This window comes from Brachionichthys hirsutus, chromosome 7 (assembly GCF_040956055.1).
Source record: "Brachionichthys hirsutus isolate HB-005 chromosome 7, CSIRO-AGI_Bhir_v1, whole genome shotgun sequence".
Lineage (NCBI taxonomy): Eukaryota > Metazoa > Chordata > Actinopteri > Lophiiformes > Brachionichthyidae > Brachionichthys > Brachionichthys hirsutus.
Genome location: NC_090903.1, coordinates 10,992,555 through 11,114,450, shown reverse-complemented (window position 1 = coordinate 11,114,450; position 121,896 = coordinate 10,992,555). Strand labels below are relative to the sequence as shown.

General features: G+C 42.3%; 7 protein-coding genes and 1 non-coding gene across 9 annotated transcripts; 6 read left to right on the top strand and 2 right to left on the bottom strand.

Moving 5' to 3' along the window:
• The first annotated feature begins 3,004 nt into the window (after nucleotides 1–3,004).
• Nucleotides 3,005–7,200, top strand: ndnfl (neuron-derived neurotrophic factor, like). The gene is made up of 3 exons (XM_068741762.1): nucleotides 3,005–3,183; nucleotides 4,912–5,039; nucleotides 5,756–7,200. Exons 1-3 carry the CDS (start codon nucleotides 3,005–3,007, stop codon nucleotides 7,198–7,200), a joined length of 1,752 nt encoding a protein of 583 aa, XP_068597863.1.
• Nucleotides 7,201–8,940: 1,740 nt separating this feature from the next.
• On the top strand, nucleotides 8,941–10,594 carry dnajc9 (DnaJ (Hsp40) homolog, subfamily C, member 9). Its single transcript, XM_068741233.1, has 5 exons — nucleotides 8,941–9,160; nucleotides 9,549–9,689; nucleotides 9,808–10,062; nucleotides 10,157–10,243; nucleotides 10,332–10,594. Exons 1-5 carry the CDS (start codon nucleotides 8,987–8,989, stop codon nucleotides 10,431–10,433), a joined length of 759 nt encoding a protein of 252 aa, XP_068597334.1. The 5' UTR covers nucleotides 8,941–8,986; the 3' UTR covers nucleotides 10,434–10,594.
• A 12-nt stretch (nucleotides 10,595–10,606) lies between these two features.
• Nucleotides 10,607–18,094, bottom strand: fam149b1 (family with sequence similarity 149 member B1). Its single transcript, XM_068741232.1, has 16 exons — nucleotides 18,048–18,094; nucleotides 17,548–17,664; nucleotides 17,114–17,258; nucleotides 16,271–16,419; nucleotides 15,945–16,088; nucleotides 14,992–15,141; nucleotides 14,731–14,912; nucleotides 14,491–14,636; nucleotides 13,944–14,012; nucleotides 13,415–13,527; nucleotides 13,126–13,323; nucleotides 12,496–12,619; nucleotides 12,143–12,268; nucleotides 11,969–12,050; nucleotides 11,522–11,659; nucleotides 10,607–11,374 (listed from the first exon to the last, which is right to left on the bottom strand). The coding sequence occupies exons 1-16, from the start codon at nucleotides 18,092–18,094 to the stop codon at nucleotides 11,292–11,294; spliced, it is 2,013 nt and encodes a 670-aa protein (XP_068597333.1). The 3' UTR covers nucleotides 10,607–11,291.
• Nucleotides 18,095–19,093: 999 nt separating this feature from the next.
• On the top strand, nucleotides 19,094–23,891 carry ecd (ecdysoneless homolog (Drosophila)). Its single transcript, XM_068741787.1, is given in 14 exon segments — nucleotides 19,094–19,298; nucleotides 19,368–19,485; nucleotides 19,620–19,707; nucleotides 19,832–20,010; nucleotides 20,124–20,316; nucleotides 20,474–20,602; nucleotides 20,714–20,839; nucleotides 21,010–21,107; nucleotides 21,209–21,312; nucleotides 21,658–21,746; nucleotides 21,819–21,916; nucleotides 22,415–22,482; nucleotides 22,571–22,776; nucleotides 23,251–23,891. Coding segments are annotated over 14 exon segments (1,914 nt in total). The 3' UTR covers nucleotides 23,464–23,891.
• An 8,463-nt stretch (nucleotides 23,892–32,354) lies between these two features.
• On the top strand, nucleotides 32,355–43,595 carry LOC137896257 (prolyl 4-hydroxylase subunit alpha-1-like). Of its 2 annotated transcripts, XM_068741799.1 has the most exons (15): nucleotides 32,355–32,489; nucleotides 35,728–35,810; nucleotides 35,998–36,094; nucleotides 36,223–36,374; nucleotides 36,611–36,748; nucleotides 36,882–37,121; nucleotides 37,574–37,791; nucleotides 37,895–38,071; nucleotides 38,753–38,823; nucleotides 41,400–41,499; nucleotides 41,646–41,699; nucleotides 41,773–41,838; nucleotides 42,084–42,152; nucleotides 42,304–42,400; nucleotides 42,552–43,595. In XM_068741799.1, the coding sequence occupies exons 1-15, from the start codon at nucleotides 32,476–32,478 to the stop codon at nucleotides 42,620–42,622; spliced, it is 1,647 nt and encodes a 548-aa protein (XP_068597900.1). In that variant the 5' UTR covers nucleotides 32,355–32,475; the 3' UTR covers nucleotides 42,623–43,595. The 2 variants fall into 2 exon arrangements, with proteins under 2 accessions (XP_068597900.1, XP_068597899.1); XM_068741798.1 differs by lacking the exon at nucleotides 32,355–32,489 and having other exon boundaries at nucleotides 35,675–35,810.
• A 274-nt stretch (nucleotides 43,596–43,869) lies between these two features.
• actn2b (actinin, alpha 2b) lies at nucleotides 43,870–59,721 on the top strand. The gene is made up of 21 exons (XM_068741236.1): nucleotides 43,870–44,002; nucleotides 47,458–47,572; nucleotides 47,655–47,774; nucleotides 47,859–47,945; nucleotides 48,061–48,148; nucleotides 48,504–48,582; nucleotides 50,345–50,426; nucleotides 50,559–50,644; nucleotides 50,768–50,860; nucleotides 50,954–51,184; nucleotides 51,559–51,706; nucleotides 52,026–52,176; nucleotides 54,313–54,421; nucleotides 55,225–55,365; nucleotides 55,595–55,777; nucleotides 56,086–56,220; nucleotides 56,518–56,697; nucleotides 57,012–57,158; nucleotides 57,970–58,035; nucleotides 58,458–58,616; nucleotides 58,823–59,721. The coding sequence occupies exons 1-21, from the start codon at nucleotides 43,874–43,876 to the stop codon at nucleotides 58,979–58,981; spliced, it is 2,688 nt and encodes an 895-aa protein (XP_068597337.1). The 5' UTR covers nucleotides 43,870–43,873; the 3' UTR covers nucleotides 58,982–59,721.
• A 2,744-nt stretch (nucleotides 59,722–62,465) lies between these two features.
• Nucleotides 62,466–109,541, top strand: LOC137896010 (ryanodine receptor 2-like). The gene is made up of 104 exons (XM_068741540.1): nucleotides 62,466–62,513; nucleotides 64,078–64,197; nucleotides 64,560–64,664; nucleotides 64,783–64,857; nucleotides 64,970–65,048; nucleotides 65,160–65,272; nucleotides 65,660–65,783; nucleotides 66,023–66,113; nucleotides 66,201–66,275; nucleotides 66,421–66,574; nucleotides 66,691–66,855; nucleotides 66,962–67,083; nucleotides 67,171–67,354; nucleotides 67,437–67,569; nucleotides 67,748–67,843; nucleotides 67,976–68,094; nucleotides 68,313–68,458; nucleotides 69,992–70,233; nucleotides 70,531–70,723; nucleotides 70,950–71,169; nucleotides 71,288–71,392; nucleotides 71,479–71,582; nucleotides 71,711–71,794; nucleotides 71,919–72,078; nucleotides 72,489–72,636; nucleotides 72,898–73,106; nucleotides 74,152–74,326; nucleotides 74,498–74,706; nucleotides 74,868–75,054; nucleotides 75,269–75,401; nucleotides 75,594–75,708; nucleotides 76,060–76,220; nucleotides 76,372–76,531; nucleotides 76,700–76,786; nucleotides 76,878–77,104; nucleotides 77,576–77,789; nucleotides 77,879–78,490; nucleotides 78,569–78,769; nucleotides 78,914–79,019; nucleotides 79,153–79,293; nucleotides 80,105–80,381; nucleotides 80,493–80,607; nucleotides 80,808–80,940; nucleotides 81,147–81,250; nucleotides 81,405–81,540; nucleotides 82,407–82,593; nucleotides 83,058–83,166; nucleotides 83,836–83,956; nucleotides 84,165–84,334; nucleotides 84,515–84,735; nucleotides 84,962–85,052; nucleotides 85,136–85,276; nucleotides 85,735–85,898; nucleotides 86,109–86,187; nucleotides 86,371–86,460; nucleotides 86,741–86,878; nucleotides 87,031–87,108; nucleotides 87,287–87,362; nucleotides 87,445–87,589; nucleotides 87,789–87,904; nucleotides 88,230–88,306; nucleotides 89,068–89,189; nucleotides 89,335–89,384; nucleotides 89,608–89,668; nucleotides 90,026–90,273; nucleotides 90,665–90,746; nucleotides 91,296–91,426; nucleotides 91,521–91,841; nucleotides 91,932–92,169; nucleotides 92,565–92,652; nucleotides 92,735–92,821; nucleotides 92,958–93,119; nucleotides 93,259–93,321; nucleotides 93,409–93,513; nucleotides 93,777–93,889; nucleotides 94,618–94,714; nucleotides 95,262–95,392; nucleotides 95,866–95,917; nucleotides 96,283–96,336; nucleotides 96,550–96,649; nucleotides 96,846–96,925; nucleotides 97,440–97,516; nucleotides 97,637–97,710; nucleotides 98,027–98,107; nucleotides 98,248–98,336; nucleotides 98,576–98,704; nucleotides 98,888–98,992; nucleotides 99,708–99,789; nucleotides 99,904–101,207; nucleotides 101,366–101,415; nucleotides 101,684–101,828; nucleotides 101,923–102,009; nucleotides 102,428–102,634; nucleotides 102,813–102,943; nucleotides 103,147–103,189; nucleotides 104,433–104,569; nucleotides 104,747–104,807; nucleotides 105,095–105,241; nucleotides 105,387–105,521; nucleotides 106,828–106,984; nucleotides 107,238–107,302; nucleotides 107,990–108,090; nucleotides 108,791–108,842; nucleotides 109,446–109,541. The coding sequence occupies exons 1-104, from the start codon at nucleotides 62,466–62,468 to the stop codon at nucleotides 109,539–109,541; spliced, it is 14,850 nt and encodes a 4,949-aa protein (XP_068597641.1).
• Nucleotides 73,672–73,744, bottom strand: trnar-ccu (transfer RNA arginine (anticodon CCU)). The gene has a single exon. It is a non-coding gene; the product is annotated as a tRNA-Arg (tRNA).
• Nucleotides 109,542–121,896: the final 12,355 nt, after the last annotated feature.

The window sequence follows — 121,896 nt, the reverse complement described above, 5'->3', positions numbered from 1 at the left end:
GAGGATATTTGAATTGCAAGTGAGGTCAGTTCACAACTGGAGGATGTAAAGAGAGGAAACGGGTGCAAACAACAGGAGGGAGGGATAAGAGAGGAAACAAGAAGAGAAGAGGGCGCACAGGTTTCATTCACTGGATGACATTCACACTGTGTTTAGCAGAAGGAATCCCCCCCCCCCCCCCACACACACGGACTGGGGGGGGGGGGTGAGCAGGGTGCCTGGGGAGACCTACACCACACCGGGGCCAACACAGGAGCTGGGACGGCCCTGACGTGGACACCTGAGCCCTGAAGAGACATGACCTGAAGTATAGGAAGCGAGCAGCACCCCACGGGAGAAGGAGTCAGAGGAACACCCGGCAACAACCTGCTGTTGCTCCTCCTCTCCTCACGACCAGCTCTCATCTCCTTCTCCTCCTCCTCCTCCTCCATCCTCACTCCCTCTCTCATTTGATCCCATCTCTCACTCTGTGTACAGCAGAAGGGTGCGCTGGAGGAAGGTAAGAGAGATGCATGCACGTACGTTGTTGTTCTTGCAGAGCGCGTGTGTGTGTGTGGGGGGGGGGGGGGTCAGCGTCTCCTCTTTCAATGAGATGCGTAAGTCAGCAACTTGTTTCTTTGAATCAGTTATATATTTGTGTGTGTGGGGGGGGTTGTAGTCTCTGGAGGATTCTTTTTAACAGGCCAGGCACTTTTAAAATGTTGTTTTATCCTGACAGCACCACATTTCTTTCCATGTTTAAAGACTGTGCTCATCTCTTTATTGTGTATTTTTCATTCTCTCTGACTACCTTTAACTCCATTAATATCGGGCCATGGAGAGCACATGAACAAAGTGTTTAAAGATTATACTGTATTAGTGTGCAAAAGAAACGTACAAGACAGGTGCACGATGCAAGTCAAAAATGAACTGGAAAAATGAAATGCGAAAAAGTCGAAAAGAACCCCTCAAAACAAAATGCTTAAGATCCAGGGTCATTGAATGCTCAGACCCCATGGAAGCCCACCATGAACCACAGGTTATTTGTCTGACCACAGCAGTAGATGGCGTCTACAGGGACCGCCGCATGCCATTTAATCTGTCCCTGCCCACAGATAACAGAAGGCAGATGGTCCTGCCAGAGCGCAGGGAGATGGAGGACACGGCGTGCAGGCAGAGAGCACGGCACTCAACCCGTCCCTCTGAAAGTGAGCCCGAATCAACTAAATGAAAAGGAAAGCAGCTCGAAAGAGACAGGCAGAGAGAGAGAGAGAGAGGGGGGGGGGGGGCAGCTTATCTTTAATTAAAACTGAAACCAGGATAAATGCAGTCCATTGACGGCGCGGGATAAACATAACGGAAAGAGGAAACTCTCTGGAAGGAAAAGAGAGAGAGAGAGAGAGAGAGCAGGACCATCAAAGTCAGGAGCTCCTGTGTTTAAAGGGGAGTGTGCATTTATTTATAGAGGCCGGTAGTTAAGTTTCACCAGGCTTCCTTTCCATGCAAGATCCATCCCGGTTTCGCCTTATGAAAATTCAGCTGGCCATAATTTGCAGAGAATCCATATGCATATTTAATTAGCGGGTGTGTTTTGAAGACACGAGCCCGCCAAGTTTTTTTGTGTGTGTGTGTCTTCATATGTATCAGGATTGAATGAGGGGGTGTCTGAGAGGGGCTGTGAGGTTGTGCAGCCATCTGTTAATATGTGACACATCAGAACCCATTCGACATGGGGGTTTCATAAGTAGCAGTCGGCCTCATGCGGCCGGCTAAAACACAGACGAACAAATAGAATCCGAGCCTAGTAGCAAAGCAACGTTTTCATTCCTCTGATTCCAATGCCAGATTTTATTTTTTAAATCCCCCTAATTATTGCACTTTCTCCTCTTTTCCCCTCTCTGTCTCCCCGCCTCTGATTTCTCCTGGATCCGACATCCTCCTCTTCTTGCACTCCATTTCCACAGCCCTCCCTTCCTCGGCTGCCCCCCCCCCCCCACCTCATTTCAATTTCAATCTGCCTCTCTCCCGCTGCATGTCTCTCCGTTAGAGCTTTATGGGTCGTTCACTCCCCTCTTTCTTTGCCAGGATAATGAGCAGGCGCCTCTGTGTGACTTTGTAGCCCTGCGACGGTTTGTGAGTTTGGATCTCGGAGCATCCCGGGGCCCGAAAGACTCAGATGTACCTTCTGTAGCTCTGCCTTCCTGTTCCCACTGTGATTGTGATCTGATCCACAGGGCGCAGCGATGACATAAAACACCTTGTTAGAGGGAGCCGGGAGTGTGTTTGTGAATCTCGTGTGACTTTGAACAGATGTGTTTTCTCCGAGGGAGAAAGGGGAACACTGAGGGATTTAATCCTCCTATCCACTGTCAATAAATTGCACACAGACACATGCATAAATACACACAAGAAAGAAAGAGGGAAATAAACACAAGAAAAGATTTTTCCACATTTAAGTATGCGGGTTGGTGTGCATCAGGGCACCCCCAGGTGTTGTTTTATTGCCTGTTTCTGGCTTCATTTTCTCCCTAAAATTGCCGAAAATACCCACAATGAAGAAATATTTGGAGAACAGACCCATTTGAAGTCCCAGACTAAGAATAGGCAAGTAGATGTAAAGGTATCGACTTCAGAGTGATACCAGCAACCCACTTCACACTTTGAAAAGTAATGTGGTGGGCGGGTTTTCTTTACAGCGAGTGCCGAGCTGTACCACACACACACTCACACACACACACACACACACACACACACACACACACATCCCAGAGTAATACAGCATGGCAATCTCTTTCCCCCTGCATGAATAATTCTGTCTGACTAGGATAGCAAGTTCCTTCACATCACTGAATCATCAGCCGCTCCAGCTCTTGAGTGTGAATGGAGCAGTCCAAGTGTTTATGTGTTACCAAAGGTCACTTGACCATTGAGCGATGGGTTTGACCTCTCCACTGTGTGTTCCCAGAGCTGGGGAGATATCCGAGACAGCAGAAGGAGTGAAAGAGACCGAGAAAAGGAAGCAACGATGTCACTCGGCTCCCTGTTCTGGTATCTGGGCGCAGCTTCGGCATTGGTTTGCGGATCTTCTTGGGCCCAGGCGCACTCGTCGTTAGTGGCTGAGAACGAGGTGCAGCTCCGTCCGACTATGTGGTTACCAGAAGGGAAGGTCATCTCCATAACACTACACAAAGGAAGAACCCGCAGGTAAGGTATAGGAAGTAGGGGGGGGGGGGGGGGGGGGGGGGGGATGCGTTGTCCTGTTGTTGATTCCTTACAGCTACGGCCATTTTTCTGCCCAGCATCTCTATATTCATGTTGAGCACAAAGATTAGACTAGAAATATGAGTACAGGTTTGTGTGGTGCTGTTTTGTGTTGTTCTGACATCCTTTAAGCTACAATCTCAAATTGACAGACTATTAAAAAAGAAACTGGGGTCAGCAAGTAAAACTCGTGGCCATTTTAATTCTAAAATAAAACCATTAGATGATCTCATTTTAATTAAACTGCTTGATAGCTTGTGAATTGTGAAATATATAAACCTAAGCTAACATTTATTTCTTTGTTCTTTTTTTGGCTTGCTTGTCATCGTTGATTGGTTCAGTTTCAATATATAGTTATTCCACTATCAAATAAAGAAACTGCAGCCATGATATTTTTGTGTTTTGTTTGTTTGATGGATGTTATAAGTAAAATTTATTTACATTAAAAAAAATCGATTAAAGTTAGTCTTTGAAGAAAAATCATCATTTTAAAGACTTAGAATTTTAGAAGTTAATTTTAGTTCGTTTTTATACATTGCAAGGGAATTTATTTCAAATTGAATCATTCAAATAAAAGATTACTTTTGTTTTACCTTGAAACAAGTAAAATTCTTGCTAAAGGCAAATATAGGGCAAAAAAAAAAAAAAAAAAAATTGCTGTTCAAAGAAGGCCAAGAATAAACCAACCATGAGACCTGATCATCAGATCTGTCCATTTCCAGACCAACAGCCAGTCACCAGCCCCATGAACTGATTCTAGCACCAGTACAGAGAGCCCATTTGGACTGAACCTTCCGCAGCAGTGCCAGTGCTCGCTCGCTGCCAAAAACTGGGTGTTTAAACTGCAAAAAGTGCCTCTTAGTGTGCTTAAGTCTGAAAAACCTGGGTGATGCAAATTATAGAGAGTAAACACTGATTCAGAAATGAATCACTATAAATGAGCCCCAAAGCTCCCTGGGGAATGACAACGTCGCACAACTGTTGGAAACAACCACCATCTGCACAGAATCGTGAATAATGACAGAGGGAAAAACAAATATTTATTCAGAATTAACCATGCAGTTGCTTCATTCCATGAAGGGTAACTAACTGTGGCATTAGAACAAGTAACGATGGTGTTTGGCTTCAGAAGAGACAGTAAATGTCACAACGGGTGGTTGATTTCAGAAGAGACACCAAATGTCACAACGGGTGTTTGATTTCAGAAGAGACACCAAATGTCACAACGGGTGTTTGATTTCCCTTAAATTGCTAGTGTCTGATATGTAAACTGGCAAAAGCACAACATGGACATACCGTAATAGTTTCTGCAGTTATCAAGATCCTTGAAGGTTTCAGCGAACGGGCAGAGCTGAAACTGCCAATGCAGCTTTATTATGATTGGCACGCATGCAGGGAACAGCAAATGCAAAGTTTTTTTTGCAGCTGTAACATTGACATTTTCAAGCTTTTGCAAAAGAAAATTACAGCCAGCTGACTAAATCTGCAAATCAACCCCCAAAAAAAGAAGAAAGAATGTTGCACAATCAGCACTGGCAGGCATCTCGTCTTCTTATCCGTGACCTTGCCGCTGAATTGAAGCAGGATGTTATCTTTTTTTCTGCGTTCCCCTTGATGAATCTGACAGGTTTTTTTATTTTTATGTGGTTATCTTCGGCGTTTTCACCACAGGCTGTACTTCACTCTGAAGAAGAAGGCGCCAGCGATGTCGGTGACCGTCAGCCCATGTGACCTCCCCATCGAATGGAGCTTGTCTGCCCGCACGCTGAAGGACAAACCCCTCAAGAGTGAACTGCACTGTGAGTGAGCCGTTAGCAGATACCACATTAGATACCACATTAGCCTGACGACGGTTGCTATGCTGAGCCAAGATGATCAATTAGGTATTATTATCACCAAATAACACGTAGGGATTTCAAAGAGGGCAAATACTCTAATCTCAAAAAAAAACTTTGCACAGCTGTATTACCACAATATATAAAAACGTTGATCAAGTGATCAGACAGCGGGTATATAAATAATAATTATCAGGTATAAATAGCTTATTTTACCACTGCAGTTACATCACATTTATATAAAGATAAACGTGGCTGTATTTTTTTTTCCAACAATTTTCTCCTATCTATTTCTTTCTTAGGGAGCTAAGACATATATTATTTTAACTCTACATCCTCTTATCAGCATAATTTAACAGAACATTAACAGAAGTGTCATTCAAGTGAAGTGTGTCTCCTTGTGACACTTTATATGCGAGTGAAAATAGTGGTGACCGATGGTGAAGTGGCAATTGTCATTTTATGTATTCGTTTTTTTCTTAACTTATGATGTGCTTGGGAGTTTATCTTATGGCAGTCATGTTCTTTGTGCTCAGTTGTTTGTTGTCCTATGCTTTGCAACCATTACGTTCTACAAGTATAGTTACAGACTTTTGCAGTTCAGTCACTTGTTAAAGCAGAGAGTTCGCTGAGATGGACTGAACTCGTGGTTCCTATGGGTTTTTTTTTTGTTGTTGCAGGGAGCAGCAAGAAGAGCATGCCAGAGGTGTGGTGGCAAGGTCCGGGGAGTGAACAGAAAATGCACAGCTTTACAGGCAATGCAGTGGAGACATACGAAGGTCCTTCCTACCCCCGCGCCTCCATCTACATCGTCAGGATGCGCTCCAAACAGCAGAACACTCGCGCTACAGTGCGTCTCCACGAAGGCCTCGGGCCCTCAGGCGCCTTCCCTCTGCTTCCAGCTGACCCTCAAGTTCACACGCTAGGCGTCGGCATGACCAGCGTCACCCTCAGCTGGGCGCCCAGCGACTCCATAACCAGCCACCCGCACACACAGAAGAGTTACGACTACTGCGTGCTTGTCAACCGCCAGCAAAACTACCCCAGTCTGTGTGCCGCGCGAGAGAGCGCGAGGGAGGAGAAAGAGCAGAAAAAAGAAAAGAAGAAGAGGAAAAGGAGGGTGACGGCGTGGCCAATATTGAAAGAGTGGTGGTGGCAGCAGTGGGACTCTGATCCCGAACCCCAGAGCCCTCCTTCGTCCCTCGATGATGAGTATGCTGATCTCCCGTGTGTGTGCAAAGGAACAGAGAGTGTTTGTACTGTTTCGGAGCTCCTACCCGAAACCCACTATTACTTTGACGTCTTTGTGATGGACAGGCTGAATGGGACCAGCATGGCTTATAAGGGGACATTTGCTCGCACACATGAGGAGGCTCGGATGGCAATCACCACGCTCAGAGAAGGGGAGCTCAGGTGGGTGACCTTCAAAGATAGGGACTCCAAATCAGAGCAGTTCTTCGAGTTCTGTCCTCGGGGCTCGCAGCAGAGTGGCCTCCTTACCTTGCAGAGTTGTGGTGGCGCTGAAAAGATCAGGGTTACCGTGTCCAGTAAAGGTCTGGTTTTGACTTCTCAGGCTGTGAGGGGAGATTTGGCACACATTTGGCTTCAGGGAAGTCCGTCTTATCTCATCCACTTGGAGAGAGAAGGGACAGGCCACCTCTCCGCTTCCACAGATCCAGCTCTCCCTGGAGGACTGATGGCTTCAGTCAAGATGCAGACCGCATCAGCTTACCACCGCAGGGGGGTCCCGTCCCTGCCCTCCACCTTACAGATCAAATCCTTCAACCGGTTGCGCGGTTGCAACAGCGTCACCCTGGCTTGGATGGGCACAGAGGAAAGAAGCCTGTATTGCGTGTACCGACGAAAGCTTGAAAACCATGACGGCGAGGTCAGGGGGGCGTCAGATCTAAGTACACCCTGTCTGGGACCAGAGTCCCGCTCTGACACCGAGAGGGTTCTCTGCAAGTATTTCCAGGAGTTGAATCCCCGACGGGCTGTTACTACTTCTGAGATTGGGGGCCTGGAGCCTGGGATGGTCTATGTGTTTGATGTCTATCTAATGAGACGCTGGGGGATCCCCATCAAATATGCCAGCAAGATGGTGAAGACCAGAAAGGAATGCTAAGCTACTACACCATATAGGGGGATTTTTATACTGTCCCAATTAAGGGCAAAATACATTGGCTATGGACATGCTGTAAAAAACTGATCATGAAAACAAAGCCATTTGTCTGCTGGGGAGAGGTGGTTACCATGACAAGGAGCTATAACCTCTGGAGAATCAGTGGTTATGTTCAAACTCATGCAAGAAGGAAAGGTTCATGAGTATGATCTGCACACCAGCAAAATATTTATAGCATTTAGAGTTCAGTTTATGTGCTTTTGTTTTTCATTGTTAATCCTTATAATGATATGGCAGTTGTCCAGGCCTTGTGATAACAGATAGATCAACACTAAAACAACTACAGGGATTGTGCCAAATAAACAACAGAAACAGATGGGACAGTAATTAGATAGCATCAGGGGACAGCGGGATTTGCAATGCATATCTCCGTAGCTGCATAATGTACAGTCTTAGTCCATGTTGTACAGGAAGGTGGGATATACAGATGCTTAGTTCAAAGTCAGCGTGTAACTTGGTGTTCTGCTTTCGCATGAAGCGTTGAAAAATAGTGACTTGCCTCGTTGTATTTGATGTATTCTTGTGCTGCTTCAAACACAACAATAAATACAAGGGTATCGGTACATTCTCGACTAAGAGATGAATGTACAAAAAATTAATTGTTTTCAGGGTAATTTACCCTTTTACTGTTATATATAAGGACTGATTCATTTTGAAATGCTAATATGTTTGTTTGTTTTGGCACAAAAAAGTAGCCTGACTACATTTCAGAGAGCCTGATCTGAAGGGTAATCATGAAAATATAAGAAAATAATGATTTGTATTTGAAGTTGTTGAGCTCTTAAAATGCGTTGTCATACCTTGGAGATGGCATTCAATTAAGAGGAAACTATTAATTTGGTTATTAGAGGAAAGTCTTCACATGTTCCAGGGAAATTTAATATAACAAAAGTATTTGCTGAATGACTTTTTAACTGGTTTGAAGTAGGCCTGTGTGTTAGATTATCATTCTTAAAGAGAGAAATGTAATTTGGTTGCAATTTAATAAAATAAATAAATATGTATTTGGCACGCATGGATAAAATGCCATTACACCACACTATTTTGGTTTTATTGGTCTAATAATTTTCAGCAATGTACTGTGAAATATAATTACCAGTACAGTAATTTCAGATTCAAAACTTATGCTAAATAGAACTAAACCTAGACGCTCAATCGTAGGGTTCAGGTTTAGTGACATTTAATGTGAGCTTTACAATTTAAATTGAACCACTGTCGGTTTAAAATAATATATAATCGAAAACAATTTAGCAATTATTAATGAATAATTATTATTTTTTCACCACAGTATCATATATGACGAATAATACGTAATGTGTCAATGAAATAGTCAAATGCAATGCAATAAAACATCGTACACAGCACAAATTTACCTGTTTACTTAATAAAATATTTAAAACGTGAAAGTTCGATACATAAAATACAAAACTTTATACTTTATATAAAGTAATAATTGTAAAGCTTTCAAAAATAATGTCACGGCAAAATACGTGAATCTGACGAATTCGATCACGCAGACCAATAAGAGCGCGCTAAAGAAGCTACGTCATCACGTTGCTGGACGTACGGATGTACCTGACGTGCCAGCGCGCCAACTTGATATTCCCAACAAAGCGAGGGTGAACAATAGGCTCGCGTTTTACTTCTGCAGACTTGACCCCGACAGGTTTTTCATTAACATTAAAGGAAGTACTTGAACTTCCGGCTGGCGTGACGTCACACGGTGAGGATGGGTTTGCTCGAGCGGTGCCAGGAGCTCTTCAAGACCCCAAACCTGTACGAGGTTCTGGGCGTCAAGAAAGACGCAACCGAGGCAGAGATCCGGAGGAGCTACTACAAAGTGTCTCTGAAAGTCCACCCGGACCGGGCTCCGGAAGACCCGCTGGCCACGGAGAAGTTCCAGGTTACCGCTCTTGGTTCGTTAGCTGTCGAGCTATGTTTGCTAGCTGGCTAACACAGCTAGCTTACGCGTATCTGAGTTTAGCAACCTCGTGTGAGAGAAAGCGTCGCGCTTTTGTGTTATTTGCTGTTAAAGTAGAGACGTTTCGTGACATTGTTATAAAATAACAGCCAAATATATTCGTAGCTAACGATATGTCGGCAGGGCGAGCTGTTTTTCCTGTTGTCTAGAATAAATGCGACACCGTTAGCCCAGTGCTACCTGGTAGAATATGTTTTCTCATTGATTGCTGCATTGCCCGTTATGTTTGAATATAATGTGTATAATATTCATTATAGCGCTGACAGGTGTGCGTAAACCTGCATCTTAACGTCTTTTTATCCTCCTCCAGGTGCTGGGAAAGCTGTATGCGGTGCTGAACGATGAAGAGCAGAGAGCTATTTATGATGAGCAGGGGGTGGTGGACGAAGAGTCCGGCATCCTGAGGCAGGACCGCTGCTGGGAAGACTACTGGAGACTGCTCTTCCCAAAGGTACTGAAACATGGCAGGCTGTGTGTGTGTGTGTGTGTGTGAGGCAATAATTAATTTATTAAGGAATTAAAAAGCTGCAACACAAATGTGATTTCTGTCCCGTCTCAACTCCCATTAGATAACGGTTCAGGACATCCTTGAATTTGAAGTGAAATATAAAGGCTCTGATGAGGAGCGGGAGGATGTGATCCAGCTGTACGTGCAGCACCAGGGAGACATGGACGCCATTACGGCCTCGGCTTTGTGCTGCTCCCAAGAGGATGAGCCCAGGCTCTGCAGCGTGATCCAGGCGGCCATCGACAGCGGGGACGTCAAAGCGTTTCCAGCGTTTACTCGGGAGGGTGAAAAGAAGAAGAAGGCTCGTAGGAAGAGGGTGAGAAACGAGCGTAAAAGCCTCGTGGCTCCTTCGTGTCATCTTTTATCACCTTGCAGCTTTGTCTCGTCTTTATTTGCAACTGATATTCCAGGCTGATAGGGAGCGGCAAGAAGCAGAAGAAATGCAAAAGGAGATGGGGGTCGGCAATCAGGAAGACAGTCTTGTGATGATGCTTCAGGTAACGATTTCAGGCACTCATCTCCGGAATCAAAGAGTTGTTTGTTTGCCTTTTTTTTCCCCTGTAATTATCCTTTCTCCATTTTCAGCAAAGACAGAAGTCCAGAGAGAAGAATTTTAACAGTTTCGTGTCTGACCTGGAAGCAAAATACTCCAAAAAAAGTGGAAAACCCAAAAGAGCAAAGAAGTGATGGATAGAATGGACATCAAACGGCAGCATGTGGTTGATTTAAAAGAACGCCTTTTCACATTACTGACGCTTGGCCTTTTCATTCTGTGTGCCTCTTCTGAAAAATATCCTTTATCTGGCTTTGATTCTGAGTTTGACAAATAAATTCATATTTATATATTCTTTCTACAGCATTTTCATTTATTTTACAAAGAATGAAAGAAAATGACTTGAAGATAAACTTTTCATTTTTGAGCTGAGCCGTTGCAACGTGGCTTTCCAACATCCCCGACATGAATGACGGGACAAAAACGCTTTTGTGCGGAATCTGTTCTAACAAAACTGTGACTTTACTCGGATAATCATGAAAAATGAATCATTAATACGATGAATGAATCTTATTCACACAAGTACCTATTTGGACATGATCTCTTGTATTCCACTCCTTTTTTTTCTTACACTGGTTGAAATTGGTGTCTTTATAAAAGATACAGTAGTGAAGTCTTGTGTAGCTATAAAGAGAGTATGTGGTTCCATTATTCCCTGCAGTCATTTTACAGATCAAAAACACACTGCACAGCATAATACACAGTACATCCAAATTGAAATAAATATACATTCGCATTCATATCACAAATCCGTAGACATTTCCAGACATACATCTCAAACTGTACATGGGGATGGAGTTACCTTTGTGGATGATTATTTATGTTTGGCAGCTACATAAGCTGATTTCAGAAATATAAAAATAGACCTCTAACCAAAAGAAATCCACCAACGTGGTATGATGTGAAATAAAAAGCTGCTACTTCTGTTAAAAAACGTTCCGTGTTTTGCGTGAAGTTGAATGGCTGAAGGTTCCGGAGCTTGAAAGATCATCTTACAAGCCAGGTCTGCTGGCTCTGGATGAGATGCTTCCCCGGTTGTGAGACCGAGGCTGGACTGAAACAGGCACCAACTGAGCTGTGGGAGAGGCAGGATCAAAAATAAATGATTCATAGTCATGAAGGCAGAAGGGAAAGCTTGTCGCAGCTACCGTAGCTAGGTTGGGGTTATTTAAGGGTCTGAATGAATGGCTGAATTTCTTTCAGCCAGTTGTATTCTACCAACCTGGTACAGGAGCTTGTGGGTCTGGCTCTTCTTCATCTTCAATGGGTGAATGCCCCAAGGGGTGGTGGGAAAATGAGTCCAGGAAGGATGAGCTACTGATGCCAAGACTGATGCCAGTCACACCGATTCCAAGAGAGTCTGGTGGAACGAAGGAATCCAATATTAGAATTCCATCTTAAATGGTCACAGGTTAAATAAAACACAAGCAAAAGAGTTGTGTGAAGTCTGTACGATTCTTTAGGATGTCATGAAGAATCTGGGTGTTAAGTGTGCAAGCTGGGCTGAACCAGACGTCGGGGTCGGGGCCTGCAGCCCAAATCAGCGACAGTGCGGCAAAGCCGTCTATATGCGAGGATTATACCGATTATACGAACAGTCGTAGAAATAATGTGGGAGGAAGAACCAATGAGTGAAGGAAAAGAAGAAGCTGTCTCTCGATTTTCTGACCTGTGCCCACAGAGGCTCTGCCTGGCCGCCCCTGCCCAATGTTGTCCAGTACTGTGAAGGAACGTCGGAATGGAGTGTCCGACTGGGAAAGAAAAGGGGTCACACATAGCTTCTTCGATAGCAATTACATTCCACATAGTAAGCAGGATTAAGTGGTGAGGAGGAGCATCTTACCCTGAATGTATGAGTGGTGTTGGGGCGGGAGAATACGTCCAGCAGGTGGAGCCGATCTCTGGGTATCGAACCGCCAGCTTCATCATTTATAGCACTGTGTGCACGGCTGGACGGGCCTTTCTGACGCTGGTTGCATGTAATAAATGGATAAATACACATTTTAAACTTTAATATATATATATTAGTTTGATGACTGACTGGGCATGCTTTTACCTATGCCTCTTTGATATATCCGTTTATTTTATTTTCACAGTAATGACACTTTGTTGGCACCCAAATGCTTTTTTTGAGCCTTTATTTATGTTCAAATGCTGCGTGCAGCTTTTCCGAGCGTCTGCGGTGCTATGCTGTACCTGTGCGGGTCTGGACTGCTGCCCTGGGTGAGGCGATTCAGGGTCTCCAGTACTGATGGGAGGAAGCAGTGTGTTCCTGCTCAGGGGCAGCAGCGGAGGCATCAGGCAGTCGCTGGCGATGGGTCTGTGGATGAAGACACACACCTTTAAAGGGCAGATTTAAAATGATTTTTGAGTGTTTAGTTCTTTTTTTTTAAATATAAAATATTAGAAAAATCAAAACATGACAAGCTTCAAACATAACAGTAACACCATCTCTTGGATGGGGACCACACTCCATCTGGGAGGAAGCCCCCCCCCCCCCCCCCCCCCCCCTTTGCTGCCTGCTGTCATGGACACACAGATAATAGTAAATGATAATAATAATAATAATAAATAAATAATAAATGCAGTAGTTGCTGAATTTACTTTCCAGCCTTAACGGGAACCAAAACTAAGCTAAATTCACGGCACTACACTTTTATGTGGGGTTATGGCAAGTTCATCTGTGAAGTTGGTTTTAAAAATAAACGACTGAGCCACAGGGCATAAGTTAATAGAGGCTATAAGGAGCCAATGAGAGGTTAAAAATCCAGATACTGAAGGGGTTTGGGTGGAGCTGGAAGGGTTTCCTGTGATACCAAAACTCACAGACGTGTCCCACGGATGATCTCATCCATGGATCCTGCAGTGCCAGACTGGCTCAGGCTGGGAACCAGTGGCATGAGTGTTCTGGGAGGAGGATTTCTGCGTCGGGCAGAGTGTCCCGGGCGGGGCAGCAGAGGTCGGTGTTTGTTGGGCGGTACCACGCTGGAGCCTGGTCTGTGACGCGAACGCTCTTCTGGCTCCCTACGTGGGAAAAGACAAATTGTGCATTTCGACTTGCTGCCAACTGAATATAAAGTGCATGCTTCCAATCCAAAGAGCAATGTGTTCCTACTGGTTCCTATCCAGCACAGTCATGTTCCTCTGCTGCAGGGGGATGCCGTGGATCACCATCAGGTCGTTCAGGTTGTGCTGGGTCGTCGCTGTTCCAGCTGGGACCTTCCCAGACTTTAGAATGGGATGAAGGGGAGAAAAATGGAATATGTGAATATCAGCCGCCACGTGGTTGGTCGATTCCATAGTTACAATGGAGCCTATTAAAAATATATTTAAAAAAATCATCATGCAGTGACATGGAGGGGAATCCGAGATCAAATGTTCACCAACAACATTTACAGAAAACAACAAATGAAAAAATAACGAGCAAATAATTCCAACTACGAGAAAAAAAGGAAAGAAAATCAAATCAGTTACGGTAATGTTGAAAGGAGGTCGTTAGACAAGTGATCAGTGATAACGTTTTTTTGTTAACCAATAGGCACAAGCACGTTTATTCAAGAGATAATGAATAGGATAATGAGCCGCTGTGGACAGTGTGCACAACACAAGTCGCCATGTTGGCTCTAAGTGAGGAAGTTACATACACTGGAAGGTCTTTTCTGCTTTTTGGATTTCCGCCTGGACTTTTGCTTTGAGCCCCTTGACTTTGTGTTCTTTATGGAAGGAAAAAAAGGCATGGCCAAAGGGTGGGAGCAAGAGAGAAGGGATAAGAGCACAGAGAAATAAAAACAGGATGGCATAAAGATGGAGGGAAACAAAGAAAAGCAACAGGAACACATTGTTAAGAAGGTCAGAGAGAAAATAGTGATACAAGTTAATGAAATGGAAGCATGGAAAGACCGAAACAGCAACAGGCAAAGTGGAAAAGTGACAATTTAGTGTTGGCTGTTGAAGATGCGTATTTTAAAGAGGTCACAGTTCGGGATGTTAAGGAAATGTTATCTCCTCCCAGGGCTAAAATAAAGATGCTTTTCCTCAACAGTACTTATAAAGTCTAATTATAAATGTTGAATATCTGTTAAAATCCAATATAGAAGAATTATACACAGTATATATAAAAAAACATTTGTAGTTTTGAGGTGACCTCCGCTGACGGTAAAGAAAATGACTGATGACCCCGAGAGCACTAACCTGCAGCTGCAGGCCAGCTGTGAGCGGGGGGGGCACCCTACTATGGCTGACTTTGGGCAGCATCATGGGCGGCATGGAGAACAGCATGAAAGGATGCTGGGACTCCTGCTGCACCGGGCTCAGGCTCCCCGAAATATTTTCGTCAGCTGCCAATCCCACATATAATCCAAATACAGGGCTTTGTTAAGATATGTTACAGTCGGTGTAATGCTGGCTAAAAACCGTTAAATTCAGTCGTACATGGGGCGCAGCACTCCCAGTGTCGTCGAACCAGGTCTTTCGTCCAGCCGACCAACTCTCGCCAAACGTCGTCAAACAGCAGGTCGAGGACGGCTTGGCGGCGACACCGATATGGCGAGACAGGGGGCAGACAGCGACGCCGCCGACCCGACTCCAGGCACTCTTGCTCCAGCTTATCCTCCCTAGTCAAGATAATTATGGTAAATCAGGTGAACAAAACTAGAATGTTTTTGCTTTCTGGAACAAGGAGGCGTTACTCACAAGTCCCTGCTATCAAAAGCCAGGAATTCCTCCACCAAACCCTCCACTTCAATCACTCGAGGCTTGTCTTGACTGGAAGTGCCGAGAACCCCGCCCAAGTCTGACAAGGAGGACTTTATTAGGATCGCTCTCCTGCCCTGCACATTCAACCTTTCCCCAAGACACGGGGGGGGGACAAATAATGAAACATTAATGTGCACCTTGTAAATAGAACACAGACGTGAGCACATAAGAAGGAAATTCTAACACAAATAAACTCAAACATATAAACGCGCAAGTGCAGTATTCCATTATTGCTGATAAGACAGACCTCGGCGATTCTCTGTAACAACTAGTAAACAAATCTATTCACAACTACCCAGCATAACTTTAGCACGCAAGGTTAACAAGCAAGTCAGAGTATCTGGGTCACAAAGCCACAGCCAGCCCCGACTGCTCTATAATTGATGCGCTAACACCGGTCATCTGGAACAGAAGGTTTTATAAAACACTGTCCTGCAATCTCAAACATAAACACTGTAGAATGGCGGGGGGGGGGGGGGGGGGGTCTCTTAATACTCTGGCTCTAAGCTGTTTCAGGTCAGGGCGGGTATAGAGGTTTCTATCATATACAGACATCCATCCATCTATCCATTTTCTTGAAGACGAGGCGGCCGCGATCGACTCGTCTTCAGCCTCTCAACCGACTTGCGGGTAACAGGGGTCTGCTGGAGCCTATCTCAACTGGCTACGGTTGACAGGCAGGCTACACCCTGGATGAGGCGCCAGCTCTTCGCAGGGCCCAGTATACAGACAGAATGTAATTGCCAAGTGCATCTTCTGAAACTGAGATTTCACATCACTACCAACTTATATTTATAAAACCAAATCATATCAGCGTTATATATTTAAAAATACGCTTTATCTTGCGTCATAAACATTTATTTAACAGGTGAGCTTTGACCAGAACTTACTCGCTACTGCCCTTTTCTTTCTCCTGGGCCTTTCCATCGTCCTCTTTGCCTGCTGATGGACTGCAGGCGGCGCTGCCTTTCTTTGAAGCGGCGTACCACTGGAAGCCTTCGTCACTGGGAGGCATCACCTGAGTCCCCAGGATGCTGTGTAACACATGCGCACATACACAAACGCAAAATAAACAAACAAGTCAAATAATGTTTTCAAATCAATAATGAGATGGCTCGTCGGGTATTTCGCATCATTATTCCGACATCGCACGGCTCTGCCGTTTCACTAAGAAGTAAAAGGTCAGGAAGTCGACAGGAAACTGCTGAAAATGTACCGGAGATGTGGGAAACGTGTGGCCCACTGCTGGCATTCATCCTGCAGCCCCTGGAGAATCCCTCCTCCCTTGCCTCCCCCCTCATATAGCGCTTTGTCGATTTCCTCAAACATCTGCTGCACCTGCAGTGACGCTGCCTTATCGAACTCCTGCGGGACAGAAAGGCAGGAAGACAGAAACACAGGAATAAAATCTGCTTTCTTCTTATACAGTGGCTTTCTGCTTTTCCAGCTGCTCGTGGAAGACACGTTCATTTTTTTGAATGTAAAATGTGCATGACAATCCTCTTTTATGGCCTCCTGGGTGTGTGTATGGGTTTGTGGTCAAGATGGATTATTCATGCGCTGTAACCAAAACTTTAATGATGTGCTGTATGTGGGTTCTCGTGACTGACTTTTTCTCTTCTTCACAGAATCAAAAGTCCTACAAAAGTTTTGAGGGACCAGCTAAGCCTAAGAAGCCCAACATAAAAAAAAAAAACTATATCCAATGGAATCAAAACTTCAAACAAGTAGCCGACAAACAAGATATATATAATACAATACAGAGACTGGTTGCATGCTGTTCTGTGGTTTTCCACAGGATTGCAAAAAAGATAGCTATAAGTAACTGTTCAGACATTAAAACATGCATAAAGGTAGTTCTACTTTAATATTTAGAAAGTACTTTCATTGTTGCAATAGCTTGAGAAGAAGTAAAATGCTTGAGCAAAAACAAACCTTCTCTCTCTCTGTGTGTGTGTGTGTGTGTGTGTGTGTGTGTGTGTGTGTGTACACTAAAATGTTTGCAGAGCGAGGCAGGCACCATCACGTCACATTTACATTTCTCCGGCAGTAGCCTTACATCATATCCCCAGGAGAACACGGAGCTCCTCTCTGTGGAGATGCCGGTTCCTGTGGAGCTGTGGATACCCGACCAGGACCGATTGGAGTCGAGTGAGATGACGGTGGGACAGTCGGAGTGACCTGAGGCAGCAGATGTCTCTGTGCTGCGTGCGAACAACGGGGGGGGTTGTGAGACTTACAAATGGTTGGTGACGAAATATTTAATCAAATATGACGTAGATTCAATTAACCCGCTGCTCGTGGGTGTCTCGTTTCACAAACAGAGGACCTTGAGAAGCAGCTATTGACTCGAGACAGCGTGACGTTACACAGAGCCCAGAGCATGCGTGCGTAACGGTTGAAAGTCGTTTGACTTTTCCCGTATTCTATCATTTGTTGTCTCCTTGAAGAGGAAGCCACCACTATAGGTGTGTAGAGCACGAGGACTGTTACCTGTTGTGAGTCGAGACAGCTTCCTGGAGGTCGTGGAGGTAGTGTTGAACAGTTTGGTTGTCATCTGCTTCTTCTGGGAGAGGGTGGTGATCAAGGCTACTTCGGGATAGCCCACGACTGTATAAAAAACAGTCTGAGAGCATTAATATAAAAAGGCATAGAACTGTAATCACACCTCGAGAGGATAATCCGATGGCTCTCGCTGCAGGGCCGGACTGGTGGTTCTGCATTTCTGAGCCTAATAGCTACAAATATGGTTAACTTTACTGTAAAAACATTCAAATTGGAATAACAGGGTGAGTTTGTAGTTTACAAAATGCGTTTTCCACTCCATTAGGAGACATCATGTGATGCCTGTTATGTCTGTTTGAGGGAGGTAGAAGATGATTGGCCATGATAAATGGATCAATAAGATTGAAATTATCGCACCGTGACGTCATTCTCTAGCAAATGGAGGGGGAAAAACATGTTTACAGGACTGCTTCGTGTTCGGTACTCACATCTCAAGTTTATGCGATACGGGTCTTCGGTTGTATCGTGAAATCATTCTCGTTTTGTCTCCGTTTTTAAACGTTCCAGTCCTCGGCCGTCATTCTCGTCACCACGTCCAGGACTCCTTGGGAATAGTTGAGATGGAGGTCAGACATTTCCTCTGACATAGTCTTGCGTTGTAAATATAGCCAGGGCTTTAGCTACAGATAGCAACGTCGTTTCTAAATGTTGCTGCCAAGGCCACGTTCAGTAGCCTAGCCGTAACTCGCGTTATGTTTACGGGCAGATATATGAACAAAGCACGACCGGCCTTATTTTCTCATTTAAGAGGGATTTCATTGTAGGATAAGACTCATACACCATATTGGTAAATTATATCGTCTAAAGGGTTTCTATTATTTTAAGTTCACATCTTTAAAAAACGAGTATAGCACATTCGAACGTTAGCTAAAGCTAGCTATCGGCACCTCAAATGGTTTTCTTTGCCAAACACCACCCCCAACAACAATAACACAGCTGCCATGGATACGCATCTTCGTTTTCCCGTAGCCTCACGGGAAATTGATTTTCGACAACTACAAAAGCTCGTCGTCATTGGCAGCTACTTCACTACATTACCAGGTATGCATAGCGGCCGGTATCCCCAATTGCGCTCTTAAAATATGTCCGCCATTTAATGGTGGAGTGTGTCGGCGTATTGCGTTTATTAAAGCCAAAATTCGACCACTCCGTTGGTTTATTTTAATTTATTAATGATATTTTTATAATAAAATTGCTATGATATGAGTAATTATCATCTGGAGAACACTGAACGTAAATAACATAAAATGTAGGAACTATTCTGTCGTACCCGACCGAGAAAGTCGAGCATAATTCACAGTAGGACCTGAATAATGACGGCGTGATATAAACGTACGATGGAAGTCTCCACCCTTCACGTTAAATATAAAGATAATCCAAACGCTTTCTGTATTACACAGCTCTGCTTATATTACTCATGTGTATCTGTATAACATTGGTCTGTTTTACAAGTATTTGAAAGAAAACTACCGCAATGGACCACCTGCGTAGGAGTGTTATTCCAGAGGACATGGTTCAATACGGGCTCTTCTCGATCCAGCCAGACGGTTCTGATTCACGGCGGGCTGAGGAACATCTCACAAATCTAGCAGAGAAGATTCTGTCAAAGTTTGCCCCACTCTTGATGCAGTACATATGGCAACATCAGCCATTCAACCTCAAGTATCATCCCGAGAAAGGTAGGCAGATCTTAATTTATTTAAATTAACACTCAAGAATGGATTCATGTTTGTTTTTTTAATTGATAGGAGACACCCCTGCTCACATTGGAGGTAGTACTCAGTTTGGGGACAATGTGGAGGATGAATGGTTTATTGTTTACCTCCTGCAACAAATCACAGAGGCTTTCCCAGAGCTTGCAGCCAGGTGAGTCTAAATGTGCTGCTAATGTATGTGTAAAACTGAAGAAAAAATACAAGAAGGTTGATTGCAACATTTATAAATACTTCAGTTGTATGTAATTTGCTTGTTTACCACTACCTCTGTTTTGTTGGATGAAGAGTTGAGGACAATGATGGAGAGTTTCTTCTGATAGAAGCAGCAGATTTTCTCCCCAAGTGGCTAAATCCAGACTCCAGTGAAAACAGAGTGAGTCAGATGTAATGGAACATGTGATTAAAAAAAAACAATCTTAGTTTTGTTGGCACTGAAGCATATCTTCATTTTGTTGCTGTCTGTAAATCCTAATTTATTTGCTCATTATCTTTTGCAGGTCTTCTTTTATAGGGGAAAATTGCATATCCTGCCCCGTCCCTCCAAATCCAGTGCAGTGGGGTTCTCAAAAGATGTGGTACCAAGTGTTGCACAAGCTCTGGAATTGCTCTCCAGCCATCCAGAGGCCTGTCAGGCAAGCCCCAAGATTTGCTCCACCCTGAGCAAGCGAGTAGAGGGGTGAGATATTGTTTAAGTAATGCAAAAAGTATCATACTTCTTTGCTACAAAGTTATTGTATATATAATGTACTCTCAATGCAAATGCATATTAATCTCCTCTTCCTACAATAGGTACCCAGAGAAGATTAAAACCAGCCTCCATCATGCACATTGCTTTTTACCAGCAAGTATTGCCAAGGTGCTCGCACAACGACCAGACCTGGTTGCCCCAGCAGTGTCGGCGTTCTACCTGCGAGATCCAGTAGATCTGCAGGCGTGCCGAAGCTTTAAAACCTTTCCTCCTGATACAGGAGTACTCACCTTGGTAAACACGCTTGACATTTATGATTGTCACAGCTTTGATCTGTTATAAGTAAATATTTAAAAATATTTAAAAATTGCCTCTACACTGTCTTTGTTTTGTGTAATGTTGTAATATGTATTTTTAAACCAAAACCTTGCACTTCTTTGTATATTCCAAGGTTACTTTCACACGTTGCCTGTACGCCCAGCTACAGCAGCAACAATTCACCCCAGACCGAAGGAGTGGCTTTACTCTTCCTCCTCCCTCTCATCCCCAGTACAAAGCCCATGAGCTTGGCATGAAACTGGTAAGCGATCACCTGTGCTACCTCTAGATTGTGGTCTGTGTTGATAACTTGTAATGGCCAGTCAACAGGGTTGCATTTGATTATTTCTCCGTCTATGTGTCCTGCTTCCAGGCCCATGGCTTTGAAATCCTGTGCTCCAAGTGCAGGCTACCGTCGGCAGAGCCTGATGCTCCTGTTAGTTGTAACCCTCAGTGGAAAGCATTTTTGGACAGTCTTAAAAGGAACGACTACTTTCAGGTTAGTCTCACCATTTGAATGGTAAAGTCCAGAGGAAGGGTAGTCACAGTACTTGACCACACGTATGCTAGAATAGATGTGAAGGGAAGCATTATCAAAGATACGGCACACTCGGCATTGCTCTACTGCGCAGAACAATTTAATTGTTGTTTTATTGTTTGCAAACGCAGGGAGAACTGGAAGGATCTGTCCATTATAAAGAACTGACGAGATCTGCAGAAAACTTTTTCAAACAATCTGTTGTCTCAAAGTCGAGGTAGGTACATGAGTATGTGGTGTGATGATTAACACAATATTAATGAATATACATTATTAATGTCCTTGGTGTAGATCAGTCCGAATGTACCTATTGTGTTTTTGTTGTCTTAGTGCCTTGTCCCCAGGCGAAGAGGTTCTGCAGTTGCTGCACAGCTGCAATACATTTAGCCTGGATGAGCTGAAGAAACAAGAGTCACAGCTCCCCCAGGAGGACAGTGAGTAGAAATCTGTCTGTTAATGGATGAGCAATCTTGACAGGAGCAAGAAAATGGCAGTGTCTGACACCATTTTTATGGCATTGTTTATTTGAAAAAAGTGGGCTTTCTCAATGCTTTATACCGCTGCATTTATTTATCAAAGACTTTTAAATGGTTCTGCCTTTCATCTGCTTCACATACTTGCTGTAAAATAAAGCTATATATATATATATATATAATCTGCCAAATTAGATTTGTTTGTCAATCCAATTTCATATTTCTTTTCCCTTTTTATATCGTAAACTCCATTCTTTACCCTGTTTCTCCTTCAACCATGAGTTTTTTCTTTGTGTCCATCTCCAGGCGACAGCTGGCTGGATATCACGGCTCAGGATCTGGAGCATATGTTAAGAGAGAGAAGTCTGGGGACAGGAGATGTTGGCTCCCAAAACGCCACTTCCACCGAAGGGAAACCGGATGTTGAGAGCACAGTGGAAGGGAAAAAGGAGAAGCAGTATGACAAGGAGGAAGAGGAGTACGGTTACAGTATGGTGGCAGTCAGTCGAGGGATGAAGAACTTCCTCAGTGCTATATCATCACATGAGGGTGCTGAACTGCCCTGGTAAGATATATATACCTACCGTACTCTTCCATCCAGTTTCGTGGTATTAAATCAAGTAGTTTAAGCATAATAATAATACATAAAATAGCCTTATCTTTGAATGTTCAAAATAGTGAAAATAAATGGCTGAGTCTGTCCTGAATAGATCTCAGAAAATATATATTTTTCTTACTACTTGCCCAACATGTCCAACCCTCTCAGCTGGTTTTATAAAAAGCCATCAAGTAATCCTACTGAGGCTCAGACACCCAAACCAGATAACCTCATCAAAGGCTGGGGCAATGAACTTTAAAAGCACCCCCAACAAAGTCCAGTCAGTGTAGCCAGTAATTATTTTAATGTGCAGCTGAATTTTCAATACATCATTTTCTCTTTGTGGGCTGTCTTTGTTGCTGTATTTTACAAGTTAGTCTATCTCATTGTATTTGATTCTGCATTACTCCACCAAAAATCTGTCGCATCACTATATTATTTTTGTTATTTTATTTTGTTGTCTAGGAGTAGTTCAACTCAGCCTTTTGATCTTGACCCGGACTCCATGGCAAATGCACTGGACAGACTGCTTGGTATGTCCTGGAATGGTTATGAGGTAAATAAAAAGTAAGTAATCGTATCTTCTACGAACTCAATCGGTCTTTTTCAAATTCTTCTAAGGAAACAAACAGGAAGAGCTTGATTCAGATGATCTAGAGGACGATTATGATGAGGAGGAGGAGGATGAGGAGGAACAGAGCGAGCAGGGATTGCCTGGCCAAGCAGAGATGAATCAAGCAGGGACTTTGGGCGGTCTTACGGGATACATGGAACAAATGGATCAGGAGCTGAAGAGCACGAACATCGGACAAAGCTTCAATCTGACGGTAAATCTATGCCCTGTAGTGCATCATGCATGATACCATGCGTCTTCCTGAAATGGGATGAGGATGAGAAAGTAGTCTTCCCCAATTCTAGATAGTACCGGTAATTTGATTCCACTTTATGTAAAAAAAGAGGGAACTCGGAGAGGAAACTTCTGTCGAGGGAGCTGAGTTTCCCCAATACGCCATTGCAGCTAAAAGCACTGTCCAAGCACTGTAGACATTATCCATGAAGTCAGAAGCTATAATATTGTAGTAGCTCCCATTGTGCATTAAAAGAATATTAATGGTAATACAGTAATCCAAAATCTAATTGATTCCTCCTTGGGACATCCTCAACCTAGAAAGTTCATCAAAATCTATTCAGAACATTTTGAGTAATCCTGTTAGGATCATAAATGTTGTGCACTTTAACAATGCTCATTTAAATTTGAAAACACAGAATGTCAGATGATTTCTTTTTTTTATGTTTTCCAGAATTACAAGCCGAGCCAGGACAATGTCTCCCCTAATTCTGATGCTGCAGACAGTCTCCAAATGCAGGAGGAGATCCAGCCTCTTGATGTTGACCTCAACCTGGTCACAAACCTGCTGGAGTCCCTCAGCTGCCAATCTGGACTAGCTGGTCCAGCTTCTAACCTGCTGCAGAGTCTGGGCATACATCTGCCACCCAACTCTGATCCCTCATGAAGACAGGAAATGAAATATGGAGATATTTGGCAGACTCCAACACACAACATGTGGTATCTCCAGTGGACAGTCCTACTGTCACCAAACATTCTGGGCATGCTGCAAAACTATTCATTAAAATTCAGGAACGCATTTGATGCATTTGCTAAAGATGTTTGGATTGTGGTTAAACCTGCTTTTTTATAGTCAGCGTAAAATTATTCTTCCAGCGCTTTAACATCTTGTGCATCAGGTTTCTGCCGTCTGGTCTCATGATGTCAGCTGAAGTTAAGAATTTAGGTGAGGCGCGTTTGAGCCTCAGAAAAAGTGATCCTCAACATGTTTGAGTCAACATGTTATGACTCATTTCATTAGGCTTACGGGGGATTTTAATACAAGCTACTTTATGTAAAAGTGGTTTCTCACTGCACTTACATGTGTTTGTTTGAATCAATAAAAGTTGTTTGGAAATAAATCCATGAGTCAACATAATTTCAGTTTATTTGAATGTTTACAATATTGCTTTGGGGTACGCAATTCAACGTTCTCGTCACAATAGCCATTTAAAAACATGATATGTTAAAACATTTATTTTTAAATGTAATTACAAGTGCGCTCTAGTTAAGAATTTACCTTCTGATAGTAGCTTACAACAGGCTCAAAGAAATTGCTCTCAGCACTTTTCTCATCATGACCCCTTCTCATATGACCTTAGTGGGCAAATTCATTCAGGGGCGGCTGCTACTCAGCTTCCATCAGGATTTGAAATGACATTTTCAGCTCTTAAATAAATGTAACAATTTAATTCAACAACCTACGTCCTTGTACAAACACCATTCTGCATCTCACATCCCTTCTCATCTGGAAAATCTCGCAGGATCATTCGAGGACAATGTCTGCAGAGCGTTTGTAGAATATTAAACCAGTGAAATGACGATGTCCAAGAACTCTCTTCGTTTAGCTGGTTTGGTCATCAGATACTTTGGCTGTATTTCTGTCCTGTAGAGCTTCTAATATCTGATTTCTCTACTCTTCTGATACCGTGAGATCCTTCCTTCACCAGCAGAAGTTATTAAATCACAGAAGAAATGCATTAAGGACATGCATAATATGCATCCACATATATGACAGATCTGTAACAAATAAGGTGAGCATTTATGTCATTTCATTTTAACACATAGGCCGGTTGACGGCACGCTGGTTAGTAAAATGGACGTGATATCTTGTCCTCATATGGCCTTTATGGCCCAACTGTAAATTATTAACTCTTATTTCAGTGGAATATACTACGCCATGGTAAAAAATAACCCCGTGGATTTAGCTTAGTTTTGCTGACATTCCATTTCTAATCTCGGCCATTCTACATGTCATCTCAATAATAAAGAAAGGGGCCTCAGGAGTGCAGTGACACGTTACTTTGGAAGGAAGAATGGAGGTCAAATTGTGATTCTGCACCAAATAAAATAAAACTGCGGCCAGAGACATGGATTAAATTATAATGATGTAGTATGAAACAATAAAGCCTTGCTCTGATCTACAAAAGATGCATGAATAGCTGTGCTACCTGCCTCGCAGAGTGCAGCGCTGCTGCAGCGACTGGCGAGGCGTACAGAGCGGCCACACTGACTGCAAAGTTTAGCACCATTCCCAGCAGGAGAATAGCTAACAGATATCCATGGAAGAGCAGGGTATGCCAGCTGGTGTGACTCAACACTTGCCAGGGACTGTCCGGGTGTAGCAGCCACAGGAGGCCCAGAATCCAGCTCTGGTTCAGCAGATGGGTGTAGTAGATGTCAAAGACGGACGCTTGAGCAGCAACGGGTTGCTGGCGATCAGCCTCAAACACTTTACCCAGCCAAGTTAAAGAAAGGCTGTGGAGGATTAAAGCCAGCGGCGCATACAAGTACTCCAGAGGCTCGATGTGTTGCAGACCATGGGAGGCTATAGAGAAAGAGGAAGTTGAGGTTCCGAGGCAAAGAATCATCCCTTTAAATCTATATATATATATCTATAATTTTACCTGAGATGACAAAAGACGTCCCGCTCACAATGGAAATCAGAGTCGACATGTAGATAGATCGCAGGGATGCCAGCCTCAGCCAGAAGCTCAAGCCCACAGTTACTGCAGGCAGCAGCGGAAGCGTGAGCGGGTAGAGGCCGCTATACGGGCTGCTGGCCTTGGCCCACATGGCCAGCACATCGTGGATGCTGCTGCAGATAGAAGGCACCAGCAGCCTCTCACCCAGAGACCTGGTGTACTGCTTCAGAGGCAACAGGCCCAGGACATGCAGGAGCTTTAAGAAAAGCAGGGAGACCAGGACCTGGAAGAGACACAGAGATTTATTCGATTCCATTCCGTTTTAGATTCCGTGAAACGATTCGGTTCTTTATCAATTCGCGAGATGCTTCTGATGTTGCCGCCGGTCCAGGAGCAACAACTCTTTGTGAAACTTCACTCAGGTTCTTGAATTGGCTTTGGTTGACAACTAATGTGATCATATTGACATGAAATAGTTTAATATTATACAATACTTTTTGGGGGTTATTTTGACCCGTAAGCTGAAATGATAGATTTTATTTATAAGACAAAAATAAATGTTTGAAGCAATTTACTTTACATATAAAAAAAACGAACAAAAATATTGAGATGCGTTTGTATTGTGGTTTATTGCACAACATTTTATGCAGGCAATAAATCAGAATCATAAAAATGATATCCTGGTTAATCAGTAACTGCTTGTAACTGCTGATACAGTATCTTATCCTACTCTACTATACCTCAGGCAAGAAAATGTAGTTTTAATACATTGAAACTTGACCCCTGTGGGTCCTTTTTTTGACTGTAGTGAATGAGAAAACCCAGCTTGCAAGAAATGTAAATTATGTTCCCATAATTTCTGATTTAAAGCACAATAAACCAAGTCATCTGACTCGTTGATTGCTAGGAACGATATGTCACATGCAAGAAGGTATGTTTGACTTCTGCACTGAAAGCCCGGGTTGACCTCTGGACTAATATAATTCAGGTATGCACTTCAAGTCCTGCAAACCAAAGAATGGTGTCACCTTGTTAAGTTTGTTTAAGAACTTCTTTAGAAAGCAGTGCAATATAAAAGCTATATTAGAAGTCATATATTATCATGCAGTTATTGCTATGGCTATAAAGAATGCACACAAATGCAACCTGCTCACTTGCACATTTTATTGAAAAAACTCCTTAGCCAGGCAATCTTTGGATGGGGTTAGCCATTGGGTTAAACATCTATCTTGTAAGTGCTTGAGAGCACATCTCTCTCTCTCTCTCACACACTCTCTCTCTCTCTCTCTCTCACACACACACACACACACGCTAGCATGTCACTTCACAGCTTAGATGGCAACTCAAAAGTAAGCCAATAAAAAAAGTAAAAAAAAAACATATTTGTCAGTTATCTTTAACACTGACTTTATTATTATTATTATTATTATCATTGCTTCTTATGTTTACATTTTTCACATACATGTATCCTGTGGGACCAGCATGTTAGCTGTTGTGTGATTTTTATCTGTGGGTGTAGTGGTGTTGTAAAGGTAATTGCAGCAAAAGCAAATACCTGCCGTGAGGCTATTTACTAATGTTAAGTAGCGACCAAACAGAGGCTCATACTGCCGTCTAGTCACGGACGCTGGTAGAAAGTGCAGCATTTTTATTCATTCATTCAGAAAAGGGGGAATAAGAACAACAACAGGCACCAACCTGGCCGAAGCAGAGAGCCACTGAATATGGGTAGTGGTACTGAGGGATGAAGATGCTGGCGACAAAGTTTCGGAGTTTGTCACCCAGGCCATAGACCACCAGGACCGCCAGGCAGAAGGTGGGAACCAGCGGCAGCAGCACATGACTCGATGAGAGACTCTTTGTCGCTGAGGTACACCATCCCCTCCTCCATCTGCATGAGCTGCACACAGGAACAAACAATGCTTGTTGGTAAAAACTATAGTTTTACCAGGGCAGGGATCCAAACTGAGCAGAGAGGTGAATTTACTCAATTTAAATCAGTCAGCGATATAAATTTCAAACCATTATTGCAAAACATATTGTTGGATCCATGCATCCATCCATCCGTCCATTCCTCCATCCATCCATCCATCGTTGTCTTCCGCTTTTCCTCCTTGCGGCTCACGGGAGTTGCTGGGGCCTGTTAATATTGCATCACTTTTTAAAATCTGTGATGCAATATTTATGCATCTAGAATTTTTGTCTGTTCAAATTGTGGACCTTGATTTAATGATAATAGATAACACCTTATTACCGGTATCTAAGGTAATGAAAGAATATTAGAATTCTAGTCTAAATCTAACACCAGCATATTCTTTGTGTAAGAAAATTATAAGTGTCTATAAATACATTTGGCCCTCTAATTTTCCTGCATGGTTCCTGCAGCAGCAGGAGTAGCACAAACGGCTTGTAAACATCAGGGACATTACCTTTTACTTAAATGACATGATATCATTCTGGGGAGAGGTTGCTGATTGCAGGTATCTGTTTTCTGCAAGTGTGGAAAGAAGATAAATTGATAGGGCTGTTAAACACCATGACAATCAGGACCTCATTTTGTCATCAAATAACAACAGGGTGGAATAAATAGTTAACGTTTGCCTGTTATAACTTCTTATTACTCTGCTGCAAGCTATTTACAGGCCACCTTTACAATTATTTGAACTTAGAAATGGCTTATTTTCACAACGAGGTTTGCGCCATCATTACCACCGCTTGTCTGATTGTTTAATTCTTCTGATTTATTCAAACACATTTCACTGTTTTTGTTATGCGTTTAACAGCGGAGTATATTTCCACAATTCACTGTACCTTTTTGTACTGACAGGGTATACCAGCACACACTGCAAAGCTACCGTAATCAGTAATGATGTTGAAATTTAAAAATAATTTGGATTTCAGGTACTTTTTAACCACTGTATAACTAAACTGTTAAACATTAGTGAAGGGCAAGCTGCAATCAATGGACATTATGCAAATGTTCTTTATTATAAATGATAATGAATTTCACGTGAGTGAAAGCTGCAACAGATGATGCATCATCGAAAACTCTTCTTCTACTTCCCATTTTCGATGTACAACAGTAAACACCTGTGTGAAACAGCATTAATCCACATCAACGACCTCAGGCTGCTGAAGTCCCTTATAACCCTTTGTTCCTTATTACAAACTGCAGCAGCCCTTACTGATACCAACAGGATTACTTTACATGACATAGTATAACGTAGAAGATACCCCCCCCCCCCCCCCCCCCCCACACACACACACACACACACACACATAAAAAATAAAAAACCCACTTCACACTATGAACCATCAAACATATGTTATTGTGCGGTTTCTTTTTTATTCCTACATTTATTGCTAGTAGATATTTCTCTACTATATATTACCCTTGTAATACATTTTCTAAACAGATGGATACATTAGAGAGAACAAAAAAAACCAACAGGAGTAATGCGCGTCATGCTCATATACTGATCGTCCTCTGATGATCATAATATCGGACATTCATATCGATGATGATGATGATGATGATGAAGTCTTTCCGTTCCGTGACGAGTTTGCGTGTTGCGCGTCTCCGGGTTTCTGGCTTTCTCCCACCACCAAAAACGTGCAACTCTCGTCCAGGTCGTTATTTAGCATGAGAATTAGTTCTCAAATTAACTTACCTATAGTTAAATAAAGGACAACTAACTTTTCTCCCATCCACAGTGAGGCGATATATTTAAGGTCGGCCCGATAGGACATCATGAAAAGCGTGAGAAAAACACTCACCATTTGAAATCTCTCATGAATTTATATTTCATCCCAAATGCGATCATTCCCTGTCGACGTCATCCGCTCGGGCTGCTGCTCTTATACTAATAGAGGCAGATTTATTCTCAGTGTCCGGACGAGCCGCAGCGCGTCCCCGCCAACATTCTGCGCTCTGCGCAGCGCAACGCAGCGGACATTCACCTCATCGGTTTGCGCACTGCATCCAGGTGGACTTTGGTCCCTGTCTGTTTGTCTTCCTATTGGCTCGATCAAAGATTTTATTTTAGGTGGATGGTTATTAAAAGTCCAGAGATAAAAACGGAGCGCACTCCATTAGGGGAATATTTCAGCAGGCGGGATGTGAGAATAAGAAATAATCGCCTCACAGGAGGAGGAATTCCTCCCACTTTGCTGCTTTGCAATCTAACATCGATGTGGAAATCCCGCAACAAGCCCTCTGCTGATAGTGGACTTGGGCTCATCCCATGCTTAATCATATTTCACAAGGAATTTAACACACCCCGTTGTCGATTTTATTATTACCTCCCCAAGGAGGTTATGTTTTTGACACGTTTGTCTGATTGTTAGCAGGAGTACGGAAAAACTACTGGATAGATTTTGATTTAAAAGAATCTGGAGATGAGTCTTGGTATGTTCTGAGAGTGATCCGGATACCCAAATAAATAGCGAAAATCTGGATTTTCCTATTTACTTATAATTGAGGGTTCTTCTTTTTCTTCTTTTTTTAGTTATTTTCGAGGTGTTCCATCCTGTGTAAATGCAGGTTACGGGGGCACCATGATCCTTATAGCTGCCAGAGTCTGAATATAAGAAACAAACAAATAATAATAATAATAATATAATATATTATTCTATAAGCTGCAGAGTTTGCTGTGTTGATATATGATCTCAAAGATACCTTATTTTTTCACAGACCAGAGTATAAATTGAAAATCCCAAAATAGGAACAAGCTGTTTCATAAACAGACACCAACTGGGCTAAGTGGTGGATGATGTGAGATCATGATTGTAAACAGCTGCAGAGGCTAAGAGTACCTTGAATGGTGTTGTAAAAGAGGGTAACAGGGGAGGTGTAAAGAGTCTGTGAGGTGGAAAGGGGACGGTTAAGTGACATGAAGATGGAAAAAGGGTAACCAGGCTGCATTTTTTTTATTTTCTATAATAAGGTCAGTGCTTCCGTTTTACATCAAGGTGTATTCATACAGCCATTAAACACATTTTTCTAAAAGCAAATAGAACTATTCTGTGCACACTTTCATTCTTCCTCGCTTCTCTCTGGTTATTAGATGTTGTCTTAATAATCTTTGTTTTAAGAGACTCTCCTGCATCAACCTGCCACAGCATGAGAGAAATTCACTCCTGGCGCATTTCCAACAGCAAAACATTATAGAATCAAAGCCACCACAGAAACATGTTGGGCTTTTGAGACATTATTCAAGGGTTGTAAGAACAGCTGGTGTCTGTTAATAAGTAAACAGGATGCGAGTATTCCTGTCTGAGTAAAGTATTTAAAAACTGCATGGACAGTGTTTACACTGGACATGACATGGATTTGGGTGGTTCCGATCTGTAGCCACTTGCATTTAAGAGATATTACCATGACGATAAGAGTTTGCTGCTCTCCCCCTCACACACCGAACTCCACCCTGTCAAACTCCAGCTTGCACAAGTATTTCCCTCCCTACAGAAACATCTTTCTTTTGGTTGGGAGGTATTTGGCGTAGTGGTCAGCGCTGTCACCTCACAGCAAGAAGATGCCGGGTTTGATTCTGTGCGATTGCCTCATCTACAAGAAAATGAAGTGAGTTGATGAATGGAAAGCAAATATTAACATTAAAGTCCCAACACACCAAGAGCTTATCCAACTTTAACTCAGAGAACCTTTGAATAAAACGATTGTTGAAATTTGGTGGGTGATAAATACAAATTACAGGACAGGAAACGAGCTGTAGTTCAAAGCTTTAATAATTACGAACGGTAACATGCACAGAACACTAATTATGCATTAAAGGTGACATAATAACAAACATGACTTAAAAAAAATTATAATTCAGTGTTCAAAGGTTAATAAGACAAAAAACATTTGTCCAGTCTTTCAGATCCAGATCGGCTCTCTGTTCCGGACCACAGATCTGCAATGAGCTGAACAACCTCCCGTACCACTTCTTCTTCTTCTTCTTCCTCCATCTTCTTCTTTTAGAGCTGGGCCTCTCAAGTTTCTCCAGCTGGGACTTCGGGGCCTCCTCAACTCCTGCTCCTTCAGCTGCAGAGGGGTCTTCAGAGCGTCTGTCTCTTGTAGAAGAGAGCATTTTTCTTCCTTCCTTTCACTTGCTCCGGTTGATCTCTGACTTCCTGCTCCTTCAGGGTGTGTTGGATCTCCTGCTGGTCCTTGAATAGAGACAGCTTCTCCTCCTGCCAGTTCACCCCACTGGTCTGAAGCCAAAGCTCAGCCTCTTCCAGAGTCCATGCTGTTTTGTCATCACGGGAGGCCCTCTCCTGCTGCAGACCTTTATTCAAGGCGTTGAGCCTGTCCATGTGTTTGGAGGTCAGTGCTGCAGGAAGTCTGCTGCTCCAGCCTGGTCTGGATGTTCAGCTGTGTGACCCCAGAACCTCCACCTCCTCCTGTTTGGTATGAGCCAGCAGGGCTTTCATTCAGGCCATGGATCTCCTTCTCCATCTGCTCCTTCTCCTGGAAGCAGGAGGTGCCTCCTTTCTGCTGTTCAGCATCTCCACATGGATTCTCCCCCATGCAGAGAGCCAGACCGAGCTGCCTGCCTGTGCAGGCAGCTCGCTTTTTTGTCTCGGTCTTTGTAGCTGTCAGTGTGAGTTGCGGTTCTGACGTCAATGGAGAAGTGGGAAAAGTGATTTTTTTTTTCTTTTCAGCTTGGACCAAAAATAATTTCGCAAAGTTATTCTGAATGCCATCACTTAAAAAAAAAAAAAAAACCTAAAAACTTTAACTTCCATTCTATCACCACGGGGTCAAAACAAGCAGACACCTCCCACACCCGGTTACCAACGACGACCCAGAAAGTAGATCCCCTCGAGCAGGAGGATCCGTGCATGTGAGAATCTGCACGTAGCAGTCTTGGAAGGAGAGCCGCGTCCACCAGATGGCCAGGACTTCATCGACGCGTTACGCACAGGACGGGACGGACTGATTACCGGCTTCGCAGTTAAAGGACTCAACCCCGGTCGCGCATTTCTGCTGCAGGATGCTCTCGTTAAGGTAAACATGTCAATAATGAGATATGCAGGCCAGCAGCTAGCCCGATAGCTTGTGTGTGGACCCACATTTCAGTCCCTGTTTTCAGTAGCGACTTCTGAACGCAGCGAGTTTAAACTCGGCTAAAGAGTTTGGACTTAATAATGTGGGACAGCTATAGCTAGCTAACATGGATGAACCCGCTGACGTAAACGAAGCTTCCCCGAATGTGAATAATGTGATACGTTTAAAACATTATGGGGGGGGGGGGGGGGGGGGGGGTGCAGTTTAAAAATAAACCCAATAGTGTAGTCCAAGCTGAAATTAGCATGAGAAGTCAGCCGGGCTGGTGTTTAGCTTGTGGCGCTAGCTAGCATCGTTGCTAGGACATTCCAGAGCGACGCAGCGTGTGATGCTGCTGCTGCTGCGTTCTCTCTGCGCATAAACTTCAACACGCAGACGGCTACTTGTTTTTAAAGAACTTTGCACACTTAAAGTAACCCAGTTTGCCATCTTCTACTCTGCAGTATTTGTAACAGCCAGTATTTGCTGTAATATTTTATATATTTTTTGTATTCTTGTTTCGCAAGTTAGCTAACTATTTAAGCTAGCTTAGGGGGTCAATAAACAGCCGAATCTCCCCCCCCCCCCGGCTCATCCGTGCTGTCTCTTCAGTTTGCTGCACTATTTACCGGCTGTTTAATGCGGGGGGGGGGGGGGGGGGGTGAGTGCGACTCCATTGAGCGACGTTCATTCCTCACATAAGTTTGTCCGCTGGGGAGGGGCGAGGACGTGGCAGTCCTCTCTCCGCATCCACGTCCTGTGTTATCCGACTCCCCCAGCCGAAGCTCGGAGAGAGACTGGAGAGGGACAGCCGGAGTCTGCTCTGAGAAGCTGCTGGAACAAAACCCACTCTGAGATCTGTTCAATAAAACTGTGCTTTTTAAGTCTCTCAAGGTTGATCGGTGTCATTTGGTTGTTGGCTGTGGAAAATACAAATTATCTGCTGGCGAAATGTTCTAAAGCAGATGTGGTGGATGCTCTGGATAAATGTGCAACTTATATATGTGATATATAAGGGGTGCGTTTAGCCGGGTATCAACTGAAAAAACCTGATACAATATGACTTAATGCCTAAAAAAAAAAAAAATCCTAAAATGTACGACTATTCAAAGTCAGAGCAGGCGCTCTTTTATTAGCCGTTACGTGCTCCTGCTATCATCGGGCGTTGTTGAGCTGCCACCAACGCTAGATTACATTCATGAAAATGCACGATAAAATGTGGAGTTATTTCAGGTCAAACTGGAAATAATAATCACCTCCATTGAGCACTGAATAAAAGAACTTATCAGATGACGTACTCTGGTGGTATCGGTACTGGCGTCTTAAGTTTCATAAAGCAGAACGCAGCCCCGATGACGGCTCAGTTACTTTCCGTATGCTCCTTGGTTTTTGTGTCATATCTTCAGAAGAGCTTGGCTTCTTCAAGAAACACCTCCTTTTCTCATCTGTTGCCGCTTCAGGGGCTTGTTTTAAGTCATTTTCAGCAGATACTGTGGTAGAAATGACAATAACTTAATAACGCCTGGAATTCAGCATCTCGCCGTCAACTGGCGGATCCTAAAATAACTTTCTGACAAACCTCAGAAACGCCTGGTAACACTTTCACTACCGCTCATTCCTGTCCGGCATGTCGGACCCAAATGATAACTAACCCTTTGTGTCATTTTCCTATGACATCATCATAACAACAGGGACACAGTAGCAATCACTCTTCATTGTACACATGATATGTTGTCGGCTTTTGTTGTGAACCCACAGGGGCGTATTATAGTCTTACGAACAGAGTTCCACCACTGATTTTTGGATTAAAGGTCTTTATAATTTTGTTTTTTACGTGTAGAATAGATTTGCTTTCTTCCTTTTTTACTTCCTGCTGCTGAGCTGAACAGAAATGTCATATGAAGGAGTTTTCTTTTTATTGCTGAAGGGCCTGCCCGAGCCTGTTTCCAGCTCCTTGTGAAAGGCTTAAGTTTAGTTTGCCACCAGGTGTAAACAAGTCTGAAGGTGCCCGTGAGTTTTTGCATGGCTCCTTGTGTGTGTGTGTGTGTGTGTTGAAGCATGTGTATGTGTATGAGGAGTATTTTTACTACTGTTCAGTGGGTAGCCCTTTATCTGTGTGCCCTCACTATGACTTTAAATGAAGACTATAAATTGAAGGAATTAACAATGTGTAAAATTAATTACTGACATTACTAAGACATGTCTTCAATCCAAGCAGAGTCCTGTTTAGTTCACAAATGAAATAAATGCTGTTCCCACTATGTTTTTAACAAGATATACGCTTGTTTTTTTCTCTTGCTTGTGACGTACATGAAATACACAATCTATTAAGTCACGCGAAGTTCACAGCAGGCTCGTCTCTGACCTGTACTGCGTTTCTTTCACCATTTGTGCTTCATTTGTTGCATGAAGAGCTTTTTTTTCCCCTTCTGAGTTCATCATCAGACCAAGTAATTTTATTTAATGGGAGGTTTGAACATCGGCCAAATGATGAGGTAAATAGAGTTGGTACAGATGTGTGGGTCAAGAAATAGTTTTAAATTAAAGTTCTCATGCAACCATTGATGTCCAGGCGGTGGTTTTATAGATTCAAATCCAGTGTAGTAGAAGTAAAAAAAAAAGTGCATTAAGTTAGCACATGGTGTCGCCTGACATTTAGCAGCATTATTTATACACACATGTAAGACTAAGTGTTAACAGTTGTACTGAGCGCTGTGCCAGAGCAAATGCAGTGAACACCAGCCACAGACTCCCAGACTCTGTGTGGCGCTTGTGTCTGCTTTTAATAGAACAGAGGAACTTCTTTGAGGAGTAATTAGTCATTTTGCATGAATTATTTTCCGAAATATTGCTTTGTCTTATCATTTCATCTAAACAATAAAATTATCTTATCTCTTCTCTTTATAGCTGAGACCTCACTCAACAGTAACATGCCTTTTTTCCTAATCTGCGGAATGAACCGACTCTCCTGCCAAGAAAATGTTAAGCTGTGTATATTAGTTTGACAGAGTGTCCGGTCCTGAGTGGTGTTAAACCCAAGTTTTAAATTCGGTCAGAGCCGAGCAAGATGGAGTAAAGGCAGACGTATCAAGCGAGTCTCTCTGGAGGACAAGGACATTCAGTCGTATGACTGTCGCCCGAGTGTGATGCGTTTCTTTTTCATTGATCATGCAGCATCCTTTTCTCGCTCTTTCCTCAGGATGGAGTTACCGTGTTGGTGTTTGCTCTTGCTGAGCTGCCTGCAGTCGCTCTCCGCTCACAACGACTTCTTCACCTCCATTGGTAAAACCCTCTGGCAACACGAGTCTCGTGCTGAAAAAGAAAAGAAAAAGTCTCTCTGTTTGATTTGCTGATCTTTGCTGTCAAAGTGATCTTGTCCTTACATTGTCCTATTTTACATCGATCTGGTAAGATGGTTTATCATCGCAGTGTTGATGCCCAACGTGTCTGATTTTTTTTTTTTTGTCAGGCCAGATGACCGATCTGTTGTACACGGAAAAAGACCTCGTCACCTCGCTGAAGGACTACATCAGAGCAGAGGAGAACAAACTGGAGCGCGTCAAACAGTGAGAGACAGAGTTTACACTCATGGATTAAACACACACACACGCACACGCAATGTAATTCTTATTTAGTTATGTCTTGTGAATCTGAAGTAAAGGAACTAACATTGGATTACACTTCTCTGTGATAGGTGGGCTGATAAGTTGGAATCATTGTCAGCCACGGCCACGCAGGACCCCGAGGGCTTCCTGGGTCACCCTGTCAACGCCTTCAAATTGATGAAGAGGCTGAACACGGAGTGGGGGGACCTGGAAAGCCTTGTTCTCAGCGATACCACTGACGGTATGGAAAGATTGAGGCTTTACACGACGGTTCGATGTCGGTCTCGTCTAAAGGTGTTGTGTGGAATTTCTTTCCTTCTCATGACTTTTTTTAGCTCTGATCTTGTCACAGAAGATCAAAGTTTTACCGACCACTGTGAGAAGCCATTCACAGTCCCTTTTGTTTGATTGTTATTTATTCTGAGCGAATCCTCAACGCAGTATGTTTCTGGTTCCTTTCCCTTTTGCTTCTCTAAGGATTTATTTCCAACCTGACTATCCAGAGAAAGTACTTCCCCACAGATGACGACCAGACGGGGGCTGCTAAAGCTCTTCTACGGCTCCAAGACACTTACAGACTCGACGCCAACACTATCTCAGTGGGAGACCTACCTGGTAAATGCCCTATATCTCCTTATTTCCAAAGATATTTTGTTAGCACACATAGAAATCAACTGACTTGTGACTATGAGGTTTCTTCTTGTTCCCCCCCCCCCGATGCTTCCCTTCTGCCTCCTCAACATACTAGGAGTGACACACAAGATCCTAATGACAGTGGAGGACTGTTATGAGCTGGCAAAAATCGCCTACTCCGAGTCTGATTACTACCACACAGAGCTGTGGATGGCCCAGGCCATGAAGCAGCTCGACGAGGGAGAGGAGTCCACTATAGATAAGGTGACGGTGCTGGACTACCTGAGTTACGCCATCTACCAGCAGGGGGAGATGGAGCGAGCCCTGGATTACACCAAGCAACTGCTCGAGCTGGGTGAGTTCCTTCACGCAGCGGTACAGGATTTCCTTCAAGAGAGGATTCAAAATACATCAAAGACTAAATTCGACATTCACTTTAATAAAAATGACTTTCTGAACAGAGGCCAAATGTTTAAAGCCACACACACATACAAATTAAAAAGTATTGCAATGGCTCTGACAAACATATTTATTTTTTATGTCTGATTTTCGGGGCCTTTTGTGTCAATGTTCGAGTTTAATTAGTAATGGAATTTGAACATGGAAAGCAGTACCGGTACTCAATATTTTAATTTTTTTTTACATTACAGTGTTGGAACTGGAACACATAATCGAGCACAGCCATAATAATACGTTATCTGTGCGTGAATGTTGGTTCAGCCTCGGAAGTGACGATGTCACGATACATTTTTGTCGTCTCTATTTCTACTCACCATGTTGATTTGTGTTCTTCTTGCATTCCTCCAGACCCAGAACACCAGCGTGCCAAGGGCAACCTGAAGTACTTCCAGTTCCAGTTGGAGAAGCAGAAAAAGGAAGCAGAGAATGAAGTTAAAACGGAGACAAAGACGCAGGAAAGAGAGACAACTGAGCCGAAGAAAAAGACCAAAAAGAAGGCTCCTTTTCAGCTGGTCCCCGAGAGGAAGAAGTACGAGATGCTTTGTCGTGGAGAGGGCAATAAAATGGTGAGGCAGACGGAGAGTTACACAGTTACGCCATCTCCAACCTCTTAAATACACCCTGGCTTCAACTCCCGCTGCTCTCCTGCCGTTCTTTTCTTTCCATCAGACCCCTCGCAGGCAGAGTCGACTCTTCTGTCGATACTACGACAACAACCGCAGCCCCATGTACGTCCTGGCTCCGGTGAAACAGCAGGACGAGTGGGACAGCCCCTACATCGTCCGCTACCTGGACATCATCTCAGACGCAGAAATGGACATGGTCAAGCAGCTGGCGAAGCCACGAGTAAGCGACCGTCGGCGGCCTCAGTGTGTATCGTGACAGACGATGCGATTGTAAAACTTCATCCAGAGGTTCGTCTTGTGTGTTGTTGCGTTAGTCGGGCACGCAGACACACGCGGGGAAGAATGTTGCGAAATCGATGAAAAATGCCATCTCAATATTTTCCGAGTTTTTCAGATTTTATATATATATATTTTTGGCCATTAGTCAAAATATGTTCTAAAATGTTCTATTTTTTTGATAGCTTTTCTTAACAAAACGTTAATTATTGCCTTAATAATATCATCACAACACAAACAACAACACAGGTCCTAAAATCGGTAGCTTTTAAATGAGAACTTTGTCCATTGACATTTGGTTTCTCTTTCCATCTGTTACTTTTTTTTTTTCTCATTGTTCTGGGTCTGGTGTCTCGGTTTGGTCCGTCATGGACAATGCTCTTCATTCTGAACAAAGCTACAAATGCAAACGCATCTTTCTACCACCCCTACTTATCTTCGTGGGGCAGCGACAGCGCGCCAACGTCCACCGCGCTGGGAGTGACGATAACACCCCCCCCCCCCCCTCGAGCGTCGTTTTAAACGGCCGCTATGCTGTCATGGCAGATGATTCGGAACTCGCATCCCTACACACATCTTTGCATGTGTGTCTGTGTGTGAGTAAACCGTGTTCCTGGCTTCACAGCTACGCAGGGCCACCATCTCCAACCCCATCACAGGAGTGCTGGAGACTGCTTCATACCGGATCAGCAAAAGGTAAGGAAGAGCCAGGAACGGAGGAATGAAGAGAGGAAGGAAGTCCCGCTCCGTCTCTTCGCTTAATAACTCCTCATGCCTCCTCTCTGTTCCCGCCCACCTGCGAAACTGGTTTTTAACTGGTTTTTTCCCCCACCCTTGCATACTTGAAGGCTCTTGAGCTGAAGCACGTGATCCAAACTGAGACTGGTGGATGTTTTACAAAGCGTGAACATTAATAGACTGTCACATGCTTATAAATCATTACGGTCAACGCCGTATTGCAATGTTTGTCTGTTCTTTTAAATCATCATTTCTATTGTTTAGAGATGCAGATATAAATGTCAGAGGAATCACAAGAGGGTTTTCTTCTGCATATCATATTGAGCTTAACCTACATCGTATGAGAACCTATTTTGAAGTGTTGCTTTTGAGGATCTGTCTATGTTTCTGCTCAGGAGTCTGCTGCTGAAAGCTGACGCCCGACTGTGCTACTTATTCAGCCGCTCATATTAACATAGTTGTTTTTGCTCAACCAAGATGTGCAAATGTGCAACCGAGGGAGCACTCCTAGGTTGCAAGATGTGCACTCCTTCCACAGCATTGCATTTTCTTACTTGGAAACGTCGTTTGTCTCTCGCAGCCTGTTGTGAAACGCCTTCTTGGGCCTCCTTGAGATAACATTGACGAGTAGTGACCAGTTCTACCTGTCTTCTCTCCCTCTTTCCTCCTGTAACTTCCCACTTGTCCTCTTTTGTGCTTCATCTTCCATCGTCCTTCGTTCCTTTTTCTTTTTGTGTCCTCCTGCTGGGGAAAACTACTGTAGTTAAAGCGAGCCACGGTGCATGACCCTCAAACTGGGAAACTTACCACAGCCCAATACAGAGTCTCCAAGAGGTAAGGGGTCAGAGGTTACTACAGTGCCCTTCCCTCCTGCTCCATTCATCTTTTCATCTTTATCTCTGAGCTCTAGCTGCATTCGGCTGTGTGCGCAGCAAACCGCATGCACATGATTGAACACTACACTGGGAAAGCTAATACGAGATGAGGCTTGAGCTTGGTTTCAGTGGAAACTAAATTTGCATCAAGTGTCGCGTAAACCAAACTCAACCAATCTTCGGTTGGTCTTTTTTTTCAGTGTAACTGAGAAATTCTTTGTTCTTTTAGTTTGCCCAGGATTTCATAGTAGAGATCTGCTTCCTTTTACCCCACCGACCTTTCCAGCTCATCTGAGATCCAGAGCGCCGAATCTTTACTCCCTGCTGCACGTCCCAGCCACTTTGATTTGAATATGCTTGTTTGCGGGAAGCTGTCCCCTTGTAGTTTAACTGATTGTTCCACTTTGAAAGATGCATTGCCTGTCACGAGCTAAATGTGCACCCCACTCTAAAAACATGTGCTTTAACAATCGGCAGGCGACCACAACTTTCTTTGGCTTCACTCTTTCATGGTAATTAATGTTTGGGTGCGCGCTGGTGCGAGGGTGTGGTGCCCCTTGGCTATTTTTGGCTGGTCTGAACGAGCAGCTCAGCAGATGAGGTTTGTCTGTGCCTGAACGAGCAGCTCAAAGGACGCCAACACCGCGTTCATTGGTGCGGCTGTGCAAAAGGTTAATGTCTGCAGCTAGTTGGCATACTCAAAGTACTGTAGGTACTGCATTCTAGTACTACTACTACTACATTACAGATATAGTATCTGGAATGCAAAAGTAAACAAAGCTGAGTGGCACCAGTGCAGTAATTGGTCGGTTTTTATGAGGTTTTAATTTATGATTTTGGTTAGTATTAAATTGGATGACTTCGTTCCTTCTAATTATGAAGTCAGCCTTACGCTTTAATGGTTTATGACAGAATGTGTTTGAAATTATCTTTAAAATTGAATATACGTGTAATTCAGGACATAATTAAAATGGAATAAAATTATTGTAGTTATATTATAATTATAAATCAAAGTCTTTTTTTTTTAATATCCCAACATCTGAGTGTTGGGAAGGATTTGTTCTTGCAACCATTTTTATTTTTAACAAAAATAACCGACCAACACAGCAGAACTCTTTAACAGCAAGAGCAGACAGAAATAAACGCTCAGAAGAATTTGACCACACTTTGAACGGGTTGCGAGGAACAGGATTTATTTTCTTTCACTCGGCCCAGCTCCAGAACTCTTGCTGGCTCATCAGACATCAGCAGTATCACGGACGCTGCTGGATGGCTGAGGGTTATCTGTCTCATTGGTGTAGAGTTTGAATGTGTGTGTGTGTGTGTGTGTGAATGGAGGACAGCGTCAGAAGTTAAATCCATAAAGATACTCATCACAGTCATCATCTTCAACCGGAGATGCACACGGATGTGCTGTATGAGTGTAACCCTCGACCCTGAGCCGATTGGGGATTCTACATCTTGGGCCAGTTTCCTGTGTTTTCACTTCTCTCTCATTTTGTCATGCCTAACTTCACCGTCATTCTGAACATCTAACGTCAAAAGGCGTAGCATGACTGGCCTATTTCAGATGAAATGCTCCCATCTAGTGGGCAAATGTGTGCATCACTGTACAGCGTCGTTCTCCCTTAATTGCTGCTCTTCCTGCCTGTATTCTAGTGCTTGGCTCACCGCCTATGAGCATCCAAATATTGAAAAGATCAACCAGAGGATTGAAGATCTCTCAGGACTGGAAGTGGACACTGCAGAAGAGTTGCAGGTAAAACTTCAATTCTTGAAATGCAGGCTTGTGGACGCTTAACTTCTTTGATATGCTTTTGAATAGATTTTAGCAGGTGCCCCTGCTAAATCGTATTTCTGTGTGAACTTGGAAACCCGAGTAATTTTTTTGTTGTCTCTCCCCAGGTTGCAAATTATGGCGTTGGCGGTCAATATGAACCTCACTTTGACTTTGGAAGGGTAAAGAGCCTTTGTGATTCACACATTTGTACACATGTTCAGCGGTGTTGATGTGACGGAACTCTCTCCACAGAAAGACGAGCCGGATGCCTTTAAAGAGCTGGGCACTGGGAACCGCATAGCGACATGGCTCTTCTACGTGAGTCAAATCTTCTTGATTCTGACTGAAGGAAATGTTTCATTAACTTTTATTACATGAGACGTTTGCATCCTCTGTACACAGTTAACAAGGTCAAAGACCGGTGTAAAGAATAATACCCGGTAGTGTTTTACAACTTGAAATCAAATCATGTCGCCCCCTGAGCTTCCTTGAATGTACTTTGGAAAAGCTTTGATTGATCAGATAAAGACTGAGCTCTCTTTGTCTCTGTGGCTGCTTTGTAGATGAGTGATGTATCGGCTGGCGGAGCCACAGTGTTCCCAGATATCGGTGCAGTCGTTTGGCCCAAAAAGGTAACGATTCACTTTGAAGACTTTGTGCTGAACATTATGGTCACCAGAAACACACAACCTTTTCTTCCTCTGTGTGATAACTTTCTTTTTGGACTGCATCCCATCTGCTCTTCTGTTAACCCTTGTTGCCTGTTGGTTATGTATATTTCAGGGCAGTGCAGTGTTCTGGTACAATCTGTTTCCCAGTGGGGAGGGAGACTACCGCACGCGACATGCAGCATGCCCAGTGTTGGTCGGCAACAAGTGGGGTGAGCGTCTCTTTGTCTGGCTCCTTAGATCTCATCAGATCCTGGTTATCATTTTAACTTGTGACCAAGAATCAGACCACGGGGTTGAGTTTAAAACTGTGTAATAAAGTGGCTGGAATAATTTGTCTTTTTTTTATCATCGTTATTTTAGTGTCAAACAAATGGATCCATGAACGAGGCCAGGAGTGGCGGCGACCTTGTAGCCTAAATGAAACCGACTGATGAGCAAAGCAAACTTCCCGCCCCTCTCTCCACTTCCTTGTGGACCACCCAGGACCAGAAGAACAACTCCTGAAGAGGACAGACGACACACGGGGTCCAGATACCCACTCTCCCTCACGGCAAACACTCCAGTGTCCTCCCAGCCGTTTCACTCTGAGCCCGGCGATTACAGCTCGTGTCAGGTCGAGGGCCTTGGACAGGGTGGGAATCACCACGACAGATAACACTTTTTCAGGTTGTCGGACAGTTTTGAAGAAACACTTTTCACTCCTCCTTTGCATTCTACAAATTCTAGCAGTGTGGTGAGATTATCCTGCCATCAGTTTAAACCTTAAAGCTACATTCTCTGTTTTTCTGAGGCCTTTCTTTTGGTTTTCGTGAGCAGAGCACACTGGCCTGTGGGTGGAGATGAAATCAAAGGATTTGTTTTGTTAACAACTGGACTGCAAACTGTTTCTTTTACAAAATTACAGTTCAATATTTTCTCAAACTGTCCTAATATTCAGAGCAACATGTCTTTGTATGGGATTTTGTTTTTCCACACAAATGGTCTCAGTTTCAGTTACAATGTCTCAGTTTCTGTATTTACAAGTGGTATCATTCTCACCTTCCAGAAATGTTGAAGTAAAAACTCAGACAAGTGCTCTATGGGAGGATTGAATGGATTCATATCATATCAGAGCAAAGGAAACTTGGAAAAACATCCAGTTTTGGGGGAAATATGATGCACAATGAACCAGGCTTCTATCAAAACCAGATCAAAGTGGTGTTAGATGTAACAGATGTGTCTATGTCTGTTTCTAACTGAATGCACAATGTTTTAAGAGACTCATTCTGGTGGGTGACGGTGGAAATAAAAATAAATACAAAAGTCTTCCAAGGAGGAAACATTTTATTTATATGTCCCAAATCACTTTTTTGTGAGATTGTTTTTTTCTTTCTTTCTATAATAAAGATTATTTTATTGAACTCATGCTAATGAAGTGGCTCGTTTCGGTTTGTGTGGGCGGGTGTGTGTTGTGCTTTAGGGGTGTGTGTGTGAATCTATGGTTGGGGGGGGCGATGAATGCGTCACGTGACTCCAGCACTAAATACTGCTGCTCGTTCATTTGTGTGGCAGCCAGGGCCAGACTGACAGTCAGGTCGGGAGGACAAGGGCGAGAGAAGAGAAGTGAAGAAAGTTAGTGAAGTATCCTCATCGTCGCTAAATTCACCGCAGCGCCGCCGTTAAGAACAGAAAAATCCGGTAAAATGATGATGACCCATGTGGAGACCACGGTGCACTATGATAACGGCTACGAGTACGAGTACATGTTACAGGAGGATGAATGGGACAGGGACATGCTGCTGGACCCTGCATGGGAGCAACAGCAGAGGAAAGTAAGTCAAAGGAAAAAGCTTTTTTTTTTTTTAAATACGAGGAACAATTAATTTAATTATTGTTATTAATGTTATTATTGTTATTATTGTCATTCCGGCTATGTTGCTCCGAAATATAAGAAAAACTGCTCAAAATAAAGATAAATGACTTGGACTTTAAGTTGCTTCTACAGTCTCAGAAAATTGTAGAAGCATTGTGAACGTTACTTCTGACTTTAGCTCAAAAATAATCTCCATAAACAATGAAGACGTCTACTCTAAAATAGTCTTCCAGGAATAGTCCGAAGTTGGCGGATCTGATGAATGAGGTTGGGCCCTGCGAGGCATTTTCAAAGACAGTTACGCCAAAGCTAAATTTAACTCCCGGGAATGTGTGTAGCAAAACAGGATAATCTAATAAACGCTTGATTTGAGTAATTTATACTGTTTGTCCCACCAATCGGAAGTTTTGCATTGAAGACGAGCATCATTTCGCCGCACTGTATGTTTAATTCCGAACCCTACTACGGCCAAGGCATTTACCTGCAATACTCTAATATCGTTGGTTAAGGCGAGTCATGTCGGGCTATGATTGGTTATTGTTCGGGCGAACTGAAAATCTGGTTAAACCAATCAGAGGCAGAGTGGGGCGGATCGTGGCGTCGCCGTAGTAGGACTCGTAACCCAGCCGCTGAAGCCCAGGACCCGGATGTTCGACGGCGGTGGGTACCGGCTAACAATAGCTTTGCCTCCCAGCGGCTCTCCAGACTGCTGCCTCGCCACAGACACGCGCGGAATGCGGAGCTGTCAACAGATGCTTCTAACACACGATGACGGTCTTGGGAATAGAATGGACCCCCCCCCCCCCCGCCGACATCTAATTTTAGCCTCCGGACCAAAAGGGCATTATTGTAGGGTTAATCCAGTGTCCTTGGTCCGGAATGCTTTTGTTTATAGAAACCATGCATAAATACTGGAGCAGCACACCAGCTTAACTCATAAAGCCTCAGCCTCCCACACAGTCAGTTGGTTTCAGGACTTTGTAGAGTTGGCCTGAGCCTTAAACTGCACAACCCCCCCCCCCCCCCCCCCATGTTCACCACAGGGATGACATGAGTGTGTATATTTGGTAACACAAGGCAGCAACACTCCATTCAGATCACAACTGTGTTTCCAGTGTATGTTTTTTTTTTTTTAAGCGATTATTTGGATTTGGTTTGTGTCTGGCAGCAGCTGTTCAGGATTGATAAATGATGTTTTCATACAGCAACACTGGTATAATGTTTCTATTCGACACTGCAGAAGGGCCTGAGGTCCACTCTGAGTCTGAAAAGCCTGTTGCATGTCTTGTGCTGCCATCAAGGCTTTTGTTTGGGGGCACTTTTAGTGGAATATTCATGTTTTAGTCTATTACCTGACACAGACAGGCTTATTGGAGAAATTGCTCAAGTGTCTCAAGTGTCTGTTCAGAGACTGACACACTGATTCAAGCCAGGTCTGCGCTGCCGCTGGATTGCAGGTTTATTAATGAGCAGTAAAAGTGGTCGTGTGAATTCTTTCCGTCTCATTTCTCTTCCCAGCTTCCCGAACGTAGTGACCCAGTGACGTCCCAGAGACATCAGCCCGCCCACTGTCTCAGTTGTGTGAATATTTTTAGCTTTCATCATCACTGGTCGGCAGTGGTTGTGAGGGAGACAAGTGTATGTGTGTGTGTGTGTGTGTGTGTGTGTGTGTGTGTTTGTGGTGGGGGCGGGGGAGTGTCTATGGTCGTCAAGTTTTGAAGATGAGCGGGCTGCATTTTTTGAACAGCAGCATTTCAATTTCACATGGAGCCAAGATTTACTCAGCGTGGAGAGCGATGGCCTTTACTACAAAGCCTGGAGGATTCTGCTTTTGTCCCGACACCCAGATACCGCTGGGTATTCACTCACAGCCCCACTGGGGATAAAGATGTGTGAGAGTCAGGTTTTGGGAACATATCTTCTTCATAATAACGTCAGATTTCTGAATTTATAATAAAAAAAAAGATGAAGACTAAATATCTGACAAACTAGAATATCGCTCAGAGAGTACAGACCTCCGCCGAGCAGCTCATTCCCCTCCTAACTGGATTTACACCGTCCACATGGTGATCTGGATCATCACCAAAATGTTCTAAATTGTTCTTGGTATCTTAATACACCAACCATGAAATGTAAACGTGAATCGGAGTTGATGTGTATTTTTAACTGACTTTTGAATCCATAAATGGAGTTTTCAATGTTAAAATTGAAATTTGTTTTTTCCTGACATCATCCTGGATCCGATCCAGACGAAATGCGGTAGTGAGATGCGTGCCCCCCCCCCCCCCCCCCCGATTCCATAAACATTGGTCAATAATCAACCGAGATAATCGATAATTTGATAATTTCAAAATTTCCAAGTGATCCATAATCCAGGATCGCTAAATTATCACCAAAATCTGTTCCTGGTAATATTCCCAACATTTCCTGAAAATGTCCTCAAGATCCGTCTGTAACTTTTTGAGTTACGTTGCTAACAGGAAGACAAACAAACCAACGGCAGCGATTACATCTGCCTCTGCCAGTCCTTGCATTATTACCGTTCTAATATATGGTCTGAATTATCTGTTACTAAGCAAATGTATTTAAGCACTGAGGAGCATTTAAATATTGATTTCAAATTGATAGTCGCGTATTTGAATTTCCCCATTTAGATTATGAGACGGTGCTTTATTCCCTCTTCTGTCAATGCTCGCAGTCTTTATCCATGCCTATCCCAGCATGGTAACCGGGAAGACCAGCGCGCACGTGCCGTGATAAAGCTATCTCCGGCCACATTATCAGTGGCAACATGGTGACGCGAGAGGAAAACTTGTTCTGTATCCACGTGGCATCCTCACCCATATTGACACGGTGAGACATTCTGACGTTTTGCCTCTTATCGTGAACGCAGTCTAAATTTAACGCCTTTTATCGACCGGAATGCGCTCCCCGATTGACCCCTGCCTTTCGTCCACACGGCGCCGAGACAAAGACAAAGACAAAGATCCTTACCTAACCTGCTTTACTTCAGGGCCCCGCATAGACTGCGTTTGTCCTCATGTTTGTTAGCTGTGGGAGCGCAGGAAGAAAAAGGTTTAAATTGGACACTCAGGGGTCACTAAAGGTCAAATCCCAAAATGTAGCTGCGGTCAAGAGGTTGACATTCATTTGGTTTAAAGTTTTTAAGATGCTTGTTAAAATGGTGCCGTCGCAGTGCTTGCAGGGAGTCATATCTATAGTTCTAGTGCGTATAATGAAATGGACATTGAAAAAGAAGGACAAATGGATATATTTAATTAATGCATTCTTATTATTAATGATAGTGTCTGCTTTGGGTTATTAATACGGAAATATATATATTAAAAAAAAAATCCTGCATGAAATAATCTTGAATCAAATCCTGTATTAATTGATTTGGATCTGTCGTGTTAGACCTTCACAGCCTGGTGTAACTCCCACCTGAGGAAAGCTGGTACTCAGATTGAAAATATTGAGGAGGACCTCAGGAATGGATTGAAACTGATGCTTCTTCTGGAGGTTATCTCAGGTTAGTAGACTAAAGGAGAATGTCTTTTTTTCTTAGTTCATTTCAACACTGATTAAATAATTGTATTTTTTTCTACTTGCAGGGGAGAGATTACCAAAACCAGACAGAGGGAAGATGCGGTTTCACAAGATTGCTAATGTCAACAAGGCGCTGGACTTCATCACAAGCAAAGGAGTGAAGCTGGTCTCGATTGGAGCGGAAGGTAAGACGTCTCGTGTTTAATATGAGCGATAATCAGATGTGTTGCGTGGCGGAATGATTTTCACCAGCTTGTTCTCACTTTCAGAGATTGTAGATGGGAACGTAAAGATGACTCTTGGAATGATCTGGACTATCATCCTCCGCTTTGCCATTCAGGACATTTCTGTGGAAGGTGAAGTCATGACGTTGACAGATGCAGAACGTGTGACGGCATGACGTGTCCGTTTGAGAGTTAAATCATCGTACGGGACTGTAGCTCAATATTATTGTGTTCACTTTCTTAACAGAAACATCTGCCAAGGAGGGTCTCCTCCTCTGGTGTCAGAGAAAGACCGCCCCCTACAGGAATGTCAATGTCCAAAACTTCCATGTCAGGTAAGTCAAATAATTTACATCTGCTGTTTGGTTGTTGTTCATGTAATCTTTATTGTCTTCGTGTCAAAGTGAAGGGAAGATAAATGTAAGCACAGATTCCAAAGTTCTAGTAGCATTTTACTTGGAGTGCAAGATAATTTATTGTAGTAGTTTATATCACAATAATATGGACATTATCTATTTAAGTAACTACACTTGATGTCAATATTGAATTCCTCTAGAGGGTGACTTTAACAGAATATCTAGACCTGAACCTTTACTTCTAAAAGGTTAGTTTGTGGAGCGAGACTTCCTCAACGCCGTCTCAAGTGAAGAACGATTTAACTGACGTGTTTGGTTCTCTCTGCTGGTGAAGCTGGAAGGATGGCCTGGCCTTCTGCGCCCTGATTCACAGACACAGACCCGACCTCATCGACTACTCTAAGCTCAACAAGGTGTTGTGTGGCTCCAAGTGTGACAAGGACATTGTGTCCCAGTCCCCAAACGCTAACAGACTGACGTCCGCAAAACTAACCTTCCTATCAAGGTCTGAAGTGATGAGAATAATAATCAAGGCTCTTTGGAATACTTTTTTTTTAATGATGACTTACTGTGAGGGAAGAGCTTTGTGGTAGTTCTATGTTTTACATGGAGATTTCTGAGTGCTTGATGAAGGAACAGTTTTCCAAAATATAGAATTTTGAGATTGAAGTAGTTTATCTGGACTGCTGGTGCTATTTTAGTACTTTTGGATACTGTTAGGAAGGCGTGAATTAATGTAGTGTTTCGCTTCACGTTGTCAGAGGTTGACATCATCGGCGGTGAATTGAGGGGACTATTTCCTGTGGGTGAACGGCGTCTTTCTTGACTAATGGATGTAACGTTAACCAGGATGCGTTTTTGGTCCTAAGTGCCTCCCTTTACTTCCACCTCATGCGGCATTGTTAAGCGAAGCAGTTAGCTTTGCACACCATTAAATGTCAAATTAGCACAAAACAGATCGCTTCATTAGGCCCTTTTCTTTGGGGGCCGTGCCAAATACGACATTTGTTTTAATGATGGGGATGAGGTCTCTGTTTTATAACGCATACATAGAGTAAAAATAATTTAGTCATGGCACTTCTGTAATCGTCAGCTCCTGTGCCAGGCTGGTTAGGGAGTGACATTTTCATTTGCATTGGAAACAGAAGCAGTCACTTTTCAGAGAACAGCTCACTCTCCTGACTCGGAGTTGACCCTGAATAGTCCCAGAAACACGAGCCGAGTCCCTCAGAGCTCCGGCTTAGCTCCACCTCTGCTATTGTCCAGGCCGTTGCGTAGCGTTCCCCAGTTAGAGGCTGTAGAGCCTCATCAAAGGCAGAGATGTATCCGTGATTGTTTTATTTGGGAGTCAAAGCCTTAATAGCTCTTCCTAGAAGGCTGCTGGTGCTTTTTAAAAATAGGAGACAAAAATATACAAACATCTTTATAGCTCCACGTCTCTTTCGTACTCATTCACTCGCTTTGACTTAAGTCACACATCCAGACACACCTTTTCAGTTCTGCTCATGCTGCTTGGAGACAGTTGCATTGTTTGCCAGGCAGCTGTTGAGTCTGGCTGCAGATGTGCAGGTAAACCTCCAGGTTTACAGCCGAGTGGGGCAGCGATGGTCGGGACATCCATGCCATTAAGTTACCACACAATCTCCCCATTTCTCCGCCATTGGATCTGTGAGCAGCTGGTGCTGTCAAGTAGTTTTCCAGCCCCCCTCCGCCGTTGTGGGACAGTGTTACAGAGATAGGAACAATAGCAGCGGCATGATGGCATGATCCTTTTACCCCACTGTACTTACCCTCCTCATTCAGTTCCCTATTAACAGGGTTCACACGTTTTTTTTCGTTGTCAGTCACTTGTGTGAAAAATACACAAATACTTGATTAACATTGTTTTTATAATCTGTTATTAGCTGATTAATTCATGGCAAATTATTATTGTCATTGAGCATCTGCTGCTGATACATTTACATTTTGATCCAGAGTTACAATATGTAAAAAAAAAATGTAATTCCTGATCACCGATATGAGAACTTTTATCATGAATATAAACTGAAGAAGCGTGCATGTGCAGTAAAGTGAGCATAGAGCATGGTGTGTCCACCATAGCAGAGAGGTCAGCGCGGTGGCATTTTAAGTCCGGCATTGCTGCCCACTGATGTAGAATTGTATTTCTTTATTTAGGATGATCCTCTGGGGAACCTGAACCTGGCTTTTGACATAGCAGAGAAACACCTGGACATTCCCAAAATGCTAGACGCGGAAGGTAATGTTTTACAGAATACTTGTACACCTGATTTGAGTTTACACATTAAGGCTTTCTCATATACTGGACCTATAATTGAACAATTTGCAGCTTTCTACTGCATTGACCTTTCCTCCACTCTCAATGTCACAGATATCATTAACACCCCTAAACCGGACGAAAGAGCCATCATGACTTATGTGTCCTGCTTTTACCATGCTTTCGCTGGAGCTGAGCAGGTATGGTGGCCAAATCTTTTTTTTTTTTTTTTTATCATGGACAGAGAATCTGTAGCGAGGAGCATGACTCACTGTGTTACTTTTCTTACAATATCTCTATATTGTCATGCTGTTTGCTCCCAGGCAGAGACGGCCGCCAACAGGATCTGTAAGGTCCTGGGCGTAAACCAGGAGAATGAGAAAATGATGGAGGAGTATGAGAGACTGGCCAGTGAGGTGAGGCAGGCCTTTAACAAAAGGCTTCCTTGACACTGTGCTCTTCGAGTCTAAGAGATTCTCTCATTCCCGCTTTGCCCTTGTGCTTCCCAGCTGCTGGAGTGGATCCGCCGCACCACTCCTTGGCTGGAGAACAGAACGGCGGAGAAGACCATAGCCCTAATGCAGCGGAAGCTGGAGGACTTCAGGGACTACAGACGCCAGCACAAGCCCCCGAAGGTGCAGGAGAAGTGCCAGCTGGAAATTAACTTCAACACCCTGCAGACCAAGTTGCGTATCAGCAATCGCCCGGCCTTCATGCCCTCTGAGGGGAAGATGGTGTCTGTAAGTCACGACTCCACGTTCCTTCTTTTACTCATAATAAAACGGCCAAAGGAGTGTTAAAGGATGGCAAGTTCTGACAGTCATTTTTTAGATTTCTCGTCACGTCTTAAACCTGCAGTGTGGTGTTTCTGTCTCCCCCATCTGGCTGTGAGAGAAATTACAGGAGTGAAGATTGTTAACGCCATACCCCTCTTTCCTGTTAACAGTCTCTGCTGGTTGACATGAAGTGCATCATCACCAGTTTTGCCACCATGTTAAATTCTCTGTATTCTATGTTGCACAGGTAGATTTATCTAGCAAGTGACAGGGAAACCTTTGTGCTTGAACGTAACGTAGGTATATATGGTAAAAAAAAACTGCTGTTGTTCAATTAGGACATAGCCAGTGCATGGCAGGGCCTGGAGCAGGCAGAGAAAGGCTACGAGGAGTGGCTCCTCACAGAGATCCGTAGGCTCGAGAGGCTCGACCACCTGGCTGAGAAGTTTCGCCAAAAAGCCACTAATCATGAGACCTGGGCGAGCGGTGAGTTTTAGTTTTGCACTTTAAGCTGTCTTATTCCATCTGTCCCAGCTGCAGTTTGTGTTTTGGGGATTTATGTGCATTCATCACGACCTGTTATCTGCTTATCGATAGCGCATTTGTATTCCTGTTGCTTCTCTACCTGCTGCTCAGCGTTTCAATCTTAGACTATAACCTCGGGGTGTTTTTTTTCCTTCTTTTTTTGGGATGAGATTTTAAAGGTGGCCTTTTTATTTGTTCATCGTCGTTGACGACACAAGTCATTTTTCCAGCTCCGCCCCCCCCCCCCCCCTTTCTCTGTTTCATTGCATGTGACATTCAGGTAAAGAACTGATCCTGTCACGGAAGGACTATGAATCGGCCACCCTAACAGAAGTCAGAGCACTGCTTCGAAAGCACGAGGCATTCGAGAGTGACTTGGCAGCCCATCAGGACCGAGTCGAGCAAATTGCTGCCATTGCACAGGAACTGAAGTACGCATTCCCTCTGGAAGTCATTTGCCAGTCATGTGTCATGGAGGCCCCGGAGTATATTGTCGTTCCAGCCAAATGCAACATTACAATCACGCAATGCAATTTGGTTTCCTGTTTCTCTCTTTGTATGACCCACAGGGGTGATTGCCTGGACAGATTATAGATAATGAGTAATAATAATAGCAGAGTGGTGCCAAAAGGCATCTGTTCTGTTTCTTCACATTGGAGACGGCAGGAGAAACTGAGAGGCAAACAGATAACTAGGAAAGACATTCGTTCACTCGCTTAAACATAAACCATCATCATCCACTTCTCTGTATCTACGGCTGTATGCTGAACGCCGAACCGTCCTTGCTTTATCTGTCTGGGATTGCTCCCAGTACTTTTCCAGTTTTATATTTACCTGGTGCTTAGCGGGCGGGATGTGACATTTCAGCTGTCAAAGAGGATGACCATGTGGCTTCGTCCAAAGGTAAGACCCGGCTGACTCGCCATGTTTGTTTGTTTGTTTTCTAGAGATGTTTTTTTTTTTTTTTTTGCAACAATTTTCAGCTGCTGTTTTTTCTTACAGTCAGTTTCTCATCATTTCGCTGTTAAGGCTGTTAAGACGGAATTGCATTTGCTTTCCTGCTATAAATGGTAAGGCTGTTGCTTCACAGAGACAGGTGTCATACTCATCACTTCCACACATCTTCCAACATCTTGATCCTTCCAATTTTGCCCCTCCTCCAGGCTGGAGGCTGCGCGATCCTAATGAGGCCAGAGTCACAAACATGGAGGCTTTTCCCATCAAAGTGCTGCTTCTCAGTCTTCCAGCATGAGTCGCCTTGTTGTCTCACTACTGCATGAACCCGTTCTCCAGGTCTGACCCCTCGCACTGACCAAAGAACACCTCAGACCTCGCTTGACGTTGGCTTTCCTCCCTCTTTTCGGGGAGGTGATTTTGAGTACAACAAAAAGATACCTCCAAATGGAAGTTTTATGCTACCTGCCCCTGCTCCACATCCAGGACCTGATCTCTAAGGCTGGACTCCTAAGTCAATATGCATCCATCTGTGAGTGTGGAAATGAAGACATGGAAACAGAAACCAGGTTTCAGATCCTTGCCTTTCAATGTTTCAGCTTCAGAGGGAGCTAAGAAGTTGCCTATCCTGCCCCAAGGTCCGATGCAACTGGTTTCACAAGACCTGGGACCACTTGGACCCGACAAGTACTTCCTCTTCTTGCCTGGTCAGCTTCCTCCGGGCACAATCTTGGACCCCCAGTGAGAATAAGAATAATAAAGACCACTGTGTTGAAGTCCATTAAGGGAGATGCTGCTATTACGTGGTTCAATGGCCGACCGTCCCCAGTCGGACGCAGGAAGTTCCCAGCAGCCCCAGTAATATATCTCGTATGGAAATCGATTTGTATCTGTGATCAAGTTGCTTGCTATGAAATCAAAATAAAATTTGACATGAATACCAAAAGGTTGTGTTTTCTTCTTGCCCAGTTTTGACTTTTATACATTTTACTTGTCAAAACCAAGTTCAGAGGACATCATTTCAGGTCCTGTATACATTGTTTCTAGCAGATTCTCTACAGTGCATGTGCAACATATTGCGGAGTCTTGGACAGAGTTCTGCAACCGAAGTGTATTCTTGGACAATAATCCAAACACATCCCGTGAAGTGCTGTCCAGACTTTCATAACAATGCAGCCTTTCGGCCTGGATCGGTTTTGTTCTCACAGGATCTCTGTTTACCATTTTGACCCAAAGATTTTTGTTTGCTATTACTAGCTGATGTAATTTTTTTTATAGCTCAAAATAAGTCTAAAATGTTTGCACTATAATTTATCTTTGCTTTAATACCAAAATATTCAAGTTTTCATGTAAAAACTGACTTTTTCAGGCTTCTTTTTTTAAAACCGATTCATTGACTGTGCATTCAGTGCAGGCCTCTGCAGCTTGTCAGTCTGACATGGCATGGATCATCCCATTTCATACTTGACTTAGTAGCTGCTTGTATTCTGTGTGTTTTTAACAGTGTCTTTGCACTCAAATTGGCTTTTTGTTTTTGGTTACCAGAATTGCTCGGAACGCTTTAGAGCTCTCTCCTCCACCTCTGTAAGGCAGTGTGTGATTTGTTTTTCCAGTGAGCTGGATTACCACGATGTGGCTGCTGTGAACCTGCGCTGCCAGAGCATCTGTGACTTGTGGGATAAGCTGGGAACCCTGACTCAGAAGAGAAGAGAGGCGCTGGAGGTGAGGGCAATCACATGGATACTATTGCAATGGATCTAAATGTTAATATATTATTAGATGAAGCATTTTTTTCTCTCCAGTGCTTTCTGTTATTTGGTTCTAAAGCACCAGGATTATTTTTTTATTTCCCCAAAATGTTAGGACACATTAAGTCCCCCCCACAAGAGTGTGCTAATGTTCCACATAGAATACAGCTGATGCAGAATTAAGTTGCATCCAAGCCCTACTTAATCAAAATGTCACTGTAAGTATGTGTCGCTGCCTGTCAATGTCATTTGAGCAGTAAAGACAAAACTGATTGATGTTCAAAGCTAATCGGATCCCCTCAAAAAAAAAAAAAAAACCCTGACCCTGATATAGGAGGGTAAACATGGGAGGGCGGAGGGGATAAAGGAGACATAGATGGAGGAGCCCATAAAGTGACTGGCTGAAAGCCCACTTACCACTTCCTCTGATCCATGTTGGCCATTCCAGCCCTGCAAATGTGTGAGGGCCAGGGAAACGGGCCAAGGATTAGGTCTGAATGACAGGGACAGAGGTCTGTTTTCTGTTCATCTTCCACTCCTGTCTGAGGGGGGGGGGGCATGTCAGGGAAAACCAAGCCAGAGTTGGGGGTTAACAAGGCCATTCCATTGTTATACACCCTGGGATTAGGCAACAGGTGAGGGGATGCTTGTTTTGAGGTTTGTATGCGAGGTATGAAGGCGATGGCTCCTAACTTTAGAGTGAAGTTCTAAAACCGAGCAGCAGATTAGATGTATTTTAAAAACACGCAACAAATATGTGTTCTGTAATTATCTCAGCGGGCCGAAAAGCTCCTGGAGACTATCGATCAGTTGTTCTTGGAATTTGCCAAGAGGTCCGCTCCTTTCAACAACTGGATGGAAGGAGCCATGGAGGATCTGCAGGACATGTTCATAGTCCACACTACGGAAGAGGTCCAGGTAGGATTACCACTTTTATCATGCTGATGGCATTGGGATGCTAGTTTCATTTCACAGTGCTGCTGCTGTGAGAGTGTCCAGAAGATTAAACCGCTCACAATTTTATGTTGCACAGTGACTAATGCCGGCAGATCTGTTACACTCGCAAGAAAAACATATAATGCTTTAAGTCTTGTCATAATTGAAATTTTAATAACATTTTTTAGAACTTCCTTTTTCCCCATTCCAGAGTCTCATAGCAGCTCATGAGCAGTTCAAAGCTACTCTACCCGAGGCAGATGCAGAGAGACAGGCCATCCTGGGAATCCACAATGAGGTGCAGAAGATTTCCCAGAGCTATGGGATCAAGGCCAGCATTATCAACCCCTACAGCACTGTCACAATCGAGGAACTCCTTACCAAGTGGGAAAAGGTAGTTGCAGCGTTGAGTTTCGCTTACAGCATATATTGAGGGATAAAGTCGCGACTGAAACAGTGGCCGTCCGGCATTAATTATGAGATAGGAAATAGGAGTGCAGTATCTGCATCTGGGTAGGGATGAAGTGAAGAAGGGCTGCTTTAATGTTTTATCACAAAGTTGAGCCATCCATAAAGCATGTGAAGTATAATATCAATGTTTAATGCTAATGGCTCTGTTTTTTAAGAGAAGCCATCCTCTCTCAATTACAAATAAGCCCTCGCGTGTGTGTGTGTGTGCATGTGCGTGTGTGTGTTTTCTAGGTGAAGAAGCTGGTTCCTCAAAGAGACAGCACTCTGCAGGAGGAGATGGCACGGCAGCATGCCCACGAAAGGCTGAGGAGGCAATTTGCTGCCCAGGCTAATCTCATTGGACCCTGGATGCAAGCCAGGATGCAGGTTAGACGTCCAGGCTTCATAACTAATGTGACAGTTAGCTTCATCTTATCCAATCAAGACCTGAAAGGGAAGATAATTGTATTCCAGTGCATTGTGCATAAAGGAGGTATGATGATGGTGCCTTTCCAGAAAATTGCAACAGCTGAATGATGCTAAACGTTATTAGCGAGCACACACACACATTTCTCTTATTCATGGCCACATGTAAACAACACCCAGCCAGAGTGCAAAGAGCAAACCATCTGAGCTTCAGAGTTGTAGCATGCAAATTGGTTGTTGCTTGTGTTATCCTAACAGGAAATTGGGAACTGCTCCCTGGAGATTAGAGGTGCCCTGGAGGACCAGATGACCCAGCTGAAGCAATTTGAGCATGTCATTGTTGCTTACAAGCCCAACATTGACAAGTTGGAAGGAGACCACCAGCTGATCCAAGAGTCTCTGGTGTTTGACAACAAACACACCAACTATACGATGGAGGTACAGAGCGATGCAACAAATCCTGCTCGCCCAGTGTTTACAGCCACAACAGTTACTCATCGCACTTCTCTATTGATACACTGCAAAAATAAAAATAAAAAATCACAGCTAGCGATAGAGATAATTAATTTTATATTTCCAGATCTAAGATGTTAAATATTGACATACAAAATTTGCACTCTACAGAAATTTGCAAAGGTTTAAATTCATAAATGTGCTTATAGCGCTCAAGACTTTGAACATTCAGCATTCAATATTGCTCAATGATCATGCTTCCCCATGCTGACGTCTCTGCTCTGCCATCACATCAACAGCACATCCGCGTGGGATGGGAGCTTCTCCTCACGACCATCGCCCGAACCATCAATGAGATTGAGACCCAGATTCTTACCCGGGATGCTAAAGGCATCAGCCAGCAGCAGATGAATGAGTTCAGATCTTCTTTCAACCACTTTGACAGGGTAAAGTAAGGATGCTGCAGACAAATGCATTCCCAGGACATGTGCTGGTGCTGAAAATGCTGGAATCTTACCAAACCCAGGAGTGCCATTCGCCCCACATTGGATTCAAAACTTATTCCTGTTCCAGGGTGCAAAATCTTTTATTTTGACAGTCACAGGCTTCTAAGGATACTGCTTTCTAAACAATAGCTGGTAACTTTGAGACAAAATTGTCCACGTTTTATGCCTCAAAATCTTTTCTGTAAATACATTTCTGCTGTGTTATTTAATTCAAGCTCCATCTGCAGGAACTGCAAAAACTTTACTACGCTGGAGTAACAGCATGGATAATACATCTAACACATGCAAACCACAACGTGTCAAAAATACTGCTGTGTCTCACAGAAGAATGCTTTCTGCCGATGTTTATGGCTTCCATGCACGCAGAGTTGTAGGCAGTGAACAGTATGGAGAGCTCAATCCTCCTTTTATCATGAAATCTTCAGCATCCTTCATGTCAGCAAAAAAAAAGAATATTCACCCAATGGCCAAAAGCCATATGATTAGATGCAGCTGAAAACATTTCTCCTTGTAGTTAACTGTTTGGTGTTAGAGGAAAACAAGTGTCAGTTTTGTTGAAAAAAAAAAAAAAAAATGCTGCATCTTGCATGTATCTTTAAGAATTATTCCTGCAACATATAATGATAAGTCATTTTGATCATTTGACCATTCATACTTCTTCTTCTTTTTTTCTGTAATATTCCCAAATATTCCCTGCATCCTTGTGCATTTTCTGAATGTAAACCTGAAATTTTTGCCTTTTGAAACGTAGAAGAAGAATGGAGCGATGGAAACGGATGACTTCAGAGCCTGTCTCATCTCCATGGGTTATGACTTGGTATGGAACTTAAATACTTTATCTCATCAATGTCATATTTTTTTTTGTGAATGTATGCTTATCATGAATTGGACTCTGGCAACACGTTTGTGAAATGCTGGGATGGGATCAACAGAGATGTGGAATGATCTAAAAATGGCTTCCCAGTTTACTTTAATGGGCGAAGGGTGTTGGTACCATGATGATGTGCGTATGAAAGCAGCATCCTGGAAAGGCTTTTTCATTGACAAACAAGGAAGTGCTGATGCTCACCAGTCGACTGTATAAAGGATATCAACACATGACAGCTTTTGCACATGATTGAGCTGCTGTTTTTACATTTTACACAAGGCCTCAGCGTTCTTGTAGTTGTGCTTGTGTCAGTCTTTCCTCTTTATTTGACTTTACAAACCTTTGTCACTATCCGCCCGTGCCTTTCTCAGGGAGAGGTGGAGTTTGCCCGCATCATGATACTGGTGGATCCCAATGGTACTGGAATAGTCTCTTTCCAGTCCTTCATCGACTTCATGACCAGAGAGACGGCTGACACAGACACTGCTGAGCAGGTTGTGGCGTCCTTCCGGATCCTGGCAGCCGACAAGGTGGGTGTTTCTGTGTGTCTGTGTGTGTGTGGGTTGATGGGATTTACTGGAATGGGCACATAAATTCTTAGCCAACACTAACCTACTCTGTATCCAAGTGCAGTATTCGCCGTGGCGTGTTGCTTTGGGGTCCACAGTTTTGTGCATGAGCTTTAAATGGAAAAGAAGGAGCATGTCTAAAGCACATTTTCTCTCCATCATTGCAGCCCTACATACTGGTAGAGGAGCTGAGGAGAGAACTCCCCCCAGAACAAGCCGAGTATTGCATCACGAGGATGCCATCTTACAAGGTGCACGGTGCACCACCAGGGGCTCTGGACTACACCGCCTTCTCCACCGCCCTCTACGGCGAGAGCGACCTTTAACTGACAAGAAGACCTTTTACCTACTTGCTGTTTAGCCAACAGAAACCCGTAACTTCTGATGATTTAAACAATTCTACCAAAAAGTTGAATGAAATATGCCGAATGAATCGTGTTTGTGATCAGGGTTTTTTTTTTTTTTTTTTTGCTTTTCAGAAGCATTTAGAAACGAAGCACATTTGACCTTTTGTGTAGAAGTATTTGTTTAGAAAATAGGTTTCAGTGATGAAGGCAAAGCCAGCAGAGAAATTTAAGACATTAAAAATACAGATCGCTTCATACGACAACTGCATCCTAGTGTTTTCATTCTTTATCTGTGGAAGAAGTTGGATGTGAACATTTTTTTCATCCAGCAGTGGTATGCTTTGTTTTCATATTTTACCCACAGTGCCTTTTGTCTTGGGAATACAGCCTCCTGAGAAGGTATTTGGAGACGTCTGAAATGAATTATGGTTTGCAAAAGCAAGTTTAAACCTGATGCCTTTTAACAATAAACTGTGTGCAATAAACGGTGCAGAAAATGTGTTCCCAAAAGGCCGTTAATATACAATGCCAACGGTGGAAAAGCAGGGAAGGGTGCATGAATGCTATAACAAATGTTTGCTATTGCTCAGTCGTTTATGGGTAGAGCGCATGGAAGGCTGAATTTAAGGTAGCATGCATGAGTAATGAGTTTGGACATTTTCTCATGCAGTAAAAACATTCGCTTGCTTAAAGTTCCTTAGAAATAAATACTGTCATAATACGCAATCAAATGGTGCACAACGAGTCAATTCCTTATTTATTCTGGCTTTGAAGAATCCATGATACAAAAATAAAATGATCCACGGCTCTGGTGAATATAGGAATCTTTTACTTGTTCTGCAAGGGAGGCATTAGGTACAGCTGATCTCATCGGCGTTTGTCTTTTGACCGTCCAAGTCATCATGTTGCATTTTGGGCTTCCTCCAACGGTTTCTAGAGACATTAAAACACCCTTTTGCTTGATTTGGCAAGAAGGCATCTTTTTTGTAAACTATTAAACCATCTTTCTATCCTTTCTTATAAAACTCCAGTATGTGAGCTGACCAAGAAAGGTAACAGTTTTAGTGAAGTAGTTTCCCCGGGTTCCTTTGTGATACTGTATATTTTCTCTCTTTTACTCTACTCCTGCTCTACTACTACTATTGCTGTACTTTCGGCTTGTCCCGTGAGAGCTTGCCATACTAAATCAACTTTCTCCACTTCACCTTGTTCTTTGCATCGTCCCCCTCAACACCAGCCATGTCCTCCTTCACTATGTCCATGTATCTTCTCCTGGATCGACCTCTAGTCCTGTTCCCTGGCAGTTCCATCCTCAGCATCCTTCTACCGATATAGTCCCTGTCTCTCCTCCTGGATCGACCTCTAGTCCTGTTCCCTGGCAGTTCCATCCTCAGCATCCTTCTACCGATATAGTCCCTGTCTCTCCTCCGGACATGTCCAAATCATCGAAGTCAAAAGGCGGAGATGGAGGCAAAGAAACGTTCAAAGTCTTTAATGACGTAAAACACAAAACTCTCAGCAAAAGTATAGAAGGGGGATGGGCTGGATGTCCAAAAATATAACAAAAACATCGCAGCCAAGAAAAAAATCCAACTGAACAAAATGGGAAGTACAAAACCGAAAAAACCAAATCATTCCAGAATAATTATTAGCCAAAAACACAAACATAAATCGTGATGCAACAGACTGGCATCACGCAGCAAGACACTAGGAAGGCACGAGAGACAAAGCAATAATACGGTGAATGTTATCAGGTGAGCAGTCGTTTTAAAGCAGTCGATGATAGGAAGATGGATCACAGGTGTGATCACAGGTGTGTCTGCTCGGCTGTGCCAATCTGTCCTCCACCACGCCCACTGCCGAGAGGGTGAGAACAGAATGAATGGAAAGAAATACCAGGAACAGAAGTGATCAAAATAAACTAACCAAAACCAAAACCTGACACAAGTGATAATAATTCATTCATAATGTGTGGGATACATTCAACCAAATAAGGACGTAAGTACAAGCGTTGATACCAACACATTATTTTCTGTTAAAACAACTTTTGAAAAAAAATAATAATATATCATGTAGTTGCATGATTTCACACCCATGTGTAAAAAAAGAGCACCGAGCAAGGGTGCAAAAAGGCCGCTGAAAATATCAAAGTGGTGTAAAGATTCAGCCAAATGGATCATCGGCCGCTCTACACTGAGCATGCAATTAATTTATTATTCTTTTTAGATGCAAGAAATTGTCTTTAGAAAAATATTTTCTTAGAAATCCCTGATCTGTTCAGATGCAAGAAATCTACTGTTGGTGAAAGCTTTCATTTGGTGTACTTTATTAGGGGAATGAAGATACTCAGGAAGCACTGCCACCTGAAAGAAAATCACTTACTTGAAGGAATATTTAAATAAGCTGCTTGTGACTGTTTCAAAAATGTATATGAACCTGGTAAATCATTGCATGTACTCTGCTTTTCATTTACAATTTGTCACTATGTGACAAAATAGTGTCAAATGTCATTATATATATATATATATATTAAAAAAAGATGCATAGGTACCAGGAAATATATGATAATTCCAGCTAATATTTTAGTGTTTTTCATAATGACTTCAGGATGTCTCCTCAGAGGAAGTTTGATTTAATAGCAATAACTGGAAAAACAGAGAAGCAGTTAAGCTGGTCTACATTTCAATTTAAATCCATCATGTAAATACAAATAAAATGTGATCGGTGCACAAACGTAGAAGTACAACACACAGACAAAAGGTTCCAAAAATAAAGGGGCACAGTGAAATGTGTACTTGAGATATTCTTAGCAACAAAGATGAGCGATTTGTAGGAAACATATAAATAAATTATGAAGAACCCCCCCCCCCCCCCCCCTCTCTCATCCTCTCATAGACTTAGTTTAATATTCATACCATATTTACACCTAGCACAAACCAAAGAATCTCCAGATTATTAAAACAGATTACATGTTTTTCAAGTAGTAGCAAATCTTTAGAAACTGCAGTTCTGAATTTTTTTTGGAATAAATAAAAATGACTCCTGATTGCTGCAGAGATGCCCTTGAGCAAGGCACCGAACCCCAGAAGTCGCTCCATGGGTGCTGCTACATGGCTTGCCGTCCACGCGACCATCTCTCCATTAATTTGTGTGTGTTACAATTATGTTGAGTGGAATAATAATTTCCCCACTCGGGATTAATAAAGGAAACTTTCTTCTTCTTCTTCTTCTTCTTTTTTTGGCTCTCATGTGGGTAAAATATTATTAAATAATATCTCAAATAACAAACAAATATGTGAAACTGGAGTTAAGGAGGCCTGGATTTGAACGGCAGACTCCACCTACACATTTAGGGCTGCACACCTTATTGCTACTCCTACTCTAGTCCTGCTCCTCCAACCTCAGTGGTACCAATATCGTTTCAGCGCTTGGGCTTAAATGGCCTCTTAGTTAAAAAAAGAAAATGACTGATGCCGGAGATGGAGAAGATGAATTCCAATTTTTACGAACGGTGAGTTAAACTGGCATTGATTAGTTAATTGCCTGTGGGCAAAAAAAGAAGCAGATGTATTTAAAATTTAAAGATTAATACACATTTTTATGTTTTGATACTAAACTACAAATTGATTTCAATTACAGCCTGAAGTTTACGTCTGACCGACACAAACCCAACTTGAGCTGAAGCAGGCTTTTATAAGTCTATTACTAATTTTAGCATTGGGCGACGAAGTGACTCCTTGTAGGAGACGAGTGGAGCGACAGTATCATTTAGAAGTATAAGTTACATAATACATAACATAGTAGCAATTTATTTATTTATTTCTACGTGCTTTGGATTTGGTGCACGACTCCCAGCAGCGTGTTTGCTATCCTCGTCACTTTGTGTCCACAAAGACCACAAATAGCTTTCCTGATTCTCGCTGCATGATACCATCAGTGTTACTTAGCTGCTGTTATCCTCGCCCTGTGATAAGGGGTGTGACACTAAGAGAGCGTCTGCTGCAGATATTAAACAAATGCAAGCACTCACAGATGCTGATGCTGACTGAGCTCGGTACCCACATAGAGGCGCGTGCAATGAAGTCAGATTTAGTTACACTGTGGATTTTGGTGTTGTGCATTTTAACACAGAGTCCATGGCTTCCCTCAGAAAACAGATCAGGCGAGGGGTTATGAATAGTCTATTGACCTGTTTAGTTGGTGGGTGATGTGAGGATGGTAAAATACGTGACATTTTATGAATTACTGCAGCACCGACTCTTTATATCTGATTGCCAGTGTAGCGTTTTGTAGTGCGGCTGGTACTTGTTGGAAGTGAGGCAGTCCATCACCATTAAAAAAGGCAAAAGGAGACCCTGAAATATATAGTTTGAAATATAAAACTTTTAAAAAGTGTATTGCCACTGAATGAAATCGCATCCCTCCATCACATTTCCAGTGCACGGCTTTCAAATTTATGGATGAAGTTTTGTGGCTTCTTGAAATTTCACTTGCCAAGTGCACCTTGAAGCTGAACTGGGTCTTCAGTCTGTCTGAGTGCCACGCAGTGCCTCGCCATTTGGCAGTGTGTTTGACAGATTGCAGAGTGCCGCTGATATGAGGAGTGGAGAGAAGGGTGACTCAGGGGTCAGACAAGCTGGTGTCTTCCCAATATGGAGGTACGCTGCTTGGGTCCGAGATGTGTCGGCCGCCGATATCTGCGAGCCCTCTCTACATTTCCTTAAATAGATGTGAAAGGCTGATTTCTTTGACGTTGACCATCGGCATTTAAATGAAGATAAGATAGCCTTCGGGTGACAGTGAGTGACTGTAAACGAATTTACATACTGACATATAAGCAGGGGTTTAAGTATAGATTTTTAGCTGCACAGATATTTATATTTTTATGGAATAACATTGATTTAAAATACTGAAATGAAGGATGTATGATATGTATAACATCTAGCATCATAATAAAAACATAAAAATACATCAGTAATCTAATGGATTGAATGTATTTACATGTAATAAATACCGGAGGATCTACATGGTATGTATACAGATATTGACATTATTTGTGCATGTGTGTTTCTCAGGGAGATGAAGTGGTGTTACAGAGCATCTTCACCTCCCAGGAGGAACATGTGAAGCTCTGTCTTGCTGCAGAGGGCTTTGGCAACAGACTCTGCAGGCTGGAATCTACCTCTAACTGCAAGGTCCTGAGCTCAGCTTTGGAACGGACACGTTTAACATCCTCAATGCCAGTGCAGTCCAGTTGTCATAGTCATAGTGAAGTAATGAAAGAGAAATGTGTTAAATGCATCTTTTTAGCGTGCCTCTTATTTTATCTCATTTTATTATGCCAGCAGTGTGATGAAACCCGACACATATTTAATGCTTTCTATTATTTACGCTCTGATGTTTCTGATATATAATGATGCATGTGAGATCATTGTCTTACACGGTATGCAAGCCTCATTTCCCAAATTGGTCTTCGTCACCATGACATTGATTACGCAAGGTCTACCTCAGCAGCACACACACTCACACACACTCCTGTTGTGTTTGTTTCCTGCAGAACGTTCCTCCTGACTTGTCTGTCTGTGGCTTCCTCCTGGCCCAGTGTCTGTCTGTCCGGGCCCTGGAGGAGATGCTGACCCACAGCGACCACCTGGCTGCAGAAGTCAGAGCTCCTCTTCTCTTCTTTCTTTTTTTTTTTGCTTAATATTCACCTTTTAATCCACTGTTATTATATTTTCACATAGTGTCAGTTTAATAAAGTGGCAAAAACTGTGTTACAGGAGGGAGGTGGAGGCAGCTGTCGCACCCTCCTTTATGGCCAGGCGGTGTTGTTTCTACACTCGTACAGTGGCATGGTGAGTTGTTTTGATGTATAATAATAGTATATCAAAGATGTTCAGTCTCACTTTATCCACTTGCATACAGCAAATAGTTTTATCAACCTTTTAAAATACTTATTTCTCCTAGTGTCTCAGCTGCTTGACTTCATCTCAATCTTCAGCTGACAAACTGGCTTTTGATGTAGGTCTGCAGGAGGATAAAGGAGGTATATTTAATCTTTTTTTAAAAGCTTTGATAACTGCTATATTGGTACGTTAACTTTTGTGTGTCCTCTGCGAAGCAACTTTTGCAAAACACCATTTTGCGTGCGTTTCAGGTGAGGCGTGTTGGTGGATCGTTCAGCCGGCATCCAGGCAGAGGTCAGAGGGTGAGAAAGTTCGTGTTGGAGATGACCTGATACTTATCAACGTGTCCTCAGAGCGATATCTGGTGAGCCACTACAGGAGCTTTTACAATCAGATGAATAACATCTGTTTTGACCACTGTTACAAAAAAACATTTTATTCATAAAAAAGAAAAAAAAGAGGGAATATTCATTACAAATTTGAAGCTGGTAATTTAATGTATTTTCTATTCTACTACATTTTTTCCTCCGTTTTCCTCTGAGTTTTCAAGAATCCAAAATTTTCCATTTACAAAAAAAAGGATATATAATAATAATAATTCCATTTATGCATCAGTTTAATCTCTTTGATTGTTGGCAATCAGTGTCCACTCTGCCGCTGAAGAGTGGTTAGGCTTTTGTGATAACAGCCCTGTGGTTTTCTTCATAGTTAACAAGCCCGTTGTTGGAACAACGATTCTGTTTCTTCCCAGCATCTATCCTTTGGTGCCGTATTTGACAACAAAAGCTTGAGTGACAGTCTGATCGTTAACGCCGCCTTTCAGCAGACTCTCTGGAGTGTCGCTCCCATCTGCGCTGGAGGAGAACTCGCTCAAGGCAAGTTTGACAAAGGGTTTCCTTGTGTCCAAGAAACGTGACCGTTGAAAGATATATTCAATCTATGTGTGCTGTCAAAAACCCGAAAAAAAAAAACAGCTGAGCCTATGATTGCTGTAAATTATACCCTCTTGGGTTTTGGTGCTTGGACCAGTTAACCTTGTGCAAATGGCACAATTAAATGATGCAATAAATCATCTCTTTTAGTGGTAATTACATATGCTGTCCATTAATTCCAGGAGACCTGAAGGGGGGTGACACATTGCGGTTACTCCATATCCACAGTGACGCATGTCTGACTATTCCATCTGCAGAGCACGGAGAGGAGAAGCAAAGGTCAGCCCAGTCTCCTCATATCAAACTGGACAAAACGGCTTCTACCCCTGCAGTTAAATCAGTTTTTTGTTTTTTTCCCAGCATAATGCATTATGAGATTGGATCAGTCTCCAGCCACGCCCGATCCCTCTGGAGGCTTGAGATTCTGCGTGTTGTGTAAGTATGCAGCAATTTGGCGGTCAACTCATTTGTTTTGTTTCATTTTGATGAAATAATCTAATTTTAAGATGTTCAATTTCTTTCAACGGAGAACTCAATAAGCAAAATAAATAAATATCAGCATGCCTTTGCTAATCTGTAGCTGGAGCGGTAGGCACACGTCCTGGGGACAGCCTTTCCGGCTCTGTCACATGACAACCGGGAGGTACCTGGGCCTCACAGAGCAGGGCCTGCAGCTGGTTGATCGGGACGACGCTGACATCAACGCAGCCTCCTTCTGCTTTAGGTCTTCAAAGGTCAGGAAGGTCACATACACATAAGCTGCTTCAACGTTGTGGTGAATAGTTCATCGCAGAAGTTTTTATTTCCATTAACATATAATCGTGATACATTTCACATTGTTCAATTCTAGGAAAAGCTTGATTCTGGCACAAAGGCCACCATTGATGGCATGGGGATCCCAGAGATCAAGTATGGAGACTCCATTTGTTATGTTCAGCATGTAGCCTCTGGACTCTGGCTCACCTACCAAGCACTTGATGGAAAACATGCACATGTGGGAGTAGCTCAGCGAAAGGTAACCCTATAGAGTCAAGAGCGTGATTGTAAGAAAGTCCTTGTGTGTATATATATATATATATAAAGAGGGTATAACTTGAATCAATTGTAAGTTGTCTTTCCAGGCTATTTTGCACAGCGAGGGTCACATGGACGATGGGCTGACACTGTCCCGCTCACAGAGGGAAGAGTTCCACACTGCCAGACTGATCCGCAGTGCTAATCGCCTCTTCACTGGCTTTATCAGGTGCCGGATGCCATGTCTAGACTTTCATTTCTGGATGCCAGACTAAGGGGAGCCATTCACTGATGGAACGAATGCCATTTTCTGCAGAGGACTGGATGATTTCAGTCAACAAGCGAACATGCCTTCCATCAGCCCATCGATAGAGGAAGTCACGAGTAGTCTGCAGGATCTGATTCATTATTTTCGACCTCCAGCGGCGGGGCTAGACCATGTAGTCAAACAGGACAATGTGACGCCGCTGATAAATCGTCAAAACATGTTTCAACAAGAGGTATGCTTGGGTCAGTGAATAAGTCCAACCTACGCCCGATGCGTGTCACGGCTCCGTCAGTGCGCCTGCTGTTTCTTCTCAGGGTGTGATAGATCTGGTCCTAGACTGCATTGACCGTCTTCACCAATACAGTCCCACCTCATTTGCCGAAGCTCGCCTAAGCGACACAGGAGAAGGGTGGGAGGACCTCCTCAACTATTTCTACGACCTACTGGGTGAGAACTTATACGCGTATTCTCAATAGAGATGGCTCAGAGCCACCTTCTGTCTGTTGGTAAGAAGAATACATTTATTTTTGCTTTGGTGTTTGCTGAGCTGTTAATATGCCATTTTACTTTCCTTAAACTATATCTTTAAAATTATGCAAAACGATTGTTCTTTTTACCCCTTCAGCTGCTCTGCTCAGGGGAAACCGTGCAAATTGTGCACATTTCTCAGGGTCTTTCGACTGGCTAATTAGCAGACTGGACCGACTGGAGGCCTCTGCTGGTTGGTTTTATGAACAATCTTTTATTTGCACATCATTAAAGTTTTTTTTCTCTCTCTTTACATCAGTATGCAATGGTATAATCCAGGCATACTTTGTTGATTGTTACGTTGATTGCATGCTGTTGTGCGCAGGAGTCTTGGAGGTTTTACAGTGTGTCCTTGAGGAAAGTCCTGAAGCGCTCAATGTCATCAAAAAGGGGCACATTCATGCCATCATCTCCTTTCTAGACCTGCATGGACGCAATCCCAAGGTAGTGCTTAGAACATTTGCGTATGCTTTAAAGAATAATCATAAAAAAAGAATAACCTGCTGTTTCTGATGCTTGGTTTTTTTTCTATTTGGTTTGGGAATTAGACTAATGACATGAAATTATTTTCTTGGTTTTAATAGCAGTTTATGAGTCATTCCCTAATATGGGATGATTTTCATGTGTTTGTGGAGAAATTGCTGGATGGCGGGGGCTGACAGCCTTTGTTCCAGGTCCTGGAGGTGCTGCGCTCTTTGTGCGTTTGCCATGGTGTTGCGGTGCGGTCCAATCAGAACCTCATCTGTGACAATCTGCTGCCAGACCGAGACTTACTGCTCCAAACACGTCTGGTTAATCGTGTCACCAGGTACAACTGAGATCTCCTAATCCAATGGTTTAGTTTAGTTTAATTTAGTGTTTTTCTCTGGGCTTTCCATCATGATGCACGAGTACTATAGACGGGAAAAGGTTTTAATAAACCCATAAATTTAAAATGAGTCTGCCTCTTGTCTTTCCTTCATCTTCTTTTGACGCTGTTGAATTTGTTTTGCCACTGAATGCCATCTGTCGCTGCTGAGATGGCTCTTTTGCAGTCCTCGGTATCCTTTTATTAGTTTGCCATCATAAGGATGTCCTCATCCCTTACACAAGAGCTATTTCATATTTCTGCCCAGAACTCTCTGTGGGATTCAAATTAAATGAAGCGCTCCTTGCCTTTTCCGTTGCTGTCTCTTCATTTGCTGCAGCAATTATCTTCACATGAGCATGGTCACTGCGTGAGACGTTACGGCTCAGCGGAGATGATTTTGGACTTTTGGAGAGTTATATTTCATGCTTTCTTCCTGTCTCTGAGACAGTTTCCATTTCCTTTTTTTTTTCTTCTTCTTTACTTTGTCTGCTCATCTTTTCTCAGCAGCTGCCTTCATAATCATACTTTATATTGTTCTCTTCTTTTTAGTTCCCGAGGCCCAATAACGTTTTTCATATTTCTTGTGCTTCACACATTCTCTGCCCATTCCCCAGCTTTCCCTTCTTCCTCAAGCTGTTTCTCATTCTGTCACTTTGACTCATGTTCCACTTTTCACATCTCATTCAATTTTACTTTATTACCTCCGCCGAGGCGGGGGTTATGTGATCACAGGCATTTGTTTGTCCGTCAGTCTGTCCATCCGTTTGTTAGTACGATAACGCAAAAAGTTCTGGATGGCTTTTGATCAATTTTTCAGGAAAGGTTTAGAACCAATTTAGAACCATTTGATGATGATCCAGATCACCATGTGGACGGTGTAAATCCAATTATGCAGGGAATGAGCTACTGTTTTTTTCTTCAAATTTTCATTCAACTCTCCTCTCTGTTCTTATCCAATCTTTTATATCACCTTAAGTCAGTCAGAGTATTCTCTGTCTTTTACCCATTCCCTTAATCTTCTCTGGCATTCATCCTCCAGACAATATGTGGACCACACTAAATTTCACACACTACACCTCTGTATCTTTCAGTTTTTCATGTGCCGTTTCCAATCATTTCTGGCGATTCAGTCTCTGCATTGATGCTCAGAGGTCATGAGGATTACGGTGCAGAATTTGCCCATGAATTAATTTATAACAATGCGATGCACTGTGCCTATGAGGTTTGTTGATATGGGCTGCAGAGAATAAGAGACAAGCTGCCATCCAAAAAGAAAATTGCCCATTGTTTTGATGGCTATATATTACATGCAATGCATTTAATTCTCCACATTGTATTTTTCTCTCCAGGATTTCCTCTTCTCATTCGTTATACTTGCAAGCAGGATCATAAAAAAGTTTTCAACAAAGCGAATCTAACAAAGACCGTGATTTTCTTTCTTTTCCTGGCACCTTTTTTGAGTTCTGCACTCTGCACATTTTTCTCCTGCAGCTTAAGACCAAACATCTTCCTCGCTGTGGGGGACGATTCAGCCCAGCATCGAAGATGGTACTACGAGCTGGTTGTGGATCACGTCGATCATTTCCTCACGTCTGAGCCCACACACCTGCGAGTTGGCTGGGCTTCCACTAAGGGCTACCGGCCAAGGCCCACAGGAGGTGAAGGCTGGGGGGGCAACGGGCTCGGCGATGACCTCTGCTCCTACGGGTTCGATGGGCTTCATCTCTGGTCAGGTGACAAGAGATTTTTTTGTATTTAGTGAGACCGAAGAACTCCATGAAATATATATATATCCATCTGTACATTCATATTCCAGTAGTTTAGGTCTTACATCACTTTTTATTTTTACTAACTTCAGAGTTAAATTGTGATAAATTGTGAAAAAATAAAATACCCTTCACCCTTCTACGACAAAAACACACTAGAATTCCATCAAATGGAATATTGGGACGCGCGGTCTCATTTAGACATGAGGAGAAATGAGAAACGAATGATAAGAAAAGATACGTGCTCTGTCTGCTGAATCTCAGGCTGCGTGGGCCGCAGGGTGAGCTCTCCTTTCCCTCACCTGCTGAGAGGTGAGGATGTGGTCAGCTGCTGCCTCGACCTTGGCGCTCTCTGCATCTCTTTCCGAGTCAACGGCCTCCCAGTGCAGGGAATGTTTGAGAACTTCAGTAATGAGGGACTTATCCATCCGGTTGTCAGTTTCTCCGCTGGAGTCAGGTGAGTAGCTGTGATGAACTTTTGTTGAACCGGCCTAAATGACTGTAAAAGTTAATTTTGATGTAGTATTCAGATATAAGTAGAACTTATTTAAAGAGGCTGTGTCTTTCAAAGGTTTATCATTCGTATTTATTTTGTATTTATTGCTATGTGACTGCTAAGTAATGTCAACACTTTCAGTAAATGCCTTCCTTGTCTTTTTATCGTCTTTTTTTTGGAATATTAGAATTCGATTTTTGTTCGGAGGAAGGCATGGAGAGTTCCGCTTCTTACCCCCGCCGCGCTTCGCTCCATGTTCTGATGCTCTGCTCCCGAGAGTAAAGCTTAAGGTAGAGCCATGTACGAAATACATCTGGGATCACGCAGAGGGGAAACAAGAACTCATCGGCCCCGTAGTGCCTGCCACCCCAGTGACATTTGTCCCCATACCAGTAGACCTCAGCAAGGTGCCTTTATTTTTTTTTAAACAGTTTCTTTTAATTACCAATTCTTAGATATGGAAACATTATCATGAATAACATAGAAGCATCCATTTCCCTTACATCACTCATACTACCCTCGTAGGTGGCGTTGCCCCCACAGCTTGAGGATATCCGAGAGAAAATGGCCGAGAACATCCATGAACTCTGGGCAGCGGATAAGATTTGCCTCGGATGGACGTACGGGCCGGTAAGTTGAAAAGTGGTGGCTTAAACTCGTCTTGTTTTGTTCCTTTTCGTTTTACCGGCAGCTAACAGAAAGTGAACGTCAAACAGGTGAGCGATGAAGTGAAGAGGCATGACCCCAGTCTGGTGGCGTTGTCTAAGCTGCCACAGCAGGAGAGGAACAAGAAGTTAATAAAGGCGCAGGACAAACTCAGGTGAGCGCCGCTATTTGCCTCATGTTGCTGAAATGGTTATTTTTGATGCGTTCATCGAAAACATGGAACTGAGCTATTTCTCAGATATTTTTGTGAATACTTGTGTGTGTTTTTCTTTTCTCCTGGAGGACTCTACTTGCCCTTGGTTTCCACATTGGCTTGACTGACGACCACAGTGAGGAGCGAGTAAAATACATACAACTAGCCATTAAGTATGAACATATTAACGTTGTGTTTAAATGCATTTTTTTGTTGAGTCATCACAGATAATGAACATTTGGGAGGGTTCGCTTAACAGAGTTATGAGTTTCTTGTCTTTTTTATTCCCTTCCTCAGGTATGAGCAGCCTGGCGGCTACAGACCCGCACCTGTAGACTTGAGCCAGGTGTGTTTGAGCACCACTCATGAGGAAGCGGTAAACATGCTGGCAGAGAATGAGCACAACTTATGGGCCAAAGAGCGTATCAAACAGGAAAGGACGTATGGACCCCAACAGGTTTGTGTTCTGTACTGTTGCACTGAAGGATGGACACTATTCATTTACCTTTACCCTATTTGATATAATAATGAATGTGAACTCACAGAACTGCATTCACCAGAATTATCCAATATGACAGTGTGTTTCATGGGTTGCTTGTAATAAGCAAGAAAGAATGAAGAAGAAAATGTCTGAAAGAAAAATGCAAAAAAAACATTCCCACTTTGTGTCAAGTTAGATTTTATTGGTGATGAAGATGACAACAATAATTCCTGGGTGCTTTTGACCAGAAAACTGCAGCAGCAGAAACAACATGCACTGTGTTTAATGCACTATCCCTGTATATTTTCTCGTTGTCATAACATAACATAGAATGACTTCCGACACTGCAAACATCAATGTTGTTCTGTTTCCGTTTGTGCTGTTAGGACGTGAAAGCGAAGCAGAGCCCCTACCTCGTTCCCTACAGCCTCCTCGATGAAAGGACCAGGAGAGCGGGCAGGGAGAGTGTCAGTGATGCTGTCTGCACTCTGTTGGCTTACGGTTACAGCCTGGAGCCCCTCAGCCACAAAATGAGTATGTCAAAAATCATTTTGTTACTTAAAGCGCAGTTTCGCTTTCATTTATTCCAACCGCCATGAAAAAAGACTGAAGCTTAATTAGGAACAGTTTTTTTTTATAGGCACAGTATTTTGTCTCACCATTTCAGAGAATAAAACACTGGACTTAAAGCAACACCAGTTTGCAGTTGTATTGCAAATGTGGACACAATCCATAAAGCTTTGAGCTTCTTTTAGCGGATACTTTTTTTCTTCTTCTGTTTTTTTGGGTTCACAGCCGTGTTGTCAAATCCATGTCTCTTCTCTGCTGAGAAGTGTCGCGTGTTCAGACCGGATAAGTCGAATGCTGTAACCCGAGGGAAGTGGTACTTTGAATATGAAATAATGACAACAGGGAGTATGGGAGTGGGCTGGGCCCGGCCAGGCTGTCGCCCCGATAAAGACCTCGGCTCAGATGACCAGGCATTTGTCTTCGATGGATTTGAGGTGAGATACTCAAAATTGACATTTCCTGACATTAATGTTTAGAATCATTCAAACATCAATAAGCCCCAAAATGGATTTTGACATTGTTGAGTTGACCTTTTAAATGTTCTGTCTTCTCTATTTTACTGTACCTCCCACCCAATAACCCTTTCTCAATATCTTCCTTTTAATAGGACTTTCAACGGAAACAAGACCGCAAGGGCTTTTTTGAAATGCTCCTCTTAGACAGGATGTTTGACTTTATTTGTACTGTAATACATGCTACTGTGTGACTGTACTTGTACTCTAACATTCTATCTAATAAATATATTCATCATCATCATCAATAAATAAGTAAATAAATAAAGTTATATTTCTGTCAAAAATGATGTGCTGCACACACATGATCCACAACACACAAAACGGTGTGTTTTGTGCGTTGTGGATCACTCTAGTACAAGGGGCCCCTCTAAACAAATCACACACATATTTTTAAAACCATACAAACCAGTGCATTTTGTTTAACCCTGAAATCAATCAGCAATAAAGGTGAATAGCAGTTTATTGGTTCCAATCTGCTTCTAAACACCCCAGATGGGACTTGAACCCACAATCCCTGGCTTAGGAGGCCAGTGCCTTATCCATTAGGCCACCGAGGCTTCAGAATGGATGACATTTTGCATGACATAATGTGACATATTGAACATATTGATTGATGCATTCTTGCAATTTATAGAGTTGTATATTTTTGCATTCCCCGACAATGACTATTTTTATTATCTTTTCTGGAGCACATTATTTTAAATACACCTACACCAAAGAGCTTGTAGGTTCAGTTTTGCATTAGAGGAAGTATATGATCTCTTAAAAGGTAGCTCTTAACATTGACTTGCTATATGCTGTGTAACAATTGTAACATAGATATGAGAACTATTGAACACAGCCACTATAATCTCTGACGGTGATTCCATGATTTTTTTTTTATTTTATCTCATTCTTGGCTTGTTTTTTTTCTCTCTACCTGTTCTCCTGTTTGTATTTGTGGATGCCTCCCTGTTGCATTCAGGCTCAGTGGTGCCATCGGGGCATTGACCCCCTGGGACGTCGGTGGCAGAAGGGTGACGTGGTGGGTTGCTTGTTGGACATGACCCAACGCACCATGATGGTCACACTCAATGGAGAATTGCTTTTTAATGACAGAGGATCAGAGCTGGCTGCCCGGGACTTTGACGTCAGAGATGGTCAGCGCTTTTGTCCCAATATTGTATATCATTTTTACTAGTCATAAAACTCAAACATACTAAACCAATCCCTTTATATTTAATTTAACAGTATTATCCTTCTCACCAAACTATCTCAAACTTAAATATGCTAATCTAGTTGAAATTTTACCCATTTTGTTTTTCCCCCAGGTCTCTTGCCTGTGGTCAGTGTTGGTGTAAACCAGGTGGGGAGGCTCAACTTGGGCCGCCAAGTGGTCTCTCTGCAGTACTTTGCTGCCTGTGGTCAACAGGAGGGATATCAGCCATTTGCCCTCAACATGTCCAGAAACCCAGTATTGTGGATGAGTTGGAATCAGCCTCAGTTTACCGCCATAATGCCCAATGATCACAATTTGCAGGTTAGTTTACCCCATAGCTTGGACAATATGTCTTACCGGTATTTCGAAAGTACGGTGCAGAATTTTATCATTTAATATAAAATCTAAAGTCCCCAGTGGGATGAAAGGTTGTTTAACTTGCAACACTGATACTGCAAATATTATTTTATACCTCATTCAAGGTGACCAGAGTCAGCGGCCCAGTGGATTCCTTATCCAGCCTGAGGGTCTGCCAGAGGACGTTTGTGCACCACAATGGTGGAGGCGGGATGGGCTTTTACCGGCTTAGCATGCCCATTGAATGTGCTGCCATCCTCATTAACCCAGAGGCAGGGGTGATGCCGGTGGCGTCCAACACGCTCTCTTCAGGTTCAGATTATGTTATTACTCAACATATACAGAGCGTTCAAATGATCATAAGATAAAAAAAAGAACAAGTGGTTGTTACTTTGATGTAACATTAACATTTCCATTTAATCCACTATCCAGTTACTCACGTTCCACCATTATGACCTTGATGAGCTGTTGCTGTGCTTAAGCTCCCAGGGGCCCCAGCTGCAATTAATTCCCATCGTCCTTTCAGGAAGGAAAGAAGAGGAGGAAGTGGACTCTGACTTTGAAGTACTGAGGAAGTCAGCCCACAGTTTCGCTGGTTCAAGAGATGAGCTCAACCAGAAGGATCACTATCAGGAGAAAACATCAAGACTGAAACAACGGTTTGTTTTAGAGAGACTAATGTCGGGATCATAATTCATGTTCTGAATCTCATTTAAGAATATGGAAGGAAACAGAAAAAAACGCTGTGTATTTCATGTTACTTTGGTTATGTTATCATGCGTGCTCCCTATTAAGGTGATTAAATTATTTACATGTATAGGATTTCATAATGTGTGTTTGTGTTCGCTAAGGTTTATGATGAAGAGAGCTAAACCAGGCCTGGTCAGCAGCAACTCGTCTGCACGGCTTCTGGAAGATGTTGTAGTTGACAAGGACAACCATGATCACCTTATCCAGAGCGCCAGAGTAAGGCTTTTCATTTCCTCACCGTCATAGCATGCAGAAGCCCAGCGTTGGTGGTTCACTGGTAGAATTATCACCTGCCATGCGGGAGTCCCAGGGCAATGCAGCTAGTTTATAGATTTTCACTCTGGGATTAATAATATATTCTAATGATTTCATAATGATGTTAAATGTATTTGGATACTTCTGACACTAAATTTCTACAAAAGGGTTTATGTGCATGCTTTAGATTATACTATAGTAGTTTTTTGCAGATGCAATTATCAGCTACAATTAAAGAAGAAGGAATGCAAAATACAAATACTACACGTAACCATCTAATTCTGCAGTATTTTTCTTTCTAATGTTTTTCAGTATTATTACTCAGTGCGGGTTCTTCCAGGCCAGGAACCGTTTAACGTATGGGTAGGCTGGGTCACCTCCAGCTTTCGCCAGCATGGTGAACATTTTGACAATGAAAGCGTCGACACTGTGACCATCACCTTGGGAGACGACAGTGGAAAAGTCCGAGAAAGGTGAGCTCACCAAATTAGTTATATTGACTTCACTATATCCTCCTTATGCAATAGCTGCAGGCTTGACCTGATTCAACGGCGCGCCATTCGATAAGTCGAGATAAAAGATGAGAACCCTGGCGACTGCAAATATTCTGTTCCTTTTTAACAGTGTAAAGCGCAGCAGCTGTTACATGGTGTGTGCCGGAGAGGCAACGGGCCTGTCCCGGAGTCGACGGAGTTCAGGCCTGGAGATTGGCTGTTTGATCGACACAACCACCGGACTGCTCACCTTTACCTCCAGCGGAATGGAGTTGGCCACCTTCTACCAAGTAGGTCACACGGACACAATCAACATTCCTCTTCTCTACGGTTGTTAAACGATTACATTTATATCTTAATTCAATCTTCATTTGACCTCTTATCGACCTCTATATGAGGAGCTCGGAAGAATAACTGATTGAAGTCATTATAGTGACTGAACTGAGTTGTGTCATCAGGTGGAAGCCAGTACGAAGCTGTTTCCTGCTGTTTTTGTCAAACCCACCACCAGCACCATGTTTCAGTTTGAACTGGGTAGCATTAAGGTAGAGGAGCTTTTTATTATTCGTCCTCTCGTTAAAATATTAGTGGAACTCTGTTTTCATGTCTCACTTTTTTGCTCTTGTCTCCATGCAGAATGTGATGCCGCTATCAGCAGGTTTGCTTCGCAGTCAGAGAAAGAATGCCACCTCTCAGTGTCCTCCCAGGCTTCAGGTCCAGCATCTCAGCCCAGTTTCATGGACCAGAGTACCAGACCAGGCTTTAAATGTGATGGTGGATGAGCCGGATGAGCGTCATGGATGGAGAATCCAGTGCTCTGGGGCTTTGCAAGACATGACCCTCCAGATCCCCGATGAAAACAGGTTAAAGATAAATATATGCTTTTAGAACTGGGTTTACAGTAAGTGATGCCTGTGCAATTTATATTGCTGTCATTGTAGATTTTGCATGAATCCATCCAGTGTTTTTTATTTTTAAAAACCAGTGGACAAGTGTGAAAAGACAAGCTCCGAGGTGAATGTAATTTACATCAATATGTCATTAAACACCCATTAGAGTATACTGTGTGGAGGCAAGTAAGACTTTACATTTATAGACTTTGTGTACGAGCAAGACTTGCTTGTCTCAGGGGGATTTATGCTCATGGTTACTGTTGGACGGCAGAATCATTTTATGCATGTAGTTTCTCAGCTTTGTGCTCGTCTCATGTGAAAAGGCTAATCAACTACCACAGATCACACTTCCCAGTAAATAACATCATTGCGACTTTCTTTCCACCTGCTATCAACAAGAGTTTTACAAGAAATCCTGTAACTCTGTTTTTCACTGCCTAGGTGTATCGACATTCTGGAGCTGTCGGAAGTTGGCGATCTCTTGACCTTTCACCATCGCACTCTCCTCCTGTACTGCTCTTTATGCACCCTTGGAAACACCAGAGTTTGCCACGCCCTGTGCAGTCACGTGGACCAATCCCAATTCCTCTACGCCATTCAGAGTCCCCGCCTCCATGGCCTTCTCCGCTCTGTGTTTTATGAGCTGCTTATTCAGGCGAGTGCTTGTTCATTTTATGCTTTTCTTTCTTTTGATTGATTGGCAGTGAGGAACAAATAAATGAAAGGGTCCCTCTTGTTCTTCAGGTTCACCTCAGCAGCCACGCTACAGCACGTCTCATGATGAACCATGAATACATTGTTCCTCTGACTGACCAGACCAGACGAATCAGCCTTTTCCCCAGCCTCAGTGATAACATTAAAGGAGGGAATTGTATTCCCAGCAATAGTATGAGCACGTCCCTTAAACCAGGGATGCATTTCTCATCTCCTTGTTTTGTTAGAAGTGATGGGAAAGATGGAGATTTTGAACTTGAACTAGCATACACATGCAGCCCTGAAATCCCTCTGGATGTACTGAAGAAGCTGACTGTGGAGATGTTGACTGCTGGAATGAGGGCTGTGGGACAGGGTGTGACAGATCCTGTAGGGGGCAGCATTGAGCTCATGCTTGTTCCTTCAATTAGGCTGTTCTGCACCCTTCTGGTTATTGGGGTATTTAGGGATGAGGACCTTGGGAAAGTTCTGAAACTGATAGAGCCGGGGGTCTTCTCTTCAAATCCTGAAAACACAGAGGAGGAAGAGGAAGAAGAGGCAAGCGTTGATGAAAAAGAATGGAATGGTATCAAGCAAGAAGATGAGGACACCCCTAATCAAGGACTCCTTCAAATGAAGCTTCCAGAAGCTGTTAAACTTGAGGTGAATGGGCAGACATTTGAAATAGTCTCAAATCAGTCTAAAACAATAACGTTAAAATTCCTGCATTTCTTTCTCCAGCTCTGCCACTTGCTGTCCTACCTGTGTGATTGTCAGATGCGCCACAGGGTGGAAGCTGTGGCTGCTTTTTCGGAAAAATTTGTGCATCAGCTGCAGGAGAACCAACGCCTTCGCTATAACCAGGTCATGCAAGCGCTCAACATGTCTGCAGCTCTAACTGCTCGCAAAACCAAGGAGTTCCGTTCACCTCCGGAGGAGCAGGTGAAATGGCCTGAAATAGATTTTGAAAAATGTATTCCCTTAAGTAGTTTTTAAGATTGGATGTTGATGGGGCTGTACATGTTGTAATTGTTGCTTTTGCAATAATACAGTCTATTATGGTTGTGCAATCATATCTCGTTGCAGATCAATCAGCTGCTGAGCTTCAGAGAGAATGAACTTAACTGTCCGTGTCCAATGGAAATTCAGCAGCTCCTGCAAGACTTCCACCCCCTCCTCATCACACACTGTGGTTGGAGCTGTTCATCTTTCATTGATTCAGTACTAAGCTTCATTTAGCCACGGGGAACTATAAATGGGGCTTTATGACAGCATTTGGTGTGATTGAAACAATGGAAAGCTAATCTTGTCCTGTAATTGTGTAGGCATTAAGTTGGCCAGTGACACAGAGGATAAAGAGGATGCTGGGATATCTGCAAAAGAGCGTCTTATTCGTTTAGTGACGAGAGTGATTGGACTGAAGAAGAAGCCCACAGGAGTGGAGGAAAATAGACGGCAGAGTGGCAGTAAGATAATCTGCGTTATCAAAGCCCTTCTTTTTGCCTTTTGTCACATTTAAACCCAATAAATTTCCCTGTGTATGGATTCACGTACAATCTGAGGACTATGACTGAGAATATCAAGACTGTAATCCTATTTTAGACTGTGTATATATGTAAATATATTTTTTTCTTCTTGAAATTTGAGACATCGATCACTAATGTGGTGCAGATTTCACATTTTGACAATGTACAAATATTGGACATGTTTTTCCAAATTGTTTAGTTTCAATTTGAAGTGGAACTATGTCGTCAGTCTAACATCTGTTTCTGCAGAATGTGGCGGAGAAACACTTTTGTCAAGGGTTTAAGACAATTACATTTGCTTTTGTGAGATTTATTAGGTGAGCTCAGACAGATTATGTCTTCAGAAAGGTCAAATGCACAGACACAAGTGGCAAAGGAATTATTATTATTTTTTGGACAGTATATTCCCACATGGCAGAAACAGATAACAGAGCCGACGGTTAGCTCACAGTGCGACGGAGAACATGTTGCCTGTTTCAAGGTTGTCAATATAAAGAGTGTTCAGCTGCAAAGCCTACATAAGCTCTTAAGTGGATTTATATCAAGCAGTTGCGTGCATGAAAAGCATGCTAGAAAGTAAATTATAATGGAAAGCGTCATCACACACATAATCTAAGTGGCAAAAGAACATTGTTGCCTCGACTGTTTCTTTCCTGGATTTGTGGGGAGATTTAATATTTTGCACCTCACTGTCCTTGTGCATAGGAAGGCCATTCTTTAATAGTTTTTCCAACTGCTGGTACTTCTTCAGAGTCCCTAAAAACGCTGATCTCTGAAACGATGGTGCGGTGGGCTCAAGAGACTGAGATGCAGAACCCTGAGCTGGTCAGGTCAGTTTTCTCATTGCTGCACCGCCAGTATCAGGGCCTCAGGGGCCAAATGGCAGGACCCCTCTGCAGAGCCTACACCATCAGTCAGGCTTCGGTGCAGGACACCATGGCTCTCCTGTCCTACCTGAGCCAAATCCGTGCCCTCCTCAGTGTCCGCATGGGGAAAGAAGAAGAGAAGCTAATGATAAGGAAGCTCGGGTAGGCGTCTTTTGAAAACTTCTGATTATTATCTTAATTAGTTACAGTTTAATTTTTATATATTCTAACGGTTTCATTTTTTTCCATTATCTTTTTTTTTTTTAATGACAGAGACATCATGAATAATAATGTTTTCTACCAGCACCCCAACCTAATGAGGGTTTTGGGGATGCATGAGACTGTAATGGAGGTGATGGTCAATGTTCTTGGAGAAGGACAATCAAAGGTGAGACAAACAGATGTTTTTTTGTGATGATATGGAGAAAGTGAAGCAAATCTTTAATGTGATGGTTAACATTGCAGAAATAAGGCCCAGTTGATGTTGCAAAAATGCATGGTCAACGATGTCTTTAGCGCAGTCGGTTTATTTTGTTCTATATATGCCCACAGATGTTATTTAACCATGCTTTCATTTCCTGTCATTAGGAGATAACCTTTCCCAAGATGGTAGCCAGTTGCTGCCGATTCCTGTGCTATTTTTGCCGCATTAGCCGTCACAACCAGGGAGCCATGTTTGACCATCTCAGCTACTTACTGGAAAACAGTAATGTCGGGCTCGGTAAATATTATACTCTTACTATTCTATTCCAGTGCACACACTGTTTGCAAAGTAACATACCGGTAGATTGACTTCTGGGACACAACCTGAATTCTGACAAACATTGTCAGGATCTTGTCCAAACAATAAGACACCCCAATCTCCTGACATCCTATGTATAGTACACGAGTTGGCGTTTAGAGGGATTTTATGTCCTTGTCCCTTAGCGTCACCGTCCATGCGTGGGGCTACACCGCTGGATGTAGCAGCAGCCTCAGTTATGGATAATAATGAGCTGGCCTTAGCACTGAGGGAACCTGATTTGGAGAAGGTGAGCTCATCTTCCTTGTCCTCCCCCCTCAGTGCTGCTATTCATAGTGTCTGAGAGAGGCAACATTCTAATAGAGATTCAACCTTTCTCTTTCCCACTTATCAGTCCAATAACTTTAGTAACTCCCAATAAGTAAATTGCCTTTTCTCTACAGGTTGTTCATTACCTTGCTGGCTGTGGTCTCAAGAGCTGTGAACTGCTCGTGGCTAAAGGCTACCCTGATATTGAATGGAACCCCGTAGAGGGCGAGCGCTACCTGGATTTTCTACGTTTTGCTGTCTTCTGTAATGGTAACAAGTTCTTATTATTACCGGTACTCATAAAACTCACATATTGCAGTGCAACTTCACAGAAGTGTTCGGCATGCAGTAAGGACGAATCTGTAAAAACCTGGAGTGGATCTAGATTTTTTTTTCAGCATAATGCTATTTTTGTGATTGATGTCAGTTACACTTAAATTTTGACACAGTTCCAAGAAACTCAGTGGGGCAGAAAATATTGGAGGAGATCCAGATGAAGAGATGAATGTTTATTTTTTTTTTACATTACAAGAACCTTGAGGGCAACCATTCGCTCATTCATTGTCACGAAGACAAGAAAATCAGTAATCCATGATGCGTGTTTATACTTGAGCTATCCCAGGGGACTTTTTTTAAATTACAAGAATGGAAACAGGCGATTAAACTTAAATGCCTACTCTTCTGAAAAATCTGCTCTCCTGACCCATAATTAATTTGATATTGATTCTTTCTGTGTTCGTTCTTTGAATTCAGCAATTCTCAGATATCAGATTGAATTTTGTGCTCCCAACTACTGTAAACTATTTGCATCAGAAGTAATTACCTCCATAGTGCTTCCCATATAGATTTTTTTTTTTTTTTTTTACTCTATGGCTGTGCCCAGAAGCCATCAGATCAAATTGCCCTTTAGGGTGCTGACAGTTTACAAAAAGCATTGGCTTTCTCTTTGATATCCTCTGCACCTGTTTCTGCCACAGCATATGAGCACACACACATACAGCTATTAACTTGAGAATAATTATTCTACTGTTCTTCAATTTCCATTCTGAAAAATTAAATACAATTTAACAAATGCCCTCTCGCACACTCTGCCCACAGATGACTAGTTTGATACTTTGTGTCTTTTCTTACCACAGGTGAGAGTGTAGAGGAGAATGCTTACGAGGTGTTGAGGCTTTTGATTCGTCGGCCGGAGTGTTTTGGGCCCGCCCTGCAAGGCGAGGAGGGAAATGGTCTCCTTGCAGCCATGAAGGAAGCCATCAGGATCTCAGACGATCCTTCTAGAAATGCGACCTGCACTACAAACCAGTCGGATGGAACACTGTCAGTCTTACATGTGGAGTAAGGAGAGTTATTCATGTGTGTGTGTATGCTGACAGTAAAGCTCCATTAGCCCTTAAATAAAATAAAAAACATTTTAAAAATGTATTTTTAAATGAAAATGAAATATGACAAAGCCCATAAATATTCATGCAAATATGATTTAAAAAAGGTGACTAAATATTTCGCACTTTTTCAAGTGGAGATAATTTCTGTCAGTTTCAGGAGTGCCACTTGGCATATGACACTCCATACATGTGACTCTCTTTATGTCTTTATGCTACAGATTGCATGATTTTGGGAACATTTTTCACTTAGTAGTATTAATACAGATTCATAAAATACAAGAATAACCTAATAAGTATGAAATAAGTCCCAGAACGTTAGTTAGCTGGGAAACAACACCATTATATATGTATTTTATTTCACAACAAACTTTTGACTGTTGGGATTGTTCCCTGTAACAGAGATGTCGTCCAGGACAGTGGCGAGGACCTCATTCACATGGGGCATGCCATCATGACCTTTTACTCAGCTCTTATCGACCTGTTGGGCCGATGTGCACCAGAGATGCATGTGAGTGTTTCCCCGACCTTCTGCTGGTGCCTCATGCAATAGTCTGCAAACTGCTGTTGAAAGAAAAGGTCAAAAAGAGACAAAAACCTGTCGCAGACTAACTTGGTTCACGGACTGGAGCCCGTGTTTCGACATAAATTATGAATATTGGAACGTTTGACTGGCTATTTTTTTTCCATAGAGATTCACTGCTTCAATAATAGTTGCCAAATAGTTTTCTAATGGCACTAGTGATGTATGATACCTGCCTTCTACATATGTATAGGAACTGGAAAGACCATGTTTACATGTCAAGTGGTCAACTTAGCTCAAGCTTGTTAGAAATAGTGGACATTCCTCGTCTACAAAGAAAATCAGATTTGCCCATCTTAGAGAGTTAAAATGTAAATACAATAATAATAGCAGATAAAGCAAGCCTTTGGACAGTGGATTTGAAGCATAAATTAGAGACAAATCAACTACAGCAAATTAAGAAAAGAAAGAGTGAGTAATCAGGTTTTAAACTTTGGCACAAATCTCAGACTGAAAAATGAGCTCTTGATCTTTTGGTGGAATTGATGTAACTGTAAATCCCAAACGCTGCAGATATATATATATTAAAATGTCAATTTTGTACACAAGAATACACCATTGACCTCCTGTAACATGTTGCACTGTATTGCTGTCCAGTTGATTCAAGGAGGCAAAAGAGAATCAATCCGCATGAGAGCCATCCTGAGGTCTCTCATCCCCATTCAGGATCTTGAGGGCGTCATCAGCATCTCCCTTCAAATCCCCTCAGTGTCTCCAGGTGAAATGAAAGTTTGTCAGGGAATTTTACCTAACTCCACTGATAAGTACCGGATTATCAGTTGTGGATGTCTATAAATTATAATTGTCTTTATTCTCTTTTGTAATTGAAGCGAAGTGAAGAATTGTACTCACCAACACGTGGTATAGATACACGTACAACACAAATTATGTTGATCTAAATGTACACTTTCACTTGTTTCTGCCAGATGGTCATGTGGTTGACCCTGACCTATCCAAAGTGTTCTGCCCAGACCACAAGGCAGCCATGGTTCTGTTTCTGGACCGGGTGTACGGCATCGAGAACCAGAGCTTTCTTCTCCATCTGCTGGAAGTTGGTTTCCTGCCTGACCTTCAGGCTGCTGTCTCTATTGACAATGTGAGCGGAGCAAATGTAATTTAGTTGACCTGTTCACATGCTTGAGTGACCTAGTGTAATATTGGTATAGTGACCTATGACCTCGCATCAGTTCAAGCTACAATCTGTCACCAATAAGAGGAATGTCCACTTCCATCTGTTGCACTGACCCCCCCCCCCCCTCTCTCTTTTACTTTGCAGGCTGACTTAGGTTCTACTGATATGGCCCTGGCCCTCAATCGATACCTATGCTCAGCTGTTCTTCCCCTGATTACCAAGTGCTCCGATTATTTCTGTTATTTGGATGACCATATTTCATTGGTGGACAGTTTCATCCAGACAATCTACAGTCTATCCAGAGTGCTTAGCTTGACCAAGGCTCAGGGGGACACAATTGAAAATTGTTTGTTGGCTGTGAGCAGGTTAGCTTCTGTCTACTCTCAACTATTGCAAGAACTGCTGATGTTGATGCACGAGTCTGATTTTTTTTTCCAGAAAGGAATTTTGAATTGTTTAATGTACAAGTTGCTGCACAATTAGCTTTTCTGTTTTATGACCGAATAGTAAGAAGAGAACTTCTTCACTGTCACATGTGTTATTATTCTGAAAACTGGTCATGTGACTAAATCTTCACATTGATGTCCTCAGCAAACTCCAGCCATCCATGATGCAGCCTCTCCTTCGACGTCTGGTCTTGGATGTTCCCCAGCTTACACACCACAGCAAGATGTCACTGAAGGTGGACACACATGTTACAGATGATAGCAGATCCTTTCATTAATTTAAATGATTTATTTTTTAACAATGGTCACTATTTACCAGCTCTTGACCAGTCACTACGAGCAGAGGTGTAAGTATTACTCAGTAACTGGAGAGCAGGGTGACCAGGGTTTGGCTTCTGAAGAGGAGCTCCACCTGTCTAGAAAGCTGTTCTGGGGGGTGTTCAAGGCCTTGGAGAAAAAGGTAAACCATATTAAATATCCTTGTCAACCATGCCACTTCAGAGGAAGGACTTGCTTAGAAAAAGTGTAGGTTTTTAATAGTTAAAAGACCTTTCAAAGTACAGAAAAAATATGAGAATTTGTATTTATACTGCATGTATCTGGTAAAGTAAAGACATCACAATGAGAGATTCTTCTGACATCTTTGGCCACGTTAATCCCTGGTTCACGTAGGATTCAGGGAATGTGTTTCTCCAGCAGGGAGACCAACTTTGTAACCATTGTGTTATTGAATTATAACAATATAAGAAATAAAAGGCTTTTTTCCGCACTGAGTGGTGTTCTAAGATTGAGAAATTGAGTCACAGATATAGCGCCACAAAACACTTTGTCTTCTTTTATTGCCCTGCCTGTCAGGACCCAGTCTTATAAGATAAAAACTGTATTGTGTCTTTTGCGTTTCCAAATCCAACTCTACAGGAGTATGAGCCTCAGTTATTTAGGCTGTGTGTCCAGTGCCTGTCTGCAGTGACCAAAGCCCTCCCTCCCGACCATGTCGACTCAAGCTGCACCTCCCATATGGAGAGAAATGTCTCATTGGACTCAGAAGGACACTTTGACCCCCAGCCTGTTGATACTTCAAAGTAATTTTTTATTTTTATTTTTTTCATGAATGTGATGACCTGTTCGGCCTCATAAATATTGTAGACTGCACTTTAACAGAATTGACGTTTTGCCTTCTGTTAGTATAGTTTCATGCTCTTGATAAGTCATTCCATTAACAATGTGTTGCTGTATTAAAACGTGTTACTGCCCCACTAGAGCACCATCCATTATTTATTTCCCTGCACTAGTGTGTCAGTGCCAGAGAGACTGGAGCTTGTAGTAAACAAGTACGCAGAGCATACTCATGAGAAGTGGTCACTGGAAAAGGTAATGACACACTGATTATTTCTCCTAACAGTTGATTAAGTTCTGATGCATGAGGATTGACTCCTTTGAGGACAAATGATGATGTTAGTCATGGTTATCAATAGTGTGATGGAGCGAACATATTGACGCCCACGCATTTCTGAAGGAGTATTTTGTACTGATTTGATGCATTCCCTCTGATAGTTCACTAACGGCTGGGTCCACGGGGAGCAGCTATGTGAAAACACTAAGGTTCACCCTCTCCTCAAGCCATACAGGGCGCTGGCTGAGAAGGTATAACGAGAAGTTTTTTTTTTATGGCTGCTGTCTGTGAAGGGGCTTAAATAAAGAAAGGAGTGAACTGACAAATCCCAGAGGCATCTGCATACCAAATGAGGATGCATGTAAAATATTAAAATCCCTCAGTTCACGATGCTTGGCGTATTGAGCATACAACAAATGTTGTTTCAAGTTTTTGAAATATCAAACTAGTTTAAGGTTGCTCCTATGTCCTTGGCCCATATGCTAATTTCAGTTGTAGTAATTTCTTTATCGAACTGCTTGAGTTTTCCAGGAGAAGGAGGCGTACCGCTGGGCCATCAAAGAGACCATAAAGAGCATGTTGGCCTTTGGGTGGACCGTAGAGAGGACCAAAGAAGGAGAGGCATTCGGCATGCATACCCGTACTCCCACAGTCTCTCAGTCTGGACAGGTATGTCTGCTTCATAGGTCACTTCACTTTGCTGCTGGGCGCCACATCAATAAAGTTAATCTGAACAAATCTAAACAAAGCACCTCCACTACTTTTTCTTTTTTTACATGCTTTCCTTAATGGAGTAATTAGCAGCTTGTTGTTTTCCCCAGTTGTCTTTTGAAGGTGCATCAACATTCAGCCCCAAACCCATGGATGTGAGCAGCATCACTTTATCATGGGACCAGTGTGTAAGTCATCTATTTTCTCTCCGGTCATGTAATCTGCAGGGGCATCTTATCCAGTCTGAGCCGATGTGCTTGCTTGACCATTATTTAAATCTACCTTGCATTTGCACACACCGGACTCATGTGTCAGAGAGCTGTGCGGTACATTTCACTCTTTCGTTCCCCTTTTTCTTATTTCTAGGCAATGGCTGAGCAGTTAGCAGAAAACTACCACAATGCCTGGGCGATGAGGAAGAAATTAGATCTAGAGAGCAAAGGTACATTGTGTAGTACATAGTGTCAGCGCCTCTCCACGCAGGAGATAACAAAACTCAATGTACTGTATCAATGTTTTCACAGGAGGTGTTGGCCATTCAGTGCTAGTACCCTATGATACCCTGACTGCCAAGGAGAAAACCAAATTCAGAGAGAGGGCCAAGGATATCCTTAAGTTCCTTCAGCTAAACGGCTACACTGTGTGGAGGGGAGTACAAAATGAGCCTATGTGACACATCATGTACATCCTGTCGTGGCACTCGTTTAATCCTCTTTAGCAGGTCTTGCAGCATTAAATCCCAGGTACCAGAGAACGATACAATAGTACTTCTTCCAATTCCCCCCAAGCCCATCTTATACTTTCTGACTTGTCAGGTTTATTTTCCATTAGTAGTGTCCGATTATATTTGATTATTTCTCTATTGCAGGGATAGAAAAATGCTGGAAATGGATTTTCCGGTTGTCGACAACTGCTTTGGTCAGATTCTCCTCCAGTCGCTGCTGTGTCACACTGAGGATGTCCAAGAACACATGCTGGAGATGGGTAACCTTATAAATCTTAATAAATGTAAAGACCAAAAAAAAAACCAAAACAATTGTGGATATACAATAAAACACCGGATGGAATGACTCAAGAGAATGATTACTGTATAGCATTAATCTTTGTTTTATGATTCAATAATGACTTTCTCTTGAGTCTAGTTTTTGTCGCTTTAAACTGAGCCAGTTCAAAATATTTCGGCCCAGATCTTTCCTGCATAAAATATGCATAGAACTTTTATTTGCCTCTTTTTCTTTTTTATCTTGGTAGTCTTGGTGTTCGATTGCGTGTACTGTAATTCAGTTCTTCATTGTGCTTTTCTTTCCAGAAGTGATGCAAGCAAGAGGCCAAATGTCTAAAGGAGAGAAATCGCCTCACCAGCAACTGAAACCGTTTTTTCCAAAGGCATGTTTCAGATCAGTTCATATCAAAACATAAAAAAATCTGTGATCTGCATTTCATGTTGTGAGGATTTGATATATAGAATGTCAAAAATGTCTTAGTCATCTTCAAGGTTACTTTTTTTCCACTGCCGTTTTCTTTATTCTCCTTGAGTTTATTTCACTTAAGTCATCTAATTAGTTCTGCTGAATGTTGGTCACCCTTGGCAACCCCTCCAAGTAATGCCATTTGTGGCTTTGTAATTTATTTAACTATTTTCAAAAATCCACGTGGGCGTGCTGATTGTGATCAGAGCATTGATTAAAGCTTCCCACACTGTCCTGCCTCTAAGGAGGCAGCAAATTAAAATGGTTTATTTCTCATTAATGGGAACCAATGAGTCAGACCCATTTAGCCACGTCAGTGAACACTCATGCCTGACATCCTTGCATCCCACACCTCCAATTCAGCAACACACACAATTATGCATGTCTTTCATTGTTTGTGGATGGTTGGTATTTCATCAAAATGAACTAATCTGCACTAAATAATAACTTTTGCCATCAGGTCAGGGTTGTGTCCATTATTTCAAAGAGGCATTCACAGTTTAGACTTTAGACCCACAGACAAAATTCTGTGAGACACAAGTTATGATCTGAATTTTCTAAAATATGTTTCAATTTAAACTAATTACTTTTTTATTGGACTTTGAAGGTTCTCAGGGGATATTTACAGAGATTGTGGCTCAAACACGTTGATGTATGTTCATGCGTTCCACTCAACAGGTTATCCTACATCTACTGGAACAATACGTGAAAAGCCACCATCTTTATTTCCTGTCCACCTCCCTCCGCTCGAGTGCACGCAGAAGCCATGCCTCAAAAAAGGAAAAGGAGATGATTGCAAGGTATTTACCATCTCTAGGATAACACTCGCAGACTGGTTTTTACATAATTCCTTCTCTATTTTAACATTGTTCTGTGCTGCAATTTTCAGGACCCGTAGTTACCTCTTTCTGCTTTCCATTTCTTCTCATTTCTCCTTACATCCAGCCTCTTTTGTAAGCTTGCAGCTCTTGCGAGACACAGGACCTCACTCTTTGGTAAGGGTTGTGTGAAAATGAACTGAGCAGAAATGTTCTTTTTTACTTGTTGCTTCCTTTGCTTTTGCGTTGTTTGGCCGTGATTGTGTCTGCCCATTGTTGTGTCTGATTCATCCCATTCCTTGTGCATTTGTGAATGTTCTGCATTCGCATATCTTTTTATTTGTGCGTGTGAGCTGACATCCTAGATTCATTCTGTGTTTGTATGTTTATTTTTACCCAGGAAATGAAGCCTCCACAATTTCAAGCTGCCTCCAAGTTTTGTCTCAGGCCCTGGATGCCAGGTAGATGTCACTGCTCTCACATTCTGCCTGATCCTGCAATCACATCAATGTCACACTGCTATGAGGATGAGATGACTGGTGTGACTGATACACTGATGCTATCTAATTGTGCTTGACATCACTAACACTCCCTGAGGACAATGCATCTGATGCATGATGCTAAAGATAGACTCCTGGCTCTGCAGAGATTGATGTTATTCAACCTTGTCTGGGGGGTACAGACTAACGGCTTCCCTCATAACTTTCTAAAAACCCCATTTTGGCAGCAACAGCCAAATTCTATACTGTTTTAATATTATGTTCACGTCACCCAGATAATTCATAATTCATCATTTGTTTTACACCCTTTAACCCCAGGACCTTGGTGAAGTCAGCCCCAGAGGCCATCCAAGCATCGCTGCATTCATTTTTTGAGGAGGCTGCAGCTGATCTGGAGACGACTGTGGAAACCCTCTCTGTGCCCTTGGCCTGTCTGCCTCAGAGCAAGAACCAACAATCCAGAGTAGTGGCCAAAGTTCTCAATTACACGACCTCCATTCTTATCCCTACCCTCACTTCCCTCTTCCAGCACCTTGGTCTCCAAGGCTACGGAACGGACCTCCTGGGTAAGGGACAGCGATGCATGATAGTTAAAAAAGGCACTCGTCTTGACAACCGCCACCAAATGTTTTCAGCATGCTCGATCATTAGCCTTGCCTTCCACTGAGCTAGATCAACAGCTGGCACGACACCTCCTGAATTCACAGAGGAACACTCTCCTTCAATTCAACCTTCCACATATCTGAAGTCAGCTCTCATTAAATATCTCGGTTATGACCATAGAGGAGTAGGAACTCTATTGTTTCCCTCAAAAACCTCCCGAACTTACAGGAATTATTCATTATCTGAATCAGTAGCCAGCCAGCCAGCCTGTCTCTCTCCGTGATCATGTGCGATTAGCTTTCGTGCTTAGTGCCCTTGACTACTTCCTCACTAAGCATCACCTTGTCTTTCCAGTTGGGAGCATCCAGATCTCCTGTTACAGGATCCTTAACAGCCTCTACGCTCTTGGCACCAGGAGCACCATCTGCATAGAGGGGTACTGCCCAATGACTTTGACGCCTGATTTGAATTCTGATTTATCTTTATATAATTGCAGTATTTTCTTTCTTCCACATATCACTTCGAAATGAAAATGATTCTTTTATCGATCTCCCTTAAAGATGTTTTGTTTCTGCCAGAGTTTATTTTTCTATCTGTTAGTTTGTCGGCCTCTTTGCAAGATTGTTCATGCGGTTATGCAAATATTTTTAGAAACACTTTTGGAGAAGACCAATCCAATTGATTTGGGTATTGATCTGGATGACCACTAAAATCAAATGACTGAGCTCCCAGTTGCAGAGATGCACAACCTCTGATTGCTTTGTAGTTGTATCTATTAATTACATTTCTAAATCATAGAATTAATGAAATACATGATTATATTCAGCATTATTTGGGCTTGATACGTATGTAATAAATTACACATTTTTAATGCAGCTTTATCTGAGAGATGAATCTGGGTCAGGCATCATTTTCCGAAGACTTTGTTACGGTGTGGACGTTACTCAGTTCTAGGCTCGTGTCCTAACGCCGGTTTTCCATGCAGGCTCAGGCCAGCGGCAGGAGTTTGTCTGGCAGCCCTGAGTGGGACTTTTCCTGTTTGTTTTCTGGAGCCAGCCTTAAACCACAACAACCCGTACTCTATCTACAATGCTGTGAGCGCTCCAGAAAGAGAAGGTGACGAACTCTGACGACCACCAGTTTCCTCCGTTTAATCTTCTATCCCTGGAATAGTTTCACCCTCATTCGGTCTTTGTATCTGTTCTTTTAGAGCTCGGACTTCCTGATCAGGTGCAGGACATGTGTCCCCTTTTGCCTTCCCTGGAGCAGGCCCAGCGGGAAGTGGACGAGCTGGCAGACTCTGGTGCTGGAGCTCGCGAGGCCCACTGTGTTCATGTGATGGAGGTCAGCTTGCCCATGCTGTGCAGCTACATGTCCCTGTGGTGGCACTGGGGCCCCGAGGGCCAGCCAGACAGCCCATCCTGCACTTCCGTCATTCCTCAGCATGCCAGTGACCTACTTGGCCACATCCTCCGCATTATTCATAACCACGTAGGGGATAGCCACGGTAACTGGATAAAAGAGATGGCAGGTATTGTGTTCTTGTCCAATAATAGGGTGGATTACTTTATTCTCCATAAGCCCCCTTTCCCCCGCTCTAAACAGCTGTCATGCCTCTCAGTCTTTTCTCAGCCAATCATATGCAAAGTCCGCTCGGAGCTGTTGAAGAGCCACTTTCTGCCACTGATGGAGAAGTTGACAAAGAGAGCAGCGTGTGTGCTGCTGGAGGAGGAGAAGACGAGAGCAGAGGGGTGCGATACGTCAGAAGCAGAGCTGCAGATACAAGAAAAGTTCACTGTACTAGTCCGAGACCTCTATGCCTTCTACCCCCTCCTCATTCCATTTGTGAATTCTTATCGGTAAGGCATGCTGCCTAGAGCCTGCGATGTGGAAGAGCAAACTGGCTAAGGACAAATTATCATCCAGGAGACTTTTCAAGGATTTATAAACTCATTGGAAAGCAAAACTTATTTCACTTCCTTTGATGATGCTCCCGTTATCACCGGACAGTTTCTGAAGTTCTTAAGAAGCATTTTAGACAATAAATTGAGCATTAATATTTGTTGAAATGGTAAAACATGGCAAAAAAATGTAGTTACTTTCTTTTTGTGCAAATGCCATACAGGTTAGAACGAAACATGTTATGAAGAAAAATGAGTCTAAGTGGCCTTAAGTGGCTATTCTACTTGTTATTTCAGTCATAATTTTAAATTCTGGAATGATAATGCAATATGTGTTGGTGTCTCTGTCTCAGAGCCAGCTGGCTGAAAGAGTCAAACCCCGATGCCCAGCAGCTGTTCAGAATGGTGTCAGAGGTCTTTATATTCTGGGCAAAATCTCATGTGAGGATGACACATAATAATGTCAGTGCTATTGAGATAAATGCTTTACTCTTTAAAACATGTCTTGTGCTTGATATACCAGACATTTAAATGGGAGGAGCAGAACTATGTGGTCCAAAATGATATAAACAACTTGGCATTCCTGGTCAACAATGACAAAATCTCCAAGGTGAGCCATATTAAATTGACCTTTTTGACATTACCTTGAGAAAAACCATCCCCCATCATGCAGTGGATCCTATCAGTATTTATATGGCAGTTCATTCTCAGTGAAATTGATTAACCTTAAACCTTTAAATACTCAGTTTGACCTTGAGGAGAGGAGGATGAAGAGGAAGGGCGATCGGTATTCCACACCTACCTCTCTCATTGTGGCTTCCGTGAAGAGACTGCTCCCCGTGGGGCTTAGAGATTGTTTTGAAAGTGACCAAACCCTGATCACGCTGGCTAAGAACGGCTTCACTCAGGTTGGTTGGAAAAATACCCCGATTGCTGTCGTCCCCACGACGACAGAAGCTTGTCAGATTCAGGTCACAGCGGCACAGTTGTGTTTCCGCAATAACTTGAGAAGCAGAAAATAGCTTATTGTTTGTTTGCTTTCCATAGAAGAACACAGAGGATGAGATCCGAGACCATGTTCTAAGTTGTCTTATACATCTCCAGATTCAGGTAAGATGATTGCACTTTTAAATTCAAATATCTTTAACTGAATTGTTGGTACAAAAATGTCTTTATTAATTTTATTCCCCTGTACAGACATCGGAAAACCTTCATACAGAACATCCAGAGAGAATGAGTCACATCCAAAGGACTGTGGACAGGATTTTGGAGATAGCTCGAGTCCTGTATTACTTGGACCAGGCGAGACTTTAAAGCACCATAAAACCCCAATCAGAAGTATATTCAGATATTTAAACTTGCTTAGCATTGGCACTCTTGCTACAGCAGCACAAAACTGTTTCAGCGCACCAAGAACTCTAACAGGAGATCATTTCTGTTGACCAAAGTTTCAATGTTGGACCTCTGTCTGTCTGCTTTTACTGAATTTATTTCTATACGTTTATTTACGGCTTCAGCTTCAAGGTTGCTTTTCCTTGTAAATCTATAATTGCTTTTGTGTTCAGGTGGAACATCCACCGAGATGTAAAAAGCCTGCTTGGCACAAGGTGCTGTCCAAACAGAGGAAACGAGCAGTGGTGGCTTGCCTCAGGATGGCTCCCCTCTACAACTTACCCAGGTAGCGTCATGTTATAAATATAAATGGAGGCTTTGCACCCGCTGCGCTGCTGTATACGCCGGTGAATTTCATATTAAATGCAGTAAACCATTCAAAGCACTGTTTGTCTCAGGTGGAATGGGACATTGTTGTTCTGCTTCTGAGCCGGGGGTGGAGGTAGCAACTGTGGCGAATCAATGCTCGTAAAAGGGAGCCAGCAATGCCAAGCGAGAGGGTGGATGTCATGTTTTGACAATGTGCTTTTTGTGGCATCCACAAGTGGGGGATTTCAGAAGACGCTATAGGGACAGTTAAAAGCTAACTCAAAGAAAAAAAAAATACTATCACCCAAAACTTTACGCAAGTTCAAGAGACAGTGCAAAGTCCCGGAGGTCCTGAAGTGTTCTAGATCAACCGCCATTTGACAGGATGGTGAATTATTGTTGTTGCCATGCTATTTTGACATCTATCACAAAATCCACTGATTCCACTGGTATACGTGTCACATGTCACGCTTTTTCTGCGAGCAGAATGTCACCCTGCTGCATCTAAAATCATTCAATGGGGAGTTATTATGTCACCATGTTTTTGTTCAGTAGACAAAGGACATGAGAGTTCTTGATAATTGGGTAATCAAAACTCCTTTATAGTTAAGCTGTTGACATTTTAAACTGTCTGCTTTTCAGTTTTGTATTTGAATTCCTCTCCTGGGAAGTGCGACTCACTTGTTGGCTCGTCCTTGCCCTCAGGCACAGAGCCGTCAACCTGTTCCTCCAAGGCTACAAAACATCCTGGATATCAGCCGGGGACCGGAGCTTTGAGGAGAAGCTTGTCAAAGATTTAGCTGTGAGTGCAATATTGAAATCGTTCATTTAGAAATGATTCTGAACTACAAATTAGAATTGATTTTGTTCTGAAATATGATGAGGTGAGAAGCAATTCCCTAATTGCTGCCTTGCACTTAGGTCGCTAGTCTATGCCAATACAACATTATGCTGTTTTGCAGTACTGTATAAACAAAATGAACATGCTTTTCCATTTTGTGCTGAACTACTTTTTTTTTTTTTACGATTGGAAATGGAAAAGTACTCATTGACAGACAGGAATTTAAGAAAAATGATCAATGATTAGTAGGTGAAGGTCTGAAACAGTGGTCATAGAGAGAGAGAGAGATAGAGAGAGATTCTTGAGTAACTGCATCTTTTCAAACATAGACTTTCGAACTTGCAACATGTGCATTTTTTAAGAGGAAAGAAGAAAAAACAAACAATACCACAATTTTAAGACAGTTGTGTTTTAGCAGGAGCTAACCCTCCTTGCATAAACGCAAACCAATGTGAATTGCAAGTTACATTTCCTTAGATTACAGTTTCGCTTTCTCCCTTGACTGCAGAAAGTTGAAGTGATGGAGATGCGTGACGGTGACAGAGGGGAAGAAATGGACAAGGAGGAAGATGGCAAGCTGATTGATCCCCTCCAACAACTCATTACTCTTTTCAGTCGAAGCGCCCTGACAGAAAGGAGGTCTGCATTTGTTAAAAAAGATAATGTGCAGTTAAAACTCCTGTCTACTTGTATTACTGTTCTCATCCATGTGCTCAGGTCTAATTTGGTGTGTGTGTGTGTGTGTGTGTGTGTGGAGGGGGAGGGGGAGGGGGGCGGGTGTCACTATCCAGAATATGTCCCCTGTAGTTCTTGGAGCCTTATCCATGCTGTTCTGAGTACAAGCCGAGCACCAAGCCATTGCATCAAGTGGTCAGTACTTGGTGGAGTAATTGCATGAGCTGGTGTTGCTGATAAGCAAGGGCTCATATATATATAGCAAACACACACACACACACACACACTTACCACTTCTGGAGGAGAGGATGCCACTTTAGAGTTCTGAATGGATTTATTTAGGATCAGCTACATATGTCATCCTGTCACTGAACAGCCTTTTCCATCCATGCTTCGCTCTACCACACATTCTCTCTTTTGTCTTCCAGAATTTACAGCAAGCTTGGAAACGACAGTCTCTATCAGTCATACGCTGCTATTATGGCCAAGGTAACAGAACATGACGGATGAGAGTATCTAAATAATAAATACATACAAATAACAGTATATCACGTTTTTAAAATGGGTGAGTGTACTTATGATGGTTCTGATGGGCAGAGTAATACTAAATACAGGATACTAGTCAAAATACCTAGAAAAGGAATTGTGCAGAGGCTGTTGACGTTGTTGAGAGCAGTAAACACCAATGAGACAAACTGGTTTTAATTCTTGTAAAGGTGCTGACGTTTTTGTCAGGCTTTTTGTGCATGTCACATGCGTTATGTAACAAAATGTACGAGTCAGTGTGTCTGTTCGACACTGATTATTTTCTACCTCAGTTCCATCACCACTAACTGTTATGTTTGCTCTTTCAGAGCTGCCACAGAGAAGATGAAGAAGATGAAGAACAGAAAGTGGAAAGCTTTGAAGTGAGAGACTGAGCTCTTACTAGTGATACTCCTATTCTATACTACTACTACTACTAATAATAATACATAATCAGTATCAGCAGCATATGCTGTTGTTGTTATATTTCATTGAAATTAACATTGTATTTGAAAGCAATTGTGTAAAATGTAACTTGAAAATTAGATAATTATCAAAATCTTATTGGATTAAAAAAAAAGTATTCTGTGGCTCAGGAAAAGGAAATGGAGAAGCAGAGGCTGCTCTACCAGCAGGCCAGGCTGCATCGCCGTGGAGCTGCTGAAATGGTGCTACAAACAATCAGTGCAACCCAAGGTAGGAAAGGGTTAAATGATCAAGTACACGACTTACATCAAGTGTTGCCCGTTGCTTTGTTGTGATGAGCATCCTCCTGGGTAAGGTGAAACGTTTCGGCGCACGTCACCTCCTAAAATGTGCATCAAGTCCTGTGGAGGTTACGCAATATTATTCTGATTGTCCTCTGATTGTGATCATTTTCACATTCCATCAGGGGTGATGGGTGCAATGATTGTCCCTACGCTGAAACTGGGTATTGCTGTTCTGAGCGGAGGGAATGCTACTGTTCAACAGGTATGAAACTGCATTTGTGTAATTCATTTTCCTCAAATTGTATGGAACAACCTGTTCAGGGATGCTCTAAATAGGTTTTCCGTGGGCCATTTCTCGCTTTCAGGCAGGGATGAGAGATTCCAATATCATGAAACAAAAGATAATCAAGACGAAATGAGGAATTCATAATTCTTTATTTCAGAAGATACTTCAGAACTGTAGAAAATGTGTGCTACTGAATTTAAAATGCAATAATAAAAAAATTAATGAGTAGCGATGACCTGCTGGAAGATCATTACACAAAGGAGAGGACCTGAACGCTACTTTTAATACTATATTTATTCTGATGAAGGCTGAATTATGGATGATTAACAAAACATTGTTTACCTAATTAAATTCAATGTATTTCTTTAAACGCTGCAGCAAATCTTACAAAATAAATAAACAATCTTCATGCAATAAATCAGCATCAGATGAGATTCTGCTCCATTTTTCAACACTTCTCTTTGATGCTTGCTTATTTTTTTATTTTTAGAAAATGTTGGATTACCTGACAGAGAAGCAAGACGTCTGCTTCTTTCGCAGCATGGCGGGACTCATGCTGTCATGCAGGTGATTGACAAAAGCAAAATGCTACCAACACATATCACAAAGGCATCATTTACAGAAGGGTAAAAAAAGGGACGAGTGTGAAATCCTTTGTTTGTTTGTGTGTATGTTTCTGACACTCAGCGTTCTGGATCTGAACGCATTTGAGAGGCAGAATAAAGCCGAGGGATTGGGCATGGCCTTGGACAAGAGCTCGGGTGAAGTATTCATATGAAAAAAGTGTAATCAATTGCTATGAAGTCATTTCATGGAGCACAAAGACAAGTGTGCGATCCCTGATGGCCTTGAACATACCAGTGCTCTAAATTCTGTCCAAATCCCTATTTCTTTATTCTCTACCCAAAATAACTGCCTCGGTTCACTCCACTGTGGTCTGACTTTTTTATGCCTTGCCTCTCCTTATTATTCTACACTCTCTCATTCCTTGTGTCGTACATTTACTACTGTAGTACTCCCTGTTTTGCCCTTCATCCTTTTAGTTTTGTTTTACACTTTTCAATCTTTTGTTCTCAGGAGATAAAGTGATGCCAGATAAAGATATAACCTGTGACCTCTTCCGATTTCTACAACTGCTATGCGAGGGACATAACTCAGGTTATTTGCCCATATATACTGTATATATATATATATATATAGATGCTCATGAAAATCACAGGACCGTTCACAATAATGCACATGTAATCTTAAATTATGTCTGTCTGTCTTTCTACTGCTTGTCGCTGTCTATGTGTTAGGCTTCCAGAATTACTTGAGAACACAAACGGGCCACAATACCACTGTGAACATCATAATATCCACTGTGGACTATTTGTTGAGAATACAGGTAAACCCACAGGGACTGATTTATCAAGTGTTACTTTCCAGAAAAATCTTATCATCCAATTCTACTAATTGTATGGATGAATGGATCCATCTTCCTTTTTTTCCCTCCCATTTTTTCCAATCTTCATCTCATGTTCCTTCCCAAACTGTCAGATCATAAGTCAAACACAGCAGCTGTAATTCTATATTTCATGTACAACACGTAATATTTTACATATTTCATTCTGTGCCGCACTGCAGGAATCAATCAGTGACTTCTACTGGTACTACTCAGGGAAGGATATCATTGACGTGCATGGCCAACACAATTTCTCTAAAGCCATCAAAGTGGCCAAGCAGGTCTTCAATACACTTACTGAGTACATACAGGTCAGTCAGCTTCCATTCTGTGGCGCCGTAGTGTGTTCTATGTACAATAGTAATAGTCTGAGCTCCTAAACATAACAGAATTGTCCTTTTGGCTTTTTGCCTGAATATATATTTAGTCGAAAGATGCCTTTCTACTAAATGAGGCATACGCAATTGATGAAGCTCACACATCTTTTCATTCAGGGCCCGTGTGCTGGGAACCAGCAAAGCCTTGCTCATAGTCGTCTGTGGGATGCCGTGGTGGGATTCCTCCATGTCTTTGCCCACATGCAGATGAAGCTTTCTCAGGTATAGCGTATTGATCCCCTGATAGACAATTCTACGACGGTACCAACAGAAACCATTCCTTTCCTTGCTGTTTTTTGCGGTCCCTCTTTTGAAGTGCCAAGTCACACAGTGCCCCCCCCCTCCCCAAGCAATCTTTAGTGCTTCTTGCAGCCTTTTCTCAAACAAAGCTCGTCTCTGCCTAATGAGCAGCCACAAACTGAGAGGAAAAAACAGAAAAAGTGTGTGTGCAGATGGGGAGTGCTGTTGAATGCATGAAAGAGAGCCAAGAAAAAACAGCACAAAAGTTACCAAGAACAACAGCATTGGAAAGCATCAGTGCTTTGTACGTGGTTATTGTGAGTCATAAATTAACTTATAGTAGCGTATGAGCAGCATGACTGTTAATAAATGGTGCAGCTTTTCATCACAAGGGTTATATATGGTCTACAAAGGTTTTCCAAAATCATAATGAAAAGTGATCTGTAGCATCTCACATCAGCTCCGATCACACAGGAGTTGGTACTAAAAAAGTTGTACCAGATACCTTTTCCTTAATGGAAAACCAAAGAGGTTTAGTAGACTTGAGCTGGTGGTGGTTTTATTTTCTTATGTAACAATGTCATTCATATTTGAATTTTATTTAGGTCTGGGCATGCCGTATTTTTTTATGTCTTGCGGGTGAGCATCTGCTGAGGCGGTAGTTTGCTAAACTGTAAAAATGTGCTCTTATACACAGGATTCAAGGCAATTTGTGCTTCTGAAAGAGCTGATGGATTTACAAAAGGACATGGTTGTCTTTTTGCTCTCCATGCTTGAAGGTAAGATTTAGACTTTTTTTTTAGATTTTGTTGTTTTCCACAATTTATGATCATAAATGATTGAAAGTTATCAATACCATTTAATTAAACTTAAACTTCTTCCTGTTCCTGCAGGGAACATTGTGAATGGAACCATTGGAAAACAGATGGTGGACATGCTGGTGGAATCCTCAGGAAATGTGGAGATAATCCTGAAGTTTTTTGACATGTTCCTCAAACTCAAAGACCTCACCTCCTCAGAGGCATTCAAGGAGCATGACCCTGACCGCCAGGGGCTCATCTCCAGGAAGGACTTTCAGAAAGCCATGGAGAATTGCAAACGGTTTTCCCCATCTGAGACTCACTTCCTCCTGTCCTGCACGGAGACCGATGATAGTGAAAATGTTGATTATGAGGCCTTTGTTGATCGCTTCCATGAGCCAGCCAAAGACATCGGTTTCAATATCGCTGTTCTTCTGACTAATTTGTCCGAACACATGCCCAATGATTTAAGGCTGAGGTCATTCTTGGAGCTGGCTGATTGTGTCTTGACTTACTTCCAGCCCTATCTCGGACGCATCGAGATCCTTGGCAGCGGGAAGCGTATCGAACGTGTCTACTTTAAGATCAGTGACTCCAGCCGCACACAATGGCAGAAGCCTCAGGTCAAAGAATCCAAGAGGCAGTTTATTTTCGATGTCGTCAATAAGGGCGGAGACAAGGAGAAAATGGAGATGTTTGTCAATTTCTGCGAGGACACCATCTTTGAGATGCAGCTTGCCGCCCAGATTTCTGGCTCTGATCGGGAAGAGAGATATGCTGAAAAGGGAGGAGGGGAAAAGAGTGAAGATGAAGAAGAAGAAGAAGAAGGGCTGGACAACAAAGGACAGTCTTTCATGTATCATTGGTTGAAATTACTGACATCTTTACTTTCCATCAAACACCTGAAGACATTGATGAAGCTGACCCTGAGGGACACCCTCATGTCAGCAGTGTTCTTCCTAAAATTGATTCTCACAGCTCAGGTTCGGTGTGTTTCTCTCCTAATCTGCGCCATCACGTATGCGCTGTACATCGTCTTCGTAAGCGGTGCGCTCATAGAGGGAGCCAAACGGATGAGGCTATCAGACTTGCTGGGCGGGATTCTAGAGCCAACGCTTGATGAGGTCATGGGTTTGCCAAGTGGCGTGGATGAGCTGAGAAAGTACTCCACCAATTTGCCCTCCCAGAGAGAGATGAGGGAGATCGGGCAGGGGCCGGCGGTGATCTCCCCCAGGGAGCAAGATGTACTGTCGGACATTTTTGGCCTCAGAGTGAAGAAGGAGGGAGGACAATACAAACTAATAACACAAGACCTCACTGGCAGTCTGCCTGACCTGGTCAGCCCAAACGCCAGAACCACGGCCGCTAGTGATGTGTCTGGGAACCATCAGGGGGCGGTATGAATTCAATTGCATCTTAAAACATGGAGCATTTGTCATTATAGTTTCATGCTAGGTAATTCCCAGTTTGTTTCTTATTTTTGCATTGCCTCAATAGCCTATTCAATGATATGTATTTTTGTATTTTCATGGATTTTGCTGGCACCATCTTTAAGAGCCACACTTTCAGAGAGGAGGAAAGAGAGGAGGAAAAGCCTGACAGGACGTGAGTCTTCACTTGAGATCCATTTAAATGCCCAAAGAGTGATTCTTTAACTTCATAACATCCAAAAAGCAGGCACTAATTTAAAATATTATTATTATTATTATTATTATTATTATTAACGTATTTGGGAATGGTACAGTGGATTTAAAAGTAAAATGTGTGCTGTTAGTGGGTAGCAGCGTCGTTTCTATAAAGACCATCGATAAGGTGATTCTATCAAGGTGAAGCTCTTTCACCTTCTCTCTGTTTTTGCTTGGATCATTCGCAGAGGGAAGGAATCGCAGAAGAAAACTGGGCAGCAGAGAGCAGAGGCAGAATGGAGCGCCAAGAGATGTTCCAATAAGTCGGAGGAACCGCAAAGCCAACAGTCAGCCTTCTGGGAGATGATAAGCACTCACAACAAGTGCCTTCTGGTAATAGACAAACACACTAACACATGCTTGCGCACTTGCTTAAAAAGGCAGAACACACTTGAAAGTTGTTCCTTTTTTCTTTCTTTTTTTACAGAATTGCTTTGCCAGGAACTTTTATAATCTGCGCTTGCTGGCTCTGTTTGTTGCATTTGCAATCAACTTCATTCTGCTCTTCTACAAGGTGAGAGTGTGCTAGTGAGTGAAAGCGATCCGAACTAGCAGCCGTGCCTTTCCAAAGTAATTAACTATATTTGCCCAGAATCTGGAGCCTGCCTGCATCACCAGATGAACTCACTCCATTTATTAAAACAAAAAGATGTCCACGGAACATCGACTTTATTTAATTAGTCTTTGCATTTATTAATTGATTTACAGCTACATGACTTTAGATCAATTTAGATACATTTTTGATTATATAACCATGTTGATTAATGGTTCTTCTAAATGAAGATCATTCCTGGAAAAGATCTTAGCCGACAGGGCACTAAAAATGATATGAGAGAGGACCTGAACCAATGCTTTAGTCTTTTGGGTGCTGTAATTTGATGCTGTTTTATTAATATTATATTATATATATATATATATATATATCATCCTAGGTAGCATCCTTGCCTGCTTCACAGGAAGAGGAAAAAGCGGTCACATCTGTTCGTGAGCTGGACTCTACTGCTGAAGATGACGAGAAGGCGACCATTTATTTTGTGCTGGAGGAAAGCAGCGGCTACATGGAGCCATCACTTCGTTTCCTGGCTATTGCGCACACCATCATCTCCTTCTGTTGCATTATCGGTTACTACTGCCTCAAGGTACAGTGTAGCACCTCGTGTACAAACCTCTGCAGATTTATAATGAAGTCATATCAGGTTCTGTCTATCATGCAGACATAAAAACAAAAAAGAGAAAGAACTGCTAATAATGACACTCTTAATTAGATTATAAAGTGACTCATTATATCATTATTACTGAAGTGCATTTGATTGGCAGGTACCACTGGTGATCTTCAAACGTGAGAAAGACGTGGCCCGGAAGCTGGAGTTTGATGGGCTGTATGCGACAGTGCAGCCCCCTGAGGAGGACATCAAAGGCCAGTGGGACAGACTGGTCATTAACACACCGTATGTTCACCGTCACGTGGTTACCTGGGCCGATGTCGCAGTAAAATCAAATTAAAACACGGTTTTATGTAGGTCTTATGAGCTTTCTCTTGTTATACAATACAGACACCCTTCACTCACATGGATGTTACAACCGTCACTGTGGTTTTCAATTCATTAAATGTATATTTTGTTGTATATTTTTATTCTATTTGTCTTTTCAGCTCTTTTCCAAGCAATTACTGGGATAAATTTGTGAAGAGGAAGGTAAGATGGCTGCAGCTGAACTATTATAGACTCTATTTTAAGTTTGCGTATCCCTGTATGAAATTGTGTGTATATTTCACTTAGTGACACTGCATCAAGAAACCAACTGCAATCTAATGAGCCCTTCAATGGCGGATATATTCCCTTGTTAGGTAACAGTGATTTGGATTTGTCACGACACCGTCAGCGTTCTCGTTGCTGATTAACTCTATTGCAACGGAGATGAAATGATTTGGTCTATTGTTATTCATAGTGATATAAAGGTATTTTAATGTGAAGATGTCGTTCACTGTAGGTAAAGAAACATATAAATCTTCAGTCTAATTGGATTACCTGGTTTTACCAGTAGGCAGATATAGTCTGTCAATCTAGTCTAGAGTTTAGCGGCTCAATCAAGTAAATACTTTCTGAAATTGCCCTCTGGCAGGCATAACATATTTTCAAATAAAATAGATTTTATTGCCAGAAAGTAGGAGCACACGAGGCTTTTTAGCAAATCATCTCTTATGAAAGAAATTAAATTTAACTGAAATTGAGCCTAATAAAGATTTTATTGAATCGACGTTCGTATCTGGAGCCAGAAACTAGCGGTAATTAGTGGGACTAAATGTTAAAGCACTTCAGCGCGGGCTTTCAGCCACTCTCAATGGCCACTTGCTCTTCCTCTGTACTGCTTCGCTTTACGAGCATGCTGTAAGAAAAAAAAAAAGATGATGTGATGCCTTTAAGTGCTTAAGTCTGTAATAAAAAAAAATGGCTCAGTAATAAAACTAGATTTTTGTTGTTTCTTGTTTCTGTATAATAAATACAGAAATATGAACTTTCTTATAGCCACAGCAGCACGGTAAAGTAATTATACATCTGTTATATAATAAAGAAAGCATTTATTAGCTGAGTTTTTTTTTTTTTTTATAAATGCTTAATTCATTTTGAAGGCGTTTGTAATGAAGCCTTCACACGATTTTGTTATGTTAGCATAATGATAATAAAACTCTTGAATCTTCAATCTTCAATAACAATATCGAGTGTTACTATTAGCCTCCAATAAATATCGGTAGTGTCACTGGAGGTTTCAGAGAATGTGTGGTTATGCACAGTCAGTGCCATCATCATCATCATCATGTTGTCCACTGCTAATTAATTATGACCAAAGCATCACATGGAATTAAAACCAAACACCTCTTGATGAAGACACTGATTAGGCTTGATTTCATTGCCGCGCTGCCTGCATTTTCCCCATCAGGTGAGGGATAAGTACGGTGACTTTTACGGCTGCGAGAGGATCGGTGAACTCCTCGGTCTGGACCAAGCTGCTTTGGACTTCAGCTCTGAAAGTAAAGACAGGAAGACGTTCAAGAAGAACAATATCTGGAGTAGCCTGTGAGTAGCCGTAACCAACGTCATTATTCCTAGCCATTTAGGCAATGATATGCACTTGCGTAGTAGGATCCCTGTTTCAAAAGAGACACAGTCACTTCTCGGGTCTCATTTTAGACAATGGACATTTTTAATCTGTTTTTCTATTATGTAACTGTGTCGTCATGCTGCCGCTTTCAGGTTTACCTCCATTGACATGAAGTACCTGCTGTGGAAACTGGGGGTTGTCTTCACCGATAATGTAAATTTGATTCTGTTTCGTATTTTATGGCCTTTGCTCATTTTGTCTGTGCATGCCCTCTTGTTCTAATAAAGATAAAACATAAAGGTGCCACTGTGATTTATGTAAACAGATGATATAATATAACCAAGCTTTAACAGCTCATCCCTAATTTGCTTAATCTCTTGCTGTGTCAGGGTATTGTTTGATGCGGTGGTGGGTGATGGTAATATCCTGTGATTCTGCCTTATCTTAAATACACGTCTGTCCTTATGTTCCATATTTCTTCTTTTTCTATGTCCTTGCAGTCCCTCTTGTACTTGGCCTGGTACATGGCCATGTCAGTTCTAGGTCATTACAACAACTTCTTCTTTGCTGCCCATCTTTTGGACATCGCCATGGGCTTTAAGACGCTTCGGACCATCCTTTCCTCTGTCACTCACAATGGGAAACAGGTGTGTGTTTATAGTTGCGCAGTTTGCATGCATGTGATGTTTGCGTTCACTGTCGGGTTACAGTGGGGTTTATCAAGATGCGCAAGCATATTAAAGCCCATCTGCTTCTCTTTTTCCTTTTTTTTTATGACTATGTGTCTGTCAGTTGGTCCTGACTGTGGGCCTCTTGGCGGTTGTCGTTTACCTCTACACCGTCCTGGCCTTCAACTTCTTCAGGAAGTTTTACAAAAAGAGTGACGAAAAGAACATGCACGACATGAAGTGTGATGACATGCTTACTGTGAGTTGTGCCTTCATATTGACATAGCTGCACACACTAATATTAGTCTGTCTCTCCACATACATCTATCATCTATCGACACCCCCCCGTTGGTCCTCTCTATCGCTTAATGTTGATCTTTTGAGTACAAACTCAGCCACACACCTCGTTTTCCTCCACCTCAGATTGAGTGGGATAGAGGAGTTCCCGATGGTGATCCCTAATGCTGGAAAGAGAACAGCCTCCTGTCTTTGTGCCTCTGCTACTTTTCATTAAAGTGATGGACACATGGATACAAAACGGCTTGTCAAGCCTCTGCACAGCTCTTTGTGTGGCACGACATTAACACCCCGCCGCCTGCTTTATTCTAATGAGGCCAGTGTCACTCATTCAAGCAGACGGATAGGTGGCGATAACATAGGAATGGAACCATACAATTAAGGGAGACATGGGATATCGTATTAGCACCGCAACCGTTCACTGTGATATATATGGATGTTCAGCAGCAACAGTGATTTACCATCTCATTCCCATTATTACACCAGATCATAAGAGCAAACGCAATCTGCTATTATGGTTGTGAGCATTTACTGTGAGTGAAGTTTGATTAACTGCAGTCTGTGCTAGGAAAAGGAAAAGCATAATAATTGTAACATAGATGACAAAAAACAAAGTAAATGCAGAGTATTTAAAGCCACCTACTACATATTTGGAAGCTAGGAACATTAACTTAATTCATAGCACTTACCAACTCAGGTGGAAGGTTATTAAGTGCAATTACCTTGTAGACTTAGTTCAAAAATTTAAATATACAAGCTGCAATAAGCAAAAGGAAATGGCGAGGTTGCTGGGGTTCAACCTACTTTTAGTTTTTATATCTTTTCATGAACCTATAGGGGAATAACTAATTGTCATAGTTTCTTATGAAAAATGTTGTCCTTAAATGCACGGGGCCGTCCTTGCAGGACAGCTTTGATGTTCATTTTTCTTGCCTGAACCTCATGCATGAACTCCTTGTGGAAAAATGAAGTGAGGAATTCTGATTATAAAAACATTCTACTGTTATGAAACTGCATGCAAATTCTGCAAATTTAGCATGGAGAAAAGCATGAAATAGCAGTAAATAAATTTAAATGTTTTGTTACTTGCATTTTCACCATACTTTCCTATCCTTGGAGTTTGGAGAATGAATAGAGTTTGTCCCTTTACCTCATGCCCTTGTTGAAGAGACTGTCTGGGATAAATCGTCTGGGGGGGAAACTGTTCTCCTCCTCAAATAGGAATGTATCCTACTGCAATCATGAAATGAAAACACCTTGTGCTGCAGTGCTACATGTTCCACATGTATGTCGGAGTCCGGGCTGGCGGGGGCATCGGCGACGAGATCGAGGACCCGGCTGGAGATGAGTTTGAAGTGGAACGCATCGTCTTTGACATCACTTTCTTTTTCTTTGTCATCGTCATCCTCCTGGCCATCATCCAGGGTGGGTTTTCCTCATTAAAGGTGTATGACAACATAGCTTGAGTAATATATGCCGCAGGGTTTTTTTTTTTTTTTACAACAAACAAAAGCATTTTATTTTCCTTTTTGGGCAGAAGACACAAGATGATTTTTTTCTTTCAAAAATACCTTTATTTTGATGAGTCCTTTAGTCTGACTGAAGACAGCTGTTCTTCAGTGATAAGCACATTCATACCTGCGGACCAGCAGGCTCTCAATCATGATCTTTTCTTCAGGGCTGATAATTGATGCTTTTGGGGAGCTGCGTGACCAGCAGGAGCAGGTAAAAGAGGACATGGAGGTGAGATTCAACATTTACTCTCAAACACACAAATGCTGTCTCTCCTGCTGCTGATATGTACCTCAAAAAACAAGTCTGTGTTCAAAAGTGTAAAACACAATAATACTTCTGTCACATTCAAGTGTGTGTGAAGATATAATCCTCTGCACAAGATAAAGTAGATTACATTTTTGGGGAAACTCATGTCACTATGATCTGACCATTATGACTTTATCTCTTTACGGCTCATCAATTTCATGACTTACTGTTGCAAAACTGGATGTACGTGTTTTTATTGGACCTTGTGGAGTAGCATTACTGTCAGGATGATGACCGTACCATCCATGAAACGGTCATTGCTATGTCCCTGCAACAGCCAAGTATCTGCAGACTAAGGTCAAGACAAACAAGAGGACGCTTGTATCTGTACAGGCAGGCAGGCATTTATCAACAGGTACAGAATTTCAAGTAACCAAAACATATGATGAAGACCAGGTGCAGGAAAGGCAATCAAAAGCTGGACAAAAACAACAAGGCAAAAGTGGTGAGCTACAACTAAAATTAAACGGTGGTCCTGTGGTGTGGTTGAACACGCACACCTGCAAGCACAATCTGCAAATTACCCAAGGCTAAAGAGAAGAGAAGCAGGTTGTGAAACATTTATGACTATAAATAATTATTGTATGCATTTTGTATCTCCTCCTGCAGACCAAATGCTTTATATGTGGAATAGGACGTGACTACTTCGATAAAGTCCCTCACGGCTTTGAGATGCACACTCTACGGGAGCACAACCTGGCCAACTATCTGTGAGTTGGCTCTTTTTTTTTTCTTTTTTTTTCCACTTAGATTTTATTTCAATTTTTTAACAGCAACAGAGCATTTAATATCAGTATTCTTGTCCACATGATACATAATATAACATAGTAAGACAGCATATCCACATTAAGATTTTTAGGTTAAATTTTCCTATATAATGAGAAAAGAAATCTTAATTACAGTGGCGGCACACCCAGGTATACATGACCCCTTATCCTTTTGGTTAGGGTTAGGGTTAGGGTTGGCTCTTTAACGGCAACTTCATACATGGAGTTCCGTCTATCTCAAACTCTGTGTTGTTTCATATTTGCCAATATTTTAGTTATATGTGCATCGGTTGTTGTGATGCTGCAGATATCACAGTCTTCATAAGAGGTTCTCACTTCTAAACAAAGCAATTCTAGGAAAAAGTATACTGTATTGCATTGATATGTAACGAAACGCTCCATCAACACAGAAATAGACATGAGCAGCTGAGATTCCATTCTTGCCACGACCTATGAAACAATTCTTCAGGAAGAAAGTCTTCCCAAAAATGTCCAAGAAAAAGTGAATTGTTTTTTTTCCCAGTGGTTTTGCTTAATGAAGTTCCAACTCAACAGACAGACTACAACCTGCACAGAATTGAAGTTTCTAAGCTAATGAAAAGTCTTCCTGTTTGATGTCAGCCTTTCTTCTATATCCTTACAGATTCTTTCTGATGTACCTCATCAACAAGGATGAAACTGAACACACGGGACAGGTATACTAATTATGTCTTCAAAGTAATAACAAGACATGCACTTTTAAATGACTTAAACAGTTCTACTGTCATCATCAGATTTTGCATGCCATAATGTATTGCTGGTTCTTCCGTGTCCCAGTGACCTTTTAATTCCAGCATTTGTCACAGCGGTGACAGAACTGTGCTGCAACCTTTTCAACTCAGATAGTATCTGTATTCAGATTGTCTTTCAAAATCCCTATCAGTCCCGACACACACATTTTATGATAATGCACGTCAGGCAAACGCCTTAATTCATCCGCCTTCTTTTTTCAAATCTATTGCGAGATGTGCAGCTGCACAAAACGGGACACGTTCAGTTCTAAATTCTTCTCATTATAACAAAAAAACAATAAATCCAGGGATAATTCTTATTTATCTTTGTGCCACTGGCTGACTTTTGAAAAACGTACAGCAGAATTGAGTAAAACTATGTAAAATATATTTCTCCATGGAGCAACAAAAATATTGGAACATAGAATCCAAATGATATTTTCTGTAGACTCTGTTCACACTGTTGTTTTTCCTGACTAATAATAATCAATAATGAAGATAATTTTACCACTTTGTTGCTGTTGCCAGGAATCCTATGTGTGGAAAATGTACCAGGAGCGTTCCTGGGAATTCTTTCCTGTGGGAGACTGCTTCCGCAAGCAATATGAGGATCAACTGGGATGACAAAGGAAAATTGAATAATCGAGAGCCTTCCTACATAATAACGTCACTCAGAAGCCAACTCAATTCATGCCATTGGCCTCTCCTAGCTTGATTTGTGTGTGTGTAGAATAGATTTTTGAGTTTTTGACAGAGTGATTTTTCCCTTAATGTACACACATACATTTATGCATGTTTTTCTAAACTATATTGATTAAACAATTTGGAAACCAAAGAATCGGATGGCTTCTTAATTTTAAGATGCAGAAATAAATATGCTCTTTGTGTTTGGTGTTCTGAGGGCATGACACCACTGAGTGGGCAGACCTTCACCACAGGATAACATGTGTGGGAGGTTCATTATGCAAAGGTCAACCGCTGGCCTTACATAAGCCTGCTGCTGAAATGCATTCATGTTGTTAATGAGTTCTAATCTGAATAATCAGGACAAAAGGATTTCTGGTCATAAATTAGAATCTTGTCTTTCTTTTATTATGTCTTTTCCCTCAACAGAAACTTCAGTAGGGTCAGTGATGTGTACTCAAAATCACATTGCTTATTGTTAATTTAAACAGGCTAAATTCCCAATCTATTGTAGTAACCATGGGAAGAAATTAGGTTACTTATCTGAGGGCTCAATCTGACCAGATCTGCATCTGCATCTTGTTTGAGCAGTCTGTCTTTTTGCTGTCTTCCAATTAAATATTGATAAGAATTGTCCCAGTGGGTTCTCGGGCCATCACGAGCTCAGTCAATGGTCATAAAAGCTTCTAACTATAATAGTCTACCTTCCTCAATGACCGTCCGACTGGTCAATCATAACCTCTCACAACCAATCCCTGGCCCGGGAAAACTATTACACACCTACACACTTTTCTGAGACTCGCATGCACAAAGGAAAGTAATTTCCTTTGCACAATTGTAGCCGTTGATTGGCGTCTTGTTGTATAAAGGAGAGCCCTCCTCTGGTGTTGAAACTCTGTTAGAGATAAGCCCTCGAAACCAGGCCGGTAGACGAAGGCCGAAATTGTCCTTTTGTCAGGGGCTGCTGACAAGGAATTTTCAACTCGCTGAAACACCTTGTAAAAGTTAGAACTGCAATATTTTCTTATTATCAAACACCTTTTTCAAAGAGTTACAACAAGCTCTTTTGTCTTTCTTGCAATACCTCACTAACTTCACTAATGTCATAATGTGACAGAAATAATATAAATGTCTGTAACCTGGTGACACATAAAGGCAATGTATGAGGCAATTCATGGAACAGCCATGATTACACAGAATTCGCTGGGCAATCAATCACTTATGGATCCCCTTTTACGCAGTCCTCATTTTAACATCATTTAATGACAGTCTGGTCATGTGCAGAGGGTGCGTCCAGCAATACCCAATCTAGAAATGATGCATCTGCTGAAAGATTCGGGTGGCATACAGCAGCTGTGTATGCATTGACGGCATTGTAATTATGGATTACAGATAAGGGGGCATGTGGTGGGGTCATGTTGAATATTGCCTCAGATACTTGTGGTTGGTTTGGAGATAATGACTCTGCACGCAAATATATCATGGTAATGTAATCTGAACTGTAAATCAATAAAAGATGACAGCAGGATTGAAAGTCGATGAGTGCAGCTGAGAATATACTGTATATACCCGTGGCCAAGGAATTGTCAATTAAACTCATTTTAGTTTCTGGAGCTGATTTTAGTTTGGGAGATTGTGTATTCCAGAAGTGGACAAGGGGCACAAGTAATTATATGTTGCGGTTCTGTCACTGTTATTTGCTTAAATGCACCACTGTGTTTATTTGCAAATTTCGCTGGTATTTTCACAATAATAACAACCTTTATTTTATTCAATGTCTGCTCTTTTAATCATTATAATTTAATCAGTAAGGGACTAGCGCAACCTTTAGGCGATATCATTCTGGTAGATTGCGGCGCCATCTTCAGCAAGCGTTCCCTGAAGCTGCTGTAGAGTCTGGGATGGATATCATTCCCCTCCAGAAGCTGCACACACACGCACACACACACCTACACACACACACGCTAGTCCAGCGACGGTGCTCCCTAACATTAGAGTGAGGTCAACAGACATCATGGCTCAAAGGATTTCTCCTTTCGGTTTCTACAGACCTGTTTATGAGTATTTGTGGTCTCTTCTGCAGCAGCACTGCCTCGTTGGAACCGTTTTCTGAGACCCGGCAGGCATATTGAAGCCTTTTTAAAATGTAATTTATCCTAAAAGTGTGTTGCTTCTTTTCTGCACATATTAAGGGAGATCCTCCTTTATATACTACATGCCATGCCATTCAAAAATAATGATAGTGCCACGAAATTCTCCGACCTTGTGAGGTCAGACAAGAAGAAATAAAAAGGAAAAAGGAATACTTTTCCTGGCTGTCTATGTTGCAGTATGTTATTTTCAGAATGAAATATTACAATTAGACCTTCTGTTTATTTTTTCTTTATATTACTTCAGCACATTGATTTATTGTCTTTCTGCACGCCATTAATTTGGGTTTAAGGTGGCTGGCTGTTATCTCAGTATGTGTTCTGGAGAAGGCAGAAAGGAACTTCAGACAGTTCTCATCCATCACAGAGAATACATAGAGAATAAAAGCTTAAACTTGTGGACTTACCTAGCAAGTGTTCTGACGTGTGTAAAGGGACCAGAGCTTCTGGAGAAAGCCCAGGCAATCAGAGAGAGTGTGTGTGTGCCTTCTCAGATCGGCATTTGCTAATAAGCTAAAAACAAGATATTTTGATTAAAGCTGTACTTTCATTTTCTGGGATCATAACTGCTGTGCTTAAGGCACTATTTAGTTTTGTCATATAAAATGCTCTCGATAAGATTTTCTTTCTTGACAGGCAGTGTCTCATGATAGTGAGACGGACCACAGCCATCTCATTACAGCTTTAATTTTCATGTCGGGTGACTGTCTTCCAGTAAACAAGCATTGCCACCAATGGTGAATTACCATTTAGATTGGACGACTCAATGCCAAGAGAAAGGCAATTACTCCATGAGGGTCCGGTAAGGAAAAGGCATTGAGAAAGCCTGTATTACAGTAGATGAAGTGTGTGTGTGTGTTTAAATCTTTCCTTTTTGAATCCTGTGTCACACCAATATCGTTTTCATTTTGATGACAATTACTTTAAATCTGAAAACAAAAATAAATTGAGTTGATTTTGACTCTGAAGTTCTGCACACACAATGATCTGATCCTCTGAAATCTGAAAGGCGAGTGGTGCAGCCTTTTGTAATTGAAACCAGTAAATTGGCTAACTGAATAGTGAGCCCTAGCAGCCGGGGGAATAATTAATTTTCCAGACAAGGGGAATTATGTGGGAATTTCAGAAGATGACTTTGAGGAGCACTTTTTTATTGGGAGGAATCATTTTGAATTGTACATCTGTTTGGTACATATTGCCGGAGAACTTGGGCGACAAACTAGAAGCCAAGTGAGATGAATATCAATATTTTTCCATTGCATTTAATTTCATGTCTGAAGACTATAATCTGGAGTCTCAATCGTGGTTTTGGTTAAAAGAAAAGACTTGTCAAAACTGTTCATATTCAGAGCTGTCTCTGTAAAGCCCTCCCCCATCCCCCCATATCGGTCGGATTAACCAACCTGATCAATCTACAAGCCACTTCAGTCCCAGCAGAGTCTTTGGCTGCAGCTCAGGATAGATATCCTGTGAAGGGTTTAAACTAAATACTTTCTGACAGGGTGATTATCACACGTCATCTTCTGCACTTATCTTTTTCTTCAATCTTGTGTCTTCTCTTGACTGAACTATGGCTGTGACACCTGTTTAATGAATAAGCCGACTGGATACCTGGTTTCAATTTGCTATGGAACTAGTGGGAGAAAAAGGAGAGACATGTCTTCTGCAAAGAAAGACAGATTTCTTTCATATCACGCACAGTGTGAAATCATTTTTCTCTTTGATCAATTGGTTTTCATTCTCTACTGTATCTCACGTTGCCCACCTCCTCTGGTTTGAAATTGTATTTGAAGAAAAATGAATCCGGCTCAACTTCCTTCCAAACCTAATCGCCTCATGTGGTTTGGGCTTTTTGAAAATGTATTTAACACTATCCTAGACAAAATGAAGTATTTGTCATTCTAAAATAGACAAAGTGTTAATATATTTGGTTCTGCAATGCAATGGTTTTTACATTTCCAATCAACATAATCCTCACTACAATAACCCCCCCCCCCCCCCCCCCAGACTGTCACTGAAAATAAAAAGGAAAGAAATATACTGTGTATTATAGTTGACACTGGAAAAAGCTTGCTGAAATGGACATCAAGGTTAAGCACACACAAATTCTGCAATACCTGGGCATTGTATGGCGCAGGATTGTTGTGGCTGGCTTTGAAACACAGTCGAATAATAAATGCAATCTGTGAATAGCCTTACTGCCACTGTCATTTTTTGTTTACCAGATGAATACTGTCAAGCATTGAAATATACAACAAGGCATGTGACTAAATAAACACATGGCTCTGCTGCTTATGTCATCTCGTAGGTGATAGGAGCATTTGTTCTGATATAAATACGCTCAAAGCAGTGAAAATCCCCACATATTGTAATTTTCCTCAAACCCTCAGAATTCATTTATTCCAATCTCAACTATTATTGACTCATCTAAGCCAGCATAGTTTCTCACTTTGGGTTCCTTTCATGATGTAGCTGCCGGCTATGAATACCTGCCATGGTTGATTGCTGTAAATCAGAAAGGCAACAGTCGCGCATTCTCCTGCATGCAGTCACAGAAGGGAATAGAACCATGAATAATGCCTGCTCCCCCCAGTCAAGGTCATATAGACATATTATCCCTGCCAATGATAAAAACGCGACTGGACGTTATCGTGGAGATATTATAGCACAAACCACAGGCAGACGTGGCTGATTGAGGCTAATCTCATCCTGGCATCATCAGGAGTTGGAATCCAGTACGGTTCTCATGAGCCGTTGAAGCATGTTTGATTGTTCTATGTCAAGTAAACCTCTGATCCAGAGTTCAGTCTCAATCAGTTTGATCGCTGTCTCTGTTTATTGTTTCTGTAGGATCCGTGTTGGATAACAGGTGGTTAATTATACCGATGTTCGCTGGCATTTTGTTTTTCATGTCGATGTTTTTTTTTGTGTTGGACAGGAAAAAAAAAGAAAAGAAAAGACAATTGTCCACTTGTGGTGTAACTACAGAACAAAAGACTGGTGGAATCACTTCATCACACTGAACGCATCATTATGTTCAATATGAATTCTAAGCCGACGTCCCTCTCGCAGTCATTCTGCAATCAAAAGCTGCCTCTTCATTAGGCTCTGTGCGTGAGAGTGTGACCAACAGCAGTTTCGGAGTATAAAAACAAGCTACGGAAGCAGCTGCTGTTACCCCTTCCTCTAAACTAACTTCATCCCAGACAATGTCACAGCTATTTTCACCTGTATGATGGATTATTTAATCGGTGATGGTACGCTATATATTAATTGTGCCATTATTTGAGTTGAGCTGTGTCTGCCTTTCATGCCATATTCTTATGCTAATCCGCCACCATTATACCACCTGTCAGAGTAATAAACGGTTATTGCAGGTAGATTTAGCATTTCAGTCACTCAGGCGTTTCATAACAGCAGTTAGAGGACGAGCGCCGAAAGCAGCAGGATACCTAGCAGAGACAGCAAGGTCCCTCGTGACATCAACACACAAATGATCACTGTCAAGCAGAAGGTAAAGTGATGAATTCAAATCAATACAACATGATGATATTCACTGCCTGGAGTGCTGCTCAGCCGTGCTGCAATGTGTGGAAGGCGGCGCATTAATGGGATCATCTCCGCTCCATCATAAATCAGAGTACTACCACTGAGGTAAACAATCGGATTTCTACTTTATAAAAAAGGACCAATAGTGGAAATATATAACTTAAAACGTGGAGGAGTCAAAAACCTTGTCAGGCTTTGGCTTGTTGTCATCTGGCCTTCTACAACATCTATTACAGCTAAAGCCTATAAACTGTGATGCATGCAGTAGAAATGATTATCTGGTTTATCAACATAAAGTAATCACATAGTGTATTTGTACTGCAACAAAGCCACAGCTCGAGATCAGGTGATGACAGATAGCGTACAGTGATATTATAGATATATAATTTACAAATTCAGTGGAGACTTAAATTGACAATTAGTTTGCTGCAGTCTCTTCTATCAAAAAGCCTGTAACGGTTTCAAGTCAATACACTGCAGCAGCTCAACATTTTATTAACTGCAGGTGATTTTCAGGGTGATGTACAACTTAGAGAACATTAGAACATTCTAGTGGCTTTGATAAGGTGTAGCATCTACTTTTACACACACACAGACAGGCACACACACACAGCAAAGTGATGAGGAACGAAGCCTTGCCTACAGTCAGACATGGGTTGAGAGAGTGTGTCAGGCAGATAGATAGAGAGTCGTAGTCAGTGAATATGTCAGGTTAAAATGCCAGGACAAAATCCTCTGTAATTCATGTGCCTCAGGAGATCGCGACAGACATGGAGCAGTGCAAGCTGCCTGTTTTTGTATTCTGTTTCTTCCACCTTCGCTCTGCATGAGGTGGCTTTGGGTCATTTTTAGGCCAGTGAGAATGATTTAAATTTCCCTCTTTTGATTCAAAGGTACATTAAGCCAAAGAGACACTTCGCTTGCATGGTGAAAAGGTAGTGCCTTACCTTGAATATGCTTCTGACCACTGGATAAACAGCAGCGGTAAACAAATAAAGGCTTCCTTTATTTACAAAAATCAAGTTTGTTGTAACTCATTCATTCAAACATTGTCAGAATGAGAATAAGAGGAAAAAGTCAGAGAATCACTACATTACAGGATTCAGCTATGTTAATCTCTAAATGAAAGATTATGCAGTAAAAAAAAATACAGCAGTGATTTCTGCAATAGTCCAGTGCTCACTTTGAAAATCCTCACAAATGGTATTTTTAACTTTATCTTGATTCAGTACCTCGACATGCAAAATTGCCACCAAAACCGTGAACATAGTCAGAGCAAGAGAGCAAGGAGTGCCCAGGAGCCCAATAGAGTAAAACAAAGCCACATACACAGCTCCAAAACTGGATACCAAACCAAATAACTAAAGCACGAGCCCCTGATTCAGTCAGAGCACCCAAGAGAACCAGAGTCAGATGTGGAGCCAGAGTACCCAAGAAGAGTCAAAGCCTGTGCCTGCGCCAGAGCCAGTATCAGTGCTTGTGCCAGAGCATGAGCCGGTGCTCCAGACAGAGTTAGCACTAGTGCCAGAGTCGGTGCCAGAGCCAATGGTGAAGCCAGTGGAAGGCAATCCCTCGAGAGTGATCTACAGTCAGAGTCAAAACCCCCGGGAAAGCCAGAGTGCCAGAGCCGCAGAGAAACCACGAGCCAGTATCTGAGCTGCAGAGGCAATTAAAGTTTTGCAAAGTGTAAAAGAGTCCCATTTTCGAATTTAATATGGTTTTGTTAGTTTGGCTGAAATTCTATTATGATTGACACCGGAGCAGATAAGAATTTTAAATGTCGTATGCAGCGCTAATAGGCTCAATTTACAGGGCGCCGCAAGCATGTCGCCAGCCTTCATCTTTCTAATGAAGGAACACAATCAACTTACCCTATTTGCTTATGGTATAATTTTTTTCTGCCACACACATTCAACTCTTCTTTCTCAATGGAGAGGCTTAGGGTTTGAAATTTGGATGTGTCTTATTAATGAATTGGATTGTTTAAAGGGCAAACATTTAGATTTATTCAGAGGTCAACTTTGTAAAAAATAAAAAATCGTGAAAATAACACCACCTAAAATAACACTAGATCTTATGTAATTATTGTTTAAATGTTTTGTCTTTGTTTAACTTTGGGATACAATAGTACAATTACCTGGAGGAGTTAAGGCAAATAGCTGGTTCAGTCGAGAAAAACTCTGAGTCTCTGGTTGTGTTTTATTGGATTCCAGGAAATTGTAAAGTCAAAATGAGCAATGATCAAATTAAATTGGGGCAGCACGGTGGCGCAGTTGGTCACGCTTTTGCCTCACAGGAACAAGGTCCTTGGTCAATTCCACCTAGAGCCTTTATGTGCTTGTATTTCCTTCCCGTGTATGCGTGGGTCCTCTTTGGGTCCTCCTGCTTCCTCCCACCACCAAAAACATGCAGTTTAGGTCACTCTAAATGGACCGTAGATACGACTGTGTGCGTGAATTGGCGGCAGTGACACACTCAACCCAACTTTATTTATAAAGCACTTTAAAACAACTGTACAGCTGACAAAAAGTGCTGTGCATGCACAGATCAAAACATAAATAAGTGGAACGTAAGAATAACAAATAAAAACAGGAAACATAAATATAGAACAAATAAAGGACGCTCCTAAGGCCACTGTCTCACGCTGTCTCAAATGCCAAAGTGGGGTTTGCAGTCTCTTTTTAAAGGTAAATATAGAGTGATATCCACATGTATAAAATGCAAAGTGGTGAACAGTGATTGTGAAATAAAATGTTTCTGCTTTTATTCAGAAATGATTTTCCTCAATCTGATTTTAAATGCACTCCTGCAATGCATGCATCTATCTGCCCACTCACTCATCGGGGCGGTGCAGGGGATGCTGCGGCGGGGGGGGGCTGATTACAGGAGCATGAATGAAATACGTTCTTGAGAGAATCACATTTTAAGACAGCACAATGATGATAGCCAAACAATGGAGGTGTGTCGCTCTGCTGTTGGAAGGACGAGACTGGCTCAACTGACAGGCCAGAATCGCACAGCAGAAAATGACAACTCATCATGCATGCCGTATGAAAGACAGACTGGCAAGCAAAACCAATGTGGCCCCATGTGTGGAAAGTAATAACCTTCCTCACTGAACTTTGCTTAAATGTTATGCTTGCTGGATTTGTCTTTTAATTCCAGTCGTCATGTACGCATAAATATGCTTGTATGTTTTCTAATTAAATCCCTGAAGCATGGTTGCTGGTGGAGGAATTATTTAAGGAAGAACCTCAAATATTTTCCCTGCACTTTGTAGCAAGAAACTTACTTTTGAGATACGGGAGGAAAGACGCGCCCTTTGTTTATTTTGCTTACTTAAATTTCTTTAATCTCCACCTTAGTGATGAATAAAGAGAAAGCGACACTTGTGTCACTTATATTGGATTTGAAAGCATCTCCGTAATATACAAAAATGGAAATGAAGAGACTGAATATAATGTAGAGTGAGATAATTGTGCTTCTCCTTTGTTTTCCTCCATCTAACTTTGCCACTCGCCCAGAGGGATATGATAAATAGCCTGTCAATTCTAATAAACTCAAATTATGTGCATTGGTTAGTGGAATAGATGTCTCAGCCCAGCTATGAGATGCATTTCTATTTCTATTTTATTTTTTCCACTGTATGAAGCATGCATTTTTCATTTTGAAAAACACAAAGAAAACCAAACAGATTGATTTATCTATAAAATGTCAAGGAGACCGTTCAGCGTTATCTGGTGACGATACTTCTGCTTGGTGTTAAGGCCTTGATTCAGATTTCGACCCAGAGAGGGGTGATAAGATATAGGAATAGGTTTTTAGTCCTTATCATGATAGAGGAGGTGGGGGAGGGCAACTATGGGGGGTTTCAGAAAGTGGCTTTGTCGCGCTGCACCTTTAATTCTGTGAAGTCTGAGGTCAATGAAGTGTGTGTGTGATAGCCAAGTTTTCGGTAAACGGGGGTATCAACACCGTTAAAACCAGCGTAGCTGACACAAAGTGCTGTACGTGCTATAATAAACAATTATAACTTAAAACAGGAAACTGTTTGAATAAATGCCGAAGAATAGTCAGTCTCTTTTTAAAGGCGGATAGATGTGAGGTGGGTAAGGGAGGACCGCCTGTAATCTGGTGATGTGTTTATTTGAGATTTAATGAGGAGCAAAGGCAAGAGCACGGTGGGGAGGAGCCACAAGAGGCACGGGAGGCGGAGACACAGGGGAGACGGTGAACAGGAAATACACAACGGAGGTTCGGAGTCATAGCTGAGCCTTGACTCTGGGTGTTGAAATGACATATTGCTTCAAAGAAATCCAATCGCCAGCCAGGCAGAAAAGTATTTTATGTTCCTGAGTTAGGAAATGTGAGCATTTGGGGTTAATGAGCATCCTTTCAGTAAAAAAGTGAACAAACCTGAAAATGGGTTCTCAAAAAAGTATGCAGTGCACTTCTAAAAGTACATCAAAAACTTTTTTCTTTCTTCATAGTCTTTAGACTCCCAAGGCTAGTCAATAAAGAACCTCACTCCATCGTTTCACAGATATCTTCTTGTTTTGCCAAACGTATCAGGTCCACACTGTCTGTGAGAAACGTATTTGAGATGCACGTCATCCCAGGAGCCCCTCGGGGACCTTCTGCACTTTTGTTTTATTGTGTCTCTTCTCATCCAGCCTATTTAGTCAATTATAATCTTCCCTGACAGCTGTTTAAATCACAGAAAACTTCCACTGTTTAAAAGTGCCTATAAGGACTCTTAATTACTCTGCGAGATTTCTGGTTTCACTACTCACGGCTGGGCAAAAGGAATAAAATCAATGGATCATAAAACAAAGACAAGTCTAATTCCTTTCACTTGGCGATTGCCGGTGTCTGTCAGCCAGGAGGAGACAGGTCAGCCTGTCGTTCACCTTTCTGCACCTCAAAAACTTTAGCTAAGCGGAAGAGAGGGATGGATTTTTGCCCCGTTCATGAACCAAATGACAATAAAACCTCTGCATCACTCTACAGTCGTATATACACCGCAGTGCAGGCATCATCCATGTTACACCCGAGTGCCTGCAGATTCCGTGTGCAGACATCACAGCGTCTCCTCGTGAAGTAATGAGACTTGATGAACTGAGGAGCTTTGTCTCCCGGTCTATCAAAACACCGTGATCCTGAATGATCCCGTAAGCCTGGCTGGGATGGCTCTGATTAGCCTTGCATGAAAAGCTAATATGAGTGTAACAACCAAGACCAGATGCTGACTTTCTTCAGCGGAACGAGGGAAAGAGGGGCATTTATCATCACTTAGTGTGATTGTGTTAGTACAGAGAGATAAAGTACATTTAGGTGATTGAAGGTAGACATGCAGGCAGGTAACATAAGCACACACACACACACACGTGCGCATAGTAATTCATTATATGTAACATCTCTCAGTTGGCCTGTGTTTATCTTGATGATTTCTTCCATTCCTAACATCTGGACATCTAATTCCGAAAACATAGCCAAGCCAAGAATCTGCTGGACTGAAGTGATGAGCACCTAACAGTTTGGCCTTTGAGCGCCAGCTATTATCCAGTCAGTACATATAAGGGTTCAAAACTCCATGACTGTCCATCCTTCCTCTTCCTGCTTTCCTATTGGTTGATTTCCCACTCATTTCCCATTTTTTGTTCCTTATCACAGGCAAACACTCGTGCCCCTCGAGTGCTGGTTCTCTAAACTGTGCAGTAAAACACTCATTTGGTGTCTCCTGTGAATTTTTGATGCCACTTATTTGACTAGCCAGGTGCACTGCAGTTGCTGCATCGTTAGGAACTGACTGGAGCCGGGCGAGGAGAGACAAAGCAACATATGGTGAGCAGGATGTCGATCCATGACACCACGACACAAATGAGCTCTATTTTATGCACTCGCATCATTGTATTATTGGATGTGAGGAATTCCCTGGTTTTTTTTTGTGTGTTAAATGGAGTTATTCCAACTGGGAATGTCAAAGCTCTGAGGCGTACTGGTGAGTTATCTCAAGCATGGAAAAGCTTCACTCTATCCGCTTGGTTTTTCTGAGACAATGGATGCAGTACAATTTATTGCAGAATTCTAGTGTGGAGTTTTTGCTGAATATTAATGTGCAACTGTCAAGTCGCGTATTGAGTGTAAGCTTGCTGAGGAGCTTATTCAGAGGAGAGACGGGTTAAAAGATAATTAGATTTGTTGTTTTTTTTAATCGAAAGAGATGTTCCGTACCACTGATGGTGGTAATTAATGGGCTCATGCCTTCAGCATAATTAAAAGTCTCGATAGTCTGATTTTTGTTCTGACTCAATAGCTGCTGACTAGTGACAGATGGGACACGGAAAAACAGGACGAAAGGAGAACTTCTCGGGTGACAGATTGTGTTTGTCAATTTGCAGTCTGTTTCGTATGTTAGTTCGGAAGCAGGGCTGTTCCGTAGTTTGCTCCAGCAGACATTTTCATTTGATCTGATTACGAAGAGAGGAATATGGGAGACTTTATGAAATGCTCTCTGTAACATTTGTCACATTGAAATGGTGGCAACAGCTTCTACGCCCTGAGTCTAGATATGCAAGCATGCAGTTATCAAGAAG

Excerpts from the sequence above, each read along its gene's own strand:
- ndnfl (XM_068741762.1), top strand. The coding sequence starts at position 3,005 with ATGTCACTCGGCTCCCTGTTCTGGTATCTGGGCGCAGCTTCGGCATTG. Across the intron at positions 3,184-4,911 it reads CACAAAGGAAGAACCCGCAG|GCTGTACTTCACTCTGAAGA; the intron begins GTAAGGTATAGG and ends TTTTCACCACAG. Across the intron at positions 5,040-5,755 it reads CCTCAAGAGTGAACTGCACT|GGAGCAGCAAGAAGAGCATG; the intron begins GTGAGTGAGCCG and ends TTGTTGTTGCAG.
- dnajc9 (XM_068741233.1), top strand. The coding sequence starts at position 8,987 with ATGGGTTTGCTCGAGCGGTGCCAGGAGCTCTTCAAGACCCCAAACCTG. Across the intron at positions 9,161-9,548 it reads TGGCCACGGAGAAGTTCCAG|GTGCTGGGAAAGCTGTATGC; the intron begins GTTACCGCTCTT and ends ATCCTCCTCCAG. Across the intron at positions 10,063-10,156 it reads AGAAGGCTCGTAGGAAGAGG|GCTGATAGGGAGCGGCAAGA; the intron begins GTGAGAAACGAG and ends CTGATATTCCAG.
- fam149b1 (XM_068741232.1), bottom strand. The coding sequence starts at position 18,094 with ATGATTTCACGATACAACCGAAGACCCGTATCGCATAAACTTGAGAT. Across the intron at positions 14,913-14,991 it reads GCTTTTGATAGCAGGGACTT|GGAGGATAAGCTGGAGCAAG; the intron begins GTGAGTAACGCC and ends TATCTTGACTAG. Across the intron at positions 12,051-12,142 it reads ACACCACTCATACATTCAGG|TCGGACACTCCATTCCGACG; the intron begins GTAAGATGCTCC and ends TTTCTTTCCCAG.
- LOC137896257 (XM_068741798.1), top strand. The coding sequence starts at position 35,675 with ATGCGTTTCTTTTTCATTGATCATGCAGCATCCTTTTCTCGCTCTTTC. Across the intron at positions 36,375-36,610 it reads TCTCAGCGATACCACTGACG|GATTTATTTCCAACCTGACT; the intron begins GTATGGAAAGAT and ends TGCTTCTCTAAG. Across the intron at positions 42,153-42,303 it reads CAGTCGTTTGGCCCAAAAAG|GGCAGTGCAGTGTTCTGGTA; the intron begins GTAACGATTCAC and ends TGTATATTTCAG.
- actn2b (XM_068741236.1), top strand. The coding sequence starts at position 43,874 with ATGATGATGACCCATGTGGAGACCACGGTGCACTATGATAACGGCTAC. Across the intron at positions 47,775-47,858 it reads GGTCTCGATTGGAGCGGAAG|AGATTGTAGATGGGAACGTA; the intron begins GTAAGACGTCTC and ends TCTCACTTTCAG. Across the intron at positions 48,149-48,503 it reads GTCCAAAACTTCCATGTCAG|CTGGAAGGATGGCCTGGCCT; the intron begins GTAAGTCAAATA and ends CTGCTGGTGAAG.
- LOC137896010 (XM_068741540.1), top strand. The coding sequence starts at position 62,466 with ATGACTGATGCCGGAGATGGAGAAGATGAATTCCAATTTTTACGAACG. Across the intron at positions 74,707-74,867 it reads CCAATGATCACAATTTGCAG|GTGACCAGAGTCAGCGGCCC; the intron begins GTTAGTTTACCC and ends ACCTCATTCAAG. Across the intron at positions 104,570-104,746 it reads AACAATATCTGGAGTAGCCT|GTTTACCTCCATTGACATGA; the intron begins GTGAGTAGCCGT and ends TGCCGCTTTCAG.